Below are 140,640 nucleotides of genomic sequence, written 5' to 3' on the forward strand. Positions count from 1 at the left end.
TATATTGGTCAGTGTAATAGTTTCTTTACAGACTCTCTATTCAAGTATTCTTTAAAGTCTCGGCATATTTTTTAAATTTTGGAGCAGGTCAGACAGTGTTGCAATGCTTGATCATATCTGTAATTCAGTACTGGAAGATGTGGAAAATAAGAATAAAATGTGGCAGCTGATATAGTACATGTGTTGTCAATGTCTATGAACCATCATATGTAGTTACTTGAGAAACATTGACTCTGAAATATGTGAACCTGCTGTACTTAACAGTTTTCAAATATTGTTTGTGATTGTAAAATTACATGGTATTTCAGTTTTTGGAATATATACCACTATGACTATAGTACTGTATATATGCTATTGAATGCGTTGATTATAATTGTATGTAATAGTATACTGTATGTTCAAACTTTTGAGCAGTGCGTTGTCTGTAACAAAGGGCAGAACTGTCTTACAAACTGTTCTAAAGCGTGGCTACATTTAACATCGAGGGGCCATATGTTTAATTGTTTGGTACTAAAGTTCCATAACATCAGTAATTCCAGTGCAGTAGAAATTAATCCAATTTATTTCGGACTTTAGGAATACAGTATATGACCGGTTCATTAGTCTAGCCAAGTCATGTTGAGAGTGCTTCATGTAAGGAAAGCTAATTGACCTTGGAATTTTTTTTAGAAATTATACAATAGGCTTGTTTAAATGACTAGGAGGTACTGTACAGTAACTGTAATAGATTACACCAGACTTCTATCCAGAAGTTTATGTTTCTTATGCTGTACAGTACACTATTTTAAGAACCAAAATTGCCTATAGACCTTGGACACAGTAAAATTAATGTTTGTGATTTAAAATTATAATGGTTATTGAGGTTTAGAAAATGTATTTATTTATACAGCATTTTATCAAGTATACATTTCAAGTCACTTATTACCCAGTTATGAGGAAAATCATTCTCAAGCACATGTGACCTCTTCAATGACCTAAAACAAATGTTCTTGTTTGCCATTTATAGAAAAAGAAAAATGTTTTTATGTATCATTTTAAAGTAAAGCATCTCGAACCTTTCTGCTCTTGAGTAAGGTGGGCACTCTATTTATTTATTAAAGAGTTTTTGTACAAAGTACTCCTGTCTTACAAGGTTATAAAATATACATGTGGTTATAATTTTAGATAATGTAGAATCTATGTAACTTGAAAAGAGAGAAAGTCAAAGTAGCGCCAAGTGTCTCCTCCTCCTGATTCAGATGCAGACTGTATGGCTAGTCATCTGCATTTGCTTAGCTGGATTGGATTAAATGAACCACCTTTTTATTAAAATTTATTTGATATTTTAAAGTGAAAAAGGAAAATTTATTAGTTTCACTACGAATTATTGAATTTTGTATATTTGATAAGATTAATTTTGATATGTACCTGATGTAAATGTATCATTTAAGATATTTTTGTGCGCAATTGGCTGGTGTTTTAGTAGGTTGCGTACATTCCAAAACTTTCTAGTGATATACAGTACTGTATATTAAAAGAAGAAAAAGCAGAAATCTTGAGCACCTTTTCCTTCAAAGCAAAATTCATAAGATACTACAGTTTTGTTATAGCTGTAGATTTTTAAAGATAAATCAAAGTAGTGGAAAATTTAATATTGTCTATGAAAGTGAGATCCTATACCTTAGTCTAAAAGGTAAATTTATTTTCTTTAGCTATCTTTGTAGCTTTTGCGTACAATACTCTTTTTTTTTTTTATCATATTCAAGTTGTTTTGTATTTGGATGATATCCAAGACAATTTTAAAATTTATGAAACTTGTATCACCTTACATCTTATTTAACTGAGAGTTGCAATGTCCGAGTCTTAAACTAGTTGACTAAAAATTTGTATCACTTTATATTTTATTTAACTGAAAGTTGCAATATCCGAGTCTTAAATTAGTTGGCTGTCTAAGAATCCAAGTTAGAAATTACTGAGACATTCAAGTTTCTGTCATTTTAGTTTTTTTTATAAGATGGCTCTTGTATGGAACAGCATTCCTAGAGAGTAACTGCCATTGACTATATTAATGCTTTTTTTTTTTTCTTTTTTGCATAAAATAAGCAAGCTTACTTTTTTTCTTAATCAATGTGGAACTTGCTTGCCTTGCATTTATTACATATTAAGAACTTTTACTTCTAATCTTCTCTGAAAACATATAAAGTGAATAGCACAAAAAAGAAATTGTATATATAAGTATTCCGAAGATTTATAGATATAAGTTATGTATGTGATATGGTATAGCCAGAATAAATATAATGTTGATGAATGCCATTATTCATCAATGATAACATGGGCATCTTCACTAATGGCATAGTTAAGTGACAAAGCACTCTCATGGAATACTGTGACCTAGCATTCATTTGCCAAGTCAGCTAGGGTGATCCAGAGGTTTTAGGACAAGTATAGTATTTGATTGCACAACTGTGCTAGCAAGATACTTGTATTTCATGATGTGGAATGCTTCAGGAGTAAATATTGTAAATACAGCACTGTATTTGGTAGAGTAGTTATTCATATAGTATTTTATTATTGACAATGGCTTGTAATACTTGAAATGCTATTACCGGTATATAAACAAATTGATCCCATCAGAAAAAGTTGGAGTGCTCAAACATAAATTCTGTCTCTCAAGTGTTGTGTCAAGGGATAATGAACTTCAGTATCAAGTTGTTTTTTAGTGTAAATGTATACAGTGTTGCTAGAATGCTCTTTCATTTAGATCATGACTGACAAAAACACTGTAATGAGTTATATACTAGTTAGTTATGTATGTTTATTTTTCTACAGTTGGTCAAATTGAGCTATGAGCCCCACACAAAGTACATAGGTTATGCAAACCCGTTCAAGAAAACCTCTCCATCTGGTCATGCAGGTTGCATTTATATTTTTATATAAGTTTACTGTTGCACAAATTTTGTGAAGGTTATGCTATGAAGAGATGCATATTGTAACTAAGTCTTTTAGTTATGATAAAAACAAGCCGTCCCATTTCTATGAACAGATTTTTGATTGCCTAGGAATTTTTGTTTCCTTTTTTTCTTGTGTAACATTTATCCAGACTATGGTCATTAGAATTTTATTAAGATTACAAAACTTAAATTTTACAAAGAATTTCAGTGAGTACATTTTTAAACATTATTTTTGGATTAGCTCCTGTGAGGTCCCCAAAGGACATTCCTGTATAGGCTGGAACAGGTACTCCAGTACATGATATATCAAAGAAATATAGTCTTCCTGGCTCTAGGGCCAGTGTATCAACATGCAAGGCTCAGCTGGCTGTGTTTATATGGAAGTCTCACAGATTCGGAGTCTGTTGAACACCTCCCATGTTGAATTTCTCTGCTAACTAATGACATGTCACTCACTAAAAACAATTATTAATGCTAAAAACAATGCTTTTCAGTCATTTGTGTCCTGTCAGGCAACCATCTTTTGAATCCAATGTGTGTCTTCTCTTCATGAGTCTAGGGAGGTGGTTAGCTTTGGGAACTACAGCACCTCCCTAAAACGAGGTTCATCCTCCCAAAATCCCTTTTTTAAGTTAGCTGCGGGAAAAAAAAGGTAGATTTGATTACTACAAGGGTCAAGTTACTTATAATCAAGTAAGTGACCAATTCATGCCTACATATATTATTATTATTATTATTGTCAGGCTGGGAGGAACGTAGAGAGTAGAGGTCCCCTTTTTGTTTTGTTTCATTTGTTGATGTCGGCTACCCCCCAAAATTGGGGGAAGTGCCTTGGTATATTTATGTATGTATGTATTATTATTATTATTATTACTAGCCAAGCTACAACCCTAGTTGGAAAAGCAAGATGCTATAAGCCCCAAGGGCTCCAATAGGGAAAAATAGCCCAGTGAGGAAAGGAAACAAGGAAATGAATAAATGATGAGAACAATTTAACAATAAATCATTCTAAAACCGTAACAACGTCAAAACAGATATGTCATATATAAACTATAAAAACTCGTGTCAGCCTGGTCAACATAAAAAATTTGCTCCAACTTTGAACTTTTGAAGTTCTACTGATTCAACTACCTGATTAGGAAGATCATTCCACAACTTGATAACAGCTGGAATAAAACTTCTAGAATACTGTGTAGTATTGAGCCTCATGATGGAGAAGGCCTGGCTATAAGAATTAATTGCCTGCCCAGTATTACGAACGGGATAGAATTGTCCAGGGAGATCTGAATGTAAAGGATGGTCAGTTATGAAAAATCTTATGCAACAACCAGAAAATCAACCCACTCACCCTGATGAGAGGAAATTCTTAGAGAAGGAGCTAGAGGATCATCATAGCACCTTTGCTGAGGGACCCAGAACTTTTACCCATTTTCCCCTGTTGATGCACTGGTCGGAGGGCAGGGAAGACAATATTTCTTTGGTGTATATGTTGTATTGGACTCCCTGATTAAGTCTTTACAGCTAAGTCCTTGGGAACACACTGCACCTCCCCAAAACTAGGTTTTTCCTTAGTCGATACCTCTTATTTTGAAGCCATATATCAAACTGAACCAACAGAAACATTTCTGGTTATTCATATGGAATTGCAACAGGACAGTTTTGTTTTAATTTTGTGGGTGCCAAAAACTAAAAGTACTGTCTTTGTGAATTTGTGCTATGTGCTTGAATCTGTTGTCTTTGCAAAAAATATATATAAACTTCATGCTCCCTTGCTGTAAATTACTTCAGTGTTTTCCTTAAGTGTTCATACATGTTCATTTTGGTGAACATTATATTTCTATAATTGAATAACTATTTTTCCCTTTGGCATGTCTATTAGTATGCTGATCCTGTGCTTACCTCATTATGCTGCTAATCATTTAGTGTGATTCAGTGTTAGATTTGGAAACAGAAAATATTAGGAAACACTAAGGAACATATGCAGTAGATAACACTGTAATACTGTAACAGTAAAGATTCGAGTTAGATACTCTGTAATTATGGGATATTGTGTATGTGTTGCTCTTTATGTAAGAAAGCAAAGTCATCATTTCAAGTTGAGGGTGTAATTGAGAAAACAAAGATTATTGAAGGCAAGCATCCATGATACAAAAATGTCTTACAAAATTACTGAATAGAGGGCTTTAATCAATCCTTTAGTTATGGGTGAGCCCTAAAAAATAAAAAAAAAATAAACTTTCCTTTGAGGTTAGTGTGTTGGTAAACAAAATTAATAATGTTAACGGGACTGAAAAATTAATTTGAATGTTACTTGTAATTTATAGAATTTAAACTTCACTACAAAATGTTCCCTTTGAGAATAGAAGAAAAATTTGTACAATACTGTATAATTTACAATATTATAAACTACCTAGCATAATTTTCTAGCTAAATGTACCATGTTATTTTAAATTGTATACAGTATTTAGATAAATCTCTTTGAAGGTAGTGATGCTTTTGTTTACATTGTGAATATAACATTGTATTCGTAAGTCAAGACTGTGCAGCTAAATTTTGCAGTGTATCACAAGTTCAGGGACCAATATGCATATGTCATAATTTTGCAGGGTGTCCTGACACATAAAAAAGACATTACAGTATATTTCTTTTTTTTTATATGAAATTCAATTTCAGTAGGTCATTATTTTATTACACTTTTTGTGTTACCTTTGTATTTATAAGCAATATCCTGTAACCTGAAACTGACTATATGTATGGATGTTGTTGCTTAATGCTAGATTTAAATTTCCTATTTAATGTTCCAAAATATATACAGATTTTATTGTATTCATATAGACTTTGATTGAACATAATTTAATTTTGAGTGTTAAATTTAAAAGAAAATTTCTAGAAAATTGTAGCACTAGTTAAAAAATAAATACAAACCATTGTCCTTTACATAGGAGAGCGATAACAGCAAAGCTGGGAATACTACAACTGTAAAAACAATTTTTATTCTTCCTAGCTTTACAGACCTGATTCATTTCAGTGGGTTACTCCTAGTCTCATTTTCTATGACCAGATAATAAAAAAAGAAAAAGGGTTTGTTTGCATCATATTAGGTTCACTGCATGGCAGCGTTATACGCTGCTAAATGGCTTACGTCACTCTTCGATGAAAGTCTTGTGGGACGGTTGAGGTGGGACCTTTAATTAAATGATTCGGGTTTGTATAGCTAGGAAATATACATATTGTTTTTAAAGTTTGTAGTTTATTCCTATGCGGATACAAAGTCATTAAAATGAGAGTCTTCATTAGGAGTTGGGATAGGTCTCTGCTTAATAGGTATTCACTCTCTCTGACATTTACAATTACGTGTAAATGAGTAAAAATCAGAAGTTGATTAGTCAGGGACTATTTAGCCAGCTCATAAAGAGGCACGGCTGTAGTGTCCAACCCTCTAGGTTCAGTCTTAGACAAAAGTGAAGCCATATGAAATTTGTCAGATTAATGTATATCAAATATACAGTAATGCCTCAACATAAAATTAATTCGTTCTAGAGTGGCTTTCGTTTCGTGAAAATTTTGTGCTATAAGTCACATTTTACATGTAAATCCCAACCCCCCAAAAACCATTTAATTTTATAATAAAGCTACAGTATAACGACAATGAAATACTGAACAGCCAAATACATTTCAACCCTTCAATATACGTAAACTAACTGTTGATACTTGTAAATTAAGTAGTTATTTGAAGATAATGCAATAATAAATTGTAAATAAAACAACACATACAGTACAATACTGTACACATACAAAATATACAGTACTATATGTACTCTACTATTTTGGTTACCCTTACTATATGTAAGCAACCCATTTTCTTCAATTGGGCTCATATTTTTAACGGGTGACTTTTATTCTCGGCCTGGCTTGCAACTTTTTCTTTTTTTTTCACGAAACATTTTTTGCAATGCGAGTCAGAAAAGTTTTCGCATCTTTTTTCGCAGCATGAAAATTTCTTGAGCAGACTTGTGAAAAGAGGTATGATTGTATGCAATTATAACTGAAAAAGCATGTTAAGATAATCTTACTTGCACATTAGGGTTTTTTCCAAGCTAGAGCGTCAGGTCCATTTGTAATCACACCCAGACTTGCCCACATTTCTTACACTAATAATACAGAGTATAACTGATGCCTTTGATAAAAACAGTAAGGTGTCCTCTAAGAGTTTTCAGGTTAGACTATTGTTGAGCTGCCACAATAGGGCCTAAAGTGTTTTGTTTCTTCCAGACACTGGCTCCAAGAACTTGGGCTACTGAGCAGTTCTTGTGGAATTTTAGGGTTACAGCCAGACCACGGAAATCATGTGCTCTAAGGGGGTGTCCCTGGCGACACTTCCCCTGAAGATCTATATGCTCTTGTAATAGTTTTCCTCAGCCAAAAGGAAATTGTGTTCTGGGTACCCTTTTGGAGTGACCTGTGCTCACAATCAAATAAGAAATCTTAGATTCAAGAGAGGCTGTTCTTTTCAAGTATTTATGGACTGCTCTTATGGGACAGAGTAAAAGGTTATCCGGGTCATCAGTTACCTCCTTGAGAGACAGTATCGTGAAAGAGTCAAATTTGATGTCATTCTCGACCAGATTTTGTGTTTTGGCCACAAACTTGAGAACAAAAGATAGTTCATTCTTTCCACCCTCTGAAATGTGACATTAAATGAGATAGCCCATGTAGTTCACTTACTTTCTTGGCTGAAGCTAAGCCAAGGAGAAAACAGTCTTGAGGGTAAGATTCCTGTCCAAGGCTTTATACATACATACTTATACCAAGGCACTTCCCCCAATTTTGGGGGATAGCCGACATCAACAAATGAAACAAAACAAAAAAGGGGACCTTTACTTTCTACGTTCCTCCAGCCTAACAAGGGACTCAACCAAGGCTTTATACATGGGTTAAATTCTGTTTCTCCTACTGATCGCCATAGCTTAAGGGGACCGTCCGCCATGTCTGCCATTTTTTTTTTTCTAATGATCCAATTTTAAATATTTAACTTAGCCGGTGAATATATAATAGCTGCAACTCTGCGGCTCGACAGAAAACATACTAAAAAAACTCGCGAGTGATCGCTATGAAGGTTGCGGGTGTGCCCACCAGCGCCAACTGTCGGCCAGATACCACTCTTGTATGTAAACAAAACCTTCAATTCTTCTCTGTCGACGTTGACGACAAGACGTATCAATACTCGCTGTAGAACCTGGAGTTTTCTCAACATATTTGGTGAAGTACTTCTTTTTGGTTTGAGCTTTCGCAGTGCAGGTGTTTTATCTTCATCTTAAATCTTGAACTCGTTTTTGGATAGATTTAATTTTTGATGACAAAGAGAGTATGGACTTTCTTTGACTTTTAAATGGCCGACCCTTCCCTTAGACGGAAGTGTGTTTAGGCTTTTAGCAATTATCTTATCACGTTATAAATTAATTATAGATTTTCCTCTATATATTTTATATCTCACCGCCTTTATTAGGCCTCTTCGATTAACTTTCCATTTATAATAAACATAAAAATAAATTTTAATGATTTGTTTATATGCGACCTTTCCTGAGAGTAGGCGGTCCTTACTTGGAAACCGAAGTTAAACAACGTTGAGCCCTTTCAATCGTAAATAGCTTTTAAAGAGCTAATGATTTAAAACTTATTAAATGAATATTTTTTAATAGATATTTTATGAAAGATTTTTTTTGAATAGTCTTCGTACTGTTTCAAAGATGAACTAACGTTTAGTTTATTTATGCTACGCAGTTTGCGCTCTATCGTTACGATAGAGAGAGAGTATCACGGTTTCAGTTTGCAGAAAGAGTAAATCGATTCTGACGTTTTGTTCATTCTTCTTTCAAAGCTTAAATGTTTTAAATTCTATTTTTAAGGAACTTTTTAATTGAAAAACCTTTCAGTTTTTTCCTTTGGTCAAATAACATGTTTTTTTGACGAAACGTAAGTGGGCTCTTCTCTTAGGTGCGAAATCAAGAAAGAGAGAGATAGAGACGGAGGGAGAGAGAGGAGAGAAAACGTTCCGTTCAAGCGGGTAACGTTGTTCTCGAGTTACTCTCGTCCCTAGTCTCTGTACGGGGAGAAAGGATAAAGCGTTTTTAGTTTTTTATTCTCGTCCCCAGGCAATGTACGGTGAGAGATTGAAAACGTAGTTTTGAATGAACTAGTGTTTAGTCTCTTCCCCAGCCACTGATTTTTTTATCTTAAAATATGTTTACTGTTTTTTTGCTGGTATTAATGTGCTTGCATTATACGACTGATTTCGCAATTACTACCTTTTGATGAGGGTAGAATTGCGTGCTTCAGGTAGAAATCAGTAAAAGTTTCGATTTCAGTGAAATAAGTGCAAAACAGAAAATCGTAGTGATAAAGTGATATTACGCAAAGTGTTATCAGTGTTGCGACCGAGGGTTCGTCTGTTCGTGCCTGTCGTTCGCCTAGTCCGGGACCTCTTGCAAGCTCCCAAGCCCAGGGGAGAAGTAATGTCGTACGACTTATGGGTTCGAGAGGCCTTGATCAGCGAACAGACGTTCCCTCTATGGTATCGGGTGTATCTTACCAAGATCACCCCTACCATAAGGCGAGAGAGACGATTTTCTCCTCGTCATCCGAAGGCTTTTCGCATAAGAAACCTGAAACAAGGTTTCGAGGCCCTTAAGCGAAAGTCAGTCCTTTCAGGACAGGTCCAGCGTCCTGGTTGTAGCCATTAGGACAGCTCTGACCCTATGCAGTCATCGGAAGACTGCTCGCCGCCTAACAAAAGCGTAACACAGACTCCGAGAGTCTTTTTGTTGGCAAGGTTTTGCGGTCACAGACGTTACCCTCGTCTCTTACCGCAACCATTTCCGTTGATCCTAAATGGGTTGTACGGCAAGACATGCAGAATAAGCTTGCCTCCCTTATGGAAGACTATTCTGCCGATAAGTCCGTTGAGCCTAGCCGTTTATCTCATCGAGATCCTGGCTTTCAGCCACCCTAACGTTCCTTTGTGCGTCCTGTTGACGTTGGCGTAGCTAAGTCACGTCAGTCAGGTTGTTTAGAACCACACTCGATGCGGTCTCGTGTGGATTTTCAGCCACATTTGGACGTTAGGCCACTTGCTGATGCTCCTGTTGACGTTCAGGACGTTCGCTAACAATCGGAGTTGACTTGTTTTGACGCTGAGCGTCAACCTCCACATTCTAGAGTTGTTTTGACTGCTCAGTCTAGGCGGTCAAAGCAGTCTCGAGTGGACGCTGTGCGTCCTCACGCACCTGTTGTTGTTGACAGTTCACAGACTGTCAAGCAGTTACATGACGTTGCGTCCTGGTCCGCTACTAATGCACCAGTGCGTGTGGACTCTGCTTGTAAAGCATTGCCACCACGGTAGGTCTCTCCCTTGCTTGAGACTCAGCTATTATCGGACAAGGTTCCTTCAGATGAGGAAGTTGCTGTTCCCCCTCCTACTGATATTACCTTGAGGACTCTGTCAGACGGAAAGGAGCCTAAAGCTGCTTAGCCCTCTATGGACTTTAAATAAATCATGCTGATTTTTAAGGATCTTTGTCCGGATCTTTTTGTAACTGCTGCTCCTCGTTCGCCTAAACGTCAGAGCTTACACTAGGCCTAGCTACTTCGAAGCAGTTTTATAAGCTAGTGCTCTCTCGCTCTCCTAGAGAGCTTTACGTTTGCTAGGCGACTGGTTTATCACCAGGAGGAGTTTGGGGGATACAGCCTTTGCTTTCCCTTCTTTTAAACTGGCTTATAGAGCGAGAGTCTGATATGACACGAGAGAAGTTCTCGGCTTGGGAGTTCCTGCCTCTGCCCAGATAGACTTCTCAAACCTCATAGACTCTCCCTGGCGCCTGGCCATGAGACGCTCCAAGATTTTACAGGTCAACTTCACAGCTGTTTTCGAGCCTTTGAAGTTTTGCTGTACAATTATGTCATGCATAAACAAGGCTTTCAGGGATGGCTCCAATGATCTGACAGCCACGTTCTCTGCAGGAACAAGTCCCTCAGGGATGGCTCCATGATTTGGCAGCCATGTTCACTGCAGGAGTACGTAAGAGGCAAGTGCGCTCAATGTGTTCATTGTCAAGACAAACTTCACGATGAAGTCTACCAGGCTGTCTTGACAGCATTTATGGAAGGCGACTGGATGGTCTCTCTCGACCTTCAGGAGGCATACTTCCACATTCCTATACACCCGGATTCCCAACCGTTTCTGAGGTTTGTTTACAGGAATGTGGGGTACCAGTTTAGAGCTATCGGGGATCCGAGCCTCCCTGTACTTGGACGACTGGCTTCTCAGAGCATCGTCCAGCCTTCGCTGTCTGCAGGATCTACATTGGACGTTGAGTCTGGCCAGGGAGTTGGGACTTGTGGTCAACCTAAAAGTCCCAACTGATCCCATCCCAGATTATTCTATTTTTGGGGATGGAGATTCGCAGTCAAGCCCTGCTCGAAGTCCAACTAATGCTGTAAAGAAAACGTTTATTCAGTCAGGAGTTGGAACAGTCTCGTAGGGACTCTCTCATCCCTGGAGCAGTTTGTCTCACTAGGGAGACTACCCCTTCTGCCTCTCCGGTTCCATCTAGCCTCTCACTGGAACTAGGACAAGACATTAGAGACGGTATCATTCCCAGTCTCCGAACCAATAAAGGCATGCCTGAAATGGTGGGACAGCAATATCAGTCTGAGAGAGGGACTATCCCTAGCAGTCAAGAACCCAAACCACGTGTTGTCCTTAGACGCGTCGGGTTTGGGTTGGGTGCGACCCTGGACGGTCGGGAATGCGCGGGTCTGTGGACCTCAAGTCAGAAGAGCATGCACATCAACGGCAAGGAGCTATTAGCAGTCCACTTGGCCTTGATGATATTAGGAAGCGTCTTCGAAACTAAGTGGTAGAGGTCAACTCAGACAACACCACAACTTTGGCGTACATCTCCAAGCAAGGAGGCACACACTCCTTCACGCTGCTCGAGATCGCAAGGGACCTTCTCTTATGGTCTAGAATTCGAGGCATCTCCCTGTTGACGAGATTCATCCAGGGGGACTTGAACGTCTTGGCAGACTGTCTCAGTCGGAGGGGTCAGGTGATACCCACGGAATGGACCCTCCACAAGGACGTGGGCAAGAGTCTTTGGGCTTCTTGGGGTCAACCAACCATAGACCTCTTTACCTCCTCGTTGACCAAAAGGTTACCAATCTTTTGCTCTCCAGTCCTAGATACAGAAGCAATCTACATAGACACGTTTCTACTGGATTGGTCTTTTATGGACTTATATGCATTCCCACCATTCAAGATAGTCAACAAGGTACTGCAGAAGTTCGCCTCTCACGGAGGGACAAGGTTGACGTTGGTTGCTACCCTCTGGCCCGCGAGAGAGTGGTTCACCGAGGTACTTCAATGGCTGGTAGACTTTCCAAGAAGTCTTCCTCTAAGGGTAGATCTGTTACGTCAGCCCCACGTAAAGAATGTCCATCAAAGCCTCCCCGCTCTTCGTCTGACTTCCTTCACACTATCGAAAGACTCTCAAGAGCTAGAGGTTTTTTCGAAGGAGGCAGTCAGTGCGATTGCAAGAGCTAGGAGAGCTTCTACCATTAGAGTATACCAGTCGAAGTGGGAAGTCTTTCGAGACTGGTGCAAGTCAGCATCTGTGTCCTCGTCCAGTACCTCTGTAGCCCAAATCGCAGATTTTCTTTTACATCTGAGAAAGGTTCGCTCCCTTTCAGCTCCCACGATTAAGGGCTACAGGAGCATGTTGGCTTCGGTCTTTCGACATAGAGGCTTAGATCTTTCCAACAATAAAGATCTCCAAGATCTCCTTAAGTCTTTCGAGACCTCTAAGGAACGTCGTTTGGCAACTCCTGGATGGAACTTAGACGTGGTCCTAAGGTTCCTCATGTCAGACAGGTTTGAGCCATTACATTCAGCCTCCCTGAAGGATCTCACCCTCAAGACACTTTTCCTAGTGTGCTTGGCTTCGGCTAAAAGGGTCAGTGAACTTCATGCCTTCAGTAAGAACATCGGCTTTTATACAGAAAAAAGCCACTTGTTCACTTCAACTTGGTTTCCTGGCCAAAAATGAACTGCCTTCTCGTCCTTGGCCTAAATCTTTTGATATTCCTTGCTTATCAGAGATCGTAGGCAACGAACTGGAAAGAGTATTATGTCCTGTTAGAGCTCTTAAGTTCGATTTAGCTCGTACTAAGTCATTACGAGGGAAATCTGAGGCATTATGGTGCTCAGTTAAGAAACCTTCATTGCCTATGTCAAAGAATTCTTTGTCATATTTTATCAGATTTTTTTAATACGAGAAGCTCATTCTCACTTGAATGAGAAAGACCGATGTTTGCTTAAGGTTAAGACGCACGAAGTTAGAGATATAGCAACCTCCGTGGCCTTCAAGCAAAATAAATCTCTGCAAAGTATTATGGACGCGACTTTTTGGAGAAACAAGTCAGTGTTCGCGTCATTTTACTTAAAAGATGTCCAGACTCTTTACGAGGACTGCTACACACTGGGTCCATTCGTTGCAGCGAGTGCAGTAGTGGGTGAGGGTTCTACCACTACACTTCCCTAATTCCAATATCCTTTTAATCTGTCTCTTGAAATGTTTTTAATATTGTTTTATGGGTTGTTCGGAAGGCTAAGAAGCGTTTCGCATCCTGATTGATTTGGCGGGTGGTCAAAGTCATTTCTTGAGAGCGCCCAGATTAGGGGTTTGATGAGGTCCTGTTGTATGGGTTGCAGCCCTTGATACTTCAGCTCCTGGGAGTCTGTCAGCATCCTAAGAGGATCGCTGGGCTCCGTGAGGAAGACAGACTTACAAGGCAGAGTAATCGTCTAAGTCAACTTCCTCACCAGGTACCTATTTATTTTGGTTTTGTTATATTGATAACTGCCAAAATGAAAAAACTCTTAGCTTATACGCTGTAAACATAATTAACTCTGGTCTCTACCCACCTCCTTGGGTGTGAATCAGCTATTATATATTCACCGGCTAAGTTAAATAATTAAAAATGATATTTTAATTATAAAATAAATTTTTGAATATACTTACCCGGTGAATATATAAATTAAATGACCCTCCCTTCCTCCCCAATAGAGACACAGCGGGACGAGAAGAATTGAAGGTTTTGTTTACATACAAGAGTGGTATCTGGCCGACAGTTGGCGCTGGTGGGCACACCCGCAACCTTCATAGCGATCGCTCGCGAGTTTTTTTAGTATGTTTTCTGTCGAGCCGCAGAGTTGCAGCTATTATATATTCACGGGGTAAGTATATTCAAAAATTTATTTTATAATTAAAATATCATATTACACAATTTCTATATATGTTTTAGACATATATAATACCTTCATCATATAAAAATTTCAAGTTATTTGATCAAAAACTTTTGTATTTATTAGCAAAAATCGTGATTTAAAAAAAAAATTTAGGTACATTTTTCCCGACTACTATAATACCAATTGTATTGAAACTTTTACCATAAAAACTACTTTATCAACAGAACAATTCAGTCAAGACAGAATTTTGATTTTCCTTTCTGTTTTTTTTTAATGAATTTTTATTTTTTTTTCCTCGTCTAGACGGAAAATAATCGTGAAAAAAAATGTAAAAAGAAAATCAAAATTTTGTTTGACAGAATTGTGGGATTTTTATTCTTCTTTTCAACAATATCTTTCTCTCTAATATCGAACAACAAATAAGTGAGAAAAATGTACCTAAGTGTGAATAAGTATGTTTTTGAGTTATGAGCTCCCAAAGATTTGCAGCAAACTTTCACTTCTTTTCTAAAAGAAAAGATATTAATATGATAACTTTTATTGTTTATTCCTACATAAATGCACCCTAAACGAGGTATTTGAACCCTCAGTTTACTATTCCATGTTATGAGTTGCCAGTGATCTCTGTGTTTTAGTTAGCAGCTTTCAGCTTTGTACTCTTATTCATGCTTCCCTCTTTCTTGGTTCTTTTTTCTTGTTCTCCACTTACTTTTTGTTCTTTCTATCACCTTATGTAACATTGGCATTGCTATAAAGTTCCAGAGGACGTTGTGAAAGCACAATCAACATACGAACGTCAAGTAAATAAACACATGCATTATAATTTCTATGTCTTTGGAAACTTTGCTGATGTTCCCGCAGCTGGTAGTTTTCATTTACCTACCCTCTACCAATGCTTTTCATTTCTGCCAGAAGTACGAGATTTTGAAACATATGAGAGAGAGAGAGAGAGAGAGAGAGAGAGAGAGAGAGAGAGAGAGAGAGAGAGCGAGCATTTGGCGTATATAGATGGCAGTTCAAATTGAGAGAGAGAGTTGAACTTTGTTATTATAGTATTTGTATAAATGGCAGTGGTAAATAATTCGAGAGAGAGAGAGAGAGAGAGAACTACGCATCTGTCAAACAGTCATACAGACGACGCCATAAGGATGACGTCATCATTTAAAGACTGCTATATCTTCATTGTTTGGAAAAATGATTGACTATTTGTTCTTTCTATAACCTTAGGTAACATTGGCCTTGCTATAAAGTTCCTGAGGACGTTGTGGAAACACAATGTACATAAAAACTTCAAGTAAACAAACACAAACATTATAACATCTATACATCTTTGGAAACTTTGGCTTCTGTTATTGTAGGAGTAGGTTTCGTTCAACTACACTCTACCAATGCCTTCTATTTGTGCCAGACGTACGATAGCTTGAAACATAAGTGAAAATTCGCTAGAGATATGCAAAATTAACACACAAAGACGATTTTGTCAAACTCAGTCATGCATACGACACAGTAAGGATAACGTCATCATTTAAAAACCGCTATATCTTCGTTATTTGTAAAAATAATTGGCTGAAACTTCTGGGGAGCATGTACGACATGTTTACGCATACATAGAAGCATTAAAACGATTTTTGATTTCTGAAAGTTATGTCAATACCCCATGGCGGACGGTCTCCTTAACAGCTCTGCCTCAGAATCAGGCTGTGAGCAAATCATAAGTGAAGCTACTCACAGATCTGGTAACTGCTTGGACCTGGTATACACAGACTCCCCTGGTGTTAATAACAAGCAAGGTTGGATCTCCAGTTGGGACATCTGATTATGTGCCTTGATTTCATTATTAATGAAGACTGAGCAGCCAGTCACTGATATTTCATACTCGTGTAAGATTTATATGAAATCTCAAGCAGACTGGAATGGGATTTTGCATATCATTTGGGCTTGAATTGGTCACAATTGTATAGTAGTGTTGACCTGTTGTCCCTTTTAATGAGAATCTAATCAACATACCGTATTTCCCGTGTCATAAGACGAACCTTTTTTCACGAAAAATGCCCCCAAAAATCACCCTGCGTCTTAACACTAAGAAAAAGTTATATAGGAGAGTTTGACACCCCTCAAACACCCAACTATTGACATAAAAAACTCAAACTCACGAGAGATAGAATATAAACCTACAATTATCATTCATAAAAAATAAATTAATTCATTTTTATATTGCACTTCATTTAACAAAGTACAGTAGCAAATTATTTTTTTATTTTGGTAATCAGCTGATGACTCGCTAACCCCCTTCCACAAGAAAACATGCCAACTACTTGGTGGTTTCGTAGCAGACGACACTGTGACATATTAGTTTTTTATTCAGTATATATCTATTTTCTCATATTTTGTAATAAAGCAATATATTGGTAATGACTTTGTTACCTGAGTTCCGAAATAATACAAACAGACAGTTGCTGAATACGTCCTTGGAAAAAAACTTGTTAGTTGAGTGCAGTATTACCAAGTTAACAGAAAAGTAACTAGACCCAGAATCACATAAACAGCAGCGAAAGTATTCCACCTAAAAGAATTTATAGATTTCTATAATCAATAACTACATTTTGTGTGAAAATTTATAGGGTATATGAGGAATTTGGAACTATTACTAGAATTTTACATCTTTACCAAAATTTTATTAAGAACCTTTGGCAACACTGCTTTCATCATGTAAACAACACTTGAAAAAAAGCAGTATGAGTAAACGTGTAGTTTTGATGGAAGCTACGACTGGTTTAGTTGTTTCTTATAAGAATATATAAAACTGCCTTGCTAATTTAAGGGTGCGTCTTACCACTTGTAGCGTCTTATCACACGGGAAATACGGTAATTGATAGGCGTATCCCTTCTCGTGTGCAAAGGTACCGAGTGAAGGACAAACCATGGTTCAGTGATGATTGTAGACATGCTTATTTGGAGAAGCAGGAGGCCTATCATCTTTGGAAGGATAACAGATTAAACTTGACCTGGAATGACTATACTCAGCTTAGAGCTTTTGCTCAGAGAGTTTATGCTTCAACTGAAAAGCAATACAATTTAACCATAAAAGAAATCCTTTCTGATACAACCCAGGAGCATTAAAGTGGTGGATTATCCTTAAATCTGCACTCTTTGGTGTAGAAGCAACAGTTCCTCCTTTACTTAAACCAGATGGCTCTGTCACTCACTGTCCAAAGGAAAAGGCAACCCTTTTAGCTGATGTGTTTGACAGTAAGCAGAGTAATGAGACACTCTAACTTCCTCATACCCGATTTCCTTAGGCTAAACTAACTAGTTTGGCTTTTCGATCTTGTGAGATTAAAGCTCTGTTGATGGACCTTGATGCTTATGGAGGTGTAGACCCAAAAGGTATTTTTCCTTTGTTTTTTATGAAGACTGCAGATTTCTTAGCTCGTAAGTTATCGGTTATTTTGTGCAAGTTAGCAAGAGGGGCTTTTAGCACTTGTTGGAGAATTGGTAATGTTACTCCACTATGTAAATGTGTTTGTGGTAGTTCAAGTCCAACTGATTACCTCCCAATTTCCATAACTCCCATATTATCTAAAGTTTTTGAACGTCTTTTGGCAAAACGTCTTAATAGGTTTTCTGAAGGTAATCATCTGTTCCCTAGCATGCAATTTGGTTTTTGTTAAGGCCTTGGAGCATGTGATGCCCTTCTTAAAATCTCCAATGCTGTACAAAAATCCCTTGATTGTGGTCAGGAAGTTTGTATTATTGGCCTTTATTTTAGTGCTGCCTTTAACCGTGTCAATCATGAGGCCCTAGTTTTCAAACTCAAACAGTTGGGAATGGGTAGGTTGTTTTTTAGCATCATTATTGAATTTTTAAGTGATAGATAGCAAAGAGTTATTGTTGATTGGCACCATAGTGAGTATAGGAATGTGATATCTGGTGTTCCTCAGGGTAGTGTTCTTGGCCCATTACTTTTCATACTATATACACATGAAATGTGGTTTGGCCTAGAAAACGGATTTTGGGCGAAGCGGAAAATCTATTTTTGGGTGAGATAGCCATGTCGTCCTGATGGACACGCCCTCCTTTTCTATAGAAAAGGCCTTGGCAGGATCCCTCCCGAAACTACTATATCTGTACCACCATGCTCAATGCTACTAGGAATAACCACCATCTTGGATATGGCGCCATCTAGATACTCAATAGTAGTATGGGATGAAGGGTACCCTTGATAACGGCTCCCCTTCTAATTTGCGACTCTTCCCCCTCGAGGCGAAAACGCTATTCGGGGTGAAGATTGCTATGTCTCGTATCAAGATATACGTCCCCTGATTTATGCGATATCCTTAAGAGAAATTTTAAGGATATTCGCGCCAGGAGTTAGAATTCTGGAGACCTAAAGGTAAATTCTCTGGGAATATCACTGTAGTTCAAATATCCCTTGGAAGCTACTTACGGGAACCTTTCATCAGGACGACATGGCTATCTCACCCAAAAATAGATTTTTGGGCTCAAGCCATGTCGTCCTGATGGAAGTTTACCAGAGAATTACTAGAAAGTACTGTATCTGTGGATTTTCATAGGTGCCTTAACCTTGGGACAATTTTTCTATGGTCATCTGGACCATCGAGACAAATGACGTTACCGTTATCCGTCATTACCACTAATCATAGACAATGCTAGTGCTACCTACCCCCTGCAGGGAAGAGTCATACTAGACAGTAGATAAGGGGCCTCAAGGTTACCATATATTGTATGAACAAACGTAAGTATCCACCAGATATACAAACGGTCTCACGGTTTGTATATATTGTCGGAACAATATAAGTATCCACCAGATATACAAACGGTCTCACGGTTTGTATATATTGTCGGAACAATATAAGTGTCAACTATATCCATTGTTTGTAAGCATACAATGATATGAGGTCCATTTAACTAAATAAGTATGAGAACTCTGGCATATTTAATGTGCAAATTGCAGGGCGAAATAGGACGCAATTACATTCTAATAGATATTTATTTCGAATACAGTAAATGACTAAAGGGAAAAACGAATGTAACGTGTTAACGGAATTATACGTGCAACGTATACAGAAAATATTTTCCCTCCGAGAAAGGGAAGAAATGATGAGTGCCACTCTAAAACTGAAAATTTTGATAAATTTTCCTAATATAAATTCTATAAATGTTGTATACTATCAACACCGTGTACTATGTACACACGGCACAAATGTTATCTGTATAATTCCACACCTGAGATTTTGAAAATTCTTGGTGTCTCCATGGTGACACTCACTTAAAAGGTATCGCACTGGAAGTGTCAACACTTTTTCACCCTAACTGATAGTCCCAATCAATTAACTGTTCATCGCAGCACTAGACGACAGGTTTTAATACACTACCTGCCGCCACCACATAATGCTTCAGTTCATGGACTTGCTTTGCGTAGTGTTTGTAGAACACACTGGATGATTTCCATCCAGTATATGAGCGAAGACGCTCAAAGTTCATATACTGAAAGAAGTTCAGTGATGAAGCAATTTTCCTCGGATCATGACCTGCGGGTGTACTGTCAGGATCCGCTTTGCGAATGAAGTAGGTGAGCTTTGCCCTCAGTTGTTTTAGGGATAAGTTTGATCCTGAGGTTTCTCCTTTGAAGAGCTGTCCTCCCCTGAAGTCTGAAGTTCTACAAAGATAGACCTTTAGACACTCCACCGGACATAGAGAGACATCTTCCTTCAGAAGGCAGATTCTCCAGGGACCCCATCTTTTAGTGGGTAGCTCGTTCTTGGCGAGAAAAGCTGGATCAGGAAAGAGATTCAATTCTCACACTTCTGTGAACTGAATGTGGCCCTCATTTCTTGATAGGACCACTATTTCACTAACTCTAGCCCCTGAGGCTATAGCAAACATGAAAATAACTTTCTGGGTTAGATCCATGAGAGAACAATCTTCATTGTTCCTAGATGAAGCATAATGTAGGACCTTGTCCAAAGACCATGAAATGGGCTTCGAAGGAGCTGCAGGCCTAAGTCTACTGCATGCCTTCGGGATCTTGTTAAAGATTTCGTTTGTGAGATCCACCTGAAAGGCATATAGAAGAGGTCTAGTCAAGGCTGACTTGCAAGTAGTTATCGTGTTAGCTGCCAGAACTTGATTATGAAGGTGGATAAAGAAGGACAGACAGAGGTCTATTGAAATTTCTTTCGGTCCTTTTGCTTTAACAAAAGCAACCCACTTTTTCCAAGATGATTCATATTGTCTTCTAGTTGAATTAGACTTGTATTCTTCTAAGAAGTCTATACTGCCTTTTGAGATCCTAAATCTTTTCTTAATCGCTAGGGCGAGAAAATCATGAAATGAAGGTTTTGGGTTCTCTGTGATGAATCGAAGACAGTTAACTTCTGAACCCGTTGAGATAGTGCTGGGTTCGGTACAAGGGACAGCCTCAGCCTCAGTTCTCTCACTAGAGGGAACCAGTAGCTCTTGGGCTATTTGGGAACCACTAGAGCTGCTCTTCCTTGGAAGGATCTCAGCATGTTGAGGACCTTCAGCAGGAGATTGGATGGAAGGAACAGGAAATTCCGGGTCCATACGTTCCAAACTAGGGGCATGGCGTCCGTTATCTCCTCTAGAGGGTCCTCGTATGGGCTACATATCGAAGTAGTTTCTTAATGACGCTCGTCACGAAGAGGTCGTTCTGCAGTTCTGGAACTTGTTCCAAGATGGAAGAGAATGAGTCTGCGTCTGTGGACCATCCTGACTCTATCGGCTTGAGCCTGAGTAGAGCATCCGCTGTCACATTGCGGATCATTTGTTAGTGAACTGCTGATAGGTGCCATCTCTTTAGGCAAGGAATGACTAATATCACATGGATTATCTAGGACGACCTTAGCCTTGTCGGTTCAGACGTCTCACTATCACTTCGTTGTCCAAGATCAGCCTGATGAGGGTTGATCTGCGTGGGGAGAGTTTTCCCAACGTCAAAAGGACTGCCATGGCTTTCAAAATGTTGATGAGAAGGGACTTGAACAGAGATGACCAAGTCCCTAGGACTTTCTTTTGATGGGAGTGAAATCCCCATTCTTCCGTCGAGGCATCCATTTGGATGATCATCAATGGTAGAGTTGGTTGCAAGGGCACGGTCCTTATTAGGCTCTTGGCCTTCGACCATGGGTTAAGAAGTGATCAAAGTAAGGCCGATATTGGTCATTTTAGATCTCTTCGAGCGTTTGATGCGTATCTTCTCCAGACTCCTGACGCATCTTTCAGCTGTGCTCTTAGCACTGGGTCTGTCACTGCTGCGAACTGGAGAGAGTTCAGTACTCTTTCCTGTTAGCGTCTTGAAATCCTGTCTGATTACAGTAGTCGCTTGACCGACCCTGCGATCTCCTTCTTCTTCCCTTAGAGAAAGGAGAGACAATGTGACCTCAGGTTCCAATGGTTTTTCAATCATTGAAACCTTTGAGCTGGAGAGAGTCGAGACTTCTTGAAGTTGATTTTGCATCCCAGATGTTCCAGGAACTGGGTTACTTATTTGGATGCTTGCAGACGAGCCGCTTTGGGTGCTGCCCGCACCAGCCAGTCGTCCAGGTACTTTGTTACTCAACAGTTTCTAGGCGTGGTTGTTGCACGACTGTGTCTGCCAATTCCGTGAAGATACTTGGGACTATGTTTAGTCCGAAGAGTATGGCTCTTAGAACATACTTTATCTTCTGTAACTTGAATCCTAGGTAGGAGGAGAGGGGGCGACTGACTAGAAGATACCAATAGGCATTTGTCAGGTCTAACGCCCCTTTTTGTAATAGGGTCCTTATGTGTAGAAGGATTAACATCCTGAACTTGCTGTTTCTTATGAACTTGTTGAGTGGCGACAAGTCCAGAATGACTCTGAGTTTTCTCGAGTCCTTCCTGGGAATACAAAACAGCCTTCCCTGGAATTTGATGGACTTTGCTTTCCTTATAACCTGTATGCTCAAGAGCTATAGGGTAAACTCTTCTAATACGGGGTTGGAGTGTTGGAAGAGTTGGGGAAATGATGGTGGAGACATGTCTAGTTTCCATCCTAGTCCAATCTTAATTAGACCTTGGGCCCAAGGATCGAAGGTCCAACGATCCTGAAATTGTTGGAGCCTCCCTCCAACCAGAAGCGTCTCCTTGCTTCGATTGATCGGAGGGTTTACCTCCTCGACCGCCTACCTGGGGCACCGCGGTCATAGAAACTGTGGGATGTTGTTGAGCAGGCCGAGGGAAAAGTATAGACTTTTTCGTCTTCCTTTAAGGTTGGGGACCCACATCCGGGGAAGACTTCCTCTTTGAAGAGATGCCCCACTTCTGGAGAAGGTTCCTATTCTCCATGATGGCTTTCTCGACTACCTCTTGGACTACATCGTTTGGAAAGGGGTCTTTACCCCAGATGTTGGAAGATAGCTTCCTAGGTTCATGTTTCACTGTTGCAGCAGCGAACACGAACTCTCTATAGGCTCTCCTAGCCTTCATAAAAGCATATAGGTCTTTTACTAAGGTGGCCATATGGATTTTGGCCAGGATTGATTGATTGATTGATTGAAAGTTTTCTGGCATCCTGACATCTAAGGTCATTGACGCCGATACCATTTACTGTATATGAAAATTAATAGAGAATTCGATTAAAACCATAAAAATTAAGAAGTCATTAAAATAGTTAAATAGTTTTCAGAAGACCTGCTTCTGAAATAAATCTAAAAATTCCGCTCGCATAGTAAGACACATCATGTCCAAGAATCTTGGCAAGGATAAACCTGCCATCCTCACCTCGAGCCTCAAACAGATATCTATTTCTTAAGTTAGTAAAATTAGGGCATTCGGTCAACAAATGCCTCACTGTTAAAGGTACTAAGCAGTCCTCGCAATACGGTTGGTGTTGGCCCTTCAGCAGAAACTCGTGTGTCAACCGTGTGTGACCAATACGGAGACGACAAAGAGTCGTCTCCCATTTTCGGGGAATCATGTTATACCTCCAAGGTGATATGATATTTGTTACTTCCCTCATTTTATTGCCATCTTGACTGTCCCAGTGCTGTTGCCATTTATCACAAACCAATTTCTTGATGTAAGGTAGGAGATCGTTACATGGAATGGGATACCTCCTTGGTAGCAACTCGGATGCCGCATTCTTCGCCAGTAAATCTGCCTTCTCATTTCCAGACACACCTACATGTGCTGGAACCCAACAAAATCGAACAGTTATACCTTTCCGTCCAATAATAAAAAGCCATTCTAAAATCTTTAAAACTAGAGGGTTACTAGAATTAAAAACTTCTAAAGCTTGAAGAACACTCCTTGCATCACTAAAAATTGTAAAATTACCCTCCTTTTCCAAAGCTATTTTCTCAATAGCGGTTAATATGCCATACAGTTCGGCAGTAAATATGGAAGCTGTTAGAGGAAGTGCACCTCTACAATTAAAATCATTACTATGTACTCCAAATCCAACGCCAGCATCAGATTTGGAGCCATCAGTATATATAAAAGTCGATCCCCTATGTTCTTCGACATGTTCCATAAAAAGAGACCTGGATTCTAAGTCAGTCATATTCTTCTTAACTCCAATAAAGTATTTACAAAAAGATATGTCAGGTAATTTCCATGGAGGCGTTGATGATACCTTGAATGGAAGTACCTTATTTCTAATTATATCCAGACTATTTAAAAATCGTTTCACCCGAAAGCCATAAGGTTGAGGAGATTTTGGGTGCAACTCAAAGTATGATGCGTGTCTTACAAGGCTTGCAGTCTGAAAGGCTAGAGAGCTAGGGAGTCTTTGCAATCTAAACCAATACCGAAGAATGGAAGACATTCGGTAAAGGTCTAGAGGTAACTCTCCAGCATCAACAAGGAGACTTGGGATAGGCGAGGTTTTAAAAGCTCCAGTAGATAATCTAATACCTGCATGATGTATCGAGTCTAATATTTTTAACCGGCTTGGGGTGGCTGAAGAATATACCTCACAACCATAACTAATTTTGGAAAAAATCAAGGCCTTGTATAATTTTAAAATAGTATTGCGGTCTGCCCCCCATGATGTATGGGACAATACTTTTAAGATATTCAGAGCTTCAACACATTTAGCTTTTAGCGCTTTTAGGTGAGAAACCCAGGTAAGTCTACAGTCAAATATCAAACCTAAAAATTTGGTTTCCGATACACAGGGTATCCGTTGACCTTTAATGTATATATCCGGGTCTGGATGTACTCCCCGGATACGACAAAAATGGACAATGGTAGTTTTACTTGTCGAGAACTTGAATCCATTCATGTCAGCCCACTGGATAATTTTATCAATAGAGAGTTGGATTTTTCTCTCAACCATTGCCATTCTAGTGCCAGCAAATGATATTGAGAGATCATCCACAAATAATGTTGAGAGAACATCCTGGGGAATGGCTGAGGATATCCCATTAATTGCTAGTGCAAAAAGGGTTACACTCAGCACACTACCCTGAGGAACTCCTTCTTCCTGGCACTTACTCTCTGATAGAGCTTCCCCCACTCTCACTTGAAAAACTCTACGTGAAAGAAATGCCTGAATAAATAGTGGCAGCTCTCCTCTCAATCCCAATTCATGAATGGTTTTAAGAATACCATATCTCCATGTGGTATCATATGCCTTTTCAAGGTCAAAAAATACTGTAACATGGTGCTGTTTGGAAGCAAAGGCTTCACAAATAGAAGACTCAAGTCGTATCAACACATCAGTCGTTGAGTGCATTTTTCGGAATCCACATTGAATCGGTGATAAAATACCTTTCTTTTCAAGGTACCATATCAGCCTTGCATTGACCATCTTCTCCATGATTTTACATAAACAAGATGTCAATGCAATAGGACGATAGTTTGCTGCTAAAAACTTGTCTTTACCGGGTTTTAAAAAGGCTAAAATAATGGCTAGTTCCCAAACACTTGGGTAACTATGATCATGCCATATTCTATTAATAATGCTTAAAATAAATAGCTTTGTATTAAAATGTACATGTTTAATCATTGCATATGGATTTCCATCGGGTCCAGGGGCTGTATCGTTGCAATGAGCAAGTGCGGAATCAAATTCTCTTTCAGTGAAAGGAGAATTATACGACTCTTCCCTTCTTGTTGCAAAATTTAAAATTTTATTTTCTTCAGTGCTCCTATACTGGTGACCAGGGGCTCCTTCATACTTGCTGGATACATTTGAAAAATGATTAGCCAAGGCATTGCTAACTTCATTTGCTTCAGTTACATACTGGCCATTCACCTTCAACACTGGTGGTGGGTTGGGGGTGAATTTGCCAGCTATCTTTTTTACTTTCCTCCACACAGAAGATGGTGGTGTTCTACTGTTAATGGAGGAAACAAAAGACATCCATGACTGGCGCCTTGCTTCTTTCATGGCACGACGGAACTGTGCTCTACATTTCTTGTACATAATTAAATTCTCATCAGTTCGGAGTCTACGCAATCGTGTTAGAGATCTTCTTGTGGCTCTGTGGAGTGCAGTTAGTTCTGAAGACCACCACGGGACTGGTCGTCGTTTGAATAACCCTGTTGTTTTGGGAATTGAATTGACTCCTGCTGTATGAAGAGTTCCATTCAGCAGGTCTATAGCATCATCAATACTTTCAAACTGTTCTGCTCTCCCTTCGATTTCACTTAGCTCAGAAAATTTAACCCAGTCTGCCTTGTCTAGATTCCAACGTGGCGATCTTTGCAAAGGTGGACCCTTGTTGGTGTTTATAATGATTGGTGCATGATCACTAGTATGCCAATCATCTAATGTCCTCCAATCAAAATCAAGAAGGCAGTTAGAGCTTGCAATTGAAAGGTCAATGCATGACAAAGTACCTGTCTGAACATGGAAGTGTGTGGGCTCTCCTGTATTAAGGAGCCCAACATCCTCATTCTCCACAATTGATGAGATAATATTGCCCCTTGTGTTGGCCAAAACATCACCCCATAAAGGATGTCTACCATTCATATCTCCCAGTAAGAGAAAAGGTTGAGGGAGTTGTTGAATAACTTCTGCTAAATCATCATATAAAATATCATCATTTGGAGGTAAGTACAGAGAGCATATTGTATATTTTCTCCCTATATCTATTTGTACAACAACTGCCTGCAGGGTTGTACGTATAGACATGGGTATTTGGGGAACATCTCGACGAATGTACATGAGACTTCCGCCATGGCTCCCTGCTTGTTGATTATATGGTGTTCTATAGCTAACATACTCTCGAGGACTAGGAGTGTTAGAATCAAGCATACTTTCCTGTAGACATACTATTATGGGGGAATGCTCATGAATTAGGAGCTTAAGTTCTTCATATTTCGCCCTCAAACCCTGACAGTTCCATTGCAAAATGGAGGAGAAAACTATGGATTATTTCTGGAAGACGTCTTGGGTGAGGTCTTCCCATTAGCAGTTTTTAATCTAACATTATTACTTGTAGGTTTCTTCAGAGATGGTCTTGTTATGTTGGGTTTTACGTTGGAGTTTTTCTTTGTATCTTTTTTATATATTTGTTGAGGGGGATGGTGGACCTCAACTTGAATTTCTGATTTATTTAAATTGTCTTCTGGTTGATCGCCAACATCAACAGACAAAACATCATGTTTATTTGATGTCATAATTCTAGTATTTCTTATGGAAGGGGGTGAGAGAGATGGAGGTCTCTCTCTTTTACGATTAATAGGTTGCAAGTTACCAGGTTTTTGTACCTTCCCCACTACAGGTACACCTGATAACTTGGTGTCAGGTGGAATCTCCATTAAATCAGGCAAGGATATGGCCTGGGAGAGGTTAGTACTATCCTTTGTAATGGGGGACAAAGGTTTGATAGTGGTGGGCAATGTCTTTTTGTTGATACTCAATGATAAATCTTTAGGAGGAGATGTTCTTGTCTTATGCAGCACTTTATCAATAGATTGTGAATTCCTTTTTCGAGAACTACCTACAGTAGTAGGTGGGTGAGATGATTCCCGAGGAACTTTTTCTCCTGTTTTTAATGTTTTTGCATAAGTATTAGATTTATTTAATAATCTCTTGGCATGCCCCACGCTTACATGTTCAATAATTGATTTATTGAGGGCAGCCTCTTCTAACTTATAAAACTGGCAGCTCCTATCATTAGATTTATGATTAGAGTTGCAGTTTAAGCACCTTGCCTCAAGTGTACAATCCCCATGGTAAATTTTGGAGCAAGTATTACAAATTTTTTCATTATTGCAAACTTTGGAAGGATGTCCAAATTTAAAGCAATTATAACATTGCAGTGGCTTCTGCTTAAAAGGTTGAACTCTGATCCTTTCGTTTTCTATGTCTATGTGGAAAGGTACATCAGCATCCTGGAAGGTAAGAACAATCATTGATGTTCCAAGTACTTTATGTACTTTCCACACTGATAGGGGACACATGGCCAATATCTCCTCTTCAGTAAATTCATACAGATCCCTATTAAAAACCACTCCCCTTCCATAGCTAAAGTTTAGATGGGGTTTGATGTCCAATTTTATATCATCATTTACTGTCTTCAAATTAGACAGTATAACAGACTGTGTGTATGACTTGGCCTTTATCAAGAAACTTTTCTTCCCGAATCGAGATATATCTCCGGGTGCGATCGTACCTACCTTCCTCTGAAGAAATTTGCATATCTTGAAATAATTTTCCGTACCTCCTACAGATTGAGCAAGAAGCCACATTGGTGGTTTTGGCTTTCTTTGGGATGGTATATCTGCCTCTATATCTTTATCAGCCCAGTCTGCTGGTCTGTAGACATCCAGATCTTTAGGTGCCCCATCACACAGAGCACCCTTAACACTCATATTACCAACTTTAATATCAACAATGTTACAGCTTGCATTAAATGCTTCCTCGTGACAATTAAATGATAACCAAGATTCCCAATTATCATCTTGAAGTTTCATTCTAATTTCTTTTATTGATCCGTAACACTCAAATATTTTATGTAGTACATCATAATTAGCTTCTAAAGGGATTTGGGTAACGTGCAGGACTTTCAGTTTTCCTGTGTTGCCCAAATTACCCTTTTTCGGAATGTTTAAAGAACAGTCCTTTTTAGTTCCTACGTCGTCAACGGAGTTTTCTTTAAATGAATTGCCAGAGGTCGTCAACAGTGCCGGGGGCGAGTCAGCATATCCAGGGGAGGTGGGGTCATTCTCACAAGAATCCATCGGAATAAAGAAAAGAGAAGAGTGATTTTTTGAATAGTTTGATTTACCTGCTTGAGAACATTAAGGCATCACATGTTGGGAAGGAAATTTGCACTCTCCACTACCGGCACAGTGAGAGTATACTTCCCAGATGGTCCACTCCATACCCTACCCGAAGGATAGCATCAAAACAGATATAGAGGCACAGGTGTAAGCTGAACCCGCCTGTTAGGACTGAGACCAAGAAACTATGGAATCATCCTCCCCATATCTGTAATGACGGGCTTCCGGCCAGAAGCCGAGAGTCCTACCCCAAGCATTGGATCCCCCTGGATTCCGAAGACCCAACACTTGAGAATAGTTCCGCCAAAAAGGTCCAAACCATCTTCGGGATGGCTGAGATCATCCTATACACTCACATATAGCTTTGAGCACAAAGGCCTCCCAACCGCGACACCTTTCACATTCATCAAAGCAGGCAGCAATACCGGATGCAGAAACATCCGCCCAAGTGGCAATAACAGATGTAGAAACATCCATGCCATAAAGAGGAAAAAAAAAAAAAAAAAAAAAAAAAAAAAAAAAAAAAAAAGATAATAAACATACATATATATGTAAAAATATACACATATACATATGGAAAATTTTACTCATAGGGTTGGGACAGCATCATGAAAGAAAGTTTATAATATTAGGAGAAGGTTGAAGCAATATAAAGAGGAAGAAAAAGATAAGAAAGAGAGAAATTTAGATTCGAACTGGGGGAGCAATTTCCCCAAGTTCAAGAGCCCTCTTGCCCGTCACGAAGTTTCAGCACGGGAATAAAATGCCGTGCTGAAGCTCAGTGACTTCATCAAGGCATTCTCTCATTAAGAGGGTTTTGGCCAGGACCATGAGCATGTCTGGGGGGGTACTTCGTTGGCCTGAACACATCTCTATGCAGTTTTTTAAGGATAAAGAGGCCGCAAGTCTCTCCTTCGTCTCTTGTTCCTTGCACAAGAGAAACTCGGAAAGTTTAGGGAGATTCTCGATAAACTATCGTCCAGCGTTGTCCGCGTCCAGTTTCCCTACTGAGAAGGTTAGGTTGACTTCCTTCCATTCCTTCTCCTGTATAGGCAAGGCTAGTGACAGAGGCCTTCACTCCTCAAGTGCAGGGCATGGTTTGCCTGCCTCCACTGCCTTGGCAACAGATTTAAATGCCTTGCACGTAAAGGGGAATGCTATTGAAGCAGGAGCAAGAAAGGTAGGGTGTTTCTTGCTCAAGGCGGACACTTTCGACACCGAATAGCCCGCCTTTCTCAGACTACTTGACAAGAGAGCTTGTGCCTTATCATGGTCGAAAACCATGACTTCCTCCGGTTCTGTCTCCTCTTTTGACATTGGTTCATGCTTCAGTCAAATGAAGCAATCAGGGAAAGCATTAACGCTTGGCCAAAACTGGATGTCGTCTAAGAGGACAGCTCCCATCTTCTCTGAGATGTAGAGTTTGCCGTTCAAAATCGCATAAGCTCCGCATACTTCCAGGGATTGAGTTTGGAGCAGGTCGGGAGGTCTTGGTTGGAGGCGAAAAGGTCTATTAAAGGTCTCCCCCACAACTTCCAGAGACTCTGACAGACCTGCTGGTTGAGGGTCCACTCTGTGGGAAGAACTTGCCCTTTCCTGCTGAGCATGTCTGCCCTTACATTCCTCTGTCCCTGTACGAATCTTGTCAGCAGTTCTACCTTGTTTTCCTTCGACCATAGGAGCTCCCTTGCTGTTTCGAACAGAGACAGAGAGTGAGTCCCCCCTTGCTTCCTGATGTAAGCTAGAGCTGTGGTGTTGTCCGAGTTGACCTCCACAATCTTCCCTGACACTGAGTCTTTGAAGGCCTTTAGCCCTAAAGGATGGCCATCAACTCCTTCCTGTTGATGTGCCATCCGAACTGACTCTTTTCCCAAGAGCCTGAGATCTCCTTGCATCCTAGTGTTGCTCCCCATCCTGACTAACGCGTCTGAGAACAACACTAGGTCTGGGTTCTTCTTGTACAGGGAGATCTCTTCCCCTAACAAAGCTGGATCCAGCCACCACATCAGATGATCCTTGACCTCTGCTGGAATGGGGAAGGAAAAGGAGTCTTCCTGTTCCACACCTTTGATAGGAAGTGGTGAAGAGGTCTTAGGTGGAGTCTCCCCAAAGAGACAAACTGTTCGAGGGAGGAGGGAGTTCCCAGTAAACTTATCCACTCCTTCGCTGAGCACTTCTGTTTCTTCAGGAATCCTCGGACCTTCTCAAGGCACTTGGTCTGCCTTTCCTGGGAGGGAGAAGCCCGAAAAAGAACTGAATTCAGAACTATTCCCAAATAGAGAATAGTCTAATTCGGCTCGGTCTGAGATTTCTCCCTGTTGATGACGAGACCCAGTTCTTGAGCCATCATGAACGTCTTTTGTAGGTCCTCCAGACATTTTTCTTTTGACCGTGAACGAATCAACCAATCGTCCAGATAAAAGGATACCCTTATCCCCTCTTGATGCAGCCAGCCTGCCACGTTCGCCATTATCCTGGTGAAGACTTGAGGAGCCGTGCTGAGACCGAAGCAAAGTGCCTTGAAATGGAAGCACTTGCCCTGGATCACAAATCTCGGGTACTTCCTCGAAGCCGGATGGATGGGGACGTGAAAATGAGCATCCTGCAAATCGAGAGACACCATCCAGTCCCCTAGACGTACTGCTGCAAACACAGACTGAGTCGCCTCCATGGAGAACTTCGTCTTCTCCACGAAGACTTTCAGAGAGCTGACATCCAGGACAGGCTTCCATCCACCCGAGTTCTTGGGTACCAGAAACAGGCGACTGTAAAAGCCTGGGGAGGAAAGGTCCAGAACTGGTTCTATCGCTCCCTTGTCTAGCATCTGGTCAATCAGATCCAGAAGAGCCTTTCGTTTCCCCGCATCTGCGTACTGCGCTACTAAGGCTAGAGGTGTATCTGAAAGAGGAGGCTTCTTCAAAAGGGGGATCTTGTATCCTTCCTTGACGACTGAGAGGGACCAGGTGTCCACCCCTCTTCTCTTCCAAGACTGCCAAAAAAGTGACAGTCTTGCCCCTATCGTTGTCTGGAGGACTTGCACTTCATTTCTTGGAGCGAGATCTAAACGAACCTCTGTTCGTCCTTGCTCCTGACTCCTTCCTCTAAAGTCAGATCTCGAAGAAGCCCTGCCCCGAAAGGGCTGTTGGAATTTCCTCTCCTCCCTCTTTAGAGACGAAGGAGCGACTGTCAAAGGCTTCCGAGCTGCGCGCGATAAGATGTCTTGGGTGGCCTTTTGCGCAAGAGAAAGTGTAATATCTCTGACAAGGGCCTCAGGAAAGAGATATTGCGACAGGGGGCCGTAAAGGAGCTCAGACTTCTGCGCAACAGTCACAGATCTCGAAGCAAAGGAGCATAACAGGGCCCTCTTCTTCAAGACTCCTTCTGAAAAAAGGGAAGCCAATTCATTAGCTCCATCCCTAAGAGCTTTATCCATGCAAGACATGATACTCGTTAGGTCTTGTGTTCCCTCCATTTGCTCTGTCTTCCTGGCCAGAGTCCCTAGAGACCAGTCCAAAAAACTAAAAACCTCAAAGGCTCTAAAAATCCCTTTGATGAGGTGATCAAGTTCCGACATTGACCCCATAACTTTGGCCAAGTTGAGTGCATGCCTTCTGGTCGAGTCCACAATGCCAGAGAAGTCACCCTGGGAGGAGTCAGGCACTCCCAGACCCAGAGGCTTCCCAGTCTCGTACCACATGCTAGCCTTCGAAGCAAGACGAGCTGGTAGAAAAGAGAAGGTGGTCTTAACCGCTTGTCTACGTTCCTTCATCCAATTGTCTATTTTAGCGAGAGCCTTCTTAGCAGAAATAGAGAGCTTCATCTTGATGAAGGCCGACTGTTTCTTGGCCTTCTTCCTGCTAAACTGAGATTGAGGAGAATGAGGAGCAGAAGGTTGAAACTCCTCCCCATACAGTTCAAGGAGGGAGCTAGAGAGAACCTTGTAGTCGCCAGCAGTGTCAGCAGGCTTGTCTTCATCCTCTGAGACATCATCGAGATCCTGTCCCACCTCTATTACAGCTTTTCGTTCGTCTGAAATAGGAAAATCGTAGGATTCGTTCTGTAGGAGAGGGCTGCAAGCAGCCTGACACCGAGAACCGCTTACGTCCTGGCGCCGAGCGCAGGTGTCTTCCTGGCGCCGCGAGTTGGAAGCGTCCTGGCGCCGAGCGCTAGAAGAGTCCTTGAAGCGGTAGGAGGAAGCGTCCTGGCGGCGAGAGAAGGAAGCGTCCTTACACCGAGAGCTGCCATCGTCCTGGCGACGAGAAGCAGTAGCGTCCTGAAGAAGCAGGCTGGAATCATCCTGGCGCCGAGAGAGAGAGGCAGAATCGTCCTGGCGCCGAGAACGAGAGGCGGAAGAGTCCTGGCGTCGAGAGCGAGAGCTGTAATCGTCCTGGCGACGAGAAGCGGCATCGTCCTGGAGAAGCAGGCTGGAATCGTCCTGGCGCCGAGAGCGAGAGGCGGAATCGTCCTGGCGCCGAGAGCGAAAGACGGAATCGTCCTGGAGGCGGGCAGATGAGGAAGCAGTGCGGTGTCGTGTCTTTGACGAAGCGTGCAAAGGTTCCTTTGAAGAGGAACTCCGTTCCCTCTTAGAAGCTGACTTCTTGACGGGTAACGAGTCGTCTTTACGTCTGTCGTACTGGGAGTGAGGGCAGCTAAAAGCTTGTACTAAAGAGAAAAGCTGCTCCTGCATAACTGACATGAACGATTTAGTGACTTCTGCTGGATCCTGCGGTTCCGAAGGAGACAGCTGTCGAATAACACTGGTAGAAGGAGAAGGATCTTCTGCTGGTCTATCCCGATTTCGGCTCTTGATTTCGTCCTCTTCACAGGCACGGTATCCAAATCGTCCTCCGAAGGACAAGGTTCGTGGCTACTAGAACCGGGAGAGTGAGAACGAGACTGTTCCTCTCGGTTCCACCTCCTCTTCGTCGGTCTCGAAGCCTCATACTTCCATTAGCGTCTGGGAGAGGGATTCGGGAAAGAAACCATCACATCCAACCCACCTTTTCCTTGGAGGTCAAGAGCAGCCTGGGAATTTGCAACAGGACTGTTCGAGGCGACGGCTGATCGAGGGTACGTACCTCTCACCCCATTTCGGTCGTCGACGTACCTTCTCCCTTGGTCCTGGAAGCTTGGTAGAGGTCTAGACCTAGGGTAATGACAGGTTCAGTCAGTCACCACCTCCACTGCACTTTCACAAGCACTAACATCCCTCTCACTCTTACCTTTTAAGGCCGCAAGTTGATCTTTAACGGCCTTCAACTCGGCAGCCATCCTGGCGTACTGAGGGTCATCCGCAGATACGGATCCTGTAGAAGGGGCAGGAGTTACTACCTCAGGGGAAGCATCAACTTCCAAAGAGGAATTAATTAAAGGTTCAATATATAAATCTAGACTAGGTTCACTAGCAGACTTAGATTTAGATCTAGAGGCTCTCCTTACTCTATCTAGCTCTAATTTGCGCACATAGCGCTTCATAGCTAACCAATCCTTCTCATTCAAAACCTCACATTCTTTGCACCTATTATCCAGTGCATAATCAAAAACCCTGCAACCCAAACAGTGTGAGGGTCTACCGACACTTTCGGTAACCTCACCTTGCATTCCTCATTCGCATACACACGAAAATGAAGTTTCTCACTCATATTAAACCAAAACAAAAATCACAGAATAAACAGAAACACGATCGCCAAATCCCCAAATCAATGTACTTCACCAAAAAGAAGTCCGGTATAGCGACACAGGGAAAGCGAAACGAAAAACTCTAATGGCAGACCAACGGTGTTGTCGATCCGGCCGGCAGAGATGATCTGAGGAACAGAAAATGGGAATGATTCCAAGTACCACCCTGTAAGAGTTGTTAACCACCTAACTGCACAACCACCACAAGGCGGTTGCCGCGATTTTTGAAAAATTCTGCCGAACGTCAGAGACTAAGCTATATATATATAACTGCAAGGTAAGTTCTATTCATAAAACGTAGTCTTACATGCCTAAGTAACGTATTTAAAAGTAGCAAGGCATGGATAACCTGGATGGAAGTGCAGAGGATGCTTCTTCACCAAGGAGAGAGTGATGGAGCAAAGAGAATTAAAGTTGTTGTGGAGAGTGATGCAGTTCCAGATGAGCTGGACTCAGGGATCAACAGAGTCTTCAAATATAGAACTTCTGAGAAAGCGAGTAAGCTTCACGTCCCAAGCTGCATTGCACAAAACGGATTTTGAGCAAAGCGAAAAATCTATTTTTGGGTGATATGGCCATGTCGTCCTGATGGAAGATTCCTTTAGGCAGCTTTCTAAGGGATATTTGGCTACAGTGATACTCCCAGAGAATTAACCACAGGTTTCCAGAATTCTAACTCCTGGCACGAGTATCCTTAATATTACTTTTAATGATATCGCATAATATCAGGGGACGTATTTCTTGATACGACACATGGCAATCTGCACCCCAAATAGAGTTTCCGCTTTGGGGGGGAAGAGTGGCGAAATTGAAGGGGAGACGCTATCAAGGTTACCCGGTGGATTGCCTCCCTGTACCACCCCGGTGAACTACTCCTTGTTGCAATTAAGCATGGATAGCCGCAGATAGAATAGTTTAGGGTGGGGACTTCGTTACATATATGTATACTCCTTTTTAGAAAGGGAGGGAGGGTCCATCAGGACGACATGGCTATATCACCCAAAAATAGATTTTTCGCTTTACTCAAAATCCATTTTTTGGGCTCAGCTATGTCGTCCTGATGGAAGTTTACCAAGAATTACTTGAAAGTACTATATCTGTAAGTTTGTATAAGTGCCTTTACTTTGAATGAGTTCCTTATATGGTCTCCTAGACCTTCATGTATGACATTACCGTTATCTGTCATATCCACTAAGCTTGGAACTAGCTTAGGGCTTCCTGCCCCCTGCAGGGAAAGTGTCGACTTTGACTATAAGGATTCAAAGTTTGTATCTCCATAGGGACGGACGGTAAATCTTAGAGATTACCCTTTATCCCTTGGAAATCTGTACTCTGATTTCAAGTTGGGCTTCATTAAAACTCTAGTCTATTTTATTCGTCTGTTACTGAGATAGCAGCAATAAGACGCAAATACGTTCAGTATTTTACCTTGTAGCTAAATTATTAATTGTAGTTACAATCAGGTATGAATCTGATCCGGCATTGAAAACACATCAGGGTCCATATTTTCTCCTTTAGGGAAAATATGTAATTTCATCGAAATGATGCCACTCAATAGAGATGTGAAACCAAATCTGACTGATCTGTACAGATTTTGGAAATGCATGAACACCGTGACGCAAACATTCACCCGGCACTGATGTTATCGGTCAAATATGCACCTATGTGGAACAGTTTGTTAATCATAGTTATGATTTGCACTTGAGGGTAAATGTACCCATACACCCGAACCACTGGAAAGTTCCAAAGCAGTTCACAGTTCGTCGCAGGCTTAGACGACGGGTTCTTTAGAACTACCCGCCGCCACCACAACATGTCTTATCTTATGTACTTGCTTCAAATAGTGTTGGAAGAAGTACCGTGAAGAAGCAATTTTCTTATGATCATGAACTGCAGGTGAGCTGTCAGGATCTGCTCTGTGAATAAGTAGGTGAGCACTGCTTTTAGTTATTTCAAGGGATAGATTTTTTATCCTAAGGTATTGCCTCGGGAGAGCTGTCCTTCCTTGAAGTCTGAAGTTCTCAGAAGATAGACCTTAAGACCCCCTAATGGTCATAGGGAGACATCTTCCTTCTGTGGGCAGATTCTCCAAGGACCCCACCTTTTGGTGGGCAGCCCGTTTTGGAGAGAAAAGTAGGATCGGGAAAGGATTCAGTTCTCCCTCTTCTGTGAACTGAATATGGCCTATATTTCATTAACTCTAGCCCCTGGGGGTATTGCGAACAGAAAATTGACTTTCTGTATTAGCTCCTTTAGAGTACAATCCTCATTGTTTAGGTTCGAAGCATAGTGTAAGACTTTGACAAACGACCATGTAATGGGCTTTGGAGGGGTTGTCGGCTTGGGTCTATTGTATGCTTAGGTACCTTACAAAAGGTTTTGCTTATGAGGTTCGTCTCAAGCCGTATAGAAGAGGTCTAGTCAAGGCCGACTTACTCGTGGTTATCGCAGTGGAAGTCAGGCCTCGTTCAAGTAGGTAAAAGGAGAAAGAGACAAAAAACCTTTGAAATTTCTGTAGGTCACCTTGTTTTCTCGAGGGGTGCCCCTTTCTTCCAAGACAATTCGCATTGTCTCCTGGTTGGACTCTTGACTTGTACTCTACAATGAAGTCGGTCACATTCTTTGAGATCCCAAAGTTTTGTTCGCTGTTAGGGCGAAAAAATCCTGAAATGCAGGTTGTTGGTTCTTGGGGATGGAATGTAATAGCCGACTTCTGCACCAGATTTGATAAAGCTGGGTACGGCAGAGGAAACAGCTACAGTTTCAATTCTAGAATTAGAGGAAACCAATTGTTTTTGAGCCATTTGGGGGCCACTACAGGAGCTGTTCCTTTGCAGGATACTAGCTTGTCGAGGACTTTTAGCAGGAGATTGGTTAGTGGAAGAAGATACATTCGATTCCATCCGTTCCAGTCGAAAGACATGACGTCTATCGCTTCTTCTTAAGGTTCTCGTAAGGGCTACTAGTTCTTGTTGTCGATCGTTGCGAACAGGTCAATCTGCAGTTCCGGTTATCGAGAATAAAGGAGAATGAGTCTGCGTCTAGGGGCCATTCTATCTCTATCGGTTTTCGCCTGGATAGAGAATCTGCCGTCACATCGCGGAACCCTTGAAGGTGAACTGCTTGTTAAGGCCATCTACTCTTCCTTGCCAGGTGGAGGATGGCTAACATCACATGGTTGATGTGAGGTGAACTCGAGCCTTGTCGATTAGACATATTATCATCACCTCAATGTTGAGAGCCAATCTGATGTGGACTGTTCTGTGAGGGGATAGTCTCCTCAACATCAGGAGGACTGTCAAAGCCTCCAAGATGTTGAAGTGAAAGTTTTGAACTGGAATGATCAATTTCTTGCCCTTTCCTTTATTATTATTATTAAATGCTAAGCTACAACCCTAGTTGGAAAAGAAGGTTGCTATAAGCCCAGGGGCCCCAACAGGGAAAATAGCCCAGTGAGGAAAGGAAATAAGGAAAAATAAAATGTTTTAAAAATAGTAGCAACATCAAAATAAATATTTCCTATGTAAACTATAAAAACTTTAACAAAGCAAGAGGAAGAGAAACTAGATAGAACAGTGAGCCCAAATGTACCCTCAAGCAAGAGAACTCTAACCCAAGACAGTGGAAGACCATGGTACAGAGGCTATGGCACTACCCAAGATTAGAGAACAATGGTTTGATTTTGGAGTGTCCTTCTTCTAGAAGAGCTGCTTACCATAGCTGAAGAGTCTCTTCTACCCTTACCAAGAGGAAAGTAGCCACTGAACAATTACTGTACAGTGCAGTAGTTAACCCCTTGGGTGAAGAAGAATTGTTTGGCAATCTCAGTGTTGTCAAGTGTATGAGGACAGAGGAGAATCTGTAAAGAATAGGCCAGAGTATTCGGTGTATGTGTAGGCAAAGGGAAAGAACCGTAACCAGAGAGAAAGGTCCAATGTACTACTGTCTGGCCAGTCAAAGGACCCCATAACTCTAGCGGTAGTATCTCAACGGCCGGCTGGTGCCCTGGCAAACCTACTACTACCTACTACCTACTACCTACTACGGATGGCCTCCCCGTTCTTTCACGGAGGCTTCCGTGTGTATCGCCACTGATGTTTGTGGTGGTTGCAAGAAAATTGTCTGTGCTAGGCTCTTATTCATTGACCACGGCCTCAATAGCGTGCGTGATCGGGTCGTTGTCAACCTTGTCGATCTCTTCGAGAGTTTGATGCATATCTTCTCCAGACTCCTGGCGCATCCTCTGGCTGTGCTTCTTAGCACCTGGTCTGTCAATATTGCAAACCAGAGAGAGCCCAGTGCTCTTTCCTGTTGGCATTTTGAAATCCTCTTGTGTTGGATTAGTCTCCTGACAGATAACACTATTTTTCTCCCCTTCTTTAATAGAATGGAGAGGTGTTGTGACTGCAAGTTCCCATGGATTCACAACCATTGAAACTTGTGAGCTGGAGAAAAGCGAGACTTCTAGTGACTGGTCTCGAGGCCCAGGTGTTCCAGGAACTGGATCACCTTTCCAGCCCCTTGCGGACAAGTAGTCTTGGATGCTACCCGCACCCACTAATTGTCGAGGTATGCTACTACCTGTACTCCTTCGGAGCGCAGGTGCTGGATGATCATGTCGAGTTTTGTGAATACCTTTGGGGCTATATTTAGTCCAATAGGAATGGCTGTGAAGACAAATTTTGTCTTCTGTAGCCTGAATCCTAGGTAGGAGAGGAGGGGGCGACTGGCTAGTAGATGCCCATAAGCATCTGCCAGGTCTATTGAGACTGTGTACACCCCTTTTTTGTAGAAGGGTCCTTATGTATTGCAATATAAGCATCCGGAACTTGTTGTTCTCAATGAACTTGTTCAGTGGAGACAAGTCTAGAATGACTGGGTTTGTCCGAGTCTTTCTTGGGAACACAAAACAGCCTTCCCCGGAATTTTGATGGATTTCTATTTTCCCATTACCTTCTTATTCAAGAGGTATATTCTCCCAATGAGGGGGTGGAGTGTTGGAAGAATTTCAGAAAAGTGGGGTGGAATTTTGTACAATTTCCAACCAAGTCCATTCGTAATTTGGCTGTGGATCGAAGATCCAACGATCCCAAAAGTGGAAAAATCTGCCTCCTACCTGGAACCTCTCATTATGTAGAGATTCCTGAGGACTTGTTTCCGTGACCACATTCTCCTCCACCCTTGGGGGTTTCCGGAGGATCCTCTTTTTGGGCCCTTACCTTTGTAGGGCCAAAAGGTGGTCGAGTGCCTTTCAAAGCCTGGATTAAACACAGGTGACTGGCTACCAGCTGTTGAGGGACCATCTGGAAGGTGGTTTGTGGCTGGGCTACCATATGAGGCACCGTGGTCATGGTCACGGTCGGAAATTGTGAAGTTCTAATGATGATATCCTCTTTGAGGACATGCCCCACTTCTCGAGCAGGTTCCCATTCTCCAAGGTGGCTTTAGTTATGACCTCTTGGACCATTTCCTGTGGGAAAGAGTCTATGCCCCTGATACATGATGAAATCAGTTTTCTGGGTTCGTGTTTCACCGTTAATGCGGCAAACACATGGTCTCTACCGGTCCCTTTTTGACCTGAGAAAAAACCTACAAATCCATCACAAGGGTAGAGCGTTACTAAAGGCCTGCACACATTTCTTAAGCGGTTCTGACGAGACAGGGAGGCAATAAGCTTATCTTTCGTCTCCTGTTCCCTTCTCAAGGGATGGTTTGGCAACTTTGGAAGGTTCTCGTTAAACTGCTGACCTGCTATCTCCGGATCCAACTTTGAGATGGAGAAGGTTAGATGTACTTCTTTCCACTTCTCCTCGTAGGCGGGCATAGCTAGAGACCTTTCTCTAGGATTGGGCAAGGTTTGCCCTCTTTGACTGCTCTTCTAACACAGTCTAGGGCCTTCCCCGAAAGGGAGGATGGCTCATAAGGAAGGAGAAATGACGGTTGGATGCTTCTTGATCACTGCTGAGACTTTGGAGTTATTATATCCAGCCCCTTTCTGGGTCTTGGTAAGGATGGCTTGGGCCTTGTCATGTTCGAGGACAATGACTTCCTTCGGTATAGCCTCCTCGCGGGATGTATGTTCATCTCGTAGTCTCACGAAGCAATCTGGGTACGCTGAAAGCTAGGCCAGAATTGAAGCTCTTCAAGGGGATTGGACCCCAACTTCTAGGAGATATAAAGCTTCCTATTCAACCTGGGCATGTGTTCCGTCTAACCTCAGGGGTTGGTTCGGAACAGTGAGGGAGGACAGATATTTTAGGGGGCTTAGCGGAGCCCCTGGAAGTGCCAGGGCGTTTCCTTCCCAGTACCTCTCTTTTCCTCTCTTTGAGATCTTGCTTGTTCTCCTCTTGTTCCTTCCGCTGGATCGACTCTAGGAACGTTTCGCTCCTGCCGAAGTGTCTCGTCAGTTGGGGAGTTGGGGTTGGAGAGGTTGACGGCATAAGTTAATATGCCGGCACAGTGAGCTGAGGTACCTCAGTCATCGTCGAAACGGATCTTTTTTTCTCCATGGGTGGTTGAACCACTCCTTATACAGGGCCTTCTTGCATTAGGTCCTGTCTGGTGTCAATGGACGCCTCTGACATCCGTTCTTGGTGGATGTTCAAGCCTTGCAGTGCCTGTTGATATCCGTGTCCACCGTCCGTTGGATAGAGGGAGGCTGAATCTGTGCCTGAGGCACAAACGTATTCGATTGCGCCTAAGGGAACAGTAGGCACTTCAAAATTTGTTAGGTATGTAAGGTCCCTGAAAGTTCTCAGGAAGCATCATACTCACCTTTGTTGGTTTTCACTTGCTGTATCCCTTGACTCCATAGTGTCAGGGATGTCTATTACAAAGCCGTCGGTCAGCAAGGTCAAGCAATTGGAGTGACCTTTCGGGTCCCCGAACCTCAGGGACCCAGATACGATGCGGCAGGGGCATAAGACCCGTGCATCGTATGCCCACAAAAGTTCTTACTCTTGTGGTAGCAGAACACTCCTGTACATTTCGCCATCGGCTCCTCCTGTAAGGGAGAGAATGGTGAATGAGTATTAGGTTGTTTATATTATTGATATAATATATGCTAAAAATATGGGTTCCAGTACCTCAGGAATCCAAATACGATGCAACGGGGAGCATGAGACCTGCACATCTTGTGGCCATAAAAGGTCCTACTTTAGTGGTTGCAGAACAGAGCTGCACACTTCACCTTGCCCTCCATCTGTAAGGAAGGAAAGAGTGAAATGAGTATGGGGTAATTTATCATACTGATAATTATTCACATAGTAATCATTACTATTATAATTATAGCTTAGGATAGTAAGCTAGAAAGGAAATAGAAAAGACATGTCTGTGTTTCCTGTCCAGGCAATTGCTGTGACCTCCCTCAATATTAATATTTTAAAATATCCCTATAAGGGAAATATAGGGTGGAATAGCTCTCGTACGTAGAGCTGGAGTCAGTGTAAACTAGCACTAACTCTCCCACAAGTGAATGTTAATACTGTAGGGTAAAGATTTTTATGTTCTGATGATCTAGGATACATCAGAATGTTGAAGGAATACTTCACTTCAACATTTGCTTAGCGGTCTCAACAATGAACTGTGAAAGGATACACAGAATATGTTGGAAAGTCATACTACTGTATATCATATACTGTAGTTTTCTAGCTGCTGTATTTCTATACTGCAGGAATACTGGGTACTGTATAGTCTTATACTGCAGTTCTGCCGGCATACTTCTGGCTAGGCTAGTACCTGGCGGCACTAACCGACAGAGAAAGAGAAAGAATGGATAGAAGGGCTACTGTATTATTATAGTTTAGTATTATAATAATAAGGGTTGGAGGGACTACTGTCTCTACGGCCTTCTTTCCAGAATGAGGATTCAAATGGAAGGGGAAAGACTGTATACATTCCAGCTTCCATCCAGCCACAATATCTGTTGCCGGCTGCACTACTGGTTACAGGGTTTGTGGATGGCAGTCCAAGAGAGGACTGAAGAATACTCAAAGTTGTAATGAGTCTCCCACCGGCAGCCGTCATGGCCGGCACACCCTTTCTCGGAGCTTTGCTTCCATTAGGGAAAAGGTCGAAGCGGCAATCTAGCCGCCTTGTAGAAACCCGTCCGGCATCGTAATCAGCCCGACAAGCGGGAAAATTGTAGAATACCGGCCACAGATGTTGTGGCAGCCAGTCTGTCACTAAAGAACAGAAGGGGAAGGGAAAGGGTCGTATATTTTTGCATAGAAAGAAGGCAGCACGTCTGCCTCCCACTCTCAGCAGCAAAACAAGGAAACATAGTTTCCTATGCTGGCGCCGTCTTGGGCAGCAGAAGAATAACGATTCCTCAGCCTAAGATATTGCCGGATAGAAGACATGTCTTCTAGACCACAAGGGAGAAGGTGGCGGCAACTGTACTACCACTTTCGGTTGTGGACTAGTGAAGCTGGGCTTCCTATGCCGGCACTGTAAGACCGGCAGGGAAAGGACTAATCCCCCATCGGTAGAATTACCGACAACAAGACTGAATACTCCGAGTTACTGTCGTAATTCAAAGCCAGGATACTCACCGGCAAAGAGGATAGACAGAAACACTATCTCAGTCAAGCCGGAGTACACTATGGCAAGACCAAAGATAGGGTTGCCACCTAATGGCGGCACTAAGAGGGAAAGAAGGGTTTATCTTTAAATCTCTAAAAGAGACAAGTATCAAATCATGATGTGCTATCTCCAATTGAATTAATAAAATGATACAAGAGGATAAATGGGGATAACGTTACTAAAGTATACTAAAACGCATTAGGCTCGCCTAACTCAAGTCGGGATCTCAGCTATGCTACGTCACTGAGGCCCTATCGTATACTATCGAAACGTTAAACAGAAGAAGAAATATTTCGTGTGTAATCTTATCTTCACTAGTATAATTTGCCTAAATAGCTGTAATCAATTTAAGCTAAATACCGGGGACATTGTGCTAACTAAATAAAGCATTTATGGCATACGACAGCGGTCCAAAATGGCCGCCTCCGGTGATGCTTCTGCTCCACTAAACATATCTAAATTATTCTAATTTAACTGTGAGAAGGGAGCCAAAAATTATACACAGGAAAGATTAAATACTCAAGTTTCCAGAGGATGGAGATGTTGGAGATTGCATAGTAATAATCCTTGAAATAGTAACAAAACCGAGAGCAGTTAGGAGATACACCGTGCTTAATTTGCTACTACAAAAGGAATAGTTTACCGGGGTGGTACGGGAAGGGGATCCACCGAGTAACCTTGATAGCGGCTCCCCTTCAATTTCGCCACTCTTCACCCTCAAAGCGAAAACTCTATTTGGGGTGAAGATTGCCATGTGTCGTATCAAGAAATACGTCCCCTGATATTATGCAATATCCTTAAAAGTTGTATTAAGGATACTCGCGCCAGGAGTTAGAATTCTGGAAACTTGTGGTTAATTCTCTGGGGGTATCACTGTAACCAAATATCCCTTAGAAAGCTGCCTAAAGGAACCTTCCATCAGGACGACATGGCTGAGCCCAAAAATGAGGTCACTTTTGAAAGCTCTGCATCAAACCAACCCCCATAACCTCATTAGCTTGAGTTGCATCGGAGGAAGAAGAAAAACGATATGGATAGGAGTTCAGGATGCAAAGGTTGGAATCGGAAGCTTCAGGAATTTATATGAAGCCTTTTGAAAATCCTTAATGTATTTAAAAAATGGTCTTAAATTTTCCTATTTATATTTCAAAGTATCGCAAGTATTCATTTATTAATTATGTTGAATTTTTCCAAAATTCCAAATATTTTTCATCAAATTTTCACCCCAATAACCTTCATATTAAAGTGTAGTTCCAAAACTCAATGAAGTCCTGAAGAAGGGTCGCGAAGGGATGCGAAATACATGTGAACACCAGACAATAAATGGAGAAAAGCAAATGTATTTCTGCCGTTATCCTGAAAAAACTATCTGCAGGACGATCTGTCCGAGGAGAAGCGGTCTTCAATTTTTGGACGCCACTGAGACGTTGTCTATTCATTGTGTACAGTATGTGTATATATAAAAGAATATAAGTATATATGGTATAAATACAAGGAAAACACAAGAAGAATTATACTTGTTAAAAAGGAGAGAGAGAGAGAGAGAGAGAGAGAGAGAGAGAGAGAGAGAGAGAGAGAGAGAGAGAGAGAGAGAGAGCAGGGTAGTTGGTACTACGACACTCAACCGCACTAACTATCGCTGGGGTAGTTACACCTTGCTAAAAGCCTTATGGCAAGTTGAAGCTTTGCCAAAAGTAGATTCCCTAATAAAGTGTGTAAGGTTTGTATTCTGGTGTCGGAACCACTATTTATTGCAATAACAGCAACTACATAGGATATGCTGAATACCAAAATTGGCTGTGAGAGTAATACAAACACTAATACGACGTCAGATCTAGATCATCTAGGCTTCTGCACTTGAGAATACAAACATGATAGTTGGTTAATTTTTCTCTTTAAAAAACATCTGCCATCAATTTGCTAACAAATGTTCACAATATTTTTTTTTTTACTTATCAATTGTTACATTGGAAGCCATAATATATAATTTATTACTTTTATAAAAATTTTCAAAAGGATTTTGAATAACATTCATGCTTCAGCTTTCAGAGGGATAAAATAAAATATAAAATGTCTACACAGGTCATATATATTTACATGTTCAACAGTTTGTTACCATTACATTGGAAAATTAAAAATAAAAAAATCCTACATCATACAATGAAATTAAGGTACTGTACCATGATTCACTTATTTTCTATAATTCTTATTTTGAAGAAATAATGTTTTGCCATTACTTAAATCGTCATCATTGGTGTAAATAGTTATTTTAAAAATGAAATGCTAACCCCTGCAACCATAGTACATACAGTATTAACAGTAACAAATTCCATATTATTAGCAAATTATTTTCTTCTCATGCCATCACTCTACAAAATGAATACGATAAATTTACTTCCTATACCACATTTGGAGAGTTTTCATCTTCTTAACTTTGCGTTGTAATTGAAGAAGTGAATAAAGAAGAGCTTCTGCAGTTGGAGGGCAACCTGGTACATAAATATCAACTGGCACGATGCGGTCACACCCTCGCACAACTGAATATGAATAGTGATAATATCCACCACCATTTGCACATGATCCCATGGAGATTACCCATCGAGGTTCGGGCATCTAAAATGAAGAACGATCCATATTAGGCCTGCTAGTTTCCTATCTTTATATATTATGCTGCTAAGCAGACTGAGGAAAAGGAAAACTAACTTGAAACTGATCTTATCTATGTATTAACAGGAAGCCACTTTCCTTTAAAATGGGTATCACCAGAAAATTATTTATCATTATCAGTCATGCTTTTATTCAGGAATCATGAATGAACCTGTGTACCAATGTCAATATTATCCACTTCCCCAACAATGAAAGCTCAATAGTAGTATCCTAGGCACACAGCATAAATTACTCACTTCCTGGATACCAAGAACCCTGTTGTTTAACTACCTCCACTTTACCCGCTTTTCTATTTTCCTCACAAGAGTAATTAGACTTTCTTCCTCTCCTTTAGTCTTTCATCTAGTCATCTTCCTAGCAAGTGGTATGCTTCTCATTCAAAAAGTAATACATTTCTTCAGTTTGCTACATCTGCCTAGAACTTTTAGGGACAATTAGATTGAGAAACCCCACAAGGATCAAAGTTTTTCTAGCTATTGCCTCTAAATAGGTTTCCCCCATAGTACTCCGCTGAGAACTAATATTGACCTATGATTGCAGAGGCCACCCCATTATCTACCTCTCATAGTGCTGGGTCTTCCTTTCCTTCATCTGGACACTATTGTAACACTGTGCATTTAAATAACTTTTTGTCAGTTATTCTCTCCACATATCACCAAAAACTCTTTTTCCTTCAGATGACCTTCATACAGCTACTCAATACTTTTTAGACTTTTAATACCTTCCATTACACACTTTTCCTCACATGCAAAAAACTATTAAATTCTTTAAGGTATATACTTGATAACAACAACTCAAAAGAATATTACTGTACTTTTAAATTATACTGTATCCTGTACATGCTATTGTATTCCCAAATAGCCTTGTTTTATTAACCAGAGGTGTTTTGAAATGAAAAAAAAAATTGAAATAAGTTGAAAACAGTTAGTAGATATATCATAAATATTCAATAACAAATGTTTTTTCCAAGCTATACAAACCAAAGTCCTTTTAATATAGTTGAACACTTGTGTGATGCTTGCGACAGGTGGATTTTCAAATTAAAGGTTTACGATGGTGGACTGAGTGTACCATGGAGTCTTGCCTTGCCTTCGGGAGGGTTCAATTATACTTCAACAAAGGGACTTAGAGGGGGGTTTGAGAAGAATTTCATTAGGAGGGCTTGGGTTTCTATAACTAGAAAAAATGACAAATTGGGAAGTAATTTGTATTTTTCCTAATCATACAAATCCTTAGCTATTCATAGGGATATTACTCTGAGAAGCTTTTAGAGAGGGTTAACCATCCACCCGCTAGTTAGCGAGGGGGTGGGGGTAGTTTGCTACCCCGCTCACTCACACACCCGGGCTGAGTAACAACTTTTTGCTTGGGGGTGGGATTTCTACAGGGATAGGTGCTGGTGGCCCAATTTGTATAAATAGCTACAGGTTTGTATTGTTAGGGAAAATACAAATTGCCAAATTTTCTGAGTCATAAGACGCACCTTTTTTCCTGAAAAATGACCCCCAAAATCACCCTGCGTCTTAACACTAAGAAAAAGTCATGTAGGGGAGTTTGACAACACTCAAATAATGCCATTCAAGTATTCACACTGACCAGATATAAAATGTAAACCTATACAGTAATTATCATTCATATCTAATAAATAAATTTGTTTTTATATTGCAGTTTTGGTAATCAGCTGATGATGAATCGTCAACTCCCTTCTACAATCAAACATATAGACGCCGCTATGACAAATTAGTTGTTTATGTAATATTTATCTATTTTGTCATATTTTGTGATGAAGCAATATTTTGATATTAACTTTGTTGCCTGAGTTCCGAAATGATATAAAACAAACAGTTTCTGAATACGCCTTTGAAAAAAACCATCTTTCTGTTAGTTTAGTGCATTGTTACTAAGTTAGCAGAAAAGTGACCAGACCTAGAGTCATACATTCATTAGCAAAATTATTCCACCTAGAGAAATTTCTAGACTTTTTTTTATCAATAGTTGATTTGGGGTGAAACTGTGCAAGCTAAATGAAGAATTTGGGAAATATTACTGGAATATTATTCCTTTACCAAAATTTGATTTAGAACATTTGGCATAACTGCATCCATGTAAACAACACTTGAAGCACCAAACACTAAAAGATAGTTGTGGTGGCAACTACGACTGCTTTAATGGTTTCTTATATGCAAGGTCTATAGAATCCATATGGACAGTCATAAAATGGGGATTACCGACGTGCAGAAAATCAATAATAACTTAAACATTTCATAATACTGTACACCCCCAATATTAAAATGTACTATGCCATACTCGCTATCTAGGAATTACTGCTTAGGTAGCTTGTAAAATCCAAATTTTTTTTTTTCTCCAAAAACTGCTCTGCTAATATAAGGGTGCGTCTTACCACTTGTAGCGTCTTATTATTATTATTACTAGCCAAGCTACAACCAAAGTTGGAAAAGCAAGATGCTATAAGCCCAAGGGCTCCAACAGGGAAAAATAGCCCAGTGAGGAAAGGAAATAAGGAAATAAATAAAGGATGAGAATAAATTAACAATATATCATTCTAAAAACAGTAACAGCATCAAGACAGATATGTCCTATATAAACTATTAACAACGCCAAAAACAGATATGTCTTATATAAACTATAATAAAGACTCATGTCAGCCTGGTCAACATAAAAACATTTGCTCCAACTTTGAACTTTTGAAGTTCTACTGATTCAACTACCCAATTAGGAAGATAATTCCACAACTTGGTAACAGCTGGAATAAAACTTCTAGAATACTGTACTGTGTAGTATTGAGCCTTATGATGGAGAAGGCCTGGCTTTTAGAATTAACTGCCAGCCTAGTATTACGAACAGGATAGAATTGTCCAGGGAGATCTGAATGTAAAGGATGGTCAGAGTTATGAAAAATCTTATGCAACATACATAATGAACTAATTGAAAGACAGTGCCAAAGATTAATGTCTAGATCAGGAATAAGAAATTTTATAGACCGTAAGTTTCTGTCCAACAAATTAAGATGAGAACAAGCAGCTGAACCCCAGACAGGAGAACAATACTCAAAACAAGGTAGAATGAAAGAATTATGATATTTTGATTATAAAATAAATTTTTGAATATACTTACCCGGTGAATATATAATAGCTGACGTCTCCGACGGCTCAACAGATTCCAAAAACTTGCGAGCGATCGCCGTGAAGGTTGCGGGTGTGCCCACCAGCGCCGACTATCGGCCAGATACCGCATATACTTGTAAACATCTCCAGTTCTTCTCAGTCCCCTAGGTCTCTACTGGGGAGGAAGGGAGGGCCTTTAATTTATATATTCACCGGGTAAGTATATTCAAAAATTTATTTTATAATCAAAATATCATTTTTAAATATTAAACTTAGCCGGTGAATATATAATAGCTGATTCACACCCATGGTGGTGGGTAGAGACCAGTATTAATACAATAAAGGCGTATATGCTCAAGAGTTTTTGACTATTATTCAAAAAACAGACTTAAGTATAGGTACCTGGTAAGGAAGCAGACTCTGATTACTACTCTGCCTCATTAGTCCGCTATCCTCATGAAGCCCAGCGATCCTCTTAGGATGCCGAAAGACTCCCAGGATCTGCTATAACCAGGGTGAACACCCCTATAACAGGACCTCATCAATACCCTTAATCTGGGCGCTCTCAAGAAACAATATTTTGACCACCCGCCAAATCAAAAAGATTGCGAAAGACTTCTTAGTCTCCCGTACAACCCAAAATAAGATTAAAAATTTCAAGAGTAGATTAAAAGGATATTGGGATTAAGGGAATGTAGTGGTAGAGCCTTCACCCACTACTGCACTCGCTGCTACGAATGGTCCCAGTGTGTAGCAGTCCTCATAAAGAGTGTGGACATCTTTCAAGTAATATAAAGCGAAAACCGACTTGCCTCTCCAAAAGGTCGCGTCCATAATACTTTTAATGGGTCTATTTTGCTTAAACGCTACAGAAGTTGCTATCGCTCTAACTTCATGAACCTTGACTTTAAGTAAATTATGATCCTTCTCACTTAATTGAGAGTGTGCCTCCCGAATCAAAAGTCTAATAAAATAAGACCACGCATTCTTAGACATAGGCAAAGAGGGCTTTTTAACGGAGCACCATAAAGCCTCTGAACAACCTCGTCGCGGTTTAGTTCTGGATAAACAAAAATTAAGAGCTCTAACGGGGCACAGCACTCTTTCAACTTCATTCCCAACAATCTCAGAAAGACTGGGGATTTCAAATGATTTAGGCCAAGGACGAGACGGAATTTCATTCTTGGCCAAAAAAACCAAGTTGAAGAGCGCATACTGCTTTATTAGCGGAGAAACCGATGTTCTTGCTAAAAGCATGTATCTCACTAACCCTTTTAGCCGAAGCCAAGCTCACCAAAAAAAAGTGTCTTGAGGGTAAGATCCTTCAGGGAGGCTGAATTTAATGGTTCAAACCTGTCTGACATAAGGAACTGTAGGACCACGTCCAAGTTCCAAGCAGGAGTCGAAATATGACGCTCCTTGAAAGTCTCGAAAGACTTAAGCAGGTCTTGGAGATCTTTGTTATTAGAAAGATCCAAACCCTTATGCCTGAAAACAGAAGCTAACATGCTTCTGTAGCCTTTGATGGTGGATGCAGAGAGGGAGCGACCGTTTCTCAGATAAGGCAGAAAATTCACAATCTGCGCTACAGAGGCACTTGGAAGAGGAAATAGAGGAGGACTTGCACCAGTCTCTAAATACCTCCCATTTCGACTGATAGATCCTGATGGTAGAGGATCTTCTAGCCCTCGCGATCGCTCTAGCTGCCTCCTTCGAAAACCCTCGAGCTCAAGAGAGTCTTTCGATAGTCTGAAGGCAGTTAGACGAAGCGTGGGGAGGCTTTGATAAAATCTCTTTACGTGAGGCTGTCGCAAGAGATCCATCCGTAACGGCAGACTTCTTGGAACGTCTACCAGCCATAGAAGTACCTCTGTGAACCACTCTCTCGCGTGCCAGAGTGGAGCAACCAATGTCAACCTGGTCCCTTCGTGAGAGGTGAACTTCTGCAGCACCTTGTTTAGGATCTTGAAAGGTGGAAAGGCATAAACGTCCAGGTGAGACCAGTCCAGCAGGAAAGCGTCTATGTGGGCTGCCTCTGGATCTGGAACTGGAAAGCAGTGAGTCGAGAGCCTCTTTGTCAGAGAAGTCGCAAAAAGATCTATGGTGGGTTGACCCCATGTCATCCATAGCTTCTCGCACACAGTCTTATGCAACGTCCACTCCATGGAGATGACTTGTCCTCTTCTGCTGAGGCAGTCCGCCAAGACATTCATTTTTCCTTGCACAAATCTCGCCAAAGGAGAGATGTTACTTGCCTTAAATGGAGTTCCTTCTGATCCGTGGATCAAAGACCCGAGCATTCCAGACTGTCCAGTGGAGCTCCCTAACCCAAATCCGATGCATCTGAATACAACACATGGTTTGGGTTCTTGATCGCAAGAGAAAGACCTTCTCGAAGTCTGATGTTGCTGTCCCACCAAGTCAGACATGTCTAGACTGAGTTGGAGATTGGGAAAGAGATACTCTCTAAGCCCTTCTCCTTGTTCCAATGGTTTAGGTGAAATTGGAGAGGGCATAGGTTGAGTCTCCCCAGAGATAAACTACTCCAGCGATGAAAGAGTTCCCACGAGGCTAGTTCAAACTCTTACAGAGCAACTGTTTTTCTCTTGCAAGTGAAGGACTTTTAACAGAGCTTGTTCCATTCTTGTGGGAGACGAAAAGGCCCGAAAAAACAGACACTGTATCTCCATTCCCAAATAAAGAATAGTCTGGGATGGGGTACTGTAAGTTACGACTTCTCTACGTTCACTATGAGACCTAGCTCCTTGGTTAGGTCTAATGTCCATTAGAGGCTCTCCAGACAGCGATATAATGACGACGCCCTGATTAGCCAGTCGGCAAAATAAAGGGAGGCTCTGAATCCTCAAAAAATGTAGAAAGCTTGCTACATTTTGCAAGGGCCTTGTAAAAACAAGAGGAGCAGGAATGAGGCCGAAGTACAGTGCTCGACATTGGTACATTGTTTTCCCGTCCAAAAACCTCAGATGTTGTTGAAAGTTTGGATGAATCGGGATGTGGAAGTATGCATCCTGAAGGTCGAGAGAGACCATCCAGTCGCCTTCCCTTACTGCTGCCAAGACAGATTTGGTAGTCTTCATCGTGAAGTTTGTCTTGACAAACTACACATTGAGCGCACTTACATCTTAAGTACTCCTGCAGTGAACGTGGCTGCCAGATCATTGGAGCCATCCCTGATAGCCTTGTTCCTGCAGTGAACGTGGCTGTCAGATCATTGGAGCCATCCCTGATAGCCTTGTTCATGCATGACATAATTGTACAGCAATACATTGACAGCTGGAGAGACCTTCTTACTTAAGGCTCCCAGGGACCAATCCAACAAAAAAAAACTTCAAACGCTCGAAAAACTCCTAACAGGAGATGGACTAGCTCTGAAGCCGACCATAAAATCTTGGAGCGTCTCATGGCCAGGCGACGGGGAGAGTCTATGAGGCTTGAGAAGTCTCCCTGGGCAGAGGCAGGAACTCCCAAGCCGAGAACTTCTCCCGTGTCATACCAAACGCTCGCTCTAGAAGCCAGTTTAAAAGGAGGGAAAGCACAGGCTGTCTCCCCCAAACTCCTCCTGGTGATCAACCAGTCGCCTAGCAAACGTAAAGCTCTCTTAGAAGAGCGAGAGAGCACTAGCTTAGAAAACGACGGCTTCGAAGTAGCTAGGCCTAGCGTAAACTCTGACGAAGGCGAACGAGGAGCAGCAGTTACAAAATGGTCCGGAAAAAGATCCTTAAAAATCAGCATGATTTTTTTAAAGTCCATAGAGGGCTGAGCAGCTTTAGACTCCTCTCAGTCTGAAAAAGTCCCCAAAGGAATATCAGTAGGAGGAGGATCAGCAACTTCCTCATCTGAAGGAACCTCGTCCGACAATTGCCGAGTCTCATGAAAAGGAGAGACCTGCCGCGGCGGCAACGCTTGACAGGCAATGTCAACAAGCAAAGGAGCAGCAGTAGCAGTAGAGGAAGCGACGTCACGCCGCTGCTGAAAGGACTGAAATCCTTGTGACTGACCAACAACAACAACTGAAGTTGATTGACGCTCGACGTCACGTCGGAACTGCCTTGACTGCATAGACTGAGCAGGCAAAACAACCTTCGACTGCGTTGATTGACGCTCAACGTCAAGTCGAGGCAACTGAGCCGGTCGGCGAACGTCAGGTCGGGGCTGCGGCGGCAGCGGCTGAACGTCAACACGAGACTGCGGCAGCGGCTGAACGTCAACACGAGACTGCGGCAGCGGCTGAAAGTCAACACGAGACTGCAGCGAGGGAGGATCCATGTCACGTGACTGACATGAAAAACTACTGACATCACGTTTTAAAGTACAAGAAACGTCAGCACTAACGTCAAACGGACGAGAAAATGCTCGTTTGAGCGGCTGACGGCCAGAGTCTCGTTTAGCGTAACGGCGGCTCGAAAGCGAAGGTTCATCGTGAACCTGCTCAACGTCATACTTCTCCATAAGGGAGGCAAGCTTAGTCTGCATGTCCTGCAGGACAACCCATTTAGGATCAACGGGAGTCGGAACGGGCCGAGACGACGGTAACGTCAGTGTTGGCAAAACATTGCCTTTACCGCGACCCTCGGACCCCGTGTTACGCTTGCGTTTAATAGGCGAACAGTCTTCCGACGACTGCAAAGGGTCAGAGCTGTCCCAATGGCTACAGCCAGGACGCTGGACCTGTCCTGAAGGGACTGACTTTCGCTTAAAGGGTCTAGAAACCTTGCGCCAAGGTTTCTTTTGCGAAAAGTCTTCGGATGACGAGGAGAACACAGTCTCACCCGTCTTATGGTAAGGGCGATCTTGACGAGAAACGTCCGATACCAAAGAGGGAACGTCTGTACGTTGGTTAAAGCCTCTCGTCCCCTTAAGTCCTACGACATTACTTCTCCCTGGTGCAGGGGAGCCTGAAAGAGGTCTCGGACTAGGGGAGCGACAAGCACGAACAAACGAACCCTCCGCAACACAGAACATGTTTTTTGCACTTACTTCACTGATATCGTATTTTTCAATAATCTCACATTAGGCATGAATAAAACTGATATCTACCTGAAGCACGCAATTCTCCCTTACATCAAAAGGTTATAATTGCGAAATGAGTCGTATAATGTAAGCACATTAGTACAAAATGAAACACACATGCAAAAATCAATAAACATATACATATATATCGAATAAAACGGAAATATATAAAGTTAAAAAGGATCAGTGACTGGGGAGGAGACTAAACACTAGTTCACTAAAGACTACGTTTTCAATCTCTCACCGTACAGTGCCTTGGGACGAGAATAAAAACTAAAAACGTTTTATCCTCTCTCCCCGTACAGAGACTTGGGACGAGAGTAAAAAACTGAATCGAGAACAACGTTACTCGCTCCCAAACTCCTTGTACAGAGACTTGGGACGAGAATAAAGATCGGATCGTTCTCTCTTTCTCTCTCTCTCTCCGTCTCTCTCTCTCTCTCTCTTGTCACACACAAGAGAATTGCCCACTCACCCTTCGTCAATAAACAGGTTATTTGACCAAAGGAAAAAACTGAAAGGACTAAGAAATTGAAAATTAACAAGTTCCTTTAAATTAGTATCTAAAACACTTCAGTTTGAAAGAATGAACAAAACGTCAAAATCGATTTACTCTTTCTGCAAAGTGAAACCGTGATTCTCTCTTTCTCTATCGTAACGATAGAGCGCAAACTGCGTAGCATAAATAAACCAAACGTTAGTTCATCTTTGAAAAAAAAAAAAAATAAAAAAAAAAACAGCACGAAGACTATTCAAAGAATATATTTCTTAAAATATTTTCTAAAAAATATTCATTTCATAACTCTTACAGAGCAATTGATTTAAACTTAACAAAAGTAAAAGTCGAATGGGCTCAACGTTGTTTACCTTCGTTTTCCAAGTTAGGACCGCCTACATCTCGAGGGGAGGAATAGGTAAAGGCCGCATATAAACAAAACATAAAATTTATCTTGATGTTTAGTATAAATGGAAAGCTATTCGAAGAGGCCTAATAAAGGCGGGTGAGATATAAAATATATAAATATCAACAATAATTTATAACGTGATAAAATAATTACTAAAAGCCTTAAACACACTTCCGTACACTGAGGGAAGGGTCGGCCATCTTTACTCTATGGAAAAACCAGAGATAAAACAAAAAAAGCAAGGGCAAAACACTTTTCCTCTCCTTTCAAAAGCATTTCTTTTGAAGATAGTATTGAATAATCCAACACGGCGAAAGCAATAAAACCAAAACCAAGTACTTCACCAATTCGGTAGAAAACTCGAGGTCACAAGGCGAGTGGAACCAACTTGTCGACAAGACCGACAGAGAAGAACTGAAGATGTTTACAAGTATATGCGGTATCTGGCCGATAGTCGGCGCTGGTGGGCACACCCGCAACCTTCACGGCGATCGCTCGCGAGTTTTTGGAATCTGTCGAGCCGTCGGAGACGTCAGCTATTATATATTCACCGGGTAAGTATATTTAAAAAAAAACACTTCTTCAGAATAGATTGATCACCGAAAATCTTGTAAGACTTTCTCAATAAGCCTATTTTTTGTTCAATTGAAGAGGACACAGACCTAATATATTTCTCAAAAGTAAATTTGCTGTTGAGAATCACACCTAAAATTTTAAAAGTCATACAAATTTAAAGAAGCATTATCAATACTGAGATCCGGATGTTGAGGAGCCACCGTCCTTGACCTACTTACAATCATACTTTGAGTTTTGTTAGGATTCAACTTCATACCCCATAACTTGCACCATGCACTAATTTTAGCTAAATCTCTATTAAGGGATTCACCAACCCCAGATCTACATTCAGGGGATGGAATTGATGCAAAGAGAGTAGCATCATCTGCATATGCAACAAGCTTGTTTTCTAGGCCAAACCACATGTCATGTGTATATAGTATGAAAAGTAATGGGCCAAGAACACTACCCTGTGGAACACCAGATATCACATTCCTATACTCACTATGGTGCCCATCAACAACAATTCTGAGATCTATTACTTAAAAAATCAATAATAATACTAAGAAACAACCCACCCACTCCCAACTGTTTGAGTTTGAAAACAAGGGCCTCATGATTAACACGGTCAAAGGCAGCACTAAAATCAAGGCCAATCATACGAACTTCCTGACCACATTCAAGGGATTTCTGTACAGCATTGGAGATTGTAAGAAGGGCATCACATGCTCCAAGGCCTTTACGAAAACCAAATTGCAAACTAGGGAGTAGATGATTACCTTCAGCAAACCTATTAAGACGTTTTGCCAGAAGACGTTCAAAAACTTTAGATAATATAGGAGTTATGGAAATTGGGCGGTAATCAGTGGGACTTGAGCTACCACAAACACATTTACATAGAGGAGTAACATTACCAATTCTCCAACAAGTGCTAAAAGCTCCTCTTCTTGCTAACTTGCACAAAATAACAGATAACTTAGGAGCTAAGAAATCTGCTGTCTTTATAGAAAACAAAGGAAAAATACCATTTGGGTCTACACCTCCATAAGCATCAAGGTCCATCAACAGAGCTTTAATCTCACGAGATCGAAAAGCTAAACTAGTTAGTTTAGCCTCAGGAAAACAGGAATGAGGAAGTTCAAGTTTTTAATTACTCTGTTTACTGTCAAACACATCAGCCAAAAGGGTTGCCTTTTCCTTTGGACAGTGAGTGACTGAGCCATCTGGTTTAAGTAAAGGAGGAACTGTTGCATCTACACCAAATAGTGCAGATTTAAGGGTAGACCACCATTTATGTTCCTGATTTGTACCAGAAAGGGTTTCTTTCATGGTTAAATTGTACTCTTTTCAGTTGAGGCATAAACTATCTGAGCAAAAGCTCGAAGCTGAGTATAGTTGTTCCATGTCAAATCTGATCTGTTACCCTTCCAAAGATGATAGGCCTCCCGCTTCTCCAAATAAGCACGTCTACAATAATCAATGAACCACAGTTTGTCCTTCACTCAGTACCTTAGGACACTAGAAGGGATACGCCTATCAATTATGTTGACTAGATTCTCATTCAAAGGGACAACAGGATCTACACTACTATATAATTGTGACCAATTCAAGCACAAAAGATAATGCAAAATCCCATTCCAGTCTGCTTGGGATTTCATATAAATTTTACAAGAGTATGATATATCAGGGACATGCTGCTCAATCTTCACTACTAATGAAATCAAGGCATGATCAGATGTCCCGACTGGAGAACCAACCTTACTATATAGTAGGTTGGCCAGGGCACCAGCCGCCCGTTGAGATACTACCGCTAGAGAGTTAGGGGGTCCTTTGACTGGCCAGACAGTACCATATTGGATCCTTCTCTCTGGTTACGGTTCTTTCCCTTTGCCTACACAGACACCGAATAGTCTGGCCTATTCTTTACAGATTCTCCTCTGTCCTCATACACCTGACAACACTGAGATTACTAAACAATTCTTCTTCACCCAAGGGGTTAACTACGGCAATGTAATTGTTCAGTGGCTACTTTCCTCTTGGTAAGGGTAGAAGAGACTCTTTAGCTATGGTAAGCAGCTCTTCTAGGAGAAGGACACTCCAAAATCAAACCATTGTTCTCTAGTCTTGGGTAGTGCTATAGCCTCTGTACCATGGCCTTCCACTGTCTTGGGTTAGAGTTCTCTTGCTTGAGGGTACACTCAGGCACACTTTTGTATCTAGTTTCTCTTTCTCTTGTTATGTTGAAGTTTTTATTGTTTATATAGGAAATATTTATTTAAATGTTACTATTCTTAAAATATTTTATTTTTCCTTGTTTCCTTTCCTCACTGAGCTATTTTCCCTGTTGGGGCCCCTGGGCTTATAGCATCCTGCTTTTCCAACTAGGGTTGTAGCTTAGCATTTAATAATAATAATAATAATAATAATAATACTAGTTATAACGCCAGGGGAGTCAGTGTATACGAGGTCCAAGCAATTACCAGACCTGTGAGTAGCTTCATTTATGATTTGCTCACAGCCTGATTCGGAGGCAAAGTCTAAAGCTCTTAAGCCATGGCGATCGGTAAGAGAGATAGAACTTAACGACTCCCTATAGTGAGCATTAAAATCACCAACAAAGACAAAAGAAGCCTTTCTATCATCATCTTGTATCTTAGCCATAATGGTAAGAAGACAATCGAAGATAGAATCATCCATGTCTGGATTCCGGTAGATCGAACATAAATAAAAGTTGTTATGCCTGCCACAAACTTTTATTACCAGAATCTCATGACATCCACACTGATAGCAGGACTTATGAGAAGCAGGGTACTTGGTCCTAATATACACCGCCATTCCCCTGGCCCTAGGAATGGCATCACGTTTCAACATTATTGGGTTCTTAGAACCAGTTATAAGGAGCTCAGATGAGTGCCTCATATTAGAAACCAAAGTTTCTGAGCACAAAAGAATATCATACTGTCTGGACGAACTGTAAGGTCTTGGATATTTGCAGGAAGACCACGAATATTGCAATACAGAAGACGACATTGACGAAATCTAGGACGTACTGGTCCCGGATTTCACTCAATGTCTCCAGACAGCATAAGAATTGATGAAAATAAAAAAGAGACGTCATACTTAAAAAATAGATTAACAAGAATTATAACAAAAACAATATGTACAGAATTATAAATAAAGTGATTGATGATACCCATAGACTATAGTAAAAAGTCGGAAAAACTGGTCAACATGGAGGAGCCGATACACCATGCAAGGCTAAATACCCTCCAGGATAGCCACTTCAACTGAAGGATGGACAGTAAGGATGGTTTTGAGAAGAAAAAGAATCAGAAAAAGGAAAAGACAACCTCTTGATAAACCACCAGGCATCCATGGCCCTTCTTTTAAGCCTGCCCAACACAGAATTTCAAAAAAACCAGAGGAAGAAAAAAAAAAATATAACAATATGATAGAATAGTGTGTCCGAGAGTACCCTCAAGCAAGAGAACTCTAACCAAAGACAGTGGAAGACCATGGTACAGAGGCTATGGCACTACCCAAGACTAGAGAACAATGGTTTAATTTTGGAGTGTCCTCCTAGAAGAGTTGCTTACCATAGCTAAAGAGTCTCTTCTACCCTTACCAAGAGGAAAGTACACTGAACAAACTGCAGTATAGTAATTAACCCCTTGGGTGAAGAAGTGTTTAGTATCTCATTGTCGTCAGGTGTATGAGGAAAGATGAGAATATGTAAATATTAGGCCAGACTATTCTGTGTAAGTGTAGGCAAAGAAAAAAATAAGCCATAACCAGATAGAGGGATCCAATGCATTACTGTCTGGCCAGTCAAAGGATCCAATACCTCTCTAGTGGTAGTATCTCAACGGGCGGCTGGTGCCTTGGCCAACCTAGTACCTATGACACGGGAAATACGGTACTTCAAAATTTGTCATTTGCACAGTCACTTATACAAACCAACACCATTTATAGGGGATGACTTAACCCTAAGAAGGGTGGAAGTCCATGCCAACTGGCTCTTTGACATTAACACGGGATTTCACCTAACATGCTCTGTATGTAACTATTAGAAACCCTACACCTCATTAAACTATGCTACGCATTTCCAAATACCCCACCGTTGGGGTATGGGGATGCAACAAGTATTATTTCAATACCAGGTTATGCAATGAAAATGGTTTTACCTAAAGATTGGTGAGGCCAGTTTTTGCAGAGGACCCTGGGTGCTGATTACCCAAGAGAGGGAAAGATGAAAGAAAGAAAGAGCCAGTCATTCTTACACATTCACCCCAGACTAATCACAGGTTACCTTTGCCCTAAACCTCTCTTACTTGTCCATCAAGCAGCTTGAGGTGTTTAAACCACTTTTTGTGCAGCCACCACAGGACCAATGAAAAACGTCTCCCTGTTCCTGTGGGTCACGTCTTGCAGGTAGTGGGCGGTGAAGGTCGTCCGATGCCTCCACGCACCCGGCCACTTGCAATACCTGCGCCACAGAGTAGTTTCTTTTTAACGACAGGGATGTTGTTACGTCCCTGACATCATGAGCGCTGAGTCGCCATGTTGGACGAGGTTCCGGATTCAGGGACAGGTCCGTGATCCTGAGAATCCAAGCAGAGATGGTGTTCTTCATGACCTTTCCCGTGCTGACAAAGTGCTGGTACTCGGGGCCAAGCTGCTGATGTTCTTTTGAGGTAACACCTCAAACTCCTTAATGGGCATATTAACAGTTGATCTGGATCATCAGCTACAGTACAAAGTCTCTCAATCTGGAAGGGCATGAATCGAGGATCCACTACTCCCGGATTTTGAGTCTTGGTAATAATCTCAGTGATGAAGTCCAGAATTACCTCTCCCCATCCCCTTGAATGGGCAATGTCATAGGAAAGACTATGCAGTTCACTAACTCTTTTGGCTGAAGTCAAGACAAGTACAAACACCGTCTTCAAAGGGAGGTGGTGATCTGTTGCTTGGCATAATAGTTCGTAGGAAGAACTCTTCAGAGACTGAAGGACGCGAACCACGTTCCAAGGAGGAGGTCTAACTTCTGACCTGGGCCAGGTAAGCTCGTAACTTTGTATGAGGAGAGAAAGTTCCAACGAAGAAGAAATATCAACTCCTCTCAGTTTAAAGGCAAAGCTCCAGGCCGAGCGGTAGCCTTTTACTGCTGAAACCAAGAGGAGCATTTCCTCCCGAAGGTAAACAAGGAACTCGGCTATTGTTGGAATACCTGTAGTGGTATTATCAAAGTGAGAGATACCCTTTCCACAACACCAACCACAAAAGCCAGTCCACTTAGTCTAAGAGCCGGCAGCGGAGGATCGTCGAAGGTGTCTAGCCATCCTCCTCACAATTTGTTGCGAAAAACTTCTCTGAGTGAGGAGGTGCTGGATAGTCTCCAGGTGAGACGTAGTAGCGAAGCTACGGCTTTGTGGAAGATGTTGGCATGTGGCTGTTTGAGTAGATCTTGTCATAAAGGGAGTTCTCTGGAAGTTCCGTCAGGAGCTGCAGAAGGTCTGGAAACCACTTTACGTGATGCCATAGCAGAGCTATGGGAGTCATAGAGAGATTGTCAGATGATTTGGTCTTGTTGAGTACACTTTTCATCAGACAGAATGGACAAAAAGCTTAGATGTAGATGTTGTCCCACCGTTGTTGGAATGCATCTTGCCAGAGAGCCTGGGGATCCGGGACTGGGAGCAGTAAAGCGGGAGCCTTTAATTCAGGGATGTCGCGAACAAATCTAGTCGGGGAACCCCACAAAGTCAGGACTTTGTTAGCTAATAGATGATTTAATGACCATTCGAAGCCCACTGTCTGTGTTGATCTGCTCATATTGTCTGCAAGCACATTTCTCTTGCCCGGGATGAAGCGGGCCGATAGGGACACTGAGTTGTCTTCAGCTCATCTCAGTACCTCTACTGCTAGATGGCACAGGGACTGGGAAAAGGTAACACCTTGTTTGTTGATGTAAGCCATTACTGTGGTGTTGTTGCTCATCATCACCACGAAGTGAACCGCAAAGAACTGCTGGAGGGCTAGGAAAACTGCCCTCATCTCTAAGAAATTTATGCGCTGGTACCTTTCGGACTCGGACCAAAGGCCTGAGGCCGAGTTGTACAGCATATTGGCCCCCTACCCTTCTTTTGGTGCATCTAAATAGAGCAAGAATTCCAGAGGAGGAACGATAAGGTCAACACTGCTGTGGAGGTTCTCGTCTGCCGCTCACCATCTGAGGTTTCTATTCATATGGGAACTAGAATGTTCGGGGAATTGTTGGTCTGATTCCACCTAGACTTCAGCCGCCATTGGAAAGATTGGGTCATGAGACGGCTATTGGAGACTAGACGGGCCAGGGAGGATAGGTGACCTAGCAGACAGAGCCACTGCTGGGCTGGAAGCTCTTCTCGTCTGAGAAGACTGTCCAGAGTTCGGCCCTGAGCTGCAGCCACCTTTCGCAGCGGCTTCGCAGGCATTCCCCCACTGGTGGAAAAGTTGGAGCATTGCCTGTTCTAGCAAGTGCAGCCTTGGCTGCTCCCTCTGTTACCCTTACCTCCATGGGAGGACTTAGAGCCCTTCCACTCTGGATGGAAAGGGCTTTTCGACACTTGCAACTTGGACGTCGTCATTGATGAAGTCCTATGCTTCAGCATTTTTGTTGGCAGCGTTTGTTGGCTGCTGCTGTTTCTTCTATGGCGGAGGAGGTCGAAAGGCCGAGATGTAAGGACCTATGTAGGAGGGAGTCCTGATTGGAATCCCTCCATCTCTCTGCCACCTGCTCGACATCTTCCAGCCTAAAAGCCTAAACATAAAGGAACCGTTAAGAGTCGAATTTCTCGGTCTCTTTGCTTCTGCTTGTGGGACTTGTCAATGGAACCTTTCTATTACCGAGTCCCTTCACCGAAGGATGGATCGATATATATATATATATATATATATATCTCTTTACATATTTATATCTATACACAAATATATATACATATATACATATACAGTATGGTCCCGAATTATGCGTGTTCGAATTATACGATTCCCCTTTTATGCGATCGCTATTTTTCAAAAATAAACTTTCTGTATCTGCGAAGCTGATCAAAGTCTGCTAGTCAAGCACTACAAAATGTATCAAATCTATTGTCTTTTTTAAGTATATTGGTAGCCCTAAATACGGTGATTTATAATAAATGTTACAAAACAATATTAACTTACATCTTATTAACATAATTTCATAATAGATAGCCTATTTAAGAATAAAATTCCATATCAACAATGAAATCAACTGTTAACTGTGCAAGTCCAGCTGACAAAATGTAAACAGAATTGTGGTTATGTTCTCGGCAATCTTTATCTTTCTCCACCCTTTCGATAATTTTAATGGTAGTGGTAATGATGGTATATTAAAGCATTATTTTTGTTTAGTACAGTATATATAAAAGCTTTATTTTTCCCTTCGGGCGTTCAAGGTTTTCACGAGTAGACTGGGTTAGTTTATCGGCAGTGCATAGCCTAAACTTCGGTAACGAGTCGGCAATATTTTGTCATATTTTAAACGGTATATATTTGATTTGCAAAGATTGGTTTTGAAGAGTACACGGTATAATTATAAAAATCTCAGAGAGAGAGAGAGAGAGAGAGAGAGAGAGAGAGAGAGAGAGAGAGAGATATTTGATGCCAGAAATCCTCAAATTCTCTCTCTTTCTCTCTCTCTCTCTCTCTCTGTAAAAAATAAAACCTTAGTTCACATATGGCAACCTGAGTTTAAGAATGAAATTAACATGACTATTGTTAGTTGTGGCAATCAATTCCTCGCTTCAGGAGGTACACGAAACAAAAACACGGCATTCGATTACAACAGCTGATATTCTCTCTCTCTCTCTCTCTCTCTCTCTCTCTCTCTACGGTATCCGGTATAGTGCAGCACGTGAGCCCCCACCCTTCTTTTGATGCATCTGTGAAGAGCATCAAAAGCATCAGATACAAAGGGGTAACAAGAAGATTCTGGCCCCGTCAAAGGTTTTCATCTACCATCCACCAATTCACATCCGTCACCTGATCCCGAGTGTTGGTTCTACACAGACTTCAGCTGCCACAGCAGGGATTTTATCCTGAGGTAGCCGTTTGGAACAAGAGGGATGAGAGAGGTCAGATGGCCCAACAGACTGAACCAACAAGAGGCTGGAAGAACTTCTTTTCTAAGGAAGGGTGCGACCACTTCCTTCAGTCTGCGTACTCTTTCGTCTGATGGGAAGAATTTCTCTTGGACAGTGTTTATCATCATACCGAGGTATACCAGTCTTTGAGTAGGTTGCAGTAATAACTTCTTGTGATTCATCAGGACTCCCAGATCCTGACAAAACTCGAGAAGTATGTCTCGATGATGAAGAAGGGTCGTCTCCGAGTCTGCTAGGATCAGCCAGTCTTCCAGATATCTGAGAAGACGGATGCCATTCCTGTTAGCCCAAGATGACACTAGGGCGAACACTCTGGTGAATACCCGAGGAGCTGTCGCGAGACCTAAGCATAGAACCTTGATCTGATATCTTAGATACTTCCTTGAAGATGGATGGATTGGGATCTCAAAGTATGCGTCCTTCAGAACCAGTGTGCACATGAAGTCCCTTGGACGAAACGCTTGGATGACCGTGTCTGCCATCTCCATTCTGAACTGAGTGTGTTGCACAAACTTGTTCAAAGGGGAGAGATTGATGACTGGTCTCCAGCCTCCAGTCGCCTTTTTCACAAAAAAACTTGATTGTAGAAGCCTGGAGACCCGTCCGCAACCTCTTGGAGAGCGCCCTTCTGCAGCATGGTCTGGACTTCGGCCCTGGGGGCCAGCTCCTTAGAGGATCCCTTCGCATAGCAGCTTAGATGCACTGGATCCTGAGTCAGAGGGAGAGATTGAATGAACGGAACGCTATAACCTAGGGCGATCACTTTCGATCATCCAGGGTTCTGCCCCGTGAAGCTGCCACCTCTGCCAGTGGCACTGTACGCATCCTCCCACAGGTGGTAGGTGAGGAGAAATGCCATTCCTACTGGGAGTGACCACCTCAGCCACCTACCTTCTTTTATCTGAAGGACTTGGTCCCTTTCTGGCCTTTGGAGGGAAAGGGCCACTTAAACACCTTTGAAGGTCCGGAGGACCTAGGAGCTGACGGGTAAGAAGAGGAAGGTGCTGGCTGAGTCCGGGAAGACTGGGAAGGTCTACCATGGGGTCTCGATGTTATGGCCCTATGGAGGAGAGAATCGTCCGACGATTTCTTCCATTGATCAGCAGCCCTCTCTATCTCTTCTGGAACGAAAAGAGAAGAACACTCAAGGGTGGAGTTCCTCAACCGGGAGATTTCTACCTTCGGCACCTGCTTATGGAATTTCCTAATGACGGTATCCCTTCTCCTGAGATTGCATTCGCCCACAAGTTAACAATGTGGTGCGATAAAAACTAAAGAGTTCGGGTACCTCAAAACAGGAAAGACTCCAAAGTCTTCCTGGCCGACTCCTTTGAAAGATCGAGGGAGCGGACCATAAAGCCCAAGGATCCTAGTCATAGGTCAAGCCACGATGCAGCCTGCATGGCGTACTTTGCGCCTCTCTCTATGTTCAGAAGCTCAATTGCTGAGAGGGAGGCCCTCAGAAAGGAGAGGGTTTGAGTCGGGATACCCTTCGTTAAGAGACTCTACCAAAGGGTCGAAGGACATGGTGGAATGAGGTTTCCCTTCGATCTCGTAATACCTCCTTTGTAAAACAAAAGAACTGGAAGGGACCGAGAGGAGGAACCTGGCCTCAGGGAACTAGGAGTTCCAGCTATCTGGGCGATAGCTTTCCTTTCGGCGGCTATCAAACACTTAGACCAGGGCAAAGCGGCACTGGACCTGGAAGGCTTCTGGGTCTCGAATATTTCATCAAGAACCATATCCCTTCCCTCCTGGATGGTGGAACCAGGAGTAGACAGCCTATTGATGGCCTCATGCAAGCGAGGACCAACCAAAAAGTGTGTTCTGACTCACGTCTCTCTTGTTCAGAACGATAGTTCGGACTGGCCGCCTTTGGAAGATTCTCGTCATCGGAATCAAAGGGGTCGTCCACCTCCAGGCTCACAATCAGAGTCTGGGGTAGGTCACAGTCGTCTACTGTATCAGTGGATGGACCCACCACAAGGGACCATCTCTGTGCCTCAGCCATTCAAGTTTACCAATGGGTTTCGTCTTAGTGTCCTTCGATTCCCTACGCATAGGACGTTCCTCCGCGGTTTTAGGAGGGGGAACCAGCAAGGTTTTCGAGGCACTTGACGAAGCCTTGGCAGTAGGAGCAGAAGGCTCATCTCTGGAGGAGGTAAGGAAACTGGATATTGGTCCGGAGGCACTACCTCAATGTCTTGAGGGTTGAAGGGATGGATAGTTATCTCCCTGGGTGAGCCTAAGTCCCTCCTTGTCCTAGGGCGGATGATGTCGGTGAGAGGTGGAGTTCTGCCTCTCATCCTCCTTTTCTCTCTTTTAGTTATGACCTTTACCTTCACTGGAGTAAAAGGTAAGTTGGCCATATAAAAGTCAGATGCTTGAGGACCTTCAGCAAGTGATCAGGGTGGAGGTGATCTGCATACCTTGTCTGCCGTTGACCTCTTTCTCAGGTCTTGACTCCCAACGGAATCCTGGGGTTTGCCTTGACTGGGACAGTCGGAGGTTGTGGCAGTGGAGGAGCCACATTCAAAGACTTCAGCAGGTTGGTGATGAATGTACTCACCCATGGAGGAAGTTCTGATCCTCTAGGTAAGCCCTGGACTTTGTAGGAGGTCTAGGAGGAGTGTGTTGGGGGGGGGGAGGAGGAAATTGGGCTCTGGAAGGAGCTCCAGTCGACGGAGGTTAGGCAGAGGAACACATTCCTTTGAACGCGAAGAAAGGTCCGGGCTAATAGTCACGTTAGTCAACCTATTAGGTGACTGGAGGTGGATGAAGCTGAGGGCTGAGGCGAAGGTGTTGGTACCGCACTTGCTTGCAGTTCCGACACATCTGCTTGTGCATTGCTCGCGGAATCATGGGATTTGCGCGCAAAATCGCGAGTTTCACACGCCAACGAACGAGATTCACGAGCAGAAGTGCTCGCAATGGGAGCACTAGGAGCCACACAGGAAGAGGGAGGTTTAATGCCTTCCTGTTGTCTCAGAGAAGCACCTACCTCCGACGAAGTCGGCAGAGAAGGCCTCGAGTTGGAATAACTCTTGTTAGAGAACGTGTCACAGCGGGAAGCGTTTCTGTCACAAAGGCGAGTGCTTTGATAATACTCCCCAGGCAGTGAAAGGCACTGGGGATTTAGCTGGATGCCTGTCTGTGGAGTGGCCATTCTCATGATCAGGTCCGGTCCGAGGTCGTTTGGAAGGTTGGTGGAGGGGCTACGGGCTGATGGACTGTGCGAGCGCCTACCTCTACCTTTAGACGAGGAACGTCTAGACCGCACGTTCGCGATCGTGAACAGTAGCGTCTAGCTCTCATTCGAGAATGGCGTGAGCGTCGCAAATGCCTATCTCACCAACGTGAGCGTCGGCCTTGCAAATGAGAACGTCGTTCTTGTGAACGATATCCTCGCGAGAGTGAATGCCGCCCTCGTGAACGGGAGCGTAGTCCTCGCGAGCGTAAGCTCCATTCTCGTGATCTAGATCACAGAAATCTAGAATGCAAGCGTCTAGATCTAGGTCTAGACGCTCTGAGGAGAGCGTTGAGACCTGCAGTTTCGTGAGTGCGTAGCTCTAGAGTGTGAACGCCTTCTAGAAGTAGAGCATTCGGATCGTGATGACCTTCGATCCGTCAGATCTTCCGATCGTCACGACCGGCGATCAGGGGAAGTGTGTCCAGAAGGGCTAGGCAATGGCGATGCTCGTCCTTTCGCGCTGCTGGTAGTAGGAGCGCCAGTCCCCGGAAGATCTACACCTGCATCCTGTGGGTTCCTGTGGGGAGAAGCAAAGGGTTGAGAGTTAGGGGATGACGAGGTCACAGGATGACGAGTGGGTTTGTCGTCAGTAAGAGGCTGTTGGAGAGGCAAACGCGAGCGATCACCTTATCCATGCGTGAAAGGTCCAGGAGAAGGCGAAAGATGGACCTCACACAGTTCCAGAGAGTGAGATGTCGACGGCTCAGGAGAAGGGTTCTTCCTAGAACCACACTGAAGAAGGCGCTATAGCGCCTCCTTCGAAGGGGCTCCTGAAATCCCTAAGGTCGACCACACCTGCAAAAGATCTGAAAGGGAGAATGGCTCCCTGACGGCTGGAGGTGAAGTTGCTCCTGTAGGGGAAGCACCAACACCCCCAGTACTCCGGGGGTGCCGAGGAGTCAGTCAGTCTGTGCTCCTACTCGATCACCCCTCGGAAGAGCATGAGCAAGAATTTCTCCCATTGGGGGGCAGGCCGCCCAAATTTCTCCCATTGGGAAGCAGGCCGCCCAAATATCTCCCATTGGGAAGCAGACCACTCCCTACACTCTGCGCAGGGTGAACCCTGCTCACAGCGATGCCCTCTGCACAAAGGACACAGAGAGCGCGGGTCGGTATCCAACGAAGAAATGATAGTGCCGCATGCGGCACCCTCGCACCCTGCAAAGGCTCGCATGAAGGCGATCGTAGAGAGAACACTAACACCTGAAAAAGAGAAAGCAAAATAAAAAAGTCCAATGACAGTCAGGGAGAGAGAGGACACATCCGATCTCTACCGAGCCAAAAGAAAATGTGATGACTCACTGCTGCGAGAGTATGTATAGAGGCGGCTGGGTACCCCCCAGCCACCCCCAGCCTACCGGCTTAAGCGGTTGGGCAGGGTTGCCACCTCGCACTTAAAAGTCTAAGGGCTACCTTCCAGCTCCGCTGAAAGATAATCCAAATAAATAACGGAAGGTTTGTTAGTACAGGAACAATGAAAAATTAAAAGAACCAAAGATTTTGAAAGGCAGCAAGATTACATACATAATGCTTGTATCTGAAATTAAAAAGTGCATGTCTTGTTGACTGACAGGGGTGGGGGGCTTCCCTCACTTGTTGATAGTTATAAATACCTTGTTAAATTCTAACAGCTGCTCCAGCTTTGCTCTAGTCATACTCCGATTAAAGGGTGATAGTTTGTATTTGTGTAGGAATAAAGAAAACTGTTTTATTACTAGAGGCTTCTGTAATCTTGGAATTAATATGAAAGTTTACATTAACATGCTTCATAATAGGAATGTCACAGAAGTACAAACAATGAAATAGCTATATCTTTAACAAAAACACCAATGATCTTATTATGCAATTTTGCTCTCATAATATCTATATCTTGAAAAATACACTACTACAGTACATACAATTTTTTATTACCTGGTCATAAACTTTCCTCAAAGCTGGAGCCATTTTATTGGTAAGTGTCCCTGCCACAATTATCACATCAGCTTGTCTAGGGGATGCTCTGAATACAATTCCAAATCTGTCAATATCGTAACGAGCTGCAGCACATTGCATCATCTCTACAGCACAGCATGCCAAGCCAAAAGTTAAAGGCCACAAAGAACCCTGTTGGAATAGGTAACTTAATATGATACAGGTGCAATACATAAATATGTCATACAAGAAATTAAATTCAGTGCATTAAAGTTAAATCATATGCGCTTATCTTTCTTATTGTGGCGTATCAAAGTTTAAATTCAACTTGATAAAAGTCTTAAAAAACAAAATGGATGAAGTAAAAAATTGGATAAATACTATTTAAAACAAGTTATCATATGATCTACCTACTTTTCTGCCCCAGTTAAGAAGATCGTCAAGTCTTGCAACAGCATACTCCCCAACATTTGAGGTGTTCTGGAAGGGTGAATAGGGCTTGTATTTAACAGGAGCTTCACTTGGCTCAGGTACACTGCTCTGTTGACGAGATATCACTGAAAGGGCACTGGATAATGCCCTAGATAGCTGAGGAACTCTATTACGCCAAACTGTTATTGAAAGTAAAGGAAAAAGGATGAAATACTTGCCCATTTCAGTGGTTAATATACTGTGCAAATCTTTAAAGCACTTTAGTTTACTGGCAAATAAACATAGTTCTAAAAGATTCAAAGATACAGTAAGGAGTATTTTTCCTAGCTTTAAAAATCTGTGGTCTTTGTATAGTAAGGTAAGAATACTCCTCAGAGTAAGTTTGAACAATGATTGAAGCTTGGTAGGAGTTGGTAGAAGAGGAAGAGGCAGCAATTCTCATCTCCCTCCCTTGGCAACTGTTTTTCTTTATGACCACACATGGTTCAGCAGTTTCTACTGATCAAAAGCAGACACACTACATCTCTGAGTTTGCCGTTATGAAGACTCGGGAAATATTGTTAGTCTTTCAGGAGTCCTAGATATTTTGTCCTTTGCTTAGGCGTGAGATCATACCTTCAATTACAATCCTCAGACCGTACAAAAAGAAAGTAGGAATCTTCATCTTGCTGAGAAAGATTCTAAAGAAGTTATTTCTGTATGGCCAAGTTGACACTAAGACACTTGTGTGATCGCTTGAGGAACAAAAGCTTTCGGGAGGACTGAAGGATTTCATGTATTACAAGTCCCTTGAGTCACCGAAAGCATGAAGTCCCTTATGTAGAAGGATGAGTAATGAGCAAAGCTCCAATTGATCTCGGTCTGAAGAGGGGACAGGAGACAACTGGAGAATGGTCATAAAAGACTTCAAGACTTCAGGCATAAAAAGAGAGGATCCCTTTAGAGAGGAGTTTCTGAGCCTAGCGATCTCAGCATTCGGGACCTGCTGATGGAATCTCTCAGACACAGCATCCCGACGTTTCAGGATGGTGTTCGCCCATAAGTTCGAGACTTGATGGGCAAGAAACTTGATGGTGCAAGTCCCTGAGGGAAGGAAAGTTTCCATAGCTTTCCAGGTGCATTCCTTGGAAAAATCAAAAATTTCAAGTAATTTTTATTTTTCCTAACATACTTACCGAGAACTACTTTCTTTGGAGTCACTTGTGATCTCCTCTCTATCGACCAAGGTTTTCGCGCCGTTACCCCCCTACTCCGTTCTCTTGATAGGCCTACCCCCGCCGCCAAGGAATGCGCCCCGAGGGCAGGATCAGGGCAGGTCACTGCCTCTCTGGGTCATTCTCCTCATTAAGTTCATTGTATTAGCCCAACCTGGCAATGGAAGGATGGCACTCGGGGAAGGAAGGGAGGGCCATTCCCCGAAAGTAGTTCTCGGTAAGTATGTTAGGAAAAATAAAAATTACTTAAAATTTTTGATTTGTTCCAACACGAATACTTACCTCGAACTACTTTCTTTGGAGACTTATACTTTAGGAGGCGGGAGTGCTATTCTGACACTTGACTTGGCACGTAGGGCCTAGAGGGCTATGGAATGCGGGGGCCTATCAGAGTGCGGGAGTGAGGGTAACTGCGCAACCTTACGCTATTATCTAAGACACCTCTTGAAAAATTTTTCTGACGATTACCTCCGAAGTGCAGTCGTGAAGAATGTGTTCATCGTTGGGGACAGCCTGTAAACTCCTAAGAGGAGAGCCAGAGAGCGGGTAGGCGATAAGGAGGACTTCGCACTCGCTCCTATCGGAGGCTAGCCCCGCAAGTGTCTCTGGCCTCACCGCTACACTGCTTGGAGGGCGGCAATGACTGTCCCATTGGAGAACCCGTCCAAGGATTTCCTTGAATAATCCTTGAGGTAGTGGGCAGTAAAGGTTGACTGGTTCGACCTAGTGCCTGCCTGCAGGATCTGCCCCACCGCCATGTTTCTCTCAAAGGCCAAGGAGGTGCCTGGCACTGCCATTTTATCCTCTTCATAGGTTCTAGCGATGACTTGTCTCAGCCAGAAGGAAATGGTGTTCTTGGAAACTTGCTTCCTATTAACACCTGTGGAAACGAAGAGGTTTTTGATGCCTGGTCGGAGATGAGCTGTCCTTTCCAGGTATTTCCTGAGCGTCCGTACTGGGCATAACCTCAAATCTTCTGTAATGCCTGTCTTGGGAATGGCAGGAATTGAGAAACCCTCACACCTCGGGTCCCAGACTGCTGGGTTCTGAGTCTTAGCCACAAAGGAAGGCACGAACCTGAAGGATACTTCCTTCCACCCTTTGGAGTGAGAAACGTCGTAAGACAGACCATGGATCTCTCCCACTCTCTTAGCGGAAGCTAAGGCTAGCAAGAAAACGGTCTTGAGGGTGAGATCCTTGTCTCCGATATCTTTCAGGGGTTCAAAGGGGGGACGACTCAGCATCTTCAAGACCTTGGCTAAGTCCCACCGGGGCACTCTACTCGCTTGCGGGGGGCAGGATTGCTCGAAACTCTTGATCAGCATCGCTATGTGTCTCGAGGCCCCCAGGTCGATGCCCTTCAGGAGGAAGACTTGGCCTAAGGCGGCTCGAACTCCTTTTATGGCTGGAATTGACATTCCCACTTTATCTCTAAGATACACCAGAAAATCTGCTATGTCCGGGACCGAAGCTTTAAGAGGTCTAATATGTTTCTCCGAGCACCACTTCGTGAAGGAGGCCCACTTCGCCTGGTATACCGCGGTCGAGGATCTCCTCAGGTATAGGGACATTCTCTTAGCTGTGGTGGCGGAGTACCCCTCCTTCTTCAGGAGCCGCTCGATAGTCTCCAGGCGTAAAGGCGAAGAGAGAGAGGGTTGTCGTGGAGCTTGAAGTGCGGTTGGTGCAGGAGGTCTGACCTGGCGGGCAGAGGCCAAGGTGGTTGGCTCGCTAGGTCCTTTAGGTCCGCGAACCACTCTCTCTCCGGCCACCAGGGCGCTACCAAAGTCATCTTTAGGTTTCGGGCGGCCCTTACTCTGTTGAGCACCTGTCTTATCAACGTGAAGGGGGGGAAAGTGTACACATCCAGGTTGTCCCACTTGTGCTGGAAGGCATCTTCTAGGGCTGCATTCTGGTCTGGGACCGGGGAGCAATAGACCGGAAGTTGGGCATTGATCTTTGTTGCAAAGAGGTCCATCACCGGGGAGCCCCAACGTTGAATGATGAGTTTGGCTACTTCTGGGTGTAGAGACCACTCTGTCCCCACTATTTGACCCATTCTGCTGAGGCCGTCGGCCAGAACGTTCTTCTTCCCGGGAATGAACCTTGCCAGCAGCACCACTTGCTGTTGGTCTGCCCAATTCAGGATGTCTATGGCGAGGTCGCACAGCTCCTTCGATCTCATGCCCCCTTGTTTCTTTATGTAGGCCACTACCGTGGCGTTGTCACACATTAACGCCACGGTGTTTCCCCTTAGACGACTTGCAAAGTGAAGACACGCCTTCTGAACTGCTCTTAGTTCTAGGACATTGATGTGTAGGCGCTTTTCTCTTTCCGACCAGGTACCCCGTGCCGTCTCTTCTAGAAGGTGGGCTCCCCACCCTTGGTTGGAGGCGTCTGTGAACAGGAGGTACTCGGGGGGACTGGACCCGAGGGGCATCCCCTTGAGGGAGTTCGCCTGGCAGTGCCACCATTCCAGGGAGATTCTCGTGTCCGGAAGGACTGGAATTAATGTTTTCTGCGAGTCCGTCTGGGACCAGAGGCTCTTGAGGTTCCATTGAATGGGTCTGAGCCTCATCCTCCCTTGGGGAACCAGTTTCTCCAATGAGACTAGGTGACCTATTAGTCTCTGCCAATCTCCCGCCCTCCTGGAGTGTTCTGACAGGAACGGCTGAATGATGTGCTTGAGGTTCCGTATCCTGTCCTGCGAGGGGAAAACTTTCCCCTGCACGGTATCCAACGTCATCCCCAAGTAGCCCATTCTGTTGGATGGGGTTAAGTTCGACTTCTTCAGATTGATTACAATCCCCCAGATTCCTGCAAAACTGGAGGAGGCTTCTCCCTTGTTCCTCCAAGAGGGCCCTTGAGTTGGAAAGGAGCAACCAGTCGTCCAGGTACCTGATGAGGCGGATGCCCCGTTCGTGAGCCCACACGGAGACCGTCGCGAAGACCCTCGTGAACACCTGAGGGGCCGTCGGCAGGCCGAAGCAAAGGGTCTTGAACTGCAGGATCTGGGGACCCCATTTTACCCGGAGGAACTTCCGACTCGACGGGTGGACAGGGATCTGGAAGTATGCGTCCTTGAGGTCGACAGTCATCATATAATCTTTCTCCCTCAAGGACAGCAGGACGGATTTTGGGGTGTCCATCTTGAAGTCCGTCTTCTTGACGAACTTGTTGAGGGCTGACAGGTCTATCACGGGTCTCCACCCCCCCGTTGCTTTCTCTACCAGAAACAGGCGGCTGTAGAAGCCTGGGCCTGGGAGAAGGACCTCTTCCATGGCACCCTTCTCCAACATGGAGAAGGGCGGCCCTCTTCATCGGGTCCTTGGGGGCCAACCATTCTGTCTGGCTGGCTGGAATAAGAGGGGGTGGATCTGCTAGGAAGGGAAGCCTGTAGCCCTCCTTCAGGACGGACACTGTCCAAGGATCCGCTCCTTGGGCCTTCCATGCTTGCCAATGTGGTCCGAGGCATCCCCCAACCCGAGGCTTGGGCGGGAGTAGGGGGCCTCTCCCTCTACCTTCTTCTAGAGGGGCGGCCTGACCTTCCTCTCCTAGAGGCGGAGTAACCCGACCTGAAGGAGCTAGACGAAGTTGGTGCTCCTCTGCGGGAGGGTTGAGGAGTTGTTGCCCAGGAGGAAGAGGGGGCTTCTCTCCTCGAAGTGCTGGGGGAGGCCTGAGATGTCACGGCGCTATCTGAGGCGGCCCTCCTGTAGGGAGGTCTCTTAGACGACGCAGGTCTGGGGACGTTGGCCTCCTTCCTCTTTGACACTTTCTCCATCAGGCTTTCAAGTTCTTTCATTAGGAACAGCGACTCACCCCACAAGGGAAGGCTACGTACGGCCCGGGCCTCCCTGTCTGGGATCTTCCTAGATAACTTGGCCAGGACCGTGTCTCGTTTACGGAGGACCCAGTTGGCCGTAAGGGCGAGTACCTGATATGACAGGAACTTAAGCGTTTTCCCCCCGGAGGTGAGAAGGTCCCTCAGGAGGCTTTGCTGGTCAGGATCTTCGGGGTCGACGGAGGCTTGGACGTTTACTAACGTGGAGGCCCACCAGTCCAGCCATGAGGAGACGTTGACTAGGTCCCGCGACATCTCCTCCATCATGGCGGCCTCCGTAGGAGAGAAGCAAACTGGGGCTGAAGAGGCCCTTTCGTCTGAGCCGCCCTGACCTAGGACGTCCAAGGCCAGGTCCACTCTACAGGGGCCTGGGCGACGCCCTTCCGGTATATACACTTTTCCCTGAGATCTGAGGCCCTGGAGCAGTTTCGAGGCACTCTGGGACTTGGGGGCCTCGGCATTGCTGGCCACCAAGTTGTCTATGTATTCTTGCCCTAGTACTAGGTCTGGGGCAAGAGGAAGGGCCAGGGAAGACTTCGGAAGGGCGACGTGATGTGTAATCCTCAGGAGGCTTGACCTCCAGGAATCACCCCCCGGAGCCGAGGGTTCCGTAATCCCGTGCTGCCTTCTGATGAGTCCCACTACTCTTCTATAGGCGGAGTCCTCCGTCGGGGAAGCTTCTCCTCCGTCAGCCGAGGCTTCGGCCTGGAGCGGGGGAGCCGGGTTGCTGGCAAGGCAGACCGGCCGTCTAGCTCTTGGGTCCAGGGGGGCAGTCCTGTACCGGTAGTGAGCTCCATAAGCGGGCGAGCTCGTCTCCGGATCCCGGGACAAGGCGGGTACCCCCGGCTCAGCGAGGGCTCTCGGTTGCCCTAAGGCTCTGGGAGCGGAGGTCACGGTCCCGGTGGGCTGACCCGACAACGGGAACCGTTCCTTTCTACTCGATGGCCGCACCAGCTGGGCTGGTTCGGCCAGGCTGCCTGTTAAGAAGCGCGTTTCCCCCCGCTGGGCGGGGTGAACCGGAGGCTTCGAGGACTTATGCCTTTTCGAGAGGTCTTTTCTGCGTGCCAGGTCGCGCGGTTTGAGGCTGTGCATAGTGGACGGCAGCCTAGTCGCACGTTCGCTGGACCGATGGTCTGGTGAATGAAGTGTCTTGGACTCCCCCGAAGGCACGTAGACCCAGGCGCCCCCGGGAGAAACACTTCTCTTATACTTACGAGACTGGGAGCGGGAGCGCTTTCTGCTAAATCGCGACCGTGACCTAGAGCGGGAATGCTCGCTCTCGGACAGCTCCCTTCGCCTGCGACGCTTCACCCTGACTTCTTCTTCGGAAGACGAATCAACCTCCGACGAGCCCGACGACGCCACGTTCCCCGCGTAACGGCTGTTTGCGTGGCCCGCGGGGGATTTCTTCCGACGTTGGGTGCCCGAGATCGAGGGTTGGAGAAAGTCATCGGGGACCGCCGTGGGGATCGTCGGAAAAGAGTCCAGCCGTTCCATGCTAGGGAGCCAGGGGTCCAGGGTCACGTCCATTCTCAGCGGGGACCTCCCCGGTGTCTTCGGTAGCTTCCATCCGAAGGCATCGCTACTCGGACGGCGAACTTTAGCTTGGTTGTCCCCTGGCGGGGAAGAGCCCGACGCACCAGCCCACGAGGGCGGCGGGGACTCCGAGACTACAGCACTACCCCATAAGGGGTCCTCAGAGGACGCGTGGTCCCCCATCACAAGGCCTGACTCACCCGAAGCACTACCGGGCCCTTCGTTAGACCTAGAGGGGCCCGCCCTTGGTTCTTCCCTCGCACTGGGTTCCCTGGGAAGGACGCCTAGACCTTCCACAACACTAGAGTCTTCTTGCCCTCTCCTCTGCGAAGGAGACGGAGAAACCGAGGCCTCGTCGGACCGATCACTGGCCGACGGTAACAGAGATACGACACTAATCTTCCTGGGGGAACGCTTAGATGACTTCTTTTTAGTACCGTAGCGTACCCACTGAATGTCGTCCCAACCTACGCACTCCGGACATGTGTCCGCGGAGGAGCAAACTTTCCCCCTACAGGAGGAACAAAGGGAGTGAGGATCTACCTCTGGCTTTGAGAGGAAAGCCCCACACGACTTCCCGGCTCTAGGCCCAGGGCAACGGCGAGCTTGATCCATAGTTCGCACACGAACGGCACAACACTAAGGGAGTTATTAAGTACACTGGGGACACACACAGGGGGAACGCACGGTAACACTTGAGAAGAACGCACTGTGAAAACGCAAGTCACCACGCTGGGAACACGTGGAACACTAAACGCGCACAAAGGGTCGACAGAGACGAGAGCGAGGTGTGAACACCTCGCGACCAAGGAACTTAATGAGGAGAATGACCCAGAGAGGCAGTGACCTGCCCTGATCCTGCCCTCGGGGCGCATTCCTTGGCGGCGGAGGTAGGCCTATGTAGAGAACGGAGTAGGGGGGTAACGGCGCGAAAACCTTGGTCGATAGAGAGGAGATCACAAGTGACTCCAAAGAAAGTAGTTCGAGGTAAGAATTCGTGTTGGAACAAATCCTCGGTTCGCACCAGGATTCCCAGGGTCCCCATCCAAAGATCAAGCCACAAAGTAGCCTGCATAGCATACTTTGTGACCTTTTCTTGGTTGAGGATCTCGGCTGCCGAGAAAGTGACCTGACGGTTGGAGAGGCTCTCAAGAGATTGATTGATTGATTGATTTAAAGTTTTCAGGCATCCTGACATCTGAGGTCATTGACGCCGGTAACATTTAATTTATGTATACAAAAATAAAAAATAAAATAAAAAATAAAAGAGTATTCAATTAAAATCATAAAAGTTGAATGTCATAAAAGTTAAATATTTTTCAGAAGACCTACTTCTGAAATAAATCTAAAAATGCCACTTGCATGGTAGGACACATCATTTCCAAGAATCTTGGCAAGGATGAACCTGCCACCCTCACCTTGAGCCTCAAACAAATATCTATTCCTCAAGTTGTTATAATTGGGGCATTCGGTCAACAAATGCCTTACTGTTAGAGGTACTAAACAGTCGTCACAATACGGTTGGTGTTGGCCCTTCAGCAGAAACTCGTGTGTCAACCGAGTGTGACCAATACGGAGACGACAAAGAGACGTCTCCCATTTTCGGAGCATCATATTATACCTCCAAGGAGATATGTCATTTGTTATCTCTCGCATTTTATTGCCATCTTGACTATCCCATTGCTGTTGCCATTTATTGCAAACCAATTTCTTGATGTCAGGTAAGAAATCATTACAGGGAATGGGATACCTTCTTGGCAGCAACTCAGATGCAGCCTCCTTAGCCAGTGAATCTGCCTTCTCATTCCCGGACACACCTACATGTGCTGGAACCCAACAAAATTGAACTGTTATACCTCTCCGTCCAATAATGAAAAGCCATTCTAAAATCTTTAAAACTAAAGGGTTATTAGAATTAAAAACTTCCATAGCTTGAAGGACACTCCTTGCATCACTAAAAATTATAAAATTACCCTCCTTCTCCAATGCTATTTTCTCAATAGCGGTTAATATGCCATACAGTTCGGCAATAAATATGGAAGCGGTCAGAGGAAGTACTCCAAATCCAACGCCAGCATCAGATTTGGAGCCATCAGTATAGATAAAAGTTGATCCTCTATGTTCTTTAACATGTTCATTAAAAAGAGACCTGGCTTCTAGGTCTGACATATTCTTCTTATCGCCAATAAAATATTTACAAAAAGATATCTCTGGTAACTTCCATGGAGGCGTTGATGATACCTTGAATGGAAGTACCTTATTCCTAATTAAATACAGACTATTTAATAATCGTTTCACCCGAAAGCCATAAGGTTGAGGAGATTTTGGGTGCAACTCAAAGTATGATGCGTGTCTTACAAGGCTTGCAGTCTGAAAGGCTAGAGAGTTAGGGAGCCTTTGCAATCTAAACCAATAGCTCTCAAGAGAGACTCTCTTGGTGATCTCTTCCAGAGAGTGGTGGAGTGAAAGAGCTGGATGAAGCTCATCCAAACTTCAAAATACCTCTTCTGCTGGACGCGAGAAGGTGGGAAAAGCTTGGCGGTAGAGCCGGAGCGTTGAGAAGAGGAGAGCTAGGAGAGCTGTTGGGTGATCTTTGCTTGGGCTCTCTTTAGCCCTTGAGACCATGGCAAGGCTGCACTGGCCTTAGAGGGCTTCTGAGTACCAAAGACACGATCTAAGACCATGTCTTTGCCCTCTCGCGGGGGGGATATCTCCAGGTCGGTAAACCGATTGAGTACCCTGATGAGAGTGAGGACTTACCAGAAGGCATGATCTAACTCTTTCTGCACCCCATCTGAGGTGGGACTGACAGCAAAGTCTCCTCCTTCCACCCCAGAGAGCTCCTCTCAGGGTGGGTCATGAATATTCCTAGAGTGTCAGGTAGTTCCTGTAGGCTTGGAGATCCTCAAAGAGGACTTTGGAAGAGTCTCAGAGTCCTTTAATTCCTTCCGGGGAAGGAGATAAGACTCTAGCATTGAAGGCCAGATAGAGTTGTCCTTCCTGACTTCCGCCGGTGGTGGAGAACTCTCTGTGTGAGGAGAATTTTCCTCCAAAGGTAGAAGAAAGGAAATTCGAACCTCACGAGACTCCCTCGACAGAGGCGAGGCAAGAGAGCATCCAGAGGGCGAGTAAGGATGGACAGGCCTCGAAGGCCTAACAGGAGTTAGTTTCACCCTAGGGGATGTTATTGCGTCTGAGACTCCTCTTTTTCTCTTCAAGGGAGAAGCAGCCAAGGTTCTTTGCAGATCTGTTGGTGGTGTCGGATGTTGTGAGGTCTCTCAAGAGTGAGATGATAAAGCAGTCCAGAAGGCTTGCAAAACTGCTCTGACCATGGCACTGAACCAAGGCTGTCAGCTGACAGTGGCACTGTCCTCCTTTTGTCTCTCCCAGTGCTGATGACGAGAGAAGGGACCCGGGTGGGCTGTTGCCGTTCTCTTGAGGTAGAGCATCATACCTTACCCCGGGTACAGTAATAGATGATCTGGATCGTCCGTTACCGAGTGGTGACTTGTGTAGGATCCGTCACCTCTGGAAACTGTCTCTGGCAACATACTCGGGAACAAAACTGAACGTTGCCTTTCACCCTTCTCATTAATGGGTGATGTCGAAAGAGAGACCATGAAGTTCCCAGACTCGTTTGGCTGCTGTCAAAGTGTGTAGGAACACTCTTCTAAACCAGGTGAAAATTTGTTGCCTGATGAAGTGGAACGTAAGGAGGTCTCCTTAGAGACCGGAGAACTTAAACCACGTTCCAAGAGGGAGGTTTCAATTCCGACTGGGAAAAGGCAAGTTGTAAGTCCGCGTGAGTTAGGAAAGATCTAGCGATGAGGGGATGTCCCTTCCTTTCAGTTTGAAAGCAAGGCTCAAGGTTGTGATTGTCTTTACCTGTTGAAACTGAAAATGGGGGTCTTTTCCTCTTGCATATACTCGAGGATTCCGCTATTGCTGGAATAGAGGTATCGAGTAGAGAGATATGCTTTCCCATGACACCAACCACAGATGATGTTATAATTTGCCCGGTAGACTGATGCTGAGGAATTACTCAGATATCTAGACAACCTCTTCGCAAATTATTGCGAAAAGCCTCTGTAAGAGAGGAGGTACTAGGTAGTCTCCAAGCGTACAATCATAGCAAAGCTATAGCTTGTGGTAGATGTCAAAGTGTGGTTGTCTGTGACGTGGAGAGGGTTCTCTTGGAGGCTCTATTAGTAGCTGCAAAAGGTTAGAAACCGTTCTGCGTAACGCCATAGCGGAGCTATGAAAGCCCTCGAGAGGCTGACCGATGTTCTAGCCTTCTTGAGTACCCTTCTCCAGACAAAACAGGGACGAGATGTAGTCATTGTTGTAACCACCGTTATTGGCATGCTTCTTGCCAGAGAGCCTTGGGGTCTAGGACTGGGACGCAGCGGAAGCCTGAGGTTCAGGGGCGTTGCGAACAGATCCCTAGTTGGAGAACCCCGTAAAGTCGGGACTTTGTCGCCTACTAGGTGATCCAAAGAACATTTGGTACACCTTATCTGAGATACTGCCCACAGACTGTCGGCGACCACATTCCTCTAGTCCGGAATGAAGCAGGCTGATACTGGTACCGAATGGACTTTGGCCCATCTTAGTATTTATACTGATAGATGGGAAGAGGCTGCGAGCAAGTTCCTACTTGCTTGTTGATATGATATTTTCATAATAAAATAAATTTTTGAACATACTTACTCGCTGGTTATATAACAATAGTTTCTTACATACATCTAGATGCAGTGTCCACTCTGTGGGGAGAACTTGATTCCTCCTGCTGAGGCTGTCTGCCCTCACATTCTTTTCCCCTTGAATGAATCTTGTCAACTGGGATATCTTTTTTTGATGTGCCCAAACGAGAAGAGTTCTTGCTATCTCGTAAAGTGGCCTCGAATGCGTTCCCCCTTGTTTTGCTATGTAGGCCAAAGCTGTGGTATTGTCTGCATTGATTTGTATTACTTTGTTTAGTACTAGCTTCTCGAACCCTGATTGACCGTGTCCATCTTTCTCTTTAGAAGTCTGGAAGTTGATGCCAGCCTTGTCTGGGTGCTGAGTCATCTGAAGACAATGCTTTCACCTCACCTTTCCTATGATGAAGGTGAGAGATCTGTGAGCCGTCAAAAGGTATGCTCGAGTAGGCGACTGCTCGGGAGCTAAAGCCTCTCCTCGTTTCCTCTATCGTTCGATATTTTTTTTCTCCGGGAAAAGGGAGCTGGAAGAAGTTTCAAATCGACATTCCTTGGAAGTGGTCTAATGATAGGAAATATCGATATGTCCTCATTGACGCACCCTCTATTTGAGGGGTGGTGCTTAGCCCGAAGCAAAGAACTCAAAACTGGACAACTTCCTCCCATACATGAACCTTCCGGTAACTTAAAGTTCGGATGGATGGGGAAGTAGAAGTAAGCATCCTGGATATCTAAAGAGATCATCCAGTGGACCTTCTTTACTGCTGCAAGCAGTCTTATGAATCTCCATATAGAACTTTTGTCCTCTGGACGTAGCTTGAACAGTATGTGACTGACGTTGGACGTCACGGTTTGTTTGACGTTCGACATCACGAGCTTGACGCCCAATGCCACGCTTAGCTGCTTAGCGATCGTCGCCGCACTTGGAAGGTAAACGCTCGATGACACGCTTGGCCGTTTGAAGTCTGGTATCAAGAGAAGCAGACACTCAATGGGATATAGAAGCCTTATCACGCTGTTCAACATTTAGCTTGCTGGAACGCCGCTTGTGCGACAACGCGTCCTGATAAGAATCATGACGAACCATCACTTTGCTAACAGCAGGCTGATAAGACTGCATAAAAGATGAGAGCAGCTGCTTCATGCTAGCAGCATAGTCCAATTAGGATCAACATAGGTGACACCGGTGTGGAAAACTTTGATAGCGAACTCGCCTTCCTCATCGCTTACATAACGCTCCGCATTTCAGCAGACGGAAAACAGTCTGACAGAAGCGGCGGTGCCTGTACCGTAACACCAGACTAAGGAACAAGATCCGTATAAGTCTGAACTAAAGCTTTGCCAACTTCTGACATCCTGAGAGGATGTATACAGCAATAAAGGGGCACTGCCTTCTCTTACAAAAGCCCTAATGCATTTCCTGCTGTTGCAGCTGGAAGTGCTGCTGCACCAACATCTGCAGTTAAGTTCTTTATGCTGCATTGAGGACGCGCTATAGCACTGCCCTATCAGCACTGTCTTTTTGACTTTGTTACTTTTCTCAGAATAATTTATTGTCAATTTATTCTCATCATTTATTTATTTCCTTATTCCCCCCCCCCCAGTAGGGCTATAGGGGGAGGGGTGGTGGAAGGATAAGTATTCATTTATTGCAAATATCATTTGACGCCCCCGCCCACCCAAAACCCCGGTTCCCACCTGGTGTCCCCCATAATTGTTGGGATGAAGTAGGGTCTTTCTGCATTACAACATATGAAACAAAAACAATAAAAACACGGTTACAAACACTGATTTTTCTGGAAAAACTTGTTGTTTTAATTCTAATTACATAGTAAATCTCTAAATCGGATGGTTTGCTGTGAAAATAAACGTTAAATCCGTTGGAACTACACTATTTCTGATGCAACAAATATATTTTTATTCCAGTTTCCCCATAATGATTAAAACATGTTATTTTTATAATAAAATAAATTTTTGAATATACTTACCCGGTGATTATATAAGCTGCAACTCTGTTGCTCGACAGAAAACTCTACGTAAAAAATCCGCCAGCGATCGCTATGCAGGTAGGGGGTGTACTTCAACAGCGCCATCTGTCGTGCAGGTACTCAGTACTCAATGTAAACACAGAACTCAATTTTCTCCTCGGTCCACTGGGTCTCTATTGGGGAGGAAGGGAGGGTCCTTTAATATATAATCACCGGGTAAGTATATTCAAAAATTTATTTTATTATAAAAATAACATTTTTCAATATTAAACTTAGCCGGTGATTATATAAGCTGAATCACACCCAGGGGGGTGGGTAGAGACCAGCAATAATTGTTTACATTTTTATGAGCTAAGGATTTTTTATTTCATTTTAGCAGTTATTCAAAATAACAAACATAAAATAAATAAGTACCTGGTAAGGAAGTCGACTTAAACAATTACTCTGCCTTTTTAAGTACGTCTTCCTTACGGAGCCTCGCGATCCTCTTAGGATGCTGAGCGACCCCTAGGAGCTGAAGTATCAAGGGTTGCAACCCATACAACAGGACCTCATCAAAACCTCTAATCTAGGCGCTTCTCAAGAAATGACTTTGACCACCCGCCAAATCAAGTAGGATGCGAAAGGCTTCTTAGCCTTCCGGACAACCCAAAAACCATAATAAAACATTTCAAGAGAAAGATTAAAAAGGTTATGGAATTAGGGAATTGTAGTGGTTGAGCCCTCACCCACTACTGCACTCGTTGCTACGAATGGTCCCAGAGTGTAGCAGTTCTCGTAAAGAGACTGGACATTCTTAAGATAAAAAAGACGCGAACACTGACTTGCTTTTCCAATAGGTTGCGTCGATTATACTTTGCAGAGATCTATTTTGTTTAAAGGCCACGGAAGTTGCGACAGCTCTAACTTCGTGTGTCCTTACCTTCAGCAAAGCTTGGTCTTCCTCATTCAGATGGGAATGAGCTTCTCGTATTAACAGTCTGATAAAATAGGATAAAGCATTCTTTGACATAGGCAAAGATGGTTTCTTAACTGAACACCATAAAGCTTCAGACGGGCCTTGTAAAGGTTTAGTTCGTTTTAAATAGAACTTAAGAGCTCTTACAGGGCATAAGACTCTTTCTAGTTCATTTCCAACCATACGATAAGTTTGGAATATCGAACGATATTGGCCAAGGCCGAGAAGGCAGCTCGTTTTTGGCTAGAAAACCAAGTTGTAGAACATGTAGCCGTTTCGGATGAGAATCCGATGTTCTTGCTGAAGGCATGAATCTCACTGACTCTTTTAGCTGTGGCTAAGCATACCAGGAAAAGAGTCTTTAAGGTGAGATCTTTCAGGGAGGCTGATTGTAGCGGTTCGAACCTGTCTGACATAAGGAATCTTAGTACCACGTCTAAATTCCAACCAGGTGTAACCAAACGACGCTCCTTCGTGGTCTCAAAAGACTTAAGGAGGTCCTGTAGATCTTTATTGTTGGAAAGATCTAAGCCTCTGTGACGGAAGACTGATGCCAACATTCTTCTGTAACCCTTGATAGTGGGAGCTGAAAGAGATCGTTCTTTCCTCAGATATAAGAGGAAGTCAGCTATTTGAGTTACAGAGGTACTGGTCGAGGAAACGGATACTGACTTGCACCAGTTTCGGAAGATTTCCCACTTCGATTGGTAGACTCTAAGGGTGGATGTTCTCCTTGCTCTAGCAATCGCTCTGGCTGCCTCCTTCGAAAAGCATCTAGCTCTCGAGAGTCTTTCGATAGTCTGAAGGCAGTCAGACGAAGAGCGTGGAGGCCTTGGTGTACCTTCTTTACGTGTGGCTGACGTAGAAGGTCCACCCTTAGGGGAAGTGTTCTGGGAACGTCTACTAGCCATCGAAGTACCTCGGTGAACCATTCTCTCGCGGGCCAGAGGGAAGCAACTAGCGTCAACCTTGTCCCTTCGTGAGAGGCGAACTTCTGCAGTACCTTGTTGACAATCTTGAACGGAGGGAATGCATCTAGATCTAGATGTGACCAATCTAGGTGAAAGGCATCTATATGAACTGCTACTGGGTCCGGGATTGGTGAGCAAAATATTGGGAGCCTCTTGGTCATCGAGGTTGCGAAGAGATCTATGGTTGGCTGGCCTCAGGTGGCCCAAAGTCTCTTGCATACATCCTTGTGGAGGGTCCATTCTGTTGGAATTATTTGTCCCTTCCGACTGAGACAATCTGCCATGACATTCAAGTTGCCTTGGATGAACCTCGTTACTAGTGATATGTCTAGACCTTTTGACCAGGTGAGGAGGTCCCTTGCGATCTCGTACAACGTCAGAGAGTAGGTCCCTCCTTGCTTGGAGATGTACGCCAAGGCCGTGGTGTTGTCCGAGTTCACCTCCACCACTTTGCCTTGAAGGAGAGACCTGAAGCTTTTCCAGGCCAGACGTACTGCCAGTAGCTCCTTGCAGTTGAAATGCATTGTCCTTTGACTCGAGTTCCATAATCCCGAGCATTCCCGACCGTCTAATGTCGCACCCCAGCCTACGTCCGATGCGTCCGAGAAGAGAACGTGGTTGGGAGTCTGAACAGTCAGGGGAAGACCCTCTCTTAGGTTGATATAGTCCTTTCACCAAGTCAGACAAGACTTTATCTTTTCGGAAACCGGGATCGAGACCGCTTCTAGCGTCTTGTCCTTTTCCAGTGAAAAGCTAGATGGTATAGAAGAGGACGGAGGTGTAGTCTTCCTAGTGACACAAATTGATCCACGGATGACAGCGTCCCTACCAGACTCATCCACAGCCTGACTGAGCAGCGTTCCTTCTTCAGCATCTTCTGGATGGATAGCAGGGCTGGGGGCTGATCGTCTTGTTCAGCAACGTCCTCATCAGAGGGTTCCTCATCCGAAACTGATGAGGAAACGGCAACGGAGTGGGCAACGTCTGACTCGCTGAATCCCGTCGCACTGGTGGATGCGTGACGGAGTCGGACGCAATATCATGGAACTGCTGCACAGTCTGTGAACTGTCAACAACCATGGGTGCGCGAGGAAGTACAGCGTCAACCCGAAACTGTCTAGACCGTCTGGGTTGTGCAGTCAACACCCTACCGGGTTGCTGAGGTTGACGCACTGCGTCACAACAAGTCACCTCTGCTGGTTGTTGAACGTCCTGAACGTCAACAACCACCTCCGAGCGTCGCTTAACGTCAACGTGCGGCTGGCAACCCACACTGGGTCGCATCGGTGGAGGAACCACCTCAACTGGCAGACGCGAGTAGGTTACCTCAGCGTCAACAGGGCGCACAACCGACCGGTTGGTAGGTTGTTGGCCAGAAGGAGGAACCACCTCAACTGGCGGACGCGAGTAGGTTACCTCAGCGTCAACAGGGCGCACAACCGACCGGTTGGAAGGTTGTTGGCCAGAAGGTTCTTCTCCGCATTTAAGTCCTCTATCAAGGACGCAAGCTTGGACTGCATGTCTTGCAGCAAAGCCCATTTAGGGTCTACGGGAGCAGGTGTGGCAACAGACGGGGTTAGCGACTGAGGCGGAACCGTTTACCATCCCTGAAAGCCTTGTTATGTGTGACATAATAGTACAGCAAAACTTCAAAGGCTCGACAAAAGCTGAGAAGTTGACCTGTAAACAACTTGGAGCGTCTCCTGGCTAGGCGCCAGGGAGAGTCTACCAGAATTGAGAAGTCTATCTGGGCAGAGGCATGAACTCCCCAGCCGAGAACTTCTCTCGTGTCATATCAGACTCTCGCTCTATAAACCAGTTTAAAAGAAGGGAAATCAAAGGCTGTATCCCCCAAACTCCTCCTGGTGAAAAAACCAGTCGCCTAGCCAACGTAACGCTCTCTAGGAGAGCGAGAGAGCACTAGCTTAAAAACAACGGCTTCGAAGTAGCTAGGCCTAGTGTAAGTTCTGACGTTTAGGCGAACGAGGAGCAGCAGTTACAAGATCTGGACGAAGATCCTTAAAAAAAAAAAAATCATCATGATTTAATTAAAGTCCATAGGAGGCTAAGCAGCTTAAGGCTCCTCTCCATCTGACAGAGTCCTCAAGGGAATATCAGTAGGAGGGAGAACAGCAACTTCCTCATCTACAGGAACCTTGTCCGATAAAAGCTGAGTCTCTCACTGATGCATTAGTAGCGGACCAGAACGCAACGTCATGTAACTGCTTGACAGTCTGTGAACTGTCAACAACTGAACTGTCAACCACAACAGGTGCGTGAGGACGTACAGCGTCCACTCGAGACTGCTTTGACTGTCTAGACTGAGCAGTCAAAACAAGTCTAGAATGCGGAGGTTGACGCACCGCGTCAAAACAAAACAACTTAGACTGTTGTTGTACCTCGCGAACGTCAACGGAAGGTTCCGTGCGTCGCTGAACGTCAACATGCGGCTGGCAGGGTACACTGGAACGCATGGGTGGCGGGACTCTCTCAGCTGGAGTGCGGCAGAAGGTCGCCTCAGCGTCCACAGGACGCACAACCGTGGTTGGTTGTAGGCTAGAGGTTGGTGCAGTGTCAACCTTCTCCGCACGAAAGTCCTGCATCAATGACGTTAACTGAGACTGCATGGTCTGCAGCAAAGACCACTTAGGGTCTACAGGAGCAGGTGCGGCAACAGACGGTGTGACTGCCTGATGCGGTACCGCTTTGCCTCTCTTAGGAGGTGAGCAGTCGTCGGAAGACTGCAGCGAGTCCAAACTGACCCAGTGGCTACAACTGGGCCGTTGGACTTGCGCGGAAGGGACCGACTTGCGCTTAATAAGCCGCGAGACCTTGGTCCATGGTTTCTTACGAGAAACCTCTTCCACAGACGAGGAATAAATGGGCTCTCTCGTCTTTGTGTGGGTGGGGCGATCTTGGATAGATACGCCCGAAACCACGGAGGGAAACGTCTGTTCGTTGATCAAGGCCTCTCGAACCCATAAGTCGTTCGACATTACTTCTCCCCTGGGCTTGGGAGCTTGCAAGAGGTCCCGGACTAGGTGAACGACAGGCACGAACAGACGAACCCTCGGACGCAACACTGTAACACTTTGCGCATATCACTTTATCGATTTTCTGTTTTGCACTTATTTCACTGAAATCGAAACTTTTACTGATTTCTACCTGAAATACGCAATTCTACCCTTCATTAAAAGCTAGTAATTGCGAAATCAGTCGTATAATGCAGCTCATTAATACCAGCAAAAAACAGAAAACATATATTAAGATAAAAAATTCAGTGGCTGGGAAAGAGACTAAACACTAGTTCATATAAACTACGTTTTCAATCTCTCACCGCACATAGCCTGGGGACGAGAATAAAAACCTAAAAACGTTTTACCTTCCTCCCCGTACAGAGACTAGGGACGAGAGTAACACGAGAACAACGTTACCCGCTTGAACGGAACGTTTTCTCTCCTCTCTCTACCTCCGTCTCTATCTCTCTCTCTCTCTTTCTCTCTTGATTTCGCACCTAAGAGAAGAGCTCAATTATATATCGTCAAAAATGTTATTTTCATTAGTAAAATAAATTTTTGAATATACTTACCCGATGATCATATAGCTGTCAGCTCTGCTGCCCGACAGAAAAACCTACGGGCGGAATACGCCAGCGATCGCTATACAGGTGGGGGTGTACATCAACAGCGCCATCTGTCAAGTACGTACTCAAGTTCTCGATGTCAACACAGAACCAATTTTCTCCTCGGTCCACTGGGTCTCTATTGGGGAGGACGGGTGGGTCCTTTAATTTATGATCATCGGGTAAGTATATTCAAAAATTTATTTTACTAATGAAAATAACATTTTTCAATATTAAACTTACCCGATGATCATATAGCTGATTCACACCCAGGGGGGTGGGTAGAGACCAGCATTACATGTTGACATTATTATGAGCTAAGTATTCCGTATTTCATTTTAGCAGTTATTCAAAATAACAGACATAAAATAAATAAGTACCTGGTAAGGAAGTCGACTTGAACAATTACTCTGCCTTTTTAAGTACGTCTTCCTTACTGAGCCTCGCGATCCTCATAGGATGCTGAGCGACTCCTAGGAGCTGAAGTATGAAGGGTTGCAACCCATACTAAAGGTCCTCATCAAAACCTCTAATCTAGGCGCTTCTCAAGAAATGACTTTGACCACCCGCCAAATCAAGTAGGATGCGAAAGTCTTCTTAGCCTTCCGGACAACCCAAAAACAATAATAAAACATTTCAAGAGAAAGATTAAAAAAGGTTATGGAATTAGGGAATTGTAGTGGTCGAGCCCTCACCACTACTGCACTCGTTGCTACGAATGGTCCCAGAGTGTAGCAGTTCTCGTAAAGAGACTGGACATTCTTAAGATAAAAGACGCGAACAGTGAATTGCTTTTCCAATAGGTTGCGTCGAATATACTTTGCAGAGATCTATTTTGTTTAAAGGCCACGGAAGTTGTGACAGCTCTAACTTCGTGTGTCCTTACCGTCAGCAAAGCTTGGTCTTCCTCATTCAGATGGGAATGAGCTTCTCGTATTAACAGTCTGATAAAATAGGATAAAGCATTCTCTGACATAGGCAAAGATGGATTCTTAACTGAACACCATAAAGCTTCAGACGGGCCTCGTAAAGGTTTTTAAAAAGAACTTAAGAGCTCTTACAGGACATAATACTCTTTCTAGTTCATTCCAACCATACGATAAGTTTGGAATATCGAACGATATTGGTCAAGGCCGAGAAGGCAGCTCGTGTTTGGCTAGAAAACCAAGTTGTAGAACATGTAGCCATTTCGGATGAGAATCCGATGTTCTTGCTGAAGGCATGAATCTCACTGACTCTTTTAGCTGTGGTTAAGCATATCAGGAAAAGAGTCTTAGAGGTGAGATCTTTCAGGGAGGCTGATTGAAGCGGTTCGAACCTGTCTGACATAAGGAATCTTAGTACCACGTCTAAATTCCAACCAGGTGTAACCAAACAACGCTCCTTCGTGGTCTCAAAAGACTTAAGGAGGTCCTGTAGATCTTTATTGTTGGAAAGATCTAAGCCTCTGTGACGGAAGACTGATGCCAACATGCTTCTGTAACCCTTGATAGTGGGAGCTGAAAGAGATCGTTCTTTCCTCAGATATAAGAGAAAGTCAGCTATTTGAGTTACAGAGGTACTGGTCGAGGATACGGATACTGACTTGCACCAGTTTCGGAAGATTTCCCACTTCGATTGGTAGATTCTAAGGGTGGATGTTCTCCTTGCTCTAGCAAACGCTCTGGTTGCCTCCTTCGAAAAGCCTCTAGCTCTCGAGAGTCTTTCGATAGTCTGAAGGCAGTCAGACGAAGAGCGTAGAGGCCTTGGTGTACCTTCTTTACGCGTGGCTGACGTAGAAGGTCCACCCTTAGGGGAAGTGTTCTGGGAACGTCTACTAGCCATCGAAGTACCTCGGTGAGTCATTCTCTCGCGGGCCAGAGGGAAGCAACTAGCGTCAACCTTGTCCCTTCGTGAGAGGCGAACTTCTGCAGTACCTTGTTGACAATCTTGAACGGAGGGAATGCATATAGATCTAGATGTGACCAATCTAGTAGAAAGGCATCTATATGAACTACTGCTGGGTCCGGGATAGGTGAGCAAAATATTGGGAGCCTCTTGGTCATCGAGGTTGCGAAGAGATCTATGGTTGGCTGGCCCCAGGTGGCCCAAAGTCTCTTGCATACATCCTTGTGGAGGGTCCATTCTGTTGGAATTATTTGTCCCTTCCGACTGAGACAATCTGCAATGACATTCAAGTCGCCTTGGATGAACCTCGTTACTAGTGAAAAGTCTAGACCTTTTGACCAGGTGAGGAGGTCCCTTGCGATCTCGTACCATGTCAGAGAGTAGGTCCCTCCTTGCTTGGAGATGTACGTCAAAGCCGTGTGTTGTCCGAGTTCACCTCCACCACTTTGCCTTGAAGGAGAGACCTGAAGCTTTTCCAGGTCAGACGTACTGCCAGTAGCTTCTGCAGTTGAAATGCATTGTCCTTTGACTCGAGTTCCATAATCCCGAGCATTCCCTACCGTCTAATGTCGCACCCCAGCCTACGTCCGATGCGTCCGAGAAGAGAACGTGGTTGGGAGTCTGAACAGTCAGGGGAAGACCCTTTCTAAGGTTGATAAAGTCCTTTCACCAAGTCAGACTAGACTTTATCTTTCCGGAAACCGGGATCGAGACCGCTTCTAGCGTCTTGTCCTTTTTCCAGTGAAAAGCTAGATGGTATAGAAGAGGACGGAGGTGTAGTCTTCCTAGTGACACAAATTGAACCACGGATGACAGTGTCCTTACCAGACTCATCCACAGCCTGACAGGGCAGCGTTCCTTCTTCAGCATCTTCTGGATGGATAGCAGGGCTGGGGGTTGATCGTCTTGTTCAGCAACGTCCTCATCAGAGGGTTCCTCATCCGAAACTGATGAGGAAACGGCAACGGAGTGGGCAACGTCTGACTCGCTGAATCCGGTCGCACTGGTGGATGCGTGACGGAGCCGGACGCAATATCATGGTACTGCTGCACTGTCTGTGAACTGTCAACAACCATGGGGACGCGAGGAAGTACAACGTCAACCCGAAACTGTCTAGACTGTCAGGGTTGTGCAGTCAACACCCTACCGGGTTGCTGAGGTTGACGCACTGCGTCACAACAAGTCACCTCTGCTGGTTGTTGAACGTCTTCCTAGTGATACACTGAACGTCAACAACCACCTCCGAGCGTCGCTTAACGTCAACGTGCGACTGGCAACCCACACTGGGTCGCATCGGTGGAGGAACCACCTCAACTGGCGGGCGCGAGTAGGATACCTCAGCGTCAACAGGGCGCACAACCAACCGGTAGGAAGGTTGTTGGCCAGAAGGTTCTTCTCCGTATCAAGTCCTCTATCAAGGACACAAGCTTGGACTGCATGTCTTGCAGCAATGCCCATTAGGGTCTACGGGAGCAGGTGTGGCAACAGACGGGGTTAGCGACTGAAGCGGAACCATTTACCATCCCTGGAAGCCTTGTTATGTGTGACATAATAGTACAGCAAAACTTCAAAGGCTCGACAAAAGTTGAGAAGCCGACCTGTAAACCACTGGAGCGTCTCCTGGCTATGCGCCTGGCCGAGTCTACCAGAATTGAGAAGTCTACCTGGGCAGAGGCATGAACTCCCAAGCTGAGAAGTTCTCTCGTGTCCTATCAGACTCTCGCTCTATAAGCCAGATAAAAAGAAGGGAAATCAAAAGGCTGTATCCCTAAAACTCCTCCTGGTGCAAAAACCAGTCGCCTAGCCGACCTAACGCTCTCTAGGAGAGCGAGAGAGCACTAGCTTAACAACAACGGCTTCGAAGTAGCTAGGCCTAGTGTAAGTTCTGACGTGAGGCGAACGAGGAGCAGCAGTTACAAGATCCGGACGAAGATCCTTAAAAAATCATCATGATTTAATTAAAGTCCATAGGAGGCTAAGCAGCTTAAGGCTCCTCTCCAAATGACAGAGTCCTCAAAGGAATATCAGTAGGAGGGAGAACAGCACTTTCTCATCTACAGGAACCTTGTCCGAGAAAAGCTAGGTTATCTCAGTGAGGGTCTCACTGGTGCATTAGCAGCAGACCAGAAGGCAACGTTAAGTAACTGCTTGACAGTCTGTGAACTGTCAAAAACTGAACTGTCAACCACAACAGGTGCGTGAGGACATACAGCACTGGTGCATTAGCAGCAGACCAGAAGGCAACGTTATGTAACTGCTTGACAGTCTGTGAACTGTCAAAAAAAACTGAACTGTCAACCACAACAGGTGCGTGAGGACATACAGCACTGGTGCATTAGTAGCAGACCAGAAGGCAACGTCATGTAACTGCTTGACAGTCTGTGAGCTGGCAACAACCAAAGCTGTGTGGGGAAGCCTCAACTCCTGACTGACTAGTCTGCTGCGGGCGAGTGGCGGTAACCACAGTGGGTTGCGGAGGCTGACGCACCGTGTCAAAACACGGCAGCTTAACTCCACCCTCCTGTTGTTGTGGTAGCACACGCACGTCAACGGAGGGTTCCGTGCGTCTGTGAACGTCAGCATGCGTCTGGCAGGGTCGACTGCGCATGGGTGGAGGAGCTCTCACAGCTGGAGTGTGGGAGCAGGCAGCCACAGCGTCTGCTAGGCGCACAACCGTGGTAGGTTGTAGGCTAACGGGTGCGTCTGTGAACATCAGCATGCGTCTGGCAGGGTCGACTGCGCATGGGTGGAGGAGCTCTCACAGCTGGAGTGTGGGAGCAGGCAGCCACAGCTTCTGCTGGGCGCACAACCGTGGTAGGTTGTAGGCTAACGGGTGCAGCGTCAACCTTCTCCGCACGATACTCCTGCAAAAAAGATGCTAACTGTGTCTGCATAGATTGTAGCAAAGACCACTTAGGGTCTACAGCAGCAGGTGCGGCAACAGACGGTGTTACTGCCTGTTGCGGTACTGCTTTACCTCTCTTAGGAGGTGTGCAGTCATCGGAAGACTGCAGCGAGTCCGAACTGACCCAGTGGCTACACCTGGGCCGTTGGACTTGCGCGGAAGGGACCGACTTGCACTTAATAGGCTGCGAGACCTTGGTCCAAGGTTTCTTACGAGAAACCTCTTCCGCAGACGAGAAGTAAATGGGCTCTCTCGTCTTTGTGTGGGTGGGGCTATCTTGGGTAGATACGCCCGAAACCACGGAGGGAAAAACGTCTGTTCGTTGATCAAGGCCTGACGAACCCATAAGTCGTTCGACATTACTTCTCCCCTGGGCTTGGGAGCTTGCAAGAGGTCCCGGACTAGGTGAACGACAGGCACGAACAGACGAACCCTCGGACGCAACACTGTAACACTGCGCATATCACTTTATCACTTTGATTTTCTGTTTTGCACTTATTTCACTGAAATCGAAACTTTTACTGATTTCTACCTGAAACACGCAATCCTACCCTTCATTAAAAGGTAGTAATTGCGAAAACAGTCGTATAATGCAACAGAAAACATATATAAAGATAAAGAATTCAGTGGCTGGGAAAGAGACTAAACACTATTTCAAATAAACTACGTTTACAATCTCTCACCGCACATAGCCTGGGAACAAGAATAAAACCCTAGAAACGTTTTACCTTCTTCCCCTACAGCGACTAGGGAGGAGAGTAAAACGAGAACGTTACCCGCTTGAACGAAACGTTTTTTCTCCTCTCTCTCCCTCCGTCTCTATCTCTCTCTTTCTCTCTAGATTTCGCACCTGAGAGAAGAGCCCAATTATATATCGTCAAAACATGTTATTTGCTAAAGGAAAAAACTGAAAGGTTTTCCAAATAAAAAGTTCCTTTAATTTAGAATTTAAACCATTTAAGCTAAGAAAGAATGAACGAAACGCTAGAATCAGTTTACTCTTACTGCAAAGTGAAACCGTGATACACTCTCTCTCTATCGTAACGATAGAGCGCAAGTTGAACGTCCTGAACGTCAACAACTGCGTAGACTAAAAAACTAAACGTTAGTTCATCTTTGAAAACAGTACGAGACTATCAAAGAAATTCTTTCATAAAACATTAAATTTAAAAAGTTTTAAATTCTTTAAAGGTTAAATACGATATAACGGGCTCAACGTTGATTAACTTCGGTTCCAAGTTAGGACCGCCTACCAGGAAAGGTCGCATATAAACAAAACATAAAAATTTATTTTTATATGTTTATAATAAAGGGAAAGTTAATCGAAGAGGCCTAATAAAGGCGGAGAGATATAAAATCTATAGATCTATAACGTGTTAAGCAAAATTACTAAAAACCTAAACACACTTCCGTCTAAGGGAAGGGTCGGCCATTTAAAAGTGAAAGAGAGTCCATACTCTCTTTGTCACCATAATTAAATCTATCCAAAACGAGTTCAAGTTTTGAAATGAAGATAAAACCCCTGCATAGCGAAAGCTCAAAACTGGAATAATGTACTTCACCAAATAGTTGTGAAAACAAATCCAGTTAGTAACAGCGTATTTAGTAGGTCTTGCCAGTGGCACGACAGAGAGAAAATTGATTCTGTGTTGACATCGAGTACTTGAGTACCTACTTGACAGATGGCGCTGTTGATGTACACGCCCACCTGTAAAGCGATCGCTGGCGTATTCCGCCCGTAGGTTTTTCTGTCGGGCAGCAGAGCTGACAGCTATATGATCATCGGGTAAGTTTAATATTGAAAAAAACATGTTATTTGACTAAAGGAAAAAACTGAAAGGTTTTCCAAATAAAAAGTTCCTTTAAAATGTTATTTTCATTAGTAAAATAAATTTTTGAATATACTTACCCGATGATCATATAGCTGTCAGCTCTGCTGCCCGACAGAAAAACCTACGGGCGGAATACGCCAGCGATCGCTATACAGGTGGGGGTGTACATCAACAGCGCCATCTGTCAAGTAGGTACTCAAGTACTCGATGTCAACACAGAACCAATTTTCTCCTCGGTCCACTGGGTCTCTATTGGGGAGGACGGGTGGGTCCTTTAATTTATGATCATCGGGTAAGTATATTCAAAAATTTATTTTACTAATGAAAATAACATTTTTCAATATTAAACTTACCCGATGATCATATAGCTGATTCACACCCAGGGGGGTGGGTAGAGACCAGCATTACATGTTGACATTATCATGAGCTAAGTATTCCGTATTTCATTTTAGCAGTTATTCAAAATAACAAACATAAAATAAATAAGTACCTGGTAAGGAAGTCGACTTGAACAATTACTCTGCCTTTTTAAGTACGTCTTCCTTACTGAGCCTCGCGATCCTCATAGGATGCTGAGCGACTCCTAGGAGCTGAAGTATGAAGGGTTGCAACCCATACTAAAGGTCCTCATCAAAACCTCTAATCTAGGCGCTTCTCAAGAAATGACTTTGACCACCCGCCAAATCAAGTAGGATGCGAAAGGCTTCTTAGCCTTCCGGACAACCCAAAAACAATAATAAAACATTTCAAGATAAAGATTAAAAAAGGTTATGGAATTAGGGAATTGTAGTGGTCGAGCCCTCACCACTACTGCACTCGTTGCTACGAATGGTCCCAGAGTGTAGCAGTTCTCGTAAAGAGACTGGACATTCTTAAGATAAAAGACGCGAACAGTGAATTGCTTTTCCAATAGGTTGCGTCGAATATACTTTGCAGAGATCTATTTTGTTTAAAGGCCACGGAAGTTGTGACAGCTCTAACTTCGTGTGTCCTTACCGTCAGCAAAGCTTGGTCTTCCTCATTCAGATGGGAATGAGCTTCTCGTATTAACAGTCTGATAAAATAGGATAAAGCATTCTCTGACATAGGCAAAGATGGATTCTTAACTGAACACCATAAAGCTTCAGACGGGCCTCGTAAAGGTTTTTAAAAAGAACTTAAGAGCTCTTACAGGACATAATACTCTTTCTAGTTCATTCCAACCATACGATAAGTTTGGAATATCGAACGATATTGGTCAAGGCCGAGAAGGCAGCTCGTGTTTGGCTAGAAAACCAAGTTGTAGAACATGTAGCCATTTCGGATGAGAATCCGATGTTCTTGCTGAAGGCATGAATCTCACTGACTCTTTTAGCTGTGGTTAAGCATATCAGGAAAAGAGTCTTAAAGGTGAGATCTTTCAGGGAGGCTGATTGAAGCGGTTCGAACCTGTCTGACATAAGGAATCTTAGTACCACGTCTAAATTCCAACCAGGTGTAACCAAACAACGCTCCTTCGTGGTCTCAAAAGACTTAAGGAGGTCCTGTAGATCTTTATTGTTGGAAAGATCTAAGCCTCTGTGACGGAAGACTGATGCCAACATGCTTCTGTAACCCTTGATAGTGGGAGCTGAAAGAGATCGTTCTTTCCTCAGATATAAGAGAAAGTCAGCTATTTGAGTTACAGAGGTACTGGTCGAGGATACGGATACTGACTTGCACCAGTTTCGGAAGATTTTCCACTTCGATTGGTAGATTCTAAGGGTGGATGTTCTCCTTGCTCTAGCAAACGCTCTGGTTGCCTCCTTCGAAAAGCCTCTAGCTCTCGAGAGTCTTTCGATAGTCTGAAGGCAGTCAGACGAAGAGCGTGGAGGCCTTGGTGTACCTTCTTTACGCGTGGCTGACGTAGAAGGTCCACCCTTAGGGGAAGTGTTCTGGGAACGTCTACTAGCCATCGAAGTACCTCGGTGAGTCATTCTCTCGCGGGCCAGAGGGAAGCAACTAGCGTCAACCTTGTCCCTTCGTGAGAGGCGAACTTCTGCAGTAACTTGTTGACAATCTTGAACGGAGGGAATGCATATAGATCTAGATGTGACCAATCTAGTAGAAAGGCATCTATATGAACTATTGCTGGGTCCGGGATAGGTGAGCAAACTATTGGGAGCCTCTTGGTCATCGAGGTTGCGAAGAGATCTATGGTTGGCTGGCCCCAGGTGGCCCAAAGTCTCTTGCATACATCCTTGTGGAGGGTCCATTCTGTTGGAATTATTTGTCCCTTCCGACTGAGACAATCTGCAATGACATTCAAGTCGCCTTGGATGAACCTCGTTACTAGTGAAAAGTCTAGACCTTTTGACCAGGTGAGGAGGTCCCTTGCGATCTCGTACCATGTCAGAGAGTAGGTCCCTCCTTGCTTGGAGATGTACGTCAAAGCCGTGTGTTGTCCGAGTTCACCTCCACCACTTTGCCTTGAAGGAGAGACCTGAAGCTTTTCCAGGTCAGACGTACTGCCAGTAGCTTCTGCAGTTGAAATGCATTGTCCTTTGACTCGAGTTCCATAATCCCGAGCATTCCCTACCGTCTAATGTCGCACCCCAGCCTACGTCCGATGCGTCCGAGAAGAGAACGTGGTTGGGAGTCTGAACAGTCAGGGGAAGACCCTTTCTAAGGTTGATAAAGTCCTTTCACCAAGTCAGACTAGACTTTATCTTTCCGGAAACCGGGATCGAGACCGCTTCTAGCGTCTTGTCCTTTTTCCAGTGAAAAGCTAGATGGTATAGAAGAGGACGGAGGTGTAGTCTTCCTAGTGACACAAATTGAACCACGGATGACAGTGTCCTTACCAGACTCATCCACAGCCTGACAGGGCAGCGTTCCTTCTTCAGCATCTTCTGGATGGATAGCAGGGCTGGGGGTTGATCGTCTTGTTCAGCAACGTCCTCATCAGAGGGTTCCTCATCCGAAACTGATGAGGAAACGGCAACGGAGTGGGCAACGTCTGACTCGCTGAATCCGGTCGCACTGGTGGATGCGTGACGGAGCCGGACGCAATATCATGGTACTGCTGCACAGTCTGTGAACTGTCAACAACCATGGGGACGCGAGGAAGTACAGCGTCAACCCGAAACTGTCTAGACTGTCAGGGTTGTGCAGTCAACACCCTACCGGGTTGCTGAGGTTGACGCACTGCGTCACAACAAGTCACCTCTGCTGGTTGTTGAACGTCTTCTTAGTGATACACTGAACGTCAACAACCACCTCCGAGCGTCGCTTAACGTCAACGTGCGACTGGCAACCCACACAGGGTCGCATCGGTGGAGGAACCACCTCAACTGGCGGGCGCGAGTAGGATACCTCAGCGTCAACAGGGCGCACAACCAACCGGTAGGAAGGTTGTTGGCCAGAAGGTTCTTCTCCGTATTAAGTCCTCTATCAAGGACACAAGCTTGGACTGCATGTCTTGCAGCAAAGCCCATTAGGGTCTACGGGAGCAGGTGTGGCAACAGACGGGGTTAGCGACTGAAGCGGAACCATTTACCATCCCTGGAAGCCTTGTTATGTGTGACATAATAGTACAGCAAAACTTCAAAGGCTCAACAAAAGTTGAGAAGCCGACCTGTAAACCACTGGAGCGTCTCCTGGCTATGCGCCTGGCCGAGTCTACCAGAATTGAGAAGTCTACCTGGGCAGAGGCATGAACTCCCAAGCTGAGAACTTCTCTCGTGTCCTATCAGACTCTCGCTCTATAAGCCAGATAAAAAGAAGGGAAATCAAAAGGCTGTATCCCTAAAACTCCTCCTGGTGCAAAAACTAGTCGCCTAGCCGACCTAACGCTCTCTAGGAGAGCGAGAGAGCACTAGCTTAACAACAACGGCTTCGAAGTAGCTAGGCCTAGTGTAAGTTCTGACGTGAGGCGAACGAGGAGCAGCAGTTACAAGATCCGGACGAAGATCCTTAAAAAATCATCATGATTTAATTAAAGTCCATAGGAGGCTAAGCAGCTTAAGGCTCCTCTCCAAATGACAGAGTCCTCAAAGGAATATCAGTAGGAGGGAGAACAGCACTTTCTCATCTACAGGAACCTTGTCCGAGAAAAGCTAGGTTATCTCAGTGAGGGTCTCACTGGTGCATTAGCAGCAGACCAGAAGGCAACGTTAAGTAACTGCTTGACAGTCTGTGAACTGTCAAAAACTGAACTGTCAACCACAACAGGTGCGTGAGGACATACAGCACTGGTGCATTAGCAGCAGACCAGAAGGCAACGTTATGTAACTGCTTGACAGTCTGTGAACTGTCAAAAAAAACTGAACTGTCAACCACAACAGGTGCGTGAGGACATACAGCACTGGTGCATTAGTAGCAGACCAGAAGGCAACGTCATGTAACTGCTTGACAGTCTGTGAGCTGGCAACAACCAAAGCTGTGTGGGGAAGCCTCAACTCCTGACTGACTAGTCTGCTGCGGGCGAGTGGCGGTAACCACAGTGGGTTGCGGAGGCTGACGCACCGTGTCAAAATACGGCAGCTTAACTCCACCCTCCTGTTGTTGTGGTAGCACACGCACGTCAACGGAGGGTTCCGTGCGTCTGTGAACGTCAGCATGCGTCTGGCAGGGTCGACTGCACATGGGTGGAGGAGCTCTCACAGCTGGAGTGTGGGAGCAGGCAGCCACAGCGTCTGCTAGGCGCACAACCGTGGTAGGTTGTAGGCTAACGGGTGCGTCTGTGAACATCAGCATGCGTCTGGCAGGGTCGACTGCGCATGGGTGGAGGAGCTCTCACAGCTGGAGTGTGGGAGCAGGCAGCCACAGCTTCTGCTGGGCGCACAACCGTGGTAGGTTGTAGGCTAACGGGTGCAGCGTCAACCTTCTCCGCACGATACTCCTGCAAAAAAGATGCTAACTGTGTCTGCATAGACTGTAGCAAAGACCACTTAGGGTCTACAGCAGCAGGTGCGGCAACAGACGGTGTTACTGCCTGTTGCGGTACCGCTTTACCTCTCTTAGGAGGTGTGCAGTCATCGGAAGACTGCAGCGAGTCCGAACTGACCCAGTGGCTACACCTGGGCCGTTGGACTTGCGCGGAAGGGACCGACTTGCACTTAATAAGCTGCGAGACCTTGGTCCAAGGTTTCTTACGAGAAACCTCTTCCGCAGACGAGAAGTAAATGGGCTCTCTCATCTTTGTGTGGGTGGGGCTATCTTGGGTAGATACGCCCGAAACCACGGAGGGAAAAACGTCTGTTCGTTGATCAAGGCCTGACGAACCCATAAGTCGTTCGACATTACTTCTCCCCTGGGCTTGGGAGCTTGCAAGAGGTCCCGGACTAGGTGAACGACAGGCACGAACAGACGAACCCTCGGACGCAACACTGTAACACTGCGCATATCACTTTATCACTTTGATTTTCTGTTTTGCACTTATTTCACTGAAATCGAAACTTTTACTGATTTCTACCTGAAACACGCAATCCTACCCTTCATTAAAAGGTAGTAATTGCGAAAACAGTCGTATAATGCAACAGAAAACATATATAAAGATAAAGAATTCAGTGGCTGGGAAAGAGACTAAACACCATTTCAAATAAACTACGTTTACAATCTCTCACCGCACATTGCCTGGGAACAAGAATAAAACCCTAGAAACGTTTTACCTTCTTCCCCTACAGCGACTAGGGAGGAGAGTAAAACGAGAACAACGTTACCCGCTTGAACGAAACGTTTTTTCTCCTCTCTCCCCCTCCGTCTCTATCTCTCTCTTTCTCTCTAGATTTCGCACCTGAGAGAAGAGCCCAATTATATATCGTCAAAACATGTTATTTGCTAAAGGAAAAAACTGAAAGGTTTTCCAAATAAAAAGTTCCTTTAATTTAGAATTTAAACCATTTAAGCTAAGAAAGAATGAACGAAACGCTAGAATCGGTTTACTCTTACTGCAAAGTGAAACCGTGATACACTCTCTCTCTATCGTAACGATAGAGCGCAAGTTGAACGTCCTGAACGTCAACAACTGCGTAGACTAAAAAACTAAACGTTAGTTCATCTTTGAAAACAGTACGAGACTATCAAAGAAATTCTTTCATAAAACATTAAATTTAAAAAGTTTTAAATTCTTTAAAGGTTAAATACGATATAACGGGCTCAACGTTGATTAACTTCGGTTCCAAGTTAGGACCGCCTACCAGGAAAGGTCGCATATAAACAAAACATAAAAATTTATTTTTATATGTTTATAATAAAGGGAAAGTTAATCGAAGAGGCCTAATAAAGGCGGAGAGATATAAAATCTATAGATCTATAACGTGTTAAGCAAAATTACTAAAAACCTAAACACACTTCCGTCTAAGGGAAGGGTCGGCCATTTAAAAGTGAAAGAGAGTCCATACTCTCTTTGTCACCATAATTAAATCTATCCAAAACGAGTTCAAGTTTTGAAATGAAGATAAAACCCCTGCATAGCGAAAGCTCAAAACTGGAATAATGTACTTCACCAAATAGTTGTGAAAACAAATCCAGTTAGTAACAGCGTATTTAGTAGGTCTTGCCAGTGGCACGACAGAGAGAAAATTGGTTCTGTGTTGACATCGAGTACTTGAGTACCTACTTGACAGATGGCGCTGTTGACGTACACCCCCACCTGTATAGCGATCGCTGGCGTATTCCGCCCGTAGGTTTTTCTGTCGGGCAGCAGAGCTGACAGCTATATGATCATCGGGTAAGTTTAATATTGAAAATTAGAATTTAAAACATTTAAGCTAAGAAAGAATGAACAAAACGTCAGAATCGATTTACTCTTACTGCAAAGTGAAACCGTGATACACTCTCTCTATCGTAATGATAGAGCGCATGTTGAACGTCCTGAACGTCAACAACTGCGTAGCCTAAAAAACTAAACGTTAGTTCATCTTTGAAAACAGTACGAAGACTATCAAAGAAATTCTTTCATAAAACATTACATTTAAAAAGTTTTAAATTCTTTAAAGGCTAAATACGATATAACGGGCTCAACGTTGATTAACTTCGGTTCCAAGTTAGGACCGCCTACTATCAGGAAAGGTCGCATATAAACAAAACATTAAAATTTATTTTTATATGTTTATAATAAATGGAAAGTTAATCGAAGAGGCCTAATAAAGGCGGAGAGATATAAAATATATAGATCTATAACGTGATAAGAAAAATTACTAAAAACCTAAACACACTTCCGTCTAAGGGAAGGGTCGGCCATTAAAGTGAAAGAAAGTCCATACTCTCTTTGTCACCATAATTAAATCTATCCAAAACGAGTTCAAGTTTTGAGATGAAGATAAAACACCTGCATAGCGAAAGCTCAAAACTAGAATAGTGTACTTCACCAAATAGTTGTGAAAACAAATCCAGTTAGTAACAGCGAATTAGTAGGTCTTGCCGGTAGCCCGACAGAGAGAAAATTGAGTTCTGTGTTTACATTGAGTACTGAGTACCTGCACGACAGATGGCGCTGTTGAAGTACACCCCCTACCTGCATAGCGATCGCTGGCGGATTTTTTACGTAGAGTTTTCTGTCGAGCAACAGAGTTGCAGCTTATATAATCACCGGCTAAGTTTAATATTGAAAATGTAATTTTACCCAATAACATTATATATAATGGTTCTTGTTTCGCCATTAGCTCGCTTCGCACGCATGAAAATAAAACATCAAGCTCGTATGTACTGGCAAGCGGTAATGTTGAGCTGAGCACGCTAACATTAGTAATGTTACGCTAACATTACCAACGTTAAATATAATGGTTCTTGTTCCTCACTTACGATCACAGGAAAATAAAACATGACCCTCGTATGCATTGGCAATTGGTAATGCTGAGTTTCGCACTCTAACAAAATACAGTGATACCTCTAGATACGAAAGTTTCTGCTTACGAAAAATTCAGGATGCGAAAAGTGATTCGAAGATTTTTATGCCCCAGTATACGAATAAAATTTCAGGATACGAAAACCTTACGAGATCCCAACTCTTCGCCGAGAGTAATTTTAAAAAGCGCGCGCCGCCAGACTTTGAACTTGGGTAGACTCACTTACAGCCTCCCGCTCACCCATTGGTTATCTCCCTACTCAGACGCTAGCTGACGCCATAAGATCCTGCTTTCCTATTGGTCGGCAACTATCCAAGCTTGCTTATGCACGGGCGTTCATCTCTCTCTCTCTCTTTTCGTTCCGACCGCGGTATCGTTAACAGACATTGTGTGCTTTCGCCTGTTTGACATAGTGTTAATATACAGTACATTCGTACGCCACGTGTTATCTTTATTAAACATTCGTTACTGTGCACTGTACTGTATTAGTGTTTACTATACATAGTACTGTATATAACGTACGTAGTGTATTATATTATGTATTACTGTAGCCATGGGTCCCAAGAATGTTGCCGAAGGAAAGAAGAAGACGACGATGCTCTCGATGGATACGAAACTTGAAATCGTAAAAAAGTACGAGTCTGGCACACGTTTAAGTGCGATCGCCAAGGAGTATGGCCGGAATCCATCTACGATAGGCACCATCCTGAAGCAGAAGGCGGCCATCAAAGCAGCGACACCTTCTAAGGGCGTCACTATTTTCTCCAACAAGAGAACCCACGTACATGACGAGATGGAGAGGCTGCTTCTTGTGTGGATCAAGGACAAAGAGATCTCAGGAGACACCATCACTGAGACTACAATTTGCCAGAAGGCCTCCGCCATTTTCGGTGATCTTGTGCGTTCTCAGGCCGAAGAAGGGGCAGGAGAAGGAACATCCCAGCAGGAACCCCCAGAGTTCAAGGCTTCTCGTGGGTGGTTCGAGAAATTCAAGAAAAGGACTGGCATTCATTCAATGGTACGGCATGGGGAGGCAGCCAGCTCGGACACGAAGGCCGCCGAAGCCTTTGTTAAAACGTTTGATGAGTTGACTCTGCAGGAAGGCTACAGTTCGCAGCAAGTTTTCAATTGCGACGAAACTGGACTTTTCTGGAAAAAAATGCCTCGTCGGACGTTCATCACGGCGGAGGAGAAGAGGCTACCCGGACATAAGCCTATGAAGGACAGGCTTACCCTTGCTTTTTGTGCAAACGCCAGCGGGGACTGCAAGATAAAGCCCCTGCTGGTGTACCATTCAGAAAATCCCCGAGCCTTCAAAGCCCACAAAGTCATCAAGGAGAACCTTCCCGTGAAGTGGAGGGCGAATGCTAAAGCCGGGGTAACGAGGCAACTTTTCATTGATTGGGTGAATGTCTGCTTCGGTCCGACTGTCCGAAAATATTTGGAAGAAAAGCGCCTCCCTATGAAATGTCTGCTGGTGTTGGACAATGCTCCAGCTCATCCTCCTGGCCTCGAGGAATATCTTCTGGCCGAGTATTCCTTCATAAAGGTCCTATATCTACCGCCTAACACCACCCCTCTCCTCCAGCCCATGGACCAGCAAGTTATTTCAAATTTAAAAAAATTGTACACGAAGCATCTCTTCCAGAGATGTTTCCAAGTCACAGAGAGTACAAACCTCACTCTGCGTGAATTTTGGAAAGATCACTTCAACATCGTGATATGCCTCAAACTCATCGATCTCGCTTGGCAGGAAGTTTCGAGGCGTACCCTGAACTCATCTTGGAGGAAGCTGTGGCCTGATGCTGTCTCTGCACGAGACTTCGAGGGGTTCGGGAAGCCTGGAGGCGAAGCCGAGATCGTTGACGATCCTGAACCAATTCAGCAGTCTGAGGTGGCTGACATCGTATATCTTGGTACGTCCATGGGGCTGGAAGTTAGCGCGGAGGATATAGATGAACTTATCGAGGAGCACCACGAGGAGTTGACGACGGACGACCTGAAGGAGTTGGAGACGATGCAAGTGAGTGATGTTCAAGAGCAGTTCTCTAGCGGTGATGAGGAGGATGTTACACCTTTGAAAACGGCAGACATCAAGGAAATTCTCGCATGTTTCCATAAAATGACAGACTACGTCGAAAAGGAACATCCAGAAAAAGTTTATACCCACCGTGCGCTTCAACACTGCAATGACGTTTGCCTAACGCACTATAGAAATGTGTTGAAAAGTATGCAGAAACAAGCTTCAATGGATAGTTTCTTATTAAAGAGGCCAGCGGTATTAGTAGGCCAAGACAAGGTGAAAGTGAAGAAAAGAAACAGAAAAGAGGAAGGGATGAAGAATTAGAAGGTGAAAGTAAAGAAAAGAAACAGAAAAAAGAAAGTGATAAAGAAGTAGAAGAGATTTAGAAAATATGAAAAACGTAAAGTTATAAAAAAGCAAAAAAAAAAATTCAATTTTAAGTTTTGTTACCGTTAAGTGTTAAAGTAATTTTTTCTTTCATTTTATAGTTTTCCATACGTAATGTTAAGTGTTAATTATTTCTGCCATTTTTTTATTTCGTAAAGTTTAAGTGTTAATGTGTTACTGTAAGTGTGTAAATTACTGTACGTAGTCTGTCACTTGTTACGTTTTCTGCCTTATGCCATCCTCCTCTGCCGCGACTTCGCTATCGGACATCGTCTCAATCAAAAGGTAAGTTTCAACTTTTTTGTTACACTAATTAACTGTAACCTTTTTTTCAGAGTATCAATCCTTAATTTAGGTGTACGTACAGGTAACAATACACCTTCACTGATCCAAATGCTTTACATACAGTACCGTAACTTTTATACAGTAGTAAAGAAAATGGACCGTTTTCTTAGGGCTTGGGGGGGATAACTAGGCTATAACTACATTATTGAATAATCTCATAGTGGTTTCTGGAATGGATTAGGCTGTTTTTAACGATTGGGTTAATTATTGAATGATAGAAATGGCTGCATTGCATGTTTATTACTACAGTTTAGCGTGTTTATGGAAGAAAAAGTGTCTTCTCGTAAGGCTTGGAACGGATTAGGCTATTTACATATAAAACGCGACTCAGGATACGAAACCGTATCCTGAACGGATTACTTTCGTATCCTGAGGCATCACTGTATAATAAAACTAACACATTAAAGTTAAAGAAATTAATGACTTACTTTTATGACCGTGATGTCGTAACTTAGGGGTCAAGGGGGTGTTGTGACTGAGTCTGTGGTGTCTTAAGTGTTTTGCCTTAGATTAGCACTGGAATTGGAACACTGTAAAAGTTGGTATATTACATTACGTAATTTAAGAAAATTATCAACATTGGAATATACCAAAATACTTTCAAGTATGGATTACTGAAGATGATACAATTTTCTAATACAGTACTTAGATCGTAAAATACGCAAAAGACGACACTTGAACTAACAAAGAACTGACTAGGGGAAAGGTTTCCACGGAAAAGGGCTTGTTGGAAGGTGGGGGTAGGGAAATATTAAACCCCCTGTGCAAACTTTACATATGTATGGGTTCGTGATTGGTTAACGGAAAAGCAACGGAGTCTAGAGAGTAAACATGAATGAACAGAATGGGAAACTTGTCCAGAGCAAGTATTTATGTGAAATCTGGGAGTGACAAGGTAATAACAAAATGTATAAAAGTAATATATGAAGATAAAATTTAAAGTATCATAAATAATATTTGATGGGTATATGAAATGAGGTGATTTTATAAGGTATCGGATAATAAAATAAGTAATACTGGGGTCAAACGTAATATGTCTATGAGGGTATTACATAACTAATCAAGTAATAGACTTGAACAGAGCTGGTAGAGAGAAGAACAGTTACATTTCACGATTAAAGAAGAAGAAATCCTATTGGTGGAGGAAAAGTCTCTGCGCAGAGAGGTGGAGTTTTTGCGCAGAAAGTCGAAACCTGCTACGTACAAACGTACGTACAAGAGCGTCTACAACGGGCAAGTAGAATGAGAAAAATTAAATGAAAAAGACTGCTAATGTTTGCATGATACGTTAACATTTGATCTACTGTACATTACACGTTGGCAGCACTGGTTACTGTATTTTTTCATGAGACTTAGTCTTTGCAACGGCGCCTCCAAAGTATATCCAGCTATACTGTTTTGTATTTTCCTCTGTTTATTATACATTCAAGAAGGTAATATATAGAGAAGAAAAGGCTTGTTTTACGATTATATATCGTTTCCCCACCCAAAACCCCGAATTCCCACTGGGGGTCCCCCATTATCGTAGGATATAGATATATATATATTTCTGAAACTATTCATTTGCGACGGGAACGAGTGTCATTTTCCAAGAGAGCGTAATTTTTTCTATAAGAAAACGTAGTTTTTTTTCCTAGGTTACATTGCCCTGTAATACACTACAATAATACCTATTTTTCCAACTGGTTATCTTGTGCTCATTTCCCATTTCTGACCATTACTATAGCTGTAAATCAATCGTTTGACATTTCCCCACACAAAAAACTGCGGTTTCTCACTGGGGTCCCTCTCAATTGTCTTTATATAAGGGGGTTCAAAAACACATGAACGGGTGGTTTGCTCCAATAATTCTGGTCAGAAATGGAGGGTGTATGTATGATAGCAGCCACTTTTATGTATGTTGACGGCTCACTAAGAATACGGGAGTGTAAGGGGATTTCACGGGGCCTTAGCACCCCTTTTAAGTAAGTAGGTAAGGACATGGCTTGTAAGTTAGGTTAGGGGGGGGGGGGGTTTAAGTTAGTTGGTATCCATATTTTATGCTCGCTGGAGGAACTGGCCAACGATATACAAAGGCTCCCACAAATGCATAAAAGAGATCATATATTTACTGTGGAAAATGTACCAATAGGTAAAGTTTTCTGTTTAAATTTGAGGTTCTACCAAAGTGGGGTCATGAAATTATAGCAAAGGCTGAATTTCGCTTACATTTGTCATACAACCCGGCTGTATATGGTACCGTAGCCGATATTCTGATATTGGCAGCAAGGCTTTCGCGGCAAATTAATCTTTACTTCACTTCTCGACAAGGATATATGATTTGAATCTAAACTTAATAGCATAGTAATATACATTTATATATATATACATTACATACAACTCATAGCAATTGCACCTACTTGTGAGAGCCATCTTGGATGTTGTTATATGACCGACTAATGTTACAAAAGTCAGCTGTAGGTTGCGTTCTTTATTATAAATAAGATCGAGTTACATTATCATTCATTATCATAATTACTTTATTTTCAGTGCGGAGAAAATTTGTATACTGTTTGTAATTGGTTATTATGTGTATTTTTCTGATTAATTTCAAACTGTCACAAAATTAATAACTATAATGAAGAAATTCAGTGATGCCATGAATTTTTTTTAATAATCCAACTTAGATGCATAATTAAATTAAATATCTGAATATATTCTTAATCTGTTTATTCATCCAGATTGATAATTCACTTTTTTTTTAATTCTTCAAAAAAAAATGAACGCGTCCATTAAATAATTCCGGCTACATCGTACCATCTAGTTTGTATTATTATCATTATTATTATTATTATTATTATTATTATTATTATTATTATTATTGTTGTGATTTTCACCAGTTTATTATATTTGCCCGATGTTCTGGGCGGATCGCAAGGCCTTGAAGAGGCAAGACTCGCCAAAACCTTCCAGGATTTAATTAAAATACGGCGATAAAATTTACAATTTTATTACAAAAATAAACTCTGATAAAGACAAACAACATTCTTAAGCATTCACAAGACTCACTGAAAAACAAGACTGACCCTAGGTAATGTAGCATGTGCTCTTCAAGCACAAAGTCCACACCGGACTCATTAACAAACTGAAAATAGTGCCAATTCGAATTCAATACACAACGAATCACACACCAAATATCCCTATTCTTATTTAACTCAGGATTCAGATCCCCAATCACAAGGATCTCTACACTAAACTGCGATATAAAACTAAACGTCTTGCACTCAAACTTCTACTACAACCAACCTGGTAGAAAAGGTAGAGAGGAGAGATAACAATTAGAGGGGACTTACTTCGGTTGGGGACGTTGGATCAAAGAGGACGAGCTATCCTTGCAACCCCCGACGTCACCTTTTTGGCGCAATTTGCCCTGAACCTAAATTTCTACATTGGATTTTTTTAACATGTTACAACAGAATGACTTTATTTTTCCTAATCTTAAATTACCAGCAATTGATTTTATTAGTCTCAGCGCCTTCCTACCAGGTGGTTTCCTTTTTTGGCTCTAAACGTTCACGTCTGGAACTACATTCATTCGCCCGCGAGTTTCTCCTCTCCCTCCAATTTGACGTAGTCGTAGGCGGAGTCAAATGGCGGGAATTTCGATTGATCGGGTCGAAATTCCCGACAATTATTATTATTATTATTATTATTATTATTATCAGCCAAGCTACAACCCTAATTGGAAAAGCAAGATGCTATAAGCCCAAGGGCTCCAACAGGGAAAAATAGCTCAGTGAGGAAAGGAAATAAAAAAATGATTGGAACAAATTAACAATAAATCATTCTAAAAACAGTAACAACGTCAAAATAGACATTTCCTATATAAACTATTAACAACGTCAAATACATATACTGTATGTCATATATAAATTATAAAAAGACTCATGTCAGCCTGGTCAACATAAAAACATTTGCTCCGACTTTGAACTTTTGAAGTTCTACTGATTCAACTACCCGATTAGAAAGATCATTCCACAACTTGGTAACAGCTGGAATAAAACTTCTAGAACACTGTGTAGTATTGAGCCTCATGATGGAGAAGGCCTAGTTATTAGAATTAACTGCCTGCCTAGTATTACGAACAGGATAGTATTGTCCAGGGAGATCTGAATGTAAAGGATGGTCAGAGTTATGAAAAATCTTATGCAACAAGCATAATGAACTAATTGAACGACGGTGCCAAAGATTGATATCTAGATCAGGAATAAGAAATTTAATAGACCGTAAGTTTCTATCCAACAAAGTAAAATGAGAATCAGCAGCTGAACACCAGACAGGAGAACAATACTCAAAACAAGGTAGAATGAAAGGATTAAAACACTTCTTCAGAATAGATTGATCACCGAAAATCTTAAAAGACTTTCCCAATAAGCCAATTTTTTGTGCAATTGAAGAAGACACAGACCTAATGTGTTTCTCAAAAGTAAATTTGCTGTCAAGAATCACACCTAAAATTTTAAGTCATACAAATTTAAAGAAACATTATCAATACTGAGATCCGGATGTTGAGGAGCCACCGTCCTTGACCTACTTACAATCATACTTTGAGTTTTGTTAGGATTCAACTTCATACCCCATAATTTGCACCATGCACTAATTTTAGCTAAATCTCTATTAAGGGATTCACCAACTCCAGATCTACATTCAGTATTATAAATCTAAAAGTTGCAATAAAGTAATGATAAGAAAAACGTTCTGGAAAAGTATTGCTTTACCATCTATTTTGCATAGAACAAGTATTATAAATATAACAGAAACTGAAATAGAGAAACTACAAAGAATAGAGAATGGGGTATACAGGAAGATTTTAAGTGCCACTAAAAGCACAGCTAATACTACTCTAAGAGGTGAGAAAGGTGCATCTTCTATGAAAGCAAGGGTGATGGATGGGAAGCTGCAATACTTTAAAATCGTACCCTGAATGGGAAGAGGGAATTACTGAAAACAGTTATCCTGGATATTCAAGAAAAAGAAGGAAGATGGTGGAAACAACCTGCAAAGTACTTAGAAGAATTAGGTATAGGCATAAGAGTGTTAAGAAGAATGAACAAGGCAGAAATAAAATCAGAAACAAGAAAGTTGGATACTGAAAAGTGGAAAGAAGAAATAGAAAGTAAAGTGAGCTTAGAAATATATAGAACGTGGAAGAAAGACATTAAAGAAGAGTTACTTTATGACAATACATTTACTTCAGTGATATTGTTTTAGAACAAGAACTAATACGTTAAAACAAAATATTGTAAATAGACACAATGGGGGGGAGGTATAAATTGTAATTTTTGTGAAAATGAGGTTGATAAATTTTTTGTTGTTTTGCCAGGAATATAGAAAAGAAAGGAATGAAGTAATTGAGCAACAACAACAATACGAGGAAGACCTAAAGAAAATAGTAGGATTATTTTCATTTAGTGAAACAAATATAAAAAAGAAAAAAGAATTATTAAACCTGATGTGGAAGAAAAGACAAAACAGTGCAAGAAGATAAACTTTGGAGGCACCGTTGTAAGGGCTACGCCTCACCCCAGAACCTGAAGCTGAACAGAAACGGAAATGGAGAAACTACAAAGAATAGAGAATGGGGTATACAGGAAGATTTTAGGTGCCACTAAAAGCACAGCTAATACTACTCTAAGAGGGGAGATAGGTGCATCTTCTAGGAAAGCAAGGGTGGTTGATGGTAAGCTGCAGTACTTAAATCGTACTCTGAGTGGGAAGAAGGAAATACTGAAAAAAAATTATCTTGGATATTCAAGAAAAAGAAGGAAGATGGTGGAAACAACCTGCAAAGTATTTAGAAGAATTGAGTATAGACATAAGACAGATAAGAAGAATGAACAAGGCAGAAATAAAATCGGAAACCAGAGAATGGGACGCTGAAAAGTGGAAAGAAGCAATAGAAAGTAAAGTGAACTTAGAAATATATAGAACGTGGAAGAAAGAAATTAAAGAAGAGTTACTTTATGACAATACATTTGCTTCAGTGATATTTTTTAGAGCAAGAACTAATACGTTAAAACTAAATATTGTAAATAGACACAACGGGGGGAATGTAAACTGTAATTTTTGTGAAAAAGAGGAGTAAGAGTTGATACATTTTTTGTTGTTTTCCCAGGAATATAGAAAAGAAAGGAATGAAGTAATTGAGCTACAACAACCATACGAGGAATACCTAAAGAAAATAGTAGCCTAGGATTATTTATGTTTAGTGAAACAATTATAGAAAAGAAAAAGGAAGTATTAAACCTGATGTGGAGATAAAGACAAAAAAGTATAAGAAGATAAACTTTGGAGGCGCTGTTGCAAAGACTATGCCTCACCCCTGAACCAGAACCAGAACCGTTAAGGCACGGCCACACAAAGTCAATAGCATTAGTAGAAAAAATATCACATTGATAAAAAATATTGTAATAGAATCACTGGTATTTGTAGATGATATAATGTTTCCCACAGGAAGGAAAGAAGGTATAGAAAGTGCCATAAGTAATTGTCATAACTTGGAGACCCTAAGGGCTCGGCCAGACCAAGCGCTATGAGCGGTGAGGTTAGCAGCATGACTCGGGCGGCAAGCCAGCGACAAATTGTTGGGTGGCCACACCGGAACCGCCACACCTCTCTTGCCTCCTCCACTCCCAGTCCCAGCTTTCGAAGATAGCCTTCCTCGTAAACATGACGATGGTGTTTGAGTAGGAAATTACATCCGATTGAAAATCGTTATTTTAATCTGAACTATAAATTACGCAAGAGTCTGGATTCACGATTTTAATAAACAGAGAAGGGAAAATAAGTTAATTTTGAAATTAATGTTGTCAGTCTCGTTTGTACGGCGACAGATTTAATGAATATCTCCATATTTCACAAGTCTTTTGATTCTTTGATGGCAACATCCTTCCTGGATTTAGGCTCAAAAAACAAATGTCGAACTATAGACAACCTCAATCTCTCTCTTACCAGGTATTATAATTGCTTCAAATATGATAAAGTTTGTGGAGAATTTTTTATATGTGTGTTCTGAGTGGGAACTTAGTCCGGGAAAGTCTCCTTATAACAGTTACATAAAGTTCAACAGGGGAGAATATGAGTACTTACTCTCGGGGCACAAACACCCTGCTAATACTTTACTGTCACAATTCACTAACCATCACTCTTAAATACAAAAGGGAAATTTACTGTCCAGAGGCCGGAGAACTCCACACGTAGAATTTGCAATAATTTATGGCCTACTCTAGCTTTGTCAGGTCTATAGTCATCTCATTCTCAGGCTCTGTCCCAGCTACCCCAATGAGATGCTGGACAGGTATTTTACGTTAATGTAAGTAAGACAAAATCCAAAATGGGAGCAGTGATGTAAAGTAGTTTAAAAGTTTAAAGATAAGGATCTTTACCTTCGAAGCAAATATATTAATGCAAAGTTCCTCGCTGTTACCACCTATAGACTTACTTAGGTTTTACTCTTTAAATATTCCCAGTTTAAACATTTAATAATTGAGGGAGCAAAAAATACTAAAGAGGTTTAATTAACCTAATATTGATTTATTCACAAATTTACATTAAAACAAAACGGACATCTTAACAACACAAAAAATGGTATCAAAAGAAATGCAATTCAAATAATGAAAATGGTGGGTTAGACACATGGTCTGCAACAATCAAAAATCAAAATGGGGTCTGGCACGTGGCCCACGTGACCCAGAGACTATGCTAGTCTCAAACCAGAAATGATAACAGAAAAATATTTACACACAATCCCACCGCACACAGTCCGAATAGTGTAAAAGCCAGGTTCCCTATAAAGTTAAAATTAGTCTAAGCTAAAAAATGGGGGATAACTAAATGGCCTTTTGTAGTACCTGCACTCCTTTGAGATTAGTCCTATGCCCGTGGTGGCTGTTGACCTGGTTGTCGCACTAATTGGCACGTTGCACTCTTGCCTGGCTCACCCCAAGAATCCTCGTTTGTGGTAATTAAGGTTCCCAGGTTCCACTCCTTCACAGTCTCCAGCCGGCAGCCACAGGACTCCTTGGTGAGTCACGTTTTGGAAGAGGGGGATGGGGGTGAGCCAGAGGTGCACGGATTCACTGACCAAGTGACCAGGCAGGTCAGTAGGCCAGGGCAGCTTCTAGTTGAATGGGCTCGACGCTAAGGTCGAAGAGATCACCTGGCTTCACCTTTCCAGACAGGTGAGGAGCTTGATGCGCACGGTAATCCATTGGGGGTGCCATATCTGGACTTCAGGACAGGGCAATGTATTGTTGCAAGGAGTGCAGAGGAGGAAGGATTTTGTACTAAATACTTTAGAGAAATCTTGCTGCTCTAAGGGAGTTTATATATACAACAATCCTACCTATTCTGGCTTGCTAAAAATTAATAGTTTAAATGATTAATCAGCAATGGACTGGTGCGATGGGCATACATCTTAAAATTAACAAACCTTAATTGGTATTGAGAAATATAAGATGCATTAATTTAGCAGTATTGGAATCTATATAAAAAATGCAGTTTAGTCATTTAATCTCGACCCATGTAGTTAAGGAAAGAACCAACATACGCTGTGGTTACACTAAGGCCCTCTGATGTGCGTATCTACGCTGTGACGTCACGAGCATGGCGTGCGCCACTGTCAACAAGTTTAAGTTTAGATTAGTCCTCCCTATGTTTGTTAAAGAAAACTAGATGTAGGAGAGAATATTTAAGGGGTAGCTATAGTATTAGTAGAAGAGAGCTAAAAATACGATTAAAAGAAGAAGAGTGAAGAAAATTCTTCACACCCTGGGGATAAAGGGGAGAAAAAAGGGAGAGGGGTTAGTTCCAGCAAATGTGATTCAACTACTTGTTAGTATGAGCGAGATAAGCTTACTGGCTGAATGAAGAGTGAAGTCGTTCTTCACATCAACGTCCGTTTAAAGTTAACAAAACGCTGTTAACGTTAATTGAAATTAATCGAGTCAAAAGTTATGCTTTCACGTGAATTTGGGGAAAATTGAACCCGCAGGGAATGCTTCACGGAAGCGTTAAGTTAAGCATATGATCAGTTTTAACTTTAAACGTACGATGCAATAATAATAGAACGATTAAAAGTACTCAATTCTTCCCACCCTAGGGGTACGGATAGAGCAACCAAAACGTAACCAAAACCAAGTCTGACACCCAACGTTTTACATAAAATGTTTTTACAAATAAAATTACTGGCGTAATGAAAACTTTGTGTTCGTCGAATGGCAAAAGGAGGAAAGTGACTTCCTTCTTAGCGTTAAAATGTGAACAGTTATTTGACACTAGCATGAATGACAAATCGAGACGAACTAGGTCTATGGGGACATCATATTTCTGACAGCTTGGGTCTTGGATGTCGTCTTTAATGAAAACGTTTGCAAGGGGAACATTAGAAACAAAACTTATATTCAGCACGAGCTGAAGGATGTCAGGGGGATTGTAATAAAATGCCAAATTGTCAAGGCAAAAATTAAATTTACGTTTTAAAGTTAAAGCATGGGATTGGCCGAAAAAATGCTGCTGAATGACTTGGTAAAAATGATAAAGGCTTGCAGTTGCGCCATATAAAACTGAATGAAAATAATGAATGATGTTCAATGTACCGTTATCCTTAAGCAAAGTTATTTGTAAACACGCTCTAAGCTCCGGTGCTAAGTCTACATGTGTGACCTTCACTAAATCCACCATCAGCGTAAAAGGTTCCTTTCTGACAACTAAAGTCTTAACCTTGCGATCACGCAGCTCGTTCTGAGAGCGGGTTTCAGATTTTGATGTGGATATTTTAGCGTCACCACGGGTCAGAGCGGAAGTTACTGGCTTAAGAACTGGACAGTCAGGCAACGTGAGCACTGGTCCATGGGATGGTATGACTTTAATGATTGAATCTACAACCGGTACAGGCCTCTGCTGGCCATCACGCACACAGTTAAGTTGGGTGGTATTTGCGCTACCACTTGGGGGGTCCATGTTAAGACGATGAATGGTTTCTCCTCCGGGACGAACTGTCACTGGCGGCAAAGACAAAGGGGCTTGAGGGCGATCAAACGCTGGTGGCTTAAGGTTTGGAGATGAGGACGGAGCACGTGGGACTGACACAAAATTACTAATCGTATGCCGTGTTGGCAACATAGTACTGGAATGTGACGATTGAACAGGTTGGGGAGCTGATGCAAAATTATGAGCATTGTGCTTGACTGCTGATATATTAGAAGTAACAATTAGGGGACTATTAATAGCGTTTACAACAGGACGTGTCACTGAAGGTGTCACCCTCGAAGAAGAATTAGCCTGATCAGCTTTAATTAGTAAATTGGGATGAGCCATGAGGCTATTAAAAGCAATCTCAATTTTACTTGAACAGGCAGCAAGCACTGGATAATTTAATTCAACGATGGGATGGTCGTAATGACGTCTCCAAAAATTCTTGTAATTACAAAGTTCGTCTTTTACTTTACCAATAAGGGTTTTAAAATGATTTACGGCTTCTGGACCCATGCTGGGAAAATCTACAGAAGCCAGAGCATGAAGTGCGAGGTCTGCGTCCTCACAAACAAAGGTGAATGTCAATTCCTGTTCCTTGAGCCTAGCGTTAATCTCCTCGGGGCTGAGCGTTTCCGCCTTAGGCGGTGGAGGGATGTTTACGTTAAACATGAAGTCCGCCATCTTTGTATGACCACGTTTGATGAACGGATTCGTAAAGCAAAACAAAGGACAAATCTGAATGTTCAAAGGAATGTATTAATGAAACTTTACAAATTTGCAAGTGAGATAAATGAATATTTAAATTTACTCATGATGGGGGAATAAGTTAAATGGACAAAAATATAAATCATGAAATTACTTTAAAATTCAAAGTGACCGGGTCCAACAAAGCATACGATGCCCAGGTCACGTGATGTTAAAGACTTTGCTAAAATGAATTATATACGCACGTGGCGATAATGACTAATTAAGTTACTTTAAAGTAAAACATTAGAAAGCACATGGGCTTATGAATGCAAAAAGGTAAATTAAAGTTAAAATAACAGGTCGAGGCTGACACTGTTGTGACAATTTCACAATTACGGGCGCACTAAGGCAGCCACTGATCTATTCAAAATGTAGATAGGCGCACAAGGCAACGACTTTAAAGTGCACTCTCGTGGAGGCTAAACAAAAATGAGATTTCCCTCACGCGGAGGTAAAACAAAAATATCCTCGCTAAAGGACAAAAATAATATCTCCTCGCTAAAGGAAATTAAATGAACTACACGCAGTAATTCACTTACGGTAGCAAACAATTACGCACCCTTAGTTTGGGCTGTAAACAAGATCCACCATCTCGGAACAAACACGTGGAATGAAACGGACTTGGTGGTATTAAGTTTCTACGTTACTCGTAAGAACACTTAAAATTATGTTGCGCCAATTCGCTCTTTAGGACAAGGACACGTGCTAGGTATACGGTGATGTTAGTTAGAAAAGTTAAGGCTGGTTAGGGAAGGTAAACAACACAAAGGAAGGTAGACCAAGGTACAAAATGTTACAAATTAGATGCTTAGCTAGCAAAATTAGTTGACAGAACAAGTACACCGGCGCTCTAGCTGATCAGTAAACACGGGCGTCTGTACAACAAAAACCTTAGTTCAAGTAGCTTAGAACTTTCTGGTATAAGTGGATTCCGCCACACGTGGGTGAACGGATCCGAGACAAAGTGAAGTTCCTACGACAAATTCTAGTCTTTCTGTAGAGAACATTCAAACAACAAATTAACCTGGTTACGTAGTTCTTTCCTTAAACACGTGGTCGATACAAAAACATCATAATGATTGTGGTAATATATGTTCAATGTAGTTTTACATTTATGCTCTCATGTACGTTGTGTTTCTCTGCTTGCATTTACCAGCTTATTATGTTGCTATTTGTGTGTCTTCGTGCATATTATTGCTTGTGGATGTCCCTGTGTTGTCTGGCCCTTACTTTGATGTATTTGTTTGTTATTGTGCATGTAAAGTAGTACGTGTTGTAATAGTGGCTGTTTCTATTGTTTCAGGAGGTGACTCCAGTTTTGTGTGCAATAAAACCTATAACCTATAACAGGTTTTTATTTTCACAACAATTTATTGCACACAAAATAAAAAATTTGAGAGGCCATGGAACGGTTCCTACGTCCAGAACGCTTCGAGGCTGACCCGGATTCTGCAACCGCTGCTAAGGAGTGGACGCACTGGCTGAGGACATTCAACAACTTTTACCAAGCAGTACAGAAGACATCTCCCAGTGCAGACAAACTAATCCTACTCACCAACTACGTTGCTCCTCGAGTGTACGACTACATAGCAGACTGTGACACTTATGTTAAGGCTGAGAAAGCACTGACATCACTGTATGTAAAACCTAGAAATGAGGTATTTGCTAGGCATGTCCTGGCCACACGTAGGCAGGGGTCAGGTGAGTCTCTAGACCAGTTTCTCCAAGCTCTGAAGCTCCTAGCAAAAGACTGTCAGTTCAAAGCAGTGTCAGCAGAGCAGGCGTGTGATAACTATGTTAGAGATGCATTCATCAATGGACTTTCTTCTGGTGCCATTCGTCAAAGACTACTCGAAAATATAACTCTTAACTTGCAAACTGCTTATGAACAGGCACGCACTTTAGAGATGGCTCAGAAACATTCTGCTTCTTATACTACTGTTGAGCCAATTACTGCTGCTGTACCTCAGCCACAAAGTCAGTCAGGTGATTCAGAGTGTTTAGAAAGTAGTGATGAAACTGCTCATCTTGCCGCCACTACTGGCGCCAATCAGTGTTTTTTCTGTGGATTGAAACGGCACCCTCGGTTCAAATGTCCTGCTAGGGAAGCTTTATGTCTAAAGTGTAAGAAACAAGGACATTATGCAAAAGTGTGTAGGTCAGGGAAACCAGTAGGGGATACCTCTGCTGGTAAAACTAAATATTCGGCAGCAACACTGGCTACTGTGTCTGGGGCTGTGCCTAGTAGTCTTAGTAAATCTCTGAGTTGTTTGAAAGTTAATGGTCTCCCTGTTAATGCACTTATTGATACAAGAAGCTCTGAAAATTTTGTGAGTCAGAAGATTGCTAAAGAAAACAACCTAATCATACTTCCTGACGACGGGCACGTCTCCATGGCTGATGCGTCTCTCTCGTCCAAAGTCTTAGGTCTTTGTTGTGTTGATGTGGAGCTGCAAGGACAAATTCATCCTAGTGTAAAACTCAAAGTACTGCCAGCCCTGTGTAGTGATGTAATTTTTTGGGCATGAATTCTTGAAGAATCATTCTGCTCTAGAAATGGCTTTTGGAGGAGCACGCCCACCACTCAAGATATGTGGGCTGGCAGCAGTGAAGTTGGTTGCGCCCGCACTCTTCAGCAATCTGACAGCAGACTGCAGACCCATTGCTGCAAAGTCGAGACATTACTCTCAGGCTGATAAGGAATTTGTCAAAACTGAAATTGGTAGAATGCTACAAGAAGGAATAATAAGACCCAGCCAGTCTCCATGGAGGGCCCAGGTGCTAATCACTGCAGGGCACAATCGCAGGAAGAGAATGGTGATTGATTATTCACAAACTATAAACAGGTTTACTGAGCTGGATGCTTACCCTTTGCCTCGGATCGATGAAACAGTGAATAATGTCTTAAGATATAACGTGTTTAGCACCTTGGACCTGAAGAGCGCCTACCACCAAGTGCCAATAAGAGAAGACGAAAAGTTGTACACTGCTTTTGAGGCGAGTGGAAAGCTGTACGAGTTCAATCGAATCCCATTTGGTGTGAAGAACGGAGTGGCTGCTTTCCAACGAGTTGTGGATCAGATCCTTGCAAAAGAAAAGGTGGAAGGGGCATTTGCTTATGTGGACAATGTGACTGTATGTGGAGAGACGGAAGAGGAGCATGACAAAAACCTAAACCATTTCTTGAAAGTGGCGAGGGATTACAACCTCACATTTAATCATGACAAGTGTGATTTCAGGACACAGTCTATAAACCTTCTGGGATACTCTATAAAGGACGGAGAGATCAGACCTGATCCAGAACGACTGCAGCCTCTCTTGAGTCTACCCCTTCCCAACGATACTGCCTCTCTTCGGAGAATGTTGGGGTTGCTTGCTCATTACTCACGATGGATACCCAACTTCTCTGAGAAGGTCCGGCCTCTTTCACACTCCACGAGATTCCCATTGTCTTTTGAAGCTTCTCTGACTTTTGAGAAATTGAAGAATGAACTTGCGAAGTCCGTGGTGCAAGCCATTGATCCTACATCCCCTTTCACAGTCGAAACAGATGCCTCAGACCATGCCATTGCCGCTACTCTCACTCAGAATGGACGTCCTGTAGCGTTCTTCTCTCGCACTCTCTCTGACAGTGAACAAAGGCATTCTTCAGTAGAGAAAGAAGCTTATGCCATAGTTGAGGCCCTCAGAAAGTGGAAGCATTACCTAATTGGTCATCACTTTAAGCTGATTACTGACCAGCGAAGTGTAACATTCATGTTCGACACAAGATCTTCAAGCAAAATCAAGAACGACAAGATAGCCAGGTGGCGCATTGAACTGTCATGCTACCACTACGATATAGTGTATCGTCCAGGTACGGAAAATATTCCTGCAGATGCTCTCTCGCGTGTCTGGGTGCTGTAGCTACAGACAAACTCAAACAACTGCATGAAAGTCTCTGTCATCCTGGAGTGTCAAGGATGGTGCATTTCATCCGAGTTCGTAACCTGGCTTATTCTGTTGAGGATGTAAAGAAGGTTACTGCTTCTTGTCCAATCTGCTCTACTGTCAAACCTCAGTTCTATAAGCCTGATGATGGCCATCTGGTGAAAGCTACTGGATTTTAAGGGGCCCCTTCCGTCACAATCGAAAAACAGATACTTGCTCACAGTCATTGACGAATTCTCACGGTTCCCTTTTGCGTTCCCTTGTTCAGACATGACTGCTGGTGCTATCATCGGGTGTTTGGTACAACTGTTTGCACTATTCGGAATGCCAGCATACGTACACTCAGACAGGGGAGCCTCTTTCATGTCAGAAGAACTGAAGAAATTCTTACTAGAGAAAGGAGTGGCTACCAGTCGCACTACGCCCTTCAACCCAAGGGGCAATGGCCAGGTGGAGAGGTACAATGGAATCATATGGAAAACCATTCGGTTAGCTCTCAGAACAAGGAATCTTGATGTCTCGAAATGGGAAGTTGTCCTCCCAGATGCACTTCACTCTATCCGTTCCCTGCTATGTACGTCAACTAATTGTACACCACACGAGCGTTTCCTAAAGCATACTCGGAAGTCCACGTCAGGTCGTACGTTGCCTACCTGGCTCATCACCAAAGGTCCCGCTCTATTAAGACGGCAAGTACGGCACAGCAAGAATGACCCTCTAGTAGATGAAGTAGAAATAGTAGAAGCTAATCCTGAATATGCTCATGTCAAGTTTCCTGATGGTAGAGAGTCCACTGTGTCTTTGAGGCATCTAGCACCTTTAAGTGGTGATGATAGTAGCAGCGTGGAGGCCACCAGACCTTCACTGCCGCAATCTCTAGAGTCTCTAGGTATATCAGAGTCTGAGGTGCGCCGTCCAGATGCTAGAGCAAGCTCGGAACCTGCTCTTCAAGAAGTCACTCATGACGTTACATCCGGGGAAAGTGCTGTTCAAGAGCTTCCTGCTGCGTCTGGTCAAGGCACTACACCTGTACCACTCCGGAGGTCCGAAAGGACCCGGCGGGCTCCTAAGTATTTTGATGATTATGCTGCTTGAATTTCATAGGTGGGGAGAATGTGGTAATATATGTTCAATGTAGTTTTACATTTATGCTCTCATGTACGTTGTGTTTCTCTGCTTGCATTTACCAGCTTATTATGTTGCTATTTGTGTGTCTTCGTGCATATTATTGCTTGTGGATGTCCCTGTGTTGTCTGGCCCTTACTTTGATGTATTTGTTTGTTATTGTGCATGTAAAGTAGTACGTGTTGTAATAGTGGCTGTTTCTATTGTTTCAGGAGGTGACTCCAGTTTTGTGTGCAATAAAACCTATAACCTATAACAGGTTTTTATTTTCACAACAATGATTACAAATTTCTCTTCCCAATTAAAGTCTGGGCATTACACATTCGACAAACTGGCTGTGTGCGTGTGGGTAAGTGATATAGCGAGTTACTATATGCTTAATCAAGCCGATTAATTACGTTAATGCTTCACAGGTCAAAGGTAAAAGATCCGGTTCGAAGGACCACTCGTGTGGAGAATTTTTTATGTGTGTTCTGAGTGGGAACTTAGTCCGGGAAAGTCTCCTTATAACAGTTACATAAAGTTCAACAGGGGAGGATATGAGTACTTACTCTCGGGGCACAAACACCCTGCTAATACTTTACTGTCACAATTCACTAACCATCACTCTTAAATACAAAAGGGAAATTTACTGTCCAGAGGCCGGAGAACTCCACACGTAGAATTTGCAATAATTTATGGCCTACTCTAGCTTTGTCAGGTCTATAGTCATCTCATTCTCAGGCTCTGTTCCGGCTCCGTCCCAGCTACCCCAATGAGATGCTGGACAGGTATTTTACGTTAATGTAAGTAAGACAAAATCCAAAATGGGAGCAGTGATGTAAAGTAGTTTAAAAGTTTAAAGATAAGGATCTTTACCTTCGAAGCAAATATATTAATGCAAAGTTCCTCGCTGTTACCACCTATAGACTTACTTAGGTTTTACTCTTTAAATATTCCCAGTTTAAACATTAAATAAATGAGGGAGCAAAAAATACTAAAGAGGTTTAATTAACCTAATATTGATTTATTCACAAATTTACATTAAAACAAAACGGACATCTTAACAACACAAAAAATGGTACCAAAAGAAATGCAATTCAAATAATGAAAATGGTGGGTTAGACACGTGGTCTGCAACAATCAAAAATCAAAATGGGGTCTGGCACGTGGCCCACGTGACCCAGAGACTATGCTAGTCTCAAACCAGAAATGATAACGAAAAAATATTTACACACAATCCCACCGCACACAGTCCGAATAGTGTAAAAGCCAGGTTCCCTATAAAGTTAAAATTAGTCTAAGCTAAAAAATGGGGGATAACTAAATGGCCTTTTGTAGTACCTGCACTCCTTTGAGATTAGTCCTATGCCCGTGGTGGCTGTTGACCTGGTTGTCGCACTAATTGGCACGTTGCACTCTTGCCTGGCTCACCCCAAGAATCCTCGTTTGTGGTAATTAAGGTTCCCAGGTTCCACTCCTTCACAGTCTCCAGCCGGCAGCCACAGGACTCCTTGGTGAGTCACGTTTTGGAAGAGGGGGATGGGGGTGAGCCAGAGGTGCACGGATTCACTGACCAAGTGACCAGGCAGGTCAGTAGGCCAGGGCAGCTTCTAGTTGAATGGGCTCGACGCTAAGGTCGAAGAGATCACCTGGCTTCACCTTTCCAGACAAGTGAGGCGCTTGATGCGCACGGTAATCCATTGGGGGTGCCATATCTGGACTTCAGGACAGGGCAATGTATTGTTGCAAGGAGTGCAGAGGAGGCAGGATTTTGACCTAAATACTTTAGAGAAATCTTGCTGCTCTAAGGGAGTTTATATATACAACAATCCTACCTATTCTGGCTTGCTAAAAATTAATAGTTTAAATGATTAATCAGCAATGGACTGGTGCGATGGGCATACATCTTAAAATTAACAAACCTTAATTGGTATTGAGAAATATAAGATGCATTAATTTAGCAGTATTGGAATCTATATAAAAAATGCAGTTTAGTCATTTAATCTCGACCCATGTAGTTAAGGAAAGAACCAACATACGCCGTGGTTACACTAAGGCCCTCTGATGTGCGTATCTACGCTGTGACGTCACGAGCATGGCGTGCGCCACTGTCAACAAGTTTAAGTTTAGATTAGTCCTCCCTATGTTTGTTAAAGAAAACTAGATGTAGGAGAGAATGTTTAAGGGGTAGCTATAGTATTAGTAGAAGAGAGCTAAAAATACGATTAAAAGAAGAAGAGTGAAGAAAATTCTTCACAAAGTTCACGAAAAATCATTGTCCCTTTCATTCCAGAATTAACTAGCATTTGCATAAGATATATTGTTTAAATGTACATACGATTCTTTTCACATTTGAAATTTCTCTATATCTTATATATATATATATATATATATATATATATATATATATATATATATATATATATATATATATATATATATATATATATATATATATATATATATATATATATATATATATATATATATATATATATATATACTAAATGGTGATTAAATAGGTTGCAAAGCACAAAAAGGCGTAGGCCAACCCACTATTTTATTACCATCCATTTGCAGTTGATTGCCATAACTTCCATTTATTTAATTTATTTTTGCTCTCCGAAACACCTCCTCATAAATTGTTGATTAGTTATGGCTCTAAACGAACAACTGAACGCGTACCCCTTCAGGAACTGATGAAAAATGGCGTAATCTTGGGTGAAGACGCTCGAACCGCTGCGATTTTTTAAAACATGAAACATAGTCTGGCGGCAACTGCAGCGGCTTGAGGCTTCCCGCGCCTTCTATCTGGCCACCTACATAAGATACCTAAGGTTTCAATTTGCCGTGGGAACCTCTTGCCGCTAACCTCGCCGCTAGCCGCGCTTGGTCTGGCCGGGCCCTATAGAAACTCACAATAAACATCAACCCCAAAAAATCGGGTATATTAAGAATTAACAAAAGAAAGAATGAGAAAGAGGAGGAAATTGAAACAAAAGTGAAAAACGGACAAGTAAGTTTAGTTAAGGAATATAAGTATCTTGGTGAATGGTACACAGAGATGGGAAACAAAGAATTGAGTATCAGTAAAAAAAGCCAGAGGGTCGCATATATGACCCAAGAAATAAGAAAATATGGGGATACGAGAAAAGTAGGAAAGATGGCATTGGAAGTCAGAAAGAAAATATACGAAACAGTAGTAGTACCAACAATATTTGCCAACGTGGAGACCTGGAGTGTAATAAGGGACAAAGATATGAAAGATCTGGAAAACCTCCAATATAAAATAATAAGAAATATGTATGAACTACCTGCAAGTACTCCATATTGCAGAAACAGGAATATGGCCGGTGTCTTGCAGAATAGAAAATAAGAAATTAATGCTCTTCCATAATATCATAAACTCTGAGGAAAAAATATTAGTAAGAGAGATAATTGAGGATCAGTTGAAGAACCAGTATGGAAAGTGCTGGAGCAAGAGCGTTGAAGAAATCTGTAGTAAGTATGGGATGGAAGTTAAAGAAATAAGAAGTTGGGGGAAAAGGACCCTGAAAAAAGAAATCAAGAAAAGAATTATGGAAAAAAATAGAAGAAACTATTGAAGAAAAAAAGAAAGTAATGAAAAAATTAAGATTTATTAAGAGAAATGGCCCACTGCCTTATATTAGAGAAATGAATCTGGATAAGGCATCCCTTGCGATGAAAACAAGATTAAAAATGCTCAACTTAAAAGCGAATTTCAGTGGAAAATATGAAGATAATTTGTGTGCCCTGTGCAAAGATGAAGAAAATGCTACTGAACATTTATTTCTATGCCCAAAATTAGGACAACTAATGAAAAATCCTAGCAGGGATCTGACTGCACTTATAGGTAGGGCAATGCATATAGAAGAAGAATTTAAGAAGTCCAAACTGACCACAATAGGTTGCCAAAACTGATGATAGCAAGGTGTTATCCTATCTAATTTCAAGGTAGAATGGAAAAAAGTAAAGATTGAGAATCTCATTACGGTATTAATTTATTCAAGGCACAGATAATATAAACTTAAAAACAATAATAAGAATAAGCTTAGAAGCTTTGCACTTATCTATAAAGGGATAGAGTGCCCGCAAACTTATTTTGCGGAGTGAGCAATAAGGAACCAGGAACCAGGAACCAGGAACCAGGAACCAACCGCGGCTAGCGGCGCGGTTAGCGGGAAGAGGTTCCCGCGGCAAATTGAAACCTACGGTATCTTATGTAGGTGGCCAGATAGGAGGCGCGAGAAGCCTCCAACCGCTACAGCTGCCGCCACACTATGTTTCATGTTTTAAAAAATCGCAGCGGTTCTAGCGTTTTCACCCAAGATTACACCATTTTTCATCAGTTCCTGAAGGGGTAAGCGTTCAGTTGTTCTTTCCAGCCATAACTAATCAACAATTTATTAAGAGGTGTTTCGGGGAGCAAAAATAAATTAAATAAATGGAAGTTATGGCAATCAACTGCAAATGGATGGTAATAAAATAGTGGGTAGGCCTACGCCTTTTTGTGCTTTGCAACCTATTTAATCCCCATTTAGTTATATATATATATATATATATATATATATATATATATATACCTCTTGGTAAGGGTAGAAGAGCCTCTTTAGCTATGGTAAGCAGCTCTTCTAGGAGAAGGACACTCCAAAATTAAACCATTGTTCTCTAGTCTTGGGTAGTGCCATAGCCTCTGTACCATGGTCTTCCACTGTCTTGGGTTAGAGTTCTCTTGCTTGAGGGTACACTCGGGCACACTATTCTATCTTATTATTTTTTTCTTCTTCCTCTTGTTTTTTTGAAATGGTGTGTTGGGCAGGCTTAATAGAAGGGCCATGAATGCCTGGTGGTTTATCAAGAGGTTGTCTTTTCCTTTTTCTGATTCTTTTTCTTCTCAAAACCATCCTTACTGTCCTCTCTTCAGTTGAAGTGGCTATCCTGGAGTGTATTTAGCATTGCATGGTGTATCGGCTCCTCCATGTTGACCAGTCTTTCTGACTTTTTACTATAGTCTATTAGTCCGTGGGCTGAGGGGGCTCACCTTGCACCCCCCCTTAAAATTGACAAAAGTGCATTTAGGTTGTAGCTTTTGATCCATATTTTCATTTTTTTTAATGTTCCCATTGAAAAAATAGGGACGCACTACCACTACTGGGCCACTTTCTTCGATGACATCATCAAATTTTGCTGCTGCCAATTTTGGGGTAGGGGAAACCAAATTAGACATAACTCCGGACAGAATGGTCAGAGAAAGATAAATGACATATCAAAATGTTTGCTTTGGGCCTCTCTAACAGATAAAATAGACAATTTGCAATTATGTTTAATAATTAGGTCACCAGAGGTCAAAAGGTCACCAAATTTGGGGTCAAGTGAAAATTTTAGGCACCTACATAAATGTAACCCCAGGACCAGCCAGACCAATATCTGATCAAATTTTCTGCCTTATTTCATCTCTAGAGACCTCAAGAAATAGAATGATACCCATTAAGTGTACTTATTGGCCAAATCATGGAAATGAGATGTTATGTAAAAAGGTAAATTTTCAAATTTGTCGTTTTTTAGCCTCAAAATTGTAAAAACTGATAAAGCTCATAACTCTTCTTACAGAGGGGCTACTGAAATTATTTTGGTGTGTTACCCAGGTTTTGGGGTCAGAGAATCCAAAAAAAAACATTCTCAACAATGTCAACTAATTACATCATGCTGAAATTCAAGATGGCCGCCACTCTGGACGTCGTAATTTTGACTTGGCTATAACTCCTCCATGAATGCAGCAAGAGAGATAATATTCGTGTCCTCGCCCAGGTTCTTGAGATCACAGCATCTAATAAAGGCAGTCTCAACAAGTCTGTCAGTAAATTTGGGGAAAGTCACATAAATCAACAACAGAAATGCTTTATTTGAAGATTACAAAAATCATGAATGAAATAAATAAAACTGTACATGAATGTACAATATACTCATATGATGTAAGACCTAATTGGGAAAATTCACACTGTGTTGCTTTGGACTACAGAAAAAAGTCAACCTATGCAAGGTATAAAGTTTGATAGTCTACTTGGGTACCTTTGGGTCCACTTTTGATTAATGGAAAGGCAATTATTGGAAATATCTTGTGATACAAGGGAGGTCCTTGGTCCTTCGACCCTGAAATCTACCATCTTGTTACTTGAAACTTTCTTAGTCCAAGTCAGACCCACTATCATCACTTTCATAGTCATCATCCAAATTTCCATCACTTTCATTGTTTTCATCTAGGCTTTCATCATCAGACGTCTCATCATCGTCCATCGTTTCAAGTATATCAGCCATACTTGTAGGAAGTACAGTTCCCTTGAACCAACAGGGATCTAGATTTCCATCCTTCATTATCCAACCATGATCCACAGCTGGATGAGGGATCTCAGGTTTGGGATAATGGGCACGCTTCCATATAGCAACCAGGCTGATAGTTCACCTCCTGATATGCTCATTTAGACACTCTTGGTGGCTGAAGAGATGAAATATCAACACTCTTTTTTGAATCCAGTGACTGCCCAATGCACTTTAACTCGAGTATTTGGTATCGAAGCTGGTCAACCTCCTTTGTGTTAGTTTTGACAGAATACATGGTGCAGGTGAAATCCTCAAGAGCAAGGAATATTTCATCAGTTACATCCCATGACTCCCTTAGGCAACTGAAGACTTCTTGGTACTTTGGGCATTTCTGTAGAATTCGCAGCAGTTTTAACTTGACAATTTCTTTAAAGGTACTTGTCATATTGCATCTACTGAATGCATGCAGACCAAGGAAAGCAGACCAAGGAGAGAGGCACAGTAAGTTGGTGTGAGCCCTTTCAATAGTTCTGTGACATCTATGAATCGCCTTCTATTCCCAGTGCCAGTATCAAAAAGGAGTTGCACACCTAAGTTTGGAGCATAATACAGAAGTATGAAGAATATGTCACATTCTGAACTTCGAACCCGAACAGATTTGTATCTTTTATCCTTGACATAGGTTGAATAGAGAATGACACGTAAATCATTCTCTTCCTGGGTTGAGTCAAGAGATTCAATTTGAAATGCAGTGATCTTCTCATTTTCTGCCCTGAGTTCTTACGCCTTGCCCTTACAAACTAAGATAAGCTTCTTCTCTACCTTCGGTATATTCTCCTCCGGGCACCAAACCCTCAAGAGTAATTCAATGAGCTGAGTTTTATTGTCGTCATTTCTCAAGATCTCTTTCCAGTTATCTGGTCGCCTTGTGTGTTTTCTCCACTAACCAAACGTTTTTCTCCTGAGCCAAGATTTGATCTCTCCAGGGATTTTATTGAATTGGGCATGTAAACCGAGAGTGTTTAAATAAACATATCAGGAGGTGAACTATCAGGTTGCGATATGGAAACGTGCCTATTATCCCAAACCTGATGTCCCTCATCCAGCTGTGGATCATGGTTGGATAATGAAGGATGTAAATCTAGAACCCTCTTGGTTCAAGGGAACTGCACTTCTACAAGTATACAAGGTACCTAGAGGTGATGCTACAGATGGTGAATATGGGGGGCGAAAGCAGCAGAGACAGCAAGCATCGTGATACCTGTTCATCACAGATCCAGAAGAGTGAAGAAGAATGATGACTTCTTTGCTCCATTGCCCAAACAGAGGCTGAAGACTTTCGCTGTCATTGGCAAGAAAGCACTTGTGAAAACATCAAGTAACAAATCAGTGGAGTACAAACAGTAGGGGAATGTCACATTCAAGTTGTTGGTCAAGTCTCAAAACCACAAATTGGATGTCCTAGAACTTCTACGATACCCACTCATGCTGTGCCATCATCACTTGAGACACCAGATGGGTATCTTCTGAAGACAGACAAGCGCAAGGCATTCCACCACTTAGTGAAAGACACGAATGATTCCGCTATTCCTCCTGACAAAGATACCATGAGTGTAGAAGATGGAAATACCGTGTTTCACTCAATGAAGGAAATGCCAAAAACATTCAAACAGTTATATCAAAACATCTTGTCCGTCTCTACATCTGGGAAATCCAGCGTGATTTTCAGCACTGACACTTACATGCCCAATTCAATAAAATTCCTGGAGAGATCAAATCTTGGCTCAGGAGAAAAACGTTTGGTTAGTGGAGAAAACACAAGGCGACCAGATAACTGGAAAGAGATCTTGAGAAATGACGACAATAAAACTCAGCTCATTGAATTACTCTTGAGGGTTTGGTGCACGGAGGAGATTATACCGAAGGTAGAGAAGAAGAAGCTTATCTTAGTTTTTAAGGGCAAGGCGTACGAACTCAGGACAGACAATGAGAAGATCACTGCATTTCAAATTGAATCTCTTGACTCAACCCAGGAAGAGGATGATTTACGTGTCATTCTCTATTCAACCTATGCCAAGGATAAAAGATACAAATCTGTTTGGGTTCGAAGTCCAGAATGTGACATATTCTTCATACTTCTTTATTATGCTCCAAACTTAGGTGTGCAACTCCTTTTTGATACTGACACTGGGAATAGAAGGCGATTCATAGATGTCACAGAACTTGAAAGGGTTCACACCAACTTACTGTGCCTTTCTCCTTGGTCTGCTTTCCTTGGTCTGCATGCATTCAGTAGATGCAATATGACAAGTACCTTTAAAGAAATTGTCAAGTTAAAACTGCTGCGAATTCTACAGAAATGCCCAAAGTACCAAGAAGTCTTCAGTTGCCTAAGGGAGTCATGGGATGTAACTGATGAAATATTCCTTGCTCTTGAGGATTTCACCTGCACCATGTATTCTGTCAAAACTAACACAAAGGAGGTTGACCAGCTTCGATACCAAATACTCGAGTTAAAGTGCATTGGGCAGTCACTGGATTCAAAAAAGAGTGTTGATATTTCATCTCTTCAGCCACCAAGAGTGTCTAAATGAGCATATCAGGAGGTGAACTATCAGCCTGGTTGCTATATGGAAGCGTGCCCATTATCCCAAACCTGAGGTCCCTCATCCAGCTGTGGATCATGGTTGGATAATGAAGGATGGAAATCTAGATCCCTGTTGGTTCAAGGGAACTGTACTTCCTACAAGTATGGCTGATATACTTGATACGATGGACGATGATGAGACGTATGATGATGAAAGCCTAGATGAAAACAATGAAAGTGATGGAAATTTGAATTATGACTATGAAAGTGATGATAGTGGGTCTGACTTGGACTAAGAAAGTTTCAAGTAACAAGATGGTAGATTTCAGGGTCGAAGGACCAAGGACCTCTCTTGTATCACAAGATATTTCCAATAATTGCCTTTCCATTAATCAAAAGTGGACCCAAAGGTACCCAAGTAGACTATCAAACTTTATACCTTGCATAGGTTGACTTTTTTCTGTAGTCCAAAGCAACACAGTGTGAATTTTCCCAATTAGGTCTTACATCATATGAGTATATTGTACATTCATGTACAGTTTTATTTATTTCATTCATGATTTTTGTAACCTTCAAATAAAGCATTTCTGTTGTTGATTTATGTGACTTTCCCCAAATTTACTGACAGACTTGTTGAGACTGCCTTTATTAGATGCTGTGATCTCAAGAACCTGGGTGAGGACACGAATATTATCTCTCTTGCTGTATTCATGGAGTTATAGCCAAGTCAAAATTACGACGTCTAGAGTGGCGGCCATCTTGAATTTCAGCATGGTGTAATTAGTTGACATTGTTGAGAATGCTTTTTTTGGATTCTCTGACCCCAAAACCTGGGAAAACACACCAAAATAATTTCAGTAGCCCCTCTGTAAGAAGAGTTATGAGCTTTATCAGTTTTTACGATTTTGAGGCTAAAAAACGACAAATTTGAAAATTTACCTTTTTACATAACATCTCATTTCCATGATTTGGCCAATAAGTACACTTAATGGGTATCATTCTATTTCTTGAGGTCTCTAGAGATGAAATAAGGCAGAAAATTTGATCAGATATTGGTCTGGCTGGTCCTGGGGTTACATTTATGGAGGTGCCTAAAATTTTCACTTGACCCCAAATTTGGTGACCTTTTGACCTCTGGTGACCTAATTATTAAACATAATTGCAAATTGTCTATTTTATCTGTTAGAGAGGCCCAAAGCAAACATTTTGATATGTCATTTATCTTTCTCTGACCATTCTGTCCGGAGTTTTGTCTAATTAGGTTTCCCCTACCCCAAAATTGGCAGCAGCAAAATTCGATGATGTCATCGAAGAAAGTGGCCCAATAGTGGTAGTGCGTCCCTATTTTTTCAATGGGAACATTAAAAAAATGAAAATATGGATCAAAAGCTACAACCTAAATGCACTTTTGTCAATTTTAAGGGGGGGGGGTGCAAGGTGAGCCCCCTCATCCCACGGACTATATGGGTATCATCAATCACTTTATTTATAATTCTGTACATATTGTTTTTGTTATAATTCTTGTTAGTCTAGTTTTTAAGTATGATGTCTCTTTTTTATTTCTATTTATTCTTATACTGTCCGGAGACATTGAGCGAAATCCGGGACCAGTACGTCCTAGATTTCATCAATGTCGTCTTCTGTATTGCAGTATTCGTGGTCTTCATGCAAATATCCAAGACCTTACAGTTGCATCCAGACAGTATGATATTCTTTTGTGCTCAGAAACTTTAGTTTCTAATAGGAGGCACTCATCTGAGCTCCTTGTAACTGGTTTTAAGAAGCCAATAATGTTGAAACGTGATGCCATCCCTAGGGCCAGGGAAATGGTTGTGTATATTAGGACCGAGTACCCTGCTTCTCATAAGTCGTGCTATCAATGTGGATGTCATGAGATTAAGGTAATAAAAGTTTGTGGTAGGCATAACAACTTTTATTTGTGTTCGATCTACCGGAATCTAGACATGGATGATTCTATCTTCGATTGTCTTCTTACCATTATGGCTAAGATACAAGAAGATGATAGAAAGGCTTCTTTTGTCTTTGTTGGTGATTTTAATGCTCACCATAGGGAGTGGTTAAGTTCTATCTCTCCTACCCATCGCCATGGCTTAAGAGCTTTAGACTTTGCCTCCAAATCAGGCTGTGAGCAAATCATAAACGAAGCTACTCATAGGTCTGGTAATTGCTTGGACCTCGTATACACTGGCTCCCCTGGCGTTCTAACTAGTAAAGTTGGTTCTCCAGTCGGGACATCTGATCATGCCTTCATTTCATTATTAGTGAAGACTGAGCAGCCTGTCCCTGATATATCATACTCTTGTAAAATTTATATGAAATCCCAAGCAGACTAGAAGGGGATTTTGCATGATCTTTTGTGCTTGAATTGGTCACATTTATATAGTAGTGTAGATCCTGTTGTCCCTTTGAATGAGAATCTAGTCAACATAATTGATAGGCGTATCCCTTCTCATGTGCTAAAGTACCGAATGAAGGACAAACCGTGGTTCAATGATGATTGTAGACGTGCTTATTTGGAGAAGCAGGAGGCCTATCACCTTTGGAAGGGTAACAGATCAGATTTGACCTGGAACAGCTATACTCAGCTTCGAGCTTTTGCTCAGAGAGTTTATGCCTCAACTGAAAAGGAGTACAATTTAACCATAAAAAAACCCTTTCTGATACAATTCAGGAACATAAATGGTGGTCTACCCTTAAATCTGCACTCTTTGGTGTAGATGCAACAGTTCCTCCTTTACTTAAACCAGATGGCTCAATCACTCACTGTCCAAAGGAAAAGTCAACCCTTTTGGCTGATGTTTTTGACAGTAAACAGAGTAATGAAAAACTTGAACTTCCTCATTCCTGTTTTCCTGAGGCTAAACTAACTAGTTTAGCTTTTCGATCTCGTGAGATTAAACTCTGTTGATGGACCTTGATGCTTATGGAGGTGTAGACCCAAATGGTATTTTTTTCCTTTGTTTTTTATAAAGACAGCAGATTTCTTAGCTCCAAAGTTATCTGTTATTTTGCGCAAGTTAGCAAGAAGAGGAGCTCTTAGCACTTGTTGGAGAATTGGTAATGTTACTCCTCTATGTACATGTGTTTGTGGTAGCTCAAGTCCCACTGATTACCGCCCAATTTCCATAACTCCCATATTATCTAAAGTTTTGAACGTCTTAATAGGTTTGCTGAAGGTAATCATCTACTCCCTAGTTTACAATTTGGTTTTCGTAAAGGCCTTGGAGCATGTGATGCCCTTCTTACAATCTCCAATGAGGTACAGAAATCCCTTGATTGTGGTCAGGAAGTTCGTATGACTGGCCTTGATTTTAGTGCTGCCTTTGACCGTGTTAATCACGAGGCCCTTGTTTTCAAACTAAAACGGTTGGGAGTGGGTGGGTCGTTTCTTAGCATTATTATTGATTTTTTAAGTAACAGATCTCAAAGAGTTATTGTTGATGGGCACCATAGTGCGTATAGGAATGTTCCACAGGGTAGTGTTCTTGGCCCATTACTTTTCATACTATATACACATGACATGTGGTTTGGCCTAGAAAACAAGCTTGTTGCATATGCAGATGATGCTACTCTCTTTGCATCAGTTCCATCCCCTGAATGTAGATCTGGGGTTGGTGAATCCCTTAATAGAGATTTAGCTAAAATTAGTGCATGGTGCAAATTATGGGATATGAAGTTGAATCCTAACAAAACTCAAAGTATGATTGTAAGTAGGTCAAGGACAGTGGCTCTTCAACATCTGGATCTCAATATTGATAATGTTTCTTTAAATTTGTATGACTTAAAATTTTAGGTGTGATTCTTGACAGCAAATTTACTTTTGAGAAACACATTAGGTCTGTGTCTTCTTCAATTGCACAAAAAATTGGCTTATTGGGAAAGTCTTTTAAGATTTTCGGTGATCAATCTATTCTGAAGAAGTGTTTTAATTCTTTCATTCTACCTTGTTTTGAGTATTGTTTTCCTGTCTGGTGTTCAGCTGCTGACTCTCATCTTAATTTGTTGGACAGAAACTTACGGTCTATTAAATTTCTTATTCCTGATCTAGATATTGATCTTTGGCACCGTCGTTCAATTAGTTCATTATGCTTGTTGCATAAGATTTTTCATAACTCTGACCATCCTTTACATTCAGATCTCCCTGGACAATACTATCCTGTTCGTAATACTAGGCAGGCAGTTAATTCTAATAACCAGGCCTTCTCCATCATGAGGCTCAATACTACACAGTATTCTAGAAGTTTTATTCCAGCTGTTACCAAGTTGTGGAATGATCTTCCTAATCGGGTAGTTGAATCAGAAGAACTTCAAAAGTTCAAAGTTGGAGCAAATGTTTTTATGTTGACCAGGCTGACATGAGTCTTTTTATAGTTTATATATGACATACAGTATATGTATTTGACGTTGTTAATAGTTTATATAGGACATATCTGTTTCGACGCTGTTACTGTTTTTAGAATGATATATTGTTAATTTATCCTCATCATTTATTTATTTCCTTATTTCCTTTCCTCACTGAGCTATTTTTCCCTGTTGGAGCCCTCAGGCTTATAACATCTTGCTTTTCCAACTAGGGTTGTAGCTTGGCTAGTAATAATATATATATATATATATATATATATATATATATATATATATATACATATATATATATATATATATATATATATATATATATATATATATATATATATATATATATATATAAGATGTAGAGAAATTTCAAATGTGAAAAGAATCGTATATACATTTAAACAATATAGCTTATGCAAATGCTAGTTAATTCTGGAATGAAAGGGACAATGATTTTTCGTGAACTTATCATATTTGAAGCAATTATAATACCTGGTAAGAGAGAGATTGAGGTTGTCTATATTTCGAAGTTTGTTTTGTGAGCCTGAATCCAGGAAGGATGTTGCCATCAAAGAATCAAAAGAATTGTGAAATATGGAGATATTCATTAAATCTGTCGCCGTACAAATGAGACTGGCGACATTAATTTCAAAATTAACTTATTTTCCCTTCTCTGTTTATTAAAAGCGTGAATCCAGACTCTTGTGTAATTTATTGTTCAGAATAAAATAAAGATTTTCAATCGGAAGTAATTTCCTACACAAACACCATCGTCATGTTTACGAGGAAGGCTATCTTCGAAAGCTGGGACTGGGAGTGGAGGAGGCAACAGAGGTGTGGCGGTTCCGATGTGGCCACCCAACATTTTGTAGCTGGCCTGCCGCCCGAGTCATGCCGCTACCGCGCCGCTCATCACGCTTGGTGTGGCTGAGCCCTTATTGATGTAAAATTATTATTATTATTATTATTATTATTATTATTATTATTATTATTATTATTATTATTATTACTACTACTTATTTACTTACTTACCTCCTTACTTACAAAGCTACAACCCTAGTTGGAAATGTAGAATGCTATAAGCCCAGGGGCCCCAACAGGCAAAATAGCCCAGCGAGGAAAGGAAACAAGGAAAAAAATTTTTTCAAAAACACTAACAACATTAAAATAAATATTTCCAATATAGACTACGAAAACTTTAACAAAACAAGAGGAAGAGAAATTACATAGGCTATAATAGTGTGCCCGAGTATACCCTCAAGCAAGAGAAGTCTAACCCAAGACAGTGGAAGACCATGGTACAGAGGCTATGGCACTACCCAAGAATAGGGAGTAATGGTTTAATTATGGAGTGTCCTCCTAGAAGAGCTGCTTACCATAGCTAAAGAGTCTCTTCTACCCTTACCAAAAGAAAAGTAGCGAGTGAACAATTTCAGTGCAGTAGTTAACCCCTTCGGTGGTGAAGAATTGTTGGGTAATCTCAGTGTTGTCAGGTGTATGGGGACAGAGGAGAATATGTAAAGAATAGACCAGACTATTTGGTGTATGTGAACCGTAACCAGAGAGAAGGATCTAATGTAGCCGAGTACAGGTCTGGCCAGTCAAAGGACCACATAAATCTCTAGTGGTAGTATTTCAACTGGTGGCTGGTACCCTGACCAACCTACTGTATTACCTATTATTATTATTATTATTATTATTATTATTATTATTATTATTATTATTATTATTATTATTATTATTATTATTATTATTCACCATTGCTCTTTCTACAGCACAATCATTGTGGTCACACTACTAGAAGCGTAGGTTCAAAGCGCTGCAATCCTCATAAAATTCATTGTCATTAATTACTCTCCACACAGACAGTACAGCTTCCATGGTTTTACTTATAACTTCCAGAGCCTGTCTAATATATCGGGCAACTTCTTTAGTTGGCGATTCTAACTTCCCTAATTTAATGTCAATGCTTCTAAAAAGTTTTCATTCCTTACAGCTAAACATATATTCAGATGAATCATCTGCCTCAATGCATATCACTAACCCTATCCTTTTAATTCCTGTTTATATAAATTTCTTTTAATACTATCATATTCAACCTTGTTTTCATAATCATTACTGCTTCAGTAGTGTTAAGTTTCCATATGTAATCTCTTCTGCCATTACTGTTTATAAACCTCAGTTTGGTCATTTCTACTTTCTTTTCTTCCACTTTTCTTTTAATCTTATGTGCTACTTCACTTTTTATCTATTTCTTGAATTGTTGCTTTTTATACTTTCTTGTTTTTTCAATTTTAATATTAGATTTTTGCACTTTTCTATAAGGCTCTTCCCCTGCATTCCCCATGTGGTTCCCCTATTTGGTCTTCCACTATCTTTAACTGATCATTTATCCTCAGATGTTATGATGTTATAAAACAGCTTCAACTTTTTAGACTCTATTGTATTTTCAAGTGGCCATATTCCTGTTCCTGCTATTAACCTCAATAAGATGTGGCTGCAACCTGTTCAAACATTCTTCTCAAGATCTTGTACTGTATCCTTTCCAGTTCTTCCATTGCTTTTTCTATCATTACATCACATGTCTCAATATTTGCAAACATAGTAGGTAGGTACTACTGCTATTTCATAAATCTTTATTCTCACAAGCAATGCCAGATATCCTACTCTGTTACAATCTCCATACTTCCTAACTTCTCACACAATGTATTCTTTTCTTGTTTCCCTTTTACTTGTGCTAAAACTATGGTTTCCGTTTTCTGAGTACCATTCTATCCTGTTTCTATCCTTCCATTTCTAACCCCCATTAACCTTTTTAACTTCTGCTGTTTTGTGTCTTATTACTAGCACCATTGACTTCTGTGGATTGGTGCTAAAAGTAAATATCTTTAGTTCTTTCAAGCTGCGACAGTTGCTTGTAGCTCTTTCTACTTTGTATTTAGTGTTGCTTGGAAACATTATATCATCTAAATACTGTAAATCAGGACTTCTATTCTAATGTTTCTGATCGGGCTTATCGTCTTTTCACTTATCGAATGAATCTTGTCCATACCAATTGAACGTAACTTTGGTTCAAAAATTGTTCCGTGTCTTACATTTCCTTCTATGTTAATTTCTTTCGTATATCCAATAGATCTCTTAATAATTGTGTTAACTTTCTCGTTTAATATATGTAACATCTTTTCCTACAGTCTTACTCAGTTCTTTAATACAGTCTCTCAAGCACAGTTTATCGAAACACTTTACTGCATCCCCAAACCATATGCATGTTGAGGTTTCTAAATAAATGGATTATTATAATCTATAACAGCATTCAGTGTGATAATGTGATCTGCTATTGATCTACCCTCTATCCCACTATACTGAAATCTGCTAGTCTTGTCATTAATTTCATCCTTCATTTTCATTAGCCTTAGTTTCTCATACATTTTGCTAACCGTGTTCGTAATAAATAGTCCTCTTTTTTTGGGCTCAGCCATCAGCCATGTCGTCCTGATGGAAGGTTCCTTTAGGCAGCTTTCTAAGGGATATTTAGCTACAGTGATACTCCCAGAGAATTGACCATAGGTCTCCAGAATTCTAACTCCTGGCGCAAGTATCCTTAAGAAAATTCTTAAGGATATCGCATAATATCAGGGGACATATTTCTTGATACGACACATGACAATCTTCACCCCGAATAGAGTTTTAGCTCTGGGGGGGGGGGGGGGGGGGGAAGAGTGGCGAAAATGAAGGGGAGCCGTCATCAAGGTTACCCGGTGGATCCCCTTCCAGCACTACTACAGTGCCAGGCATGGCAACTCATTCCTTTTTTAGTAGCAAATTAAGCACGGTGTATCTCCCGCTAGCTCTCAGTGTTTTGTTACTATTCTTGTATTTATCATGCATTCTCCTGCATCTTCATCCTCTGAAAAGTTGAGTATTTAATCTTTCCTGTGTATAATTTTTAGCTCCCTTCTCAATGTTAGATTAGCATAGTTTAGATGTGTTTATCGGAGCATAGCCGTTCACCGGAGACGCCATTTTGGACGCTGTCGTACGCCATAAATGCTTTATTTAGTCAGTAGTACGACGTTCCCGGTATTTAGCTTTAATGAATTATAGTGATTTAAGCAAATTATACTAGTGAAGATAAGATCATGCACATATATTTCCTCTTCTGTGTAATGTGTCGATAGTATACGATAGGGTCTCGGTGACGTAGCGTAGCCGAGATCCCGACTTGCGCTGGGCTAGCCAAATGTGTTTTAGTATACTTTCGTACATTATCCCCGTTTACCCTCTTGTATCATTTTATCAATTCAGTCGAAGATAGTATATCTCCTAGAATTACTAATATAATTCGATACTCGAGTGCTGCCATTGGGCAACAACCCTATCTTGGTCTTGCCATAGAGTAGTGTACTCCGGCTTGACTAGGCTAGTGTTCCTGTCTTCCCTCTTTGCCGGTGAGTATCCCGGCTTTGAATTACGACAGTAACTCAAAGTATTCAGTCTTGTTGTTGGCAACTCTACTGACGGGGGACTAGTCATTCCCCTGTCGGTTCTCAGTTGCAGGCATAGGAATCCCGACTTCCCTAGCCCACAACCGAAGTGGTAGTACAATTGCCGCCACCTTCTCCCTTGTGGTCTAGAAGACATGTCTTATATCCAGCAAGGTCTTAGGCTGAGGAATCGTTATTCCTCTGCTGCCTAAGACGGCGCTGGTATAGAAACTATGTTCCTTTTCCCTGCCCCTCTCTTCTTTAGTGACGGCCTAGCTGTCACAACATCTTTGGCCGGTATTATACAATCTCCCTGCTTGCCGGGTGGATTGCGATGCCGGCCGGGCTCCTACAAAGGTGGCTGGATTGCCGCTTTGACCTTCCCCCTAACGGAAGCAAGGCTCCGGGAATGGTTATGCCGGCCATGATGGCTGTCGGTGGGAGACCCTTATAACTTTGAATATTCTTCAGTCCTCTCTTGGACTGTCATCCACAAACCCTGGAACCGGCAGAGCAGCCGGCAACAGATACTGTGGCTGGATGGAAGCTAGAATGATTACATTCCCCCCTTCCATTTGAATCCTCTTTCTGGAAGAAGGCAGTAGAGACAGTTGTCCCTACAACCCCTAGTTATTGTACTAGACTATAATAATATGGTAGCCCTTCTCTCCATGCTTTCTCTCTCTCTGTCGGCTAGTGCCGTCAGGTACTAGCCTAGCCGGCAACAAGCCGCAGAACTACAGTATAAGATTATACAGTAGCCAGTATTTCTGCAGTATAGTACACCCAGCAACAAAACCGGTGTCGCCTCGCCAGACCTGACTTGGAGAGATCATGCCCTTCTTGCCCTGAAAGGTGGCCGACGTTTAAACAACCAAGACATCGTTTGATGGTTCGAATGTGAGGGGTAGAGAAATTACCAATAGCACTCAAAGAAATGCGATGATTAATGATACTTCACTAAAAACCCCCGGGCATATCCCTTTTATTGAATCGTAACAGCAGTAAGGAACCAATGTCTTATTTTATTTCATGAACGCTCATAGCGACCAGTGGCTCTTAACCTTTTTTCAATGCATGCTCTCTTTTCAAATCAGCATAAAATTCTTGCACCCTTGAAGTGTTGAAATACAAGAGAAAAAACGCGTAAATGCCATGATATAAAGTGGATCCGATGTTTATTAAATGAAAAATTGCTTCTAGGACAAATGCTGTATTACTGTTTTCACAGGAAAAAATAAACCTGCGAATAAAACGTAATATTTTTGTTCTAATTATTCATATTCATATGGTTAGGAATCGACCACACACTTCTTGAGGGAGCAGGCACCTATGTTTAAGAAACATCGAGCGAAGTCAATCATAGCTTTATTGATACCATTGTCATGAATTGTGGCTATTATAGATTGCTGTTCGTCTATCTGCTTTTTAGGTTTTGCTTTCGGTTCAGCTTGTAAAGATTAAAGCTATTTGTAAGTCATATATGACTATCACATCCCGGCAATTAACAGTTCAATTATTAAAAATGATATCCCTAATTACGAAAACTTTGTTACTTTGTTACCGGAAGAAATAAGTCAATGATTTTGATCTTATACTTTTTTTTTTTTTTTTTTGCATGTTGGTTTTGTTTTGAAAGGCCGGTGACCACAAAATTTGTTGCTTACCGATTCTTTGGACAATTAGTGTGAATATCTAAAACCAGCCCAAGCCACATCTTTAGCCTGGACTATACAGGTATATGTTACCCAAAACAAATGTTACACGCCAAGTTTTGTAACCGATGTTTTTATTGGTCATCATGGCTACAAATTAGCAATTGTAATATCTAATTATTCTAGACTGAGAAGACACTATAGGATACCCTAATCTAGTATAATTTGCATATATGTCAAAATTTAGTTGAGTTACCAGCAATAGTTTTTTAGACACCACCATCATTTCAATTGGATGCATTTTATGCCATATTGCATGTAAAAAATAATAAATGAATAACAATTTGATTTATTTCATGGAATCATTGATATTAATTGTTATCAATAAGGGTATTACCATCATCATCATCATCATCATCACATCATCTTCATCACTTCACAAATGTTGATAAGCAAACCTCGTAAAGCCATACATTAAGGTCACTCAATTACCACCTCTCCACCATCATCTTTAACCACCACCTGATTATATCCCAACCCCATCCCCACATGTTCGAGGCTTAAAGGTCTCGTACTTATGATAAGATCCTTCTGGTGGAAGTTA

The 140,640-nt window shown here is 42.6% G+C and overlaps 3 protein-coding genes across 9 annotated transcripts in view; 2 read left to right on the forward strand and 1 right to left on the reverse strand.

Moving 5' to 3' along the window:
• LOC137616404 (tyrosine-protein phosphatase non-receptor type 11-like) overlaps positions 1-5,760 on the forward strand; it is a 284,273-nt gene extending 278,513 nt beyond the window's left edge. For all 7 annotated transcript variants that reach the window (XM_068346127.1, XM_068346125.1, XM_068346128.1 and 4 more), the window contains one exon: positions 1-5,760. This exon is cut by the window's left edge and continues 265 nt beyond it. The gene's annotated coding sequence lies outside the window, so the exon portion shown is untranslated.
• A 39,054-nt stretch (positions 5,761-44,814) lies between these two features.
• Positions 44,815-107,270, reverse strand: ND-20 (NADH dehydrogenase (ubiquinone) 20 kDa subunit). Its single transcript, XM_068346134.1, has 4 exons — positions 107,199-107,270; positions 68,768-68,964; positions 68,354-68,545; positions 44,815-45,354 (listed from the first exon to the last, which is right to left on the reverse strand). Exons 1-4 carry the CDS (start codon positions 107,209-107,211, stop codon positions 45,133-45,135), a joined length of 624 nt encoding a protein of 207 aa, XP_068202235.1. The 5' UTR covers positions 107,212-107,270; the 3' UTR covers positions 44,815-45,132.
• A 9,693-nt stretch (positions 107,271-116,963) lies between these two features.
• On the forward strand, positions 116,964-118,088 carry LOC137615841 (uncharacterized). The gene has a single exon (XM_068345532.1). The coding sequence runs from the start codon at positions 116,964-116,966 to the stop codon at positions 118,086-118,088; it is 1,125 nt and encodes a 374-aa protein (XP_068201633.1).
• Positions 118,089-140,640: the final 22,552 nt, after the last annotated feature.

The sequence above is a fragment of the Palaemon carinicauda genome, chromosome 22 (assembly GCF_036898095.1).
Source record: "Palaemon carinicauda isolate YSFRI2023 chromosome 22, ASM3689809v2, whole genome shotgun sequence".
NCBI classification, from domain to species: domain Eukaryota; kingdom Metazoa; phylum Arthropoda; class Malacostraca; order Decapoda; family Palaemonidae; genus Palaemon; species Palaemon carinicauda.

Coding starts and splice junctions, on each gene's coding strand:
- ND-20 (XM_068346134.1), bottom strand. Junction 68,546..68,767: donor TTCTTAACTGGGGCAGAAAA/GTAGGTAGATCA, acceptor CTATTCCAACAG/GGTTCTTTGTGGCCTTTAAC. Junction 45,355..68,353: donor TGAGGAAAGTTTATGACCAG/GTAATAAAAAAT, acceptor TCTTCATTTTAG/ATGCCCGAACCTCGATGGGT.
- LOC137615841 (XM_068345532.1), top strand. CDS start 116,964: ATGGAACGGTTCCTACGTCCAGAACGCTTCGAGGCTGACCCGGATTCT.